The sequence below is a fragment of the Heteronotia binoei genome, chromosome 2, assembly GCF_032191835.1.
Source record: "Heteronotia binoei isolate CCM8104 ecotype False Entrance Well chromosome 2, APGP_CSIRO_Hbin_v1, whole genome shotgun sequence".
Lineage (NCBI taxonomy): Eukaryota > Metazoa > Chordata > Lepidosauria > Squamata > Gekkonidae > Heteronotia > Heteronotia binoei.
The window spans coordinates 190,392,360-190,536,538 of record NC_083224.1 but is presented as its reverse complement, the minus strand read 5'-3'; the positions used below and the strand labels follow the sequence as shown (position 1 = coordinate 190,536,538).

The 144,179-nt window shown below is 44.5% G+C and overlaps 1 protein-coding gene and 1 long non-coding RNA gene across 2 annotated transcripts; one reads left to right on the top strand and one right to left on the bottom strand.

The window, feature by feature from the left end:
- Window positions 1-34,582: 34,582 nt before the first annotated feature.
- Window positions 34,583-86,628, bottom strand: GNA11 (G protein subunit alpha 11). The gene is made up of 7 exons (XM_060232731.1): window positions 86,425-86,628; window positions 56,064-56,248; window positions 49,419-49,573; window positions 46,039-46,167; window positions 44,576-44,705; window positions 40,597-40,750; window positions 34,583-38,319 (listed from the first exon to the last, which is right to left on the bottom strand). The coding sequence occupies exons 1-7, from the start codon at window positions 86,558-86,560 to the stop codon at window positions 38,129-38,131; spliced, it is 1,080 nt and encodes a 359-aa protein (XP_060088714.1). The 5' UTR covers window positions 86,561-86,628; the 3' UTR covers window positions 34,583-38,128.
- Window positions 86,629-87,061: 433 nt separating this feature from the next.
- LOC132567108 (uncharacterized) lies at window positions 87,062-104,863 on the top strand. Its single transcript, XR_009555086.1, has 4 exons — window positions 87,062-87,283; window positions 87,556-87,624; window positions 102,982-103,117; window positions 104,655-104,863. It is a non-coding gene; the product is annotated as an uncharacterized LOC132567108 (long non-coding RNA).
- The last annotated feature ends 39,316 nt before the right edge of the window (window positions 104,864-144,179 follow it).

Sequence of the window (144,179 nt, the reverse complement as noted above, 5' to 3'; positions counted from 1 at the left end):
ATATTTAAATTATTTAAAACCATTTCATGGTGCTGTGTTAATACAGTACAATATAGGCGGTTCTGAAAATTCGGTGGTGCTCTATATGATGTCCAGTGGCAGCTCTCTCTCAGTTAGATATCGAAGGCCTGTCGAAACAATTCGGTCTTACAGGCCCTGCGGAACATAGGCAGATCCCCCAGGGCCCTTATGGCCTCTGGGAGAGCGTTCCAGAGTTCTGGTGCTGCCACTGAGAAAGCCCTGGTTCGTGTCATATGCAACCTGGCTTCTTTTGGTCCTGGGATGGACAGTAGATTTTTTGTCCCTGAACGCAGTGCTCTCTGGGGAATATACAGAGAAAGGCAGTCCCGCAGATAGACAGGTCCCTGACCATAAAGGGCTTTAAAGGTCAGTACCAACACCTTGAAATGAACTCGGAACACAACAGGAAGCCAGTGCAGCTCTTTCAGCACTGGCTGAATGTGCTCCCATTGAGGGAGTCTCATTAACAGCCGTGCCGCAGCGTTCTGCACTAGCTGTAGTCTCCGGGTTAAAGAAATCAGATCACACCAGAGAATCTTAAAGGTCTTGAGTGTCCAACCAAACATAAAATTTCATCCAGTTTTTTTTTCGCTTCTTCTTTCGATTTCCCAGCTATCAGTTGGGATAGAAAGTCAAGCTCTGCAGTCTCCAAAACTTTCCCCACCAAGTCCATTTTCAAAGGGATTTCCTGACCTTTCCATCTCTGCGCCAAAAGAATTCTAGCTGCAGTGTTGAAGTGTGCCAGCAAGTGTCTCATTTCTTTCGAATAATCCTCTGGAAATATATTTTTTTTAAAAGTTCTGGTTTGAAATGTATCTGGGTTTCCATAATCTTATGTAACATTTCATGTACCATTTTCCAGTAGCCTTTCACCATCTCACACGTCCACCACATATGGTAAAAAGTACCAATTTGTTTGGTACACTTCCAACATTTATTAGACATGTTAGTATAAATCTTGCACAATTTCTTTAGGGTCAAGTACCATCTATAAAACATTTTATAGAGGTTTTCTTTGAAAGCCACTGACCTAGTTAGTTTAACATTGGCCGTTTTCCCACTCACGTTTTACTGGCGCCACGACCATCCTGACGCCGGCGAATCTGCCTGGATTTCGCAACAGAAGCGCCGGCGCTCCCAGAAGCGCCGGCGCTTTCCGTCGCTAAGCCAGCGCAAACGTTTTCCTGCATCTTTGCGATTTCCGTTTGCGCTGGCTTAGCGACGGAAGTAGCCGGCGCTTCTGGGAGCGCCGGAGCTTCTGATGCGAAATCCAGGCAGATTCACCGGCGTCAGGATGGTCGTGGCGCCAGTAAAACGTGAGTGGGAAAACGGCCATTAAGTTTCCACAATCTTTCCCATTGTTCTAGTGTAATGTTATAACCAAAGTTTTTCGCCCTTTCGACCATACAGTCCTTTACAACTTCATCTTGTGTCTTCATTTGAAGTAGATATGCATATAGTTTGGAAATTAACTTTTCTTGTGATCCCAAAATAATTTTATCAAATAAGTAGTGTTCACTAGTGAAACTTATCGCCTTGTCTTTAACATATCTGGATTCAACTTGCATTCTCATCCACCAGTTCATTTTAATATCCATGTTTTCTAGTTCTTCTGTAGTTTTCAGTTGATTTTCTTTTCCCAACAAATCCTCATACCTATAATTCTGGTTTGCTTTTAAGAGATTTGGGTGAGTAAATGCTTCTACTGGTGAAACCCATCTTGGAACTTTTGAGCAGATTTAAGTCTTTAACCATGACCAGGTATGATATAGAGATTTCCAAAACCAATGATTCTTAAAGTAAGAGTGGCCCTCAAGTCTTTGATACCACAAATAAGCATGCCATCCCATAGTCAAATCGTGTCCTTCTAGCAACAGTTGTCTCATATATTTCAACAATATCCAATCTCTTATCTACAACAGTACAGATGCTTTATAATACAATTGCCAGTCTGGGAGACCCATACCTGTTCTTAGTTTGGAATCCTGCAAAGTCTTTAATTTAATTCTGGATTTTTTGCCTTGCCACACGTATTTAGCGATTGAGACACTGAGGATTGGGAAGAGTGGGATCGGGAAGCAGCCGGCTCCGCTGGCATTCCTGATCAACCGCTCTAATTCCCCTGCCTCCTGAGACCCTACCTGGCCCCCCAGAGTTGAGTCAATGCATTAATTTGAAGGCGGCTCAGGACACGACGGTCCGAGCCACTTTCAAAGGCAAACCACCGAAACTGGAAGACAGCCCCGTGTGGTGCTGCTTTGCAGCGCTGCGACAGACAAGTGGGGGGGTAGGAGCAGGGGTGGTGGAGGACAGGGAGTGGTGGCCCAGTTGCTAACAGGCTGCAGCTCAGTAGTGGGCCGCGGCCCGGGGGTTGGGGACCCCTGGTTTTATTGTGAGTTAAACTCACTGACCTTAAATTTTCAGAAGTCCAAAATCATTGTCTTTGGGAAAGTGTGGAAACTGTCTGAGTGGACTATAAGGACATATTGAGCAAATTAAAACCTTTAGATACTTAGGAGTGCTCTTCCACTGTAATGCTAGATGGGCTGCTCATAAAAAGGTGAGTGATGAAATCTATGAATAATGACATATTAGCGATTACCAAGTTTTATTATTCTAAGGGCAACCAATATGTCCCAGCAGCCCTTTTTAATCACAGATTAGCTGCTAAAATGTTCTACAGAGTACCAATCTGGATTAGTGTTGTTAATAAGGAAATAGAAAAAAATCAGTCTATCTTCCTTCAGAAAATCTTAGGCCTTCCAATGTGTGCTTTCTACAATGTGTGTCTTGAAACCAGCCAAAGTCTGCTAGAGACTAGAGCATGGTTAAATAGCATTTAAATTTTGGTTAAAATTGCATTTTAAAGCCACTACTTATTCCAACTGTCTTGTTTCTCTAGGCGTAATGGAGTTTCGTCAGTCTTCTTGGCTATCTATAGAAAAGAAGATAGCTATTATAGGGATAAGCTTTGATGCTGCATTCCCTGTCAGAAAAAGCTGCTTTTGTTTTATTTAAACAAAGACTCCTGGATATTGAGTTGCAAGAACTGTGTAGCCGTGCCTCTGGTAGATGTTCTCCTCAGAGATTAGGGATTCCTCCTGTAGGGGCGATAGCAATGGACCTTTTCTCCCTTAGTGATCCATATACCTGCAGAGCCTCTAGTGGAACCTTGGCAACATATCTTTCTTGATTGACTTCTAATCTTAGTAGAGCCTTCATGTTAGCTCACTTTGGTGTCCTTCCTTCTGCTGTGCTGTGTATGAAAGGTTCAAGAAAATTCCATATTCCAACAAGTTTTGTGGTTGTGGTTCAAGGGATATAGAAAGTACTGAACAAGTTCTCCTGCATGGTACATTTTACTGTGATATTCATGCCATTTACTTAGATCCTCTTCTTCGAAATCATGAGGGAGAATCTGATGGTGGTAAGACTCTTTTCCTATTATCCTCTTATAACCCTGAGATTATTGAGACTGTGGCAAAATATCTGTGTTGTGCTTCTAAGAGGAGAGGAATGTTTCAAATGTTGGGGCAATATATGTTTTCTCCCTTGCTGATTGTGCCCCACCCTCTTTGCATTTATTAGGTTGCACCTTGCCAGAGGCTGAACACACTTGAGCTCTGGGAGAGAGCAGGGAAGGAGTGCTGCTGCAAGGGTGAGTGTTTGGCTTCCTAAACAGCTGGGGGAAGTTGCTGAGAGTCTGAGTTTGTGTGGGTTGTGTGGTTGCTGGGAAACTGCTGTTTGTTTGTTTGTTTTGAGTGGGCTGTAGGTGATTGTTGCTGATTATAGGTGAGTGTTGCTCATTGGGAGTGTCTGTGTTGCCTGGGGCATTTATTAGGCTGCACCTTGCCAGAGGGCGAGAGCTAAAGGGCTCTTGACCTGTGGCTATTAGCCCAGAAAGGAACAGGAACCTGGATCCCTATTTTCCTTGTGTTCCCAATAAGGTAAGTAGATTTTCCAGAAGGAGAGCCACCTAAACACAAAAGTTTTAAAGGGGGGGATTGTATATTTGAAAAGCTATTATGAAGGTAGAATGCCAGCAGGGGCGTGGTGGCTTTCCAGTGTTTTGCACTGAGTGTCACATGTATGACTATCTGCCCACTGGACAGAAGTCTTGGATGTGTGCTCAATGCAAGGAGCTCCTGGTCCTCAGGGAACCCTTGAGGCCAAGGTCGCTGACCTGGAGAAGCAGAGACAGTCAGGCAATTGGAGAAGACTCTCAGGGACTTGTTAGATGAGCCCCACTCTGAACATGGCAGCCCCGTTGCTGCCAGGGAGCATGAGGGTGGAGAGGGAACAGGGCACCATGCTGAAGATAAGGGGAATGTGCCCTCAGAAGGGACCTCTTCTTCAGTTGGTGAGCAGGTATCCTTTCATGCCAAGGAACCATCACTGGGCAGGGAGAGGGGGGGGGGTGGTCTTGGAAGTTGGTGATTCAATCCTTAGGCAAGTAGACAGCTGGGTGTACTGACTGTGCGGTGACTTGCCTGCCTGGTGCGAAAGTAGTGGACATTACACATGTTGTAGATAGGCAGATAGACAGTGCTGGGGAGGAGCCAGTGGTCGTGGTGCATGTTGGCACCAACGATGTGGGGAAATGCAGTCATGAGGTCCTGGAGAAAAAATTTAGGCTGCTAGGCAGCAGACTCAAGGCTAGGACCTCCAAGGTAGCCATCTCAGAAATGCTACCTGGAGAGACAGGCACAAAGTAGAAGTCTCAGTGCATGGATGAGACGATGGTGCAGGGAGGAAGGGTTTAAGTTTGTTAGGCACTGGGATGCTTTTTGGAACAAGCGGGAGCTGTACAAAAGAGACAGAATCCACTTGTCCCCAGAAGGAACCAGGCTGATGGCGCTTAAAATCAAAAAGGTGGCAGAACAGTTTTTAAATTGAATCTTGGGGGAAAGCCAACAGGAGATGAAATGTCCCTTGTTCGGGAGGACTCATCTCAAAGAGATGAAGGGTTAGCTGTTACTTTTTTACCAGGCAATGGATTAGAGTTGTCCACTGAGATGGTGACAAGCAGTATGGACCGTCTGCCAAAGTCTCAAGGCAGCAGGAGAAAGGTTGCAGGCCTAACTTGCCTGGAAAGTTATAGATGTTTGCATACCAATGCTAAAAGTGTCCGAGTTAAAATTGGGGAGCTGGAATAGTGTTGGGGAAAAACATAGACATTGTGGGTATTTCAGAAACTTGGTGGAATGAGGAGAATCAGTGGGACACGGTGATTCCTGGATATAAATTATATAAGGATAGAGAGCAAAGGGTTGGAAGTGGGGTGGCTCTGTATGTCAGAGAGGGTATATAGTCCAGTAAGATTGAGAAGGTCAGAGAATTAGATTCCCTTCTAGAAATGCTTTGGGTCAAAATAGTGCACCCAAAAGGAAATTTAACTATAGGAGTTTGTTATCGCCCACCAGATCAAAAGATAGAGGATGATTATAATATGTTGAAAGCGTTAAAGATAGCAGCTAAATGTAAAAACTGTCATAATAGGTGATTTTAACTACCCGCAGATTGATTGGATCAATATGTGTTCTGGTCAGGAGAAAGAGATTGAGTTTCTAGACACTCTCAATGACTGCGCTATGGAGCAGATGGTCACAGAACCTACCAGGGGTGGGGTGATCCTGGACTTGGTCCTAAGTAATGCCCAAGACCTGTTGAGAGATGTAAAAGTAATTGCACTGCTTGGGAGCAGTGGCCATAATGTTATTGATTTCACCATTTGTATAAACAGGGAGCTGCCCCAAAAGACCAACACAACCACTTTTAACTTTAAAAGGGGTAAATTCTCTGACATGAGGAGGCATGTGAAGAGGAAACTGAAAGGGAAGGTAAATAGAGTCAAAACCCTTGGGGAAGCTTGGAGGCTATTTAAAACTAGAAACTCAGATAAAATATATACCACAAGTTAGGAAAGGCACAAATAGGTATAAGAAAAAGCCTGCATGGTAACAAACAAAGTAATGGAAGCTGTAAAAAGTAAGAAGGATTCCTTTAAGCAATGGAAAACTAGTCCAAGTGAGGTTAATAAAAGGAAACACAGGCTGTGGCAAATCAAATGCAAGACTGCGATCAGGCAGGCAAAAAGGGACTATTAGGAGCATATTGTAAAAAATATAAAGACCAACAATAAAAATTTCTTCAAATATGTTAGAAGCAGGAAACCAGCCAAGGAGGCAGTGGGGCCCTTGGATGACCAAGGGATAAAAGGATTACTGAAGGAGGATAGGGAAATGGTTGAGAAGCTGAATACATTTTTTTTTGCCTCCGTCTTCACTGTGGAAGATGAGAACCGCTCCAGAACCGCTAATTTTGGAAGGGGTGTTGAAGGACCTGAGTCAGATTGAGGTAACAAGAGAGGAGATCCTACGACTGATAGACAAATTAAAAACTAATAAGTCACCAGGCCCGGATGGCATACATCCAAGAGTTCTAAAAGAACTCAAAGATGAACTTATGGATCTCCTGACAAAAATATGTAATCTTTCATTGAAATCTGCCTCCGTTCCTGAGGACTGGAAGGCAGCAAATGTTACCTCCATCTTTAAAACGAGTTCCAGAAGAGATCCAGGAAATTACAGGCCAGTCAGTCTGACTTCAATACCGGGAAAGTTGATAGAAACCATGATCAAAGAGAGAATGAGTAGGCACATTGATGAACACAAGTTATTGAGGAAGACTCAGCATGGGTTCTGTAAGGGAAGATCTTGTCTCACTAACCTGTTAGAGTTCTTTGAGAGGGTGAACAAGCATGCGGACAAAGGGGACCCAATAGATATTGTTTACCTTGACTTCCAGAAAGCTTTTGATAAAGTTCCTCATCAAAGGCTCCTTAGTAAGCTCAAGAGTAATGGAGTAAAAGGACAAGTCTTCTTGTGGATCAAAAACTGGCTAATTAATAGGAAGCAGAGAGTGAGTATAAATTGGCAATTTTTGCAGTGGAAGATGGTAAGCAGTGGGGTGCCGCAGGGCTCAGTACTGGGTCCCATGCTTTTTAACTTGTTCATTTATTGGCTAAAACCAATAAAATGAATTTTAACAGGGAGAAATGTAAAATTCTGCAATTCAGTAGGAAAAATCCCATGTATAGTTATAGGATGGGAGAGACTTGTCAGCAGTAGTATGTGCGAAAAGGATCTAGGGGTCTTAGTGGATCATACGCTGAACATGAGTCAACAGTGTGATGTGGTGGCTAAAAAGGCAAATGCAATTTTAGGCTGTATCAACAGATGTATAGTGTCCAGATCACATGATGTGATGGTATCGCTTTACTCTGCTCTGGTAAGACCTCACCAGGAGTATTGTGTTCAGTTTCGGGCACTACAAGCTGGAAAGGGTCCAGAGGAGGGTGACAAAGATGGTGAGGGGTCTGGAGACCAAGTCCTATGAGGAAAGGTTGAAGGAGCTGGGGATGTTTAGCCTGGAGAGCAGGCGGCTGAGAGGTGATATGATCACCATCTTCAAGTACTTGAAGGGCTGTCATCTAGAGGATGGTGTGGAATTGTTTTCTGTGGCCCTGGAAAGTTGGATCAGAACCAATGGGTTGAAATAAAATCAAAAGAGTTTCCAGCTCAACATTAGAAAGAACTTCCTCACTGTTAGAGCGATTCCTAAGTGGAACAGGCTTCCTTGGGAGGTGGTGGACTCTGCTTCCTTGGAGGTTTTTAAACAGAGGCTAGATGGCCATCTGACAGCGATGAAGATCCTGTGAATTTGGGGTAGGTATTTGTAGGTTTCCTGCACTGTGCAGGGGGTTGGACTAGATGACCCTTAGGCCCCTTCCAACTCTATGATTCTATGATTAATGATTTGGAGTTGGGAGTAAACAGTGAAGTGGCTAAATTTGCAGATGACACTAAATTATTCAGGGTGGTGAAAACCAGAGAGGATTATGAGGCACTCCAAAGGGATATGTCGAGGCTAGGTGAGTGGGCGTCAACATGGCAGATGAGGTTCAATGTGGCCAAGTAGAAGATGAAGAAGATGAAGAAGATATTGGATTTATATCCCGCCCTCCACTCCGAAGAGTCTCAGAGCGGCTCACAATCTCCTTTACCTTCCTCCCCCACAACAGACACCCTGTGAGGTGGGTGGGGCTGGAGAGGCCTCTCACAGCAGCTGCCCTTTCAAGGACAACCTCTGCCAGGGCTATGGCTGACCCAAGGCCATTCCAGCAGGTGCAAGTGGAGGAGTGGGGAATCAAACCCGGTTCTCCCAGATAAGAGCCCGCATACTTAACCACTACACCACACTGGTACAAAGTAATGCACATTGGGGCAAAAAATCCCAGCTATAAATACAAGTTGATGGGTGTGAGCTGGCAGAGACTGACCAAGAGAGAGATCTTGGGATCGTGGTAGATAACTCACTGAAAATGTCAAGACAGTGTGCGATTGCAATAAAAATGGTCAACACCATGCTGGGAATTATTAGGAAGGGAATTGAAAACAAATCAGCCAATATCATAATGCCCCTGTATAAATCGATGGTGCGGCCCCATTTGGAGTACTGTGTACAATTTTGGTCTCTGCACCTCAAAAAAGATATTATAGCATTGGAAAAAGTGCAGAAAAGGGCAACTAGAATGATTAAAGGGTTGGAACACTTTCCCTATGAAGAAAAATTAAAACGCTTGGTGCTCTTTAGCTTGAAGAAACGTCGACTGTGGAGTGACATGATAAAGGTTTACAAGATTATGCATGGGATAGAGAAGGTAGAGAAATAATTACTTTTCTCCCTTTCTCACAATATGAGAAATAATGGGCATTCAATGAGATTGCTGAGCAGTCGGGTTAGAACTGATACAAGGAATTACTTCTTCACCCAAAGGGTGAATAACGTGGAATCTACTGCCACAGGAGGTGGTGGTGGCTACAAGCATAGACAGCTTCAAGAGGGGAATGGATAAACATATGGAGCAGAGGTCCATCAGTGGCTATTAGCCACAGCTTATTGTTGGAACTCTCTGTCTGGGGCAGTAATGCTCTGTATTCTTGTGCTTGAGGGGGCACACTGAAAGGTCTTCTAGCCCCACTGGTGGACCTCTTGATGGCACTTGGTTTTTTTGGTCACTGTGTGACACAGAGTGTTAGACTGGATGGGCCAACATGGCTTCTCTTATGTTCTTATGCTGTTATGCCAATAAAGGTTGTTGTTGTCGTTGTTAACTGGACTATTAGAGCCTGATTATGTAACTAAGACTGTGAATAACCTAAATTTGAATGTGTTAATTTTAGAGTCCTTGAATGCTTTTAACTTGTATGTTGCTGTAATTGTAATGGCCAATGGCTTTACGCAATAAATTTTACTACTACTACTACTACTACAAGAGGGTCTGGGGTAAGAATTACACCCCTGTGCATATGTCTCCCAGAAGTTTTCAGAGACTGAATGTCATTGGTATGGGATAAGGAGGCTGCTGCTATAAAGTTGGCACGGACCACTTGATGCCATTCATTAGAGGGCTTGAAAGTGCCTTTCAAGGTGTGGCCTGATCATAGAAATTTGGAGGCACTTTGCTCCCCTCGCCGCTTGGCAGAATTCTCTTCCAAATTTCAATTTAATGTTAAAGCACCTCCTGCGGAAATCAAACTTCCTAGCAGATGCACTTTCCCACCTGAAAGTCAGGAGGTGGTAGACACAATGTTCACACCTGCCCAGCTGGGAGGGATGGTGGTGACTCACAGCAGAGTGTAAAATTCCATGAAAACACCCCACTCCTGCATAAAGAAGATCAATGAAGCATTATCAAAACACTTACCCTGAGAAAGGATGGCTATCTGTATAGAGGAGACAAAATATACATGCCAGAGGTTTCAAAGTTGGAAATTTTGCAGTGTAGTCATGATAGATTAGCTGGACACTTTGGGTTTGTAAAGGCATTGCACTTAACCCAAAGGCAATTTTGGTGGCCAGGCATGAGAAAGGACAGACTGTATCATCATGTCTGACTTATTTGATGGGGGGAAATTGAGGGGGCAAACCGCCAGGACTTTTATGGCATTTAGAGACTCCAGTCTTGCCCTTGGTTGACATATTTCTATGGATTTTATCACCGATTTGCCACCTAGCAGGGGAAAGGCTGTAATCCTAGTGATTGTGGACACTTTTTTGAAACAGGCCCATTTTGTCCCCACAGCTTAAAAACTTGCTAAACTGTTTATGCAACATGTAGTAGGTCTACATGATATGAAATTGGGAGGGGTCGCAAATACAGTAGAAGCAGGGCCTTGTTTGAGCTGGAACACATCGGAACACCGTTCCAGCTGGCTTGGCCAGTGTTCTGGCTCAAGGAAAGCCCTCTGATTATATGACATGTGCACCACCACCAAGCAACCCCAATTTTTCCTCAGTTGCAAGACCCTCACAGCTTGCTTGTCCCCCCCCCCCCCCGCCCCACACACACACAGTTGCAGTGACTGGTAGTTTTTTCCTCCCCAGGCATGGCCCTAACACAGAACTGCCAGCTTTCAGAGGCTATTGGGGGTTTGGGTGAGACAAGCTCAGTGAAACTGAAGGGAAAAGAAGACACACACACACCCTGCACAGCGCTCCTGTTCACCCCCAAGCAACTGCCTCTCTCTAGTTTCCGTCTCCGGTGCTGCTGCTGTTGGCTGTGTCCTCTCCCCTCTTTGGATGTAGACGTAGAGAACCTGGGTTTGAGAGAGAGCAAAGTCCCAGGCATCGAAGAGACCAATGAAGTTTTATTCCAGCTAAGCTTTTGTGCATGACCACACTTCTCTGGGGTGGCTGCTGCAGCCAGGCTCACTCAGTCCCGAGGGAGAAATAAAACAGCTTCCCTTTCTTTCATTGGCTGTCTCCTCCCCCAAAGGAAGAGGGAGGGAAAGAGACAGGGCACACTTGAAAGGGAGCAGAAGCACAGTCTCAGTCATCCCACAGCAGAGACAAAGTTTTCTTCCAGCCAGGTATAAGATTTTGTGTGCACACACAATTCTTCTCTTGGGGCGGCTGCTGCATTTGCAGCCTGGAGACAGAAAACAACTTTCCTTCCCTCCCTTGACTGTCTCCCCCCACACCCCCTTTAAGAACACTTCATGTCTGGGGAGGCTGCTATTTGTAGCTTGGCTCTCTCCATCCTGCGGACAAAGCAGCTTCCCTTCTCTTCGTTGGTATCAAAGTGCCAGTCATCCTCCAGCACATTTAAGTAGGGTCGTAGCCAGGATTTCATGTTTGAGGGGGGCCCATGGCAGCATTTTTGTTTGGGAGGGCCGGGGGGGCCACCTGGATTGGCCCTAAACACTTTCTCTGCTTCTCAAGTAATGCAACAACCCTCCCCCCCCCCTTGTCTAACTCAGGAAACCTTCCAGAAGGTATCTGGCTGCGAGTAGGCTTCTCCCCTCCCCCCAGTGCCAATCTGAAGCCCCTCCCTGCTGGTCCCTCTGGCCAGGCAAGAGTGAAGCCTCCTTACTGCCTGCCCGAAAGGAACTCTCCCCCCCACAAGGTTCCACGGCCTCCACTGCCTTTGGCTTCCAAGGATCCAGCTAGCAGGGGCTTGTTTCTGTTCCAAAAAAGGCTTCCTCCCTCAGCAAATTGGAGGCCCTCCAGTGTAGGGACCATATAGATGGAAGGGGGGTTGAATTGAGTGGCCTGCCCCCCCCCCCGGGCCCCACTGTAGCTAAAGGCCTGCATTTAAGAGACCAGTGAAGTTTTCTTCCAGGTTTTAAGATTTTGTGTGCAAGCAGTTCTTTTCTTGGGGTGGCTGCTACATTTTCAGCCTGGCTCTCTCAGTCCTGTAGAACAACTTCCCTTTTCACAACTGGTTGTCTCCCCCCCTCCCTTCTCTTAGGGAGACTCATTTCTCAGTGAAGATAAAAAAAACCAACTTCCCTTTCCACTGTCAGCTGTCTCCTCCCCCTCTTTTAGGTCCTTCCTCTCTCCTTTGGCACCATTAAATTAAAACCAACAAAGTTTTGTTTCAGGCAGCTAAAAACTCCTTTGTAATAACATTCAGTTGGCTCTGAGCTGCTGTTTGCGTTTGTTTCTCCTTTGTGTTACAGTTCAGAATTAAGGTTCCTGGGCTGGTTGCTGGGTGAAGGAATTTCTGTGCATTGGGCTTTATTATTTTGCCTATTAAACAACTTTCTAAAACAAATAAAATGAAATTTAACATGGATAGATGCAGGGGTCGTTTTGTAGAAAAATAGGTGGTGGAGCTCATCCAGAGATTGTTATACAGCTGCACCTACTATTCAATGGGCAAGGTGGGAAGGAAGAGGTGGAACTCTCAGAAAGGTTCAGGAGCTGCGCTCCTGTGAGCTCCCACTGAATCCGAGGCCTGGCTAAATGTAAAGTTCTGCATTTAGGTAGGAATAATCAAATGCATCATTATAGGATAGGGGAGACTTGTCTTGGCAGTAGTATGTGTGAAAAGAAACTAGGGGTCTTAGTGGACCATACACTGAGCATGAGTCAGAAATGTGATGCGGTGGCTAAAAAGATAAATTCAGTTAGTGTCCAGGTCACATGAAGTGATGGTATTGCTTTGCTCTGGTAAGACCTCACCTAGAATATTGTGTTCAGTTTTGAGCACCACAATTTAAGAAGGATATAGACAAGCTGGAACGTGTCCAGAGGAAGGCAACAAAGATGGTGAGGGGTCCGGACATCATCCTATGAGAAAAGGATGAAGGAGCTGACTGAAGAGAAGTACTTCGAAGGGCTGTCATATAGAAGATGGTGCAGAATTGTTTTCTGTTGCCCCAAAAGGTTGGACCAGAACCAATGGGTTGAAATTAAATCAAAAGTTTCCAGCTAAAGATTAGAAAGAACTTCCTGACAGATACAGCGGTTTTTCAGTGGAATAGGCTTCTCAGGAGCTCTCCACAGGCAATCTCCACAGTAACTATAGTTCATTGTCTATCACAACAGAAACAGCAAGCAACTGGTCTGGTTTTCTTTCTTTCTTTCTTTCTTTCTTTCTTTCTTTCTTTCTTTCTTTCTTTCTTTCTTTCTTTCTTTCTTTCTTTCTTTCTTTCTTTCTTTCTTTCTTTCTCAGGAGCTGGTGGGCTCTCCTTTAGAGGTTTTTAAACAGAGGCTTAGATGACCATCTGACAGCAATGCTGATCCTGTGAATTAGATCATGAAAAAAAAAGGCAGGAAGGGTTGCGTAAGTTCTCGTGGCCCTTTCTCCAGGCCAGTTTGTTCTGGGATCCTGGAGGTTTTTTGCTGTCTTCTGGGCATGGTCACTGGGGATGTGTGTGTGAGGTATTTGTGAAGTTCCTGCAGTGTGCAGGGGGTTGGACTAGATGACCCTGGAAGTACCTTCCAACTCTATGATTCTAAGGTACAGGATGGCAACTCAGAGGGATGGCAAATGCAAATGAACAACTGGCACATGGCGGCCTGAGTGGCCCTTTGGGGAGAAGCAGGGCAGGTCAGGCTGGCACTCATGAGTATCAGAATTTCTCCTTTTTTCATACAACAAAGTTATATACAACAACAATAGAAGCAATAGAACAAAGGTTGAGTCTAGTGGCAGCTTTAAGACCAAGAAATTCTGGGGAGAAAAAAGTACACAAAAAAGCTTCTACCCAGAATTAAACTTTGTTGGTATTAAAGGTGTCACTTGTTCTGATGCTTCAGACCAGTACATCTACCCACCTGAATCTTTCTTCATACAAGTAACTGAAGTGGTTTTTGGACCTGGGGAGGGGGGAGTAAGGGAGCAGTGTCACACAACCCTTTTAGAGAACTACAACTCTGGCTAGCAGTCCCTATGAAGTCTGCTAGATGCATTATGTCAACCCACTGAGAATCCCACAGTCCAACCAATTCAGATGTCCTTTTAGCGACATCTGGTGGCCAGTTTGGAGCCACACCTGGGAAACAGGCATCGCTATATACACATAAGTAGTAGGGAATCCAGTTTGCAGAGATATGCATGGCAGCATGGACACAGACATAACTAACGCAGTGCCAGGAAGGCAATCACAAGCCCAGGCACATCAGGCAATCTCCACAGTAACTATAGTTCATTGTCTATCACAACAGAAACAGCAAGCAACTGGTCTGGTTTGTTTTCTTTCTTTCTTTCTTTCTTTCTTTCTTTCTTTCTTTCTTTCTTTCTTTCTTTCTTTCTTTCTTTCTTTCTTTCTTTCTTTCTTTCTTTCTTTCTTTCTTTCTTTCTTTCTTTCTTTCCTCCCTCCAGCAGCCTATGGTGACACACAAAGACAAGAGCCTAAAAGTATCTCAAAGATGAATATGTTTCCAAACAGTGCCTTTCGCTCTGAGGCTCAAGGCAGATTGCATGTCAAGCATTATCAACAGGATGGGATATCCAATGAACAGTATGATAGAGTTTGGGCTACAGAAATCTCAAAACAGACCTGAAACAAAGCATGCACTTTAAATATGATACTTTAAATGGTGTAGGGATATCTCCAGAGTGACTCTTTAGCAAAGGAGCGCAGCGTCTGTTCGTGTTGTAACTCACAGGGGCATTCCTTAAGCATATGCTTTGGGCATGTTTAGGAGGAGGTAGTTGATCTGGTATGTCTAACCGAGAGCTGGGTGGGTGAACAGGGAGTTAATCTCTCCCAGTTGTGCCCATCAGGGTACTTGTTTCAGCATCAGGGTTGACATGAGGGCCAGGGAGGGGGCTTGCCATGGTCTATAGGAATTCCCTCTCTCTCCAAGTGTCCAGTCCATCTGAAAACCAGTCTGGAGTGTTTGCACCTCGTGTTGGGCCAGTGGGACAGAACGGGGATTCTGGTGGTGTACTGCCCGCCCTGCAATCCATCAACCTCCTTACTTGGTGGCTGTGGTTAGGAGCTGATCTGAAGAACCAGATGTTATTCTCCACTCGGATCTGAAGAACCATGTGCGATTCCACACTCCTCCTCCATAAGAAGACAGCTGATTGATCTTAGGTTAGTCACAGCTCTCTCAGCCCCACCTACATCACATGGTGTCTTTTATGAGGAAAGGAAGAGAAGGAGGTTGTAAGCTGCTCTGCTTCAGGTAGTGAAGGCGGGGTATAAAAACTAACTCTTCTTCTGAGCTGATGGAGGCAGTCTTGGATGTGATGTTGGAGTCCTCCAGGCTGTTGGTCCTGGAGGACTTCAACATTCATGCTGTGGGCAGCTCAGGATTTCGTGTTTGCCATGAAAACCATGGGACTGTCCCAACATGTCACTGTCCCAACACACGGTGGGGCATACTGCAGACTTGATCTTCTCAGGTGCTCTGTGTGTGAGGGACTTTCACTCAGTTCCCTTTAAAATGGTCAGATCACTGCCTGTTGAGATTGAGACTTTAGATGGTGGCTTTTCTCTTCCGTAAGGGTGGGGACCTAGTAAGATGGTCTACCCCGAAGCCGGTAGATGGTTTGGCCGAGGACCTGCCTACCTTAGGGACCGCCTCTCTCCATATGTTCCCCAGAGAGCACTGAGATCCAGCTCCCAAAGTCTTCTAAAAATCCCTTGACCAAAGGAGGCCACACTGAAAGTAACAAGGGAGCAGGCCTTCTCAGTAATGGCTCCCCACTGGTGGAATCAGCTACCGGAAGAAGTGCGAGCCCTGCGGGACGTTAATCAATTCCACAGGGCCTGCAAAACTACCCTCTTCCAACAAGCTTATAGGGAACTCTGAATGTGACAACTAGCCATCTGGATAGACATCCTACTGAATATAGCACCTTTAATTTATTATGGTTTTATAATTTTATGTAACTTTTAAACTGTATTTTAACTGTATTTTTTATGAATTGTATAATTGATCATAGTATACCATGTCCTGTTAGCCGCCCTGAGCCTGCTCCGGCGGGGAGGGTGGGATACAAATAAAAATTATTATTATTATTTCCAGAGGACTCAGGGTGCGGATTTCCAGCTGATATGGCTGGCACTCCTGTTGAAGCCCTGGTCACTTTGTGGAATGTGGAAATGACCCTGGTGATTGACACAACTCTGTTGTAGAGTCACCTGCGACTCCTTGAGCGCTTTCATCAGCGCTGCCTTCGCACCATCCTCAACATCCACTGGAGTGACTTTGTGACCAACACTGAAGTCCTCAAGCGGGCGGAGGTTACAAGCATCAAGGCATTGCTGTTGAAGACGCAGCTGTGCTGGGCAGGGCATATCTCCAGGATGGAAAACCACCGCCTCCCCAAGATTGCCCTGTATGGCGAACTTTCCATCGGCCATCGAAATAGAGGGGCACCAAAGAAGAGGTACAAGGACTCCTTGAAGAAATCCCTTGGTACCTGTTGCATTAACCATCACCAGTGGTCTGACCTAGCCTCAGATCGCAAAGCATGGAGGCACACCATCCACCAGGCTGTCTCTTCCTTTGAGAACGCACGCATAGCTGGTCTTGAGGACAAAAGGAGATCAAGGAAGAATCGTACTGCTACAGCACCAACCCCAAATCAGACTTTTCCCTGCAGCCACTGTGGCCGGACCTGCCTGTCCCGCATTGGTCTTGTCAGCCACCAGCGAGCCTGCAACAGACGTGGACTACTGCACCATTCTTAAATCTTCGTTCGCGAAGTCAAGCCGAGAGAGAGAGAGATAGCGACAGTGTAAACCCCCAAACTGAGAGACTTAGGAGACAGCTGGAGTGCAGCTGGAAGAGGGTTGCAAAGTCTTTGTTGGAAAGTACCTGGAGACTTTTGGGGATGGATCCAGGAGAGGGCAGGATTTGGGGACGGAAGGGGCCAAAGTTGGACATTTACAGTGAAGAGCTCTTCAGCATGTAAATTTAAAGAGACATTGTTTACACAAAGTTCTGGGAATCTGGCTATTGTGATTTTTGTATGAATTTTGGTACTAGATTGTGGCACTGTAATATTTTGTATAGACTATATAAATTGCATTGTTGTTCAGTGAAGCTTGTTTCCATTTTCTCCCGTTGCAAAAGTGGGAGATCTCCAAGCCCCATCAGGAGGCTGGCAAACCCTAACTCCCAGTGAATGCAATAGGAACCTGGTACGTGACAACAATTGGGTGTAGGCAGCAAAGAAACTGCCTCTATTCAGTCCTCCCTTTGCCACCCAGTGGAGTTTTAAAAGGCTGTCCAGGGCTTACTATATTCTGGCTCCAGCAATACCATAGACTTTGAAGCATCTTGAGCCTGCTGTAATCTACTCACTGAGCATTTCTAGGGAAAAAAATTGTTGCATTTGCAGGGAATTGGACTCCAGTTATAGCAACTTGATCGTGGAGCTGTCCAAAGCACAGTCTAATCCAATTTTACTGAAGTTTCAGTTGGTACAACTTGAGGATGTGGTTAAGGTGCTTGGACAAGTTTGTGCAACCACCTGTGTACTGGATCCTTGTCCCTCCCAGCTTATAAAAGCCTGCAAGAAAGGGATATCAATGCCTCTTTTCAAAAGAGAGTGATCCCATCCTGCCTTAAAGAGGCAGCGGTGAGACCACTTCTGAAGTAGCCCTCCCTTGGCCAGGAAAAAAAACAGATTGCTTACCTGTAACTGATGATCTTCAAGTGGTCATCTGTGCATTCACACCCATTGGATGAAGCTTCAGCGCTGATCCCCGATCAGTAGTATCCAAGACTGGGATTTTAACGCGCCAACCTCCCGTGAGCATGCAAAAGGCCCCCACCATGCATGCTTCCGGGACGGCATGGAGATCTTGCCAGTTCCTTCTGACCACAGCAGTCACAAGAATGACCAACAGCAGAGGGGAAGGAGGGCGGGTGGTGTGAATGCACAGATGACCACTCGAAGATCATCAGTTACAGGTAAGCAACCTGTTTATCTTCTTCATGCTCTCTGTGCTTCACACCCATGGGAGATTAGCAAACCAGGCTGACCTGGAGGAGGGAGCTGATGGTCAAGCCGAATGGACAGATTGAAGAACCAGGTTAACCAGCTGCGCTCTATGACGTTAAGGACATAATGTCTCATGAAAGCGTGAGGAGACGCCCAGGTAGCTGCCTTACAGATGTCAGCTAAGGAAGCACCCTTAAGGAATGCAGTGGAAGTAGCCAGAGCCCTAGTAGAATGGGCACATATGGGACCCGGCAGAGGCCGCTTCGCCAACAAGTAGCACAGTCTAATAGCCTCTGAGATCCATTTAGACCGTCTCTGAGCTGAAAACTTATGGCCCAAATTAGGGGGCGCATAGGAAAAAAACAAATGAGGGTCCCTGCGAAAACTCTTTGTGCGATGCATATAAAAAAGTAAGGCTCGCTTAACATCCAGCGAGTGCAGCCTCTGCTCCTTGGCCGAGGAGGGTACTGGTAGTGTGACCTCCAAGTTCGGATAAAAACTGGACACCACTTTATGAAGGAAAGCAACATCCAGTGCTAAGGACACCCCGTCAACATGGAGGGTCAGAGTGCAAAGCCACCAATTCACCCGCTCATCTAGCAGAGGTGATAGCAACTAGAAGAGCAGTCTTCCATGATAACAGATGCAAGGGACGGGTGGCTAAGGGCTCAAACGGTTTCCCCGTAAGCCTACCCAACACCAAAGGAAGGTCTCAGGAAGAGGGAGGCACTCTGGAAGGTGGGTATAACCAAAGTAGACCATGCAGGAAACGTTTAGTGTGAACGTGCGTGAACACAGACTTCCCTTCCACCAGGGCATGGTGAGCTGAAATCGCAGCCAAATAAACCCTAATAGAAGAGTGGTTAAGGCCAGCATCCACCAGGGATAAAAGAAACTCAAAAACAAGTTCAAGTCCAGCACTCTGGGCCAGCACACCCTGCTCCTGGACAAACTTATTAAACCTCGCCCGATTGCTGCTGTAAGAGCGTCGAGTCGAAGGCTTCCTACTATTGATCAGGACATGTCTAATCCTGCCGGAGAATGCTGAAAGCTGATCCTCCAAGCAGTTAACTTCAGATGAGGGATATTGTGATGAAACAGGGGAACCCCCCCCCCTCCGAGCTAGTAGGAGGTCTGGTTCTGGAGGAAGCATGTGATACCGATCCCCGCCTCCCAAAGCCAGGAGGATCGGAAACCAGTTCTGCCTGGGCCACCAGGGAGCGATCAGAATGCACTCCGGTCTCTCTTGCATCAGCTTGTGGAGCATTCTGGTGAGGAGAGGTAATAGGGGAAAAAAGATAGAGGAACTTGCTTCTCCACGAAAACAGGAGGCCATCTCCCAGGGACCCTGGCCCTTTCCCCCCTCTGGAGCAGTAGCAAGGGCACTTGCGATTCTGCACTGTCGCAAAAGCATCTATCTGTGGATGTCCCCAAAGTTCGAATATGGGAGTCAGAACCCGCCAGTTCATTTCCCACTTGTGAGGAATCACAGCCCCTCTGCTCAGAGAGTCCACCCTCACATTGAGCTCTCCCAGCAGAGCGAAGATGTTTGCTCGGATGCAGTCTTCCCACAGGTTCATTGCTAAAGCACACAGCTTTCTTGAGACCGTGCCCCCCTGTCTGTTGACATAGGCCATAACAGTAGTATTGTCCGTCAGAACAGCTACAGTCTTGTTTTCCAACAGGAGCCTGAAGGAAGTGAGGGCTAATCTGATAGCAGTCAGCTCCAGGTAACTGATGTGGTGCAGCACAAAAGAATGGGTCCATGGACTACCGACATTCAGTTCGCCCAGATGGGCCTTATAGTGAAGCATCTGTTAGTATCGTCTCCAATGGGGATGGAAGTTGGAATGGAGCTCCTTGGCAAAGGTTGGCTCACACCTTCCACTAATCCAGAAAGTGGAGGACCAAAGCGGGAATGGGCAAGGACCTTTGCCGAGAGTCCAGCAGTGGATTGAAGGACTTTAGGAACCACATGTGAAATTTCGCGAAGCAGAGAACATTCGTGGTGGCTGCCATCAACCCCAGGAGACGCTGGAACTGCAGCAATGTCCTCCTCTTTTGGAGTTGCAGATGAGAGACCAGAGCAATAATGTCCGATGCTCTGCCCTCTGGAAGGATGGCTAAGTGACGCGTGGTGTCCAGAATTGCACCAATGAATTGCATTTTTCTTGAAGGTGTCAGATGTGACTTCGTGAAATTCACCTGGAGAACTAAATCCTGAAGGAGACTGAGGGTCAGTCTGAGGTGGATGAGAAGCTGAGGCTTGGAACCGGCCACGACCAACAAATCGTCTATATAAGGGAAGACGACTACATCCTGCAGACGCAGGTCGGCTGCCACAACCACCATCATCTGTAGAGAGTCCGAATGGGAGAGCCTTGTACTGGTAATGGTCTGGTCCTATGGCAAACCTGAGAAAAGCCCAATATGAAAGTAGGCATCCTTCAAGTCCAACGTGGCCATCCAATCCCCTTCCTTGATCAGTGGTAGGATGTTCTGCAACGTGAGCATCTGAAATTTCTGGTAGGATATGAAGATGTTGAAGTCCCACAAGTCTATAATTGGGCAGAGCCCACAGTCTTTTTTGGGAATCGTGAAGTACCTTGAATAAAATCCTTGCCCCCTAAGGGGAGGTGGAATCAGTTCTATTGCTTGCTTGGTCAAGAGGTTCTGAACTTCTTCCAGTAGGACCGGTGTAGGGTGAGTGATCACTAATTTTGAACATGGGGGGAGCTGAACAAATTCTATCACATAACCCTTCTCTATGACTGACAAGACCCATTTGTCAGTGGTAATAAGCCTCCATGCTGGTAGGAAACTGTAGAGGTGAGCAGGGCCTGAGGAGGGGAAGGAAGGGTGGGTGGTACGAAGGCCAAAGTCAAAGACCCTGTTTAGGGTTCCGAGAACCTTTAGATTTGGCTGCATGTGAGGGTGGCGAAGAAAATTTTGATTTGCCCCCAGAATAACGGCTCTTGTTGTCCTGTTGTGGAGTACAAGGTTTCCATGACCTCTCCAGCGACTTGGGTGGATATGGTTTCTTGGACCATTGTCTAGGATTTGGGCGAGGTCAGTTGGGATGAGATGTAGATGGAACTCCAAGTTTTCTGGATGTCTTGATGCTCTTATCCATTTCTTGGAGGACAGAGTCTGGAGGACAGTTCTTCCCCCTCAAATGGGAGATCCTCAACCCACGACCTTGTATCCAAATGTAGTGCCGTAGAACGAAGCCAGGAGTGACGTCTCAAGGTTACTGCTGATATCAAAAGTTTTGGCTGCAGTGTCGACCATATGCTTGGACACTGTCAGTTGCTGTTTTGAAAGGAGCAATCCCTCCTTCAGTAGCTTCCTTGCAGAGGCTTGCTTTTCATCTGGCAGGGAGATTAGAAGCGGTGCAAGCTGTTCCCACAGGGAGTAATGGTACCTGGCCATGCATGCCGAATAATTGGAGATTTTAATGCCTAAGGCACCTGCTGTATAGAACTGTCTGCCAAAATTGTCTAGCCTCTTACCCTCCTTATCGGGCGGTGTAGAATGGGTTTTCTTGGCCTTAGATGAGGATGCGACAACGACTGAGTTGGGGTGAGGGTGACAAAATAAATACTCAGCCCCTAGCTCTTGAACCCTGTACATGTGGTCCAGCCTCCTGGAGGAGATGGGGGTTGAAGTCAGCTTTGCCCATGGCTCCTTAATAGCCTGCTTGGTCACAGGTAGCGCAATAGGTGTGGATGTGTCTCTATGAATGATGTCAAACACCGTGTTATTGATCACAGGCTGAGGCTGTACCATGGGCAATGACAGAGTTTGAGCCAGTCTTTTAATAAGCTCCCCATAGGACTTTAGATCCTCTGAGGGAGAGATAGGAAGATCCTCCGCTGTTCTCTGCTCCAGAGATTGCTCTGAATGATGTTCATCATCCAACCCCGGTACCGATGCAGAGGAGTCACTATGCTCCATGCATTCAGTTAAATATGGCGTTTCTGGGGCATGTTCTGGTGTGCGAGACCGGGAAGTGCTGGTTCTCAGTCGCGATTCCAGCATCAAGGTTGAAGGTCTGACCAGAGCCGAGCGATGTGACACCCTGGAGCGATGGGAAGCCTCCAAATATTGATCCCAGTCGGTGTTCTGCGGAGGGTACCAAGGGTGAGGTGCCTGATAAGGAAATCCCCCGAATGGGTACGACCATGGTCGAGGGTCCCAGTTCGGCAGCGAAGTCGGGCACCGAAAGGAATCGGGCTGTTCCCGCTCGTCGAGTTTGGCTACCTGCGTCAATGCAATCCTCGTTCGAGGGGTGTCAACCTCCAATGGCAAAGTGGAGTCTGTGCCGCCATGAGAAGTAGCTGTCAGACGATGGAATTTCAAATCAGCCAGACCTTGAATTGTTGCAAAGTTAAGCTTTATTTGATAATCCATAAGTATCTGAGCGAAGGAGAAGATTAAGACTGATACAATATGGCCTTAGGAGGCTGGCTATATTGGGATACATCAAAGGGAACTATACAAAGCTACAATTCTAAACAGGGTTGAGATGAGGTGCAACAATCCACACGGTCTTTCCTCTTATCTCATTGTTGTTGCTATTCTTCTGGGGATAGTCAACCAACTGTCCCTGGAGGCGCCTTATCTTCAAAGAGGGGAATTTCTGCCTTTGTTAGTATCAGGGGGGAAAAGGTTCACACTGAGCATTGGTAACATCTGCAATCTTCTCTACTTTGATATGCATTCTCTACTTTGATATGCAAGGCTTTTTCCCATGGTTAGTAACATAGTTCAAAGATGGCTACAGTTCAGCTAAGCAATTTACCAGTAAAGTTACATCGGCTGACAGTAGTTTTTGGTGAGATCGATCGCTGGGTTAGATCGATCTCGGGTTCGGAGCCAGAGCAGGACGTCAGCTGCGGGTCGTTCGGTCTCGAGGGGCTTTTCGATCGTGCCGGGGAAGCCAGGATTCATTTTGGTGGCATTGGTTCTTCGATCATCGGGTCCGAGTGCCTCTTTGGTGGCGGGAAGGAGTACGTCAATCAACATTCCATCTCTTCTCTTTTTTTTTTTTTTTTCAATTTGAATTAAAAACCTCAGAAGAGCTAAATAACAATTATGATTGGTTTCAAATGCAACAAATTAAAAGTTTGATGGAAAATGACATAAAATCAGAGGGGATTAGACGAGAACAAACAGAACTGGAAAGAGTCCTGTTAGGTGACAATGAAAAATTGATATCAAAAGTATATAAGTTATTATTGAAATGGTCTACAGAAGAAGAAGTAGTAAAGTCTCAAATGGTCAAATGGGCAATTAATGTGAATAGAGAAATACAAATGGAAACATGGGAGCACCTCTGGAAGAACTCAATGAAGATATCAACTTGTCAAAGCATTAAGGAGAACTGTTTTAAAATGATGTATAGGTGGTATATGACTCCGAAAAAATTGGCTAAGATAAGTAAGAAAATGTCGGATAGATGTTGGAAATGTAAAAAACATGAAGGTTCTTTCTTCCATATGTGGTGGACATGTGAAAGAGCGAAAGAATTCTGGAAGATGATACAACAAGAAATCACCAAAATTTTGGGCTATGATTTTAAGAAAATTGCAGAGACGTTTTTACTTGGATTACAATTAGAAAAATACCCAAAAGAAGACAGGACTTTAATTTGGTACCTGTTATCAGCTGCTAGGACTTTGTACGCGCAGCTTTGGAAGCAAGAAAAAATACCAGAGAAATGGGAATGGACCATGAAAGTTTTATCGTGGTGTGAAATGGACAAATTAACCAGAACACTAAGAGACTATGATTTAGAGATATTCAAAAGGGAGTGGAGAAAATTTAAAGGATATATGGAGAAAACTTGGAAAGTAAAGAAATATTGGACATTTTTTTAGTTGTAAGAATATATATACGGAACTTTGAGCAATCAGAAGTGCCTTTAGTATGGATTTGAACTTATAACCTCGGGGAAGTCAACATTGGAGGGAGGGGGGATGGAAATGTCATATGGGTTAATGTGAAAAAAAAAGAAAAAATTAAGAAATAGATAAGCTTTGTAACCATATGCTACCAATAAATTGTTTAAAACTCAACATTCCATCTCTTCTCCTTCTGCTTCTTTGTCTCCTGTAAGGAGCACTCCCTTAGCCTTCTTGGCTAGAGTAGAGGAATCGGAAGCCGACACCGAGCCTGCACGCTTGGGGGGGCGGTCGGTGTGGAAAAGTTGAGTCTGTTAACTTGTCATCGATGTCGGTGTTGAAGCCGAAGCAGCAGTCGCTGTTGACATCGAAGTTGCCATTTGCGGGATCAAGGCCGAGTTCAGTAAGGCTGCTGAAAGTCTGGCCACTCTGTTCTTTCTGGTTTGTCTCAAAAACTTGGAGCAGTGGTGACAGGACTCAACCCGATGACCTTCTCCCAAACACAGAAGACACAGAGAATGTCCGTCTGGAGGCAGAATTTTACTCCCACACTGGCACAGCGTTTGAAAAATCCCCAGGGTTTTTCCATAGAAGCAAAGGAAAAGGAGGGGAGAAAAAACGGGGGGACCCTGAAGGGCCAGAACCCCCAACTAACTACTAATAACAATTTTTTTTAACTATTAACTATCACTATAACTACAAAGAAGAGTACCCGGTAAGGGCAGAAAAGGATAAATACCGACCAGAGAAGCCGAGATGTGACGGTCCAACACGGCGGTCAAAAAGGAACTGGCGGAATCTCCACGCCGTCCTGGGAGCATGTGTGGTGGGGGCTTTGCGCATGCTCACGGGAGGCTGGTGCGTTAAAATCCCGGTCTTGGGTACTACTAATCGGGGATCGGCGCTGAAGCTTCATCCTATGGGTGTGAAGCACAGAGACCATGAAGAAGATCATTCCTTTCCTGGGCAAGTTTGTGGAGTGGATGGTTGCCAACCAAGTCCAGGCAGCCTTGGATAAAACTGATTATCTGGATCAATTTCAGCCGGGGTTCAGGCTTGATTTTGGCACAGAAACAGCCAAGGGCACCCTATGCTGGGAGTGAGACAGGGAAATATGACCCTGATACTGCTGGACTTCTTAGTGGCTTTTGATACCATTGACCATGGGCATCCTTCTGGAGTGTCTGGCTGAGATAGGAGTGCGGGTTACTGCATTGCAGTGGTTCCACTCCTACTTGTAGGGCCATCTCCAGAAGGTGGATCTTGTTCAGCCCCTTAGACTGTCCAGCAGGGTGTTCCTCAGGTGTCTGTTCTGTCCCAATGCTATTCAACATCTACATAAAACTGCTGAGTGGGGTAATCTGGAATTTCAGTGTGTTGCCATCAGTATGATGATGACATGCAGCTCTATTTCTCCTTTTCATCATCAAGTGAAACTATGAATATGCTAAGCTGGGGTCTGACTATGATAATGGCCTGGAAAAAAAGCTAAAAATCTGAGATGAGACCTGAGATGCTGTTGGTGGTTGATTCCTTTGATAGAATGGGGTGGGGGGAAAGCTGTTTTGGGTGGGGCTATATTCCCCCTGAAGTATATCACAGCTTGGGGGTGCTCCTTGATCTATCTCTGTCACTTGAGGCTCCAGGTGGCATTAGTGGCTCGAAGTGCTTTCTACCAGCTTCAGCTGGTGGCCCAGTTGCACTCCTATACAGACAGGACAGCCTGGCTTCAGTAACTTCTGCTCTGGTAATCTCTGGACTAGGTTACTGTAACACACTCTACGTGGGGCAGCCCTTGTTCAGAAGCTGTGGTTGGTGCAGAATGCAGCAGCTAGATTAGTAACTGGGACCCAGCGGTCTGAACATATAAGACCAATTCTGGCTTGTCTGTTTCCAGTCCCAATTCAAGGTGCTGGTCCTAACCTATAAAGCCCAACATGACCTGGAACCACAATAACTGTTGGAGTGCCTCTCCCAACCCCAATCTACCTGAATACTATTCTCAGCCTTGACCAGGGGCAACTAGGGGAAGGACCTTCTCGGTGGTGGCCTGTCTTTGGAAAAACCTCCCTGGTGCTGCCTGTATGGTGCCGAATTTGCCTTCTTTTTGGTACCACATTGCAGAGGCCCTTAATGACCACCCTGGTTATGCTGGGGTCCAAGATGAATTAGCCAGGTGTTTTTCTTTCACTTTGGGTCAGATGACTTGTTATGTTTTTATCTTATCTTAAATTTATGTTTAATGCTTTTATCTATTATATTTTGTTATTTTATATTTGTTGTAAACTGCCTAGAGATTCAGCTATGGGGGATATAGAAATGAAATTACTTCTAGAAATGTTGATTTTTAACTTATAACTAGAATGTTTTAAGATTAATGTTGTTTTCAATACCCATTGTATAACTTATTGTATGAAATGCTGTTAGCCGCACTGAGCCTGCTTCAGCGGGGAGGGCGGGATATAAATAAAATGTTGTTGTTGTTGTTATTATTTATTTTGTTTTTCTGAGAAGAAGTTATTTACTCATATCAATTTTGTATTAGAATGTTGATTTTTGATAGTTTCTGGTGGGTAGCCATGTTGGTCTGAAGTAGCAGAGCAAAGTTTGAGTCCAGTGGCACCTTTAAGACAAAGTTTTATTCTGGGTATAAGATGCCACTGGACTCAAACGTTGATTTTTGAGGTTGCTGATGCACTCTCTGCCCATCTCTGGGAGGCTAAAAAAAGTAATGTGCAAGCACCAGTCATTTCCGACTCTGGGGTGACGTTGCATCATGACATTTTCATTGCAGACTTTTTACAGGGTAGTTTGCCAGTGCCTTCCACAGTCATCTACACTTTATCCCCAAGCAAACTGAGTACTCATTTTACCAACCTTGGAAGGATGGCCAGAAGGCTAACCCAATGGTAAATGAAAATGGACCCTCCATGTCCTTACTACAACTTGAAGACTTACAACATGAGCGTCCACCTCTGGTAAATCAATGCATTGAGGACCCCAAAGAATCATATAAAGAATGTCGTCACCATGTGAGGGAAGACCAGCCGCTATCTTGCCCACCTTTCCTTTTCATTGCCAGCTTGGGCGGGGGGGATTCAGCCCGTCTCTCATGCAATTGCCCGAGGTTGATATCATAGGGGAGTATTACATTTATGTGGCCAAGGCAGGTGGGTTGGGAAACGGAAGACTCTAAGCAAAAACAGGTTTCTTACCTGTAACTGATGATCTTTGAGTGGTCATCTGTGCAGTCACACACATGGGTTATCTGCCAGGATCGAACCCGACCTCAGAGAAGTCAAAGCAATCTTGGAGCGTTAATTTTGGCGTGCACTTCCTCTCGTCCTGGGGAGGAGGCATCCAATGCGCATGCCTAGATGAGAGGGAGGCGCTTCACCCACACAGTTTCTTCCTGCCACCACACAGGTGGAATATTTTTACTTAAGAACAAGAAACCAGCAGCGGGGAAGGATGGGCGGGCGTGTGTGACTGCACAGATGACCACTTGAAGATAATCAGTTACAGGTAAGAAACCTGTTTATCTTCTTCGTGGTCTCTGTGCAGTCCCACACATGGGTGACTGACAAGCTATTCTGTCCAGAGGTGGGTGCTGGATCTGTAACCAAAGGACGAGGTTAGATATGCATATAAGAAGCAATATCATACTTACAGTGTAGGCGACTGGGGACATCAGTTGAAGATGGATCGTAGTACAGCCTGTCCGAAGGACGCGTCACGCCGGGCACAGACGTCTAAGGTGTAGTGCAAGGCAAATGTAGATGGAGACGACCAGACCGCAACGGCACAGATGTCTTCCATCAAAACACCCCTACAGAAGGCTGTTGAGGTTGCAACAGTTCTAGTAGAGTGAGCTCGTAAATGTTCAGGTATAGGCTGTTTTGCCAGTCTATAGCATAATGTAATAGCAGCCACAATCCATTTAGAAAATCTCTGCATTGAGATTTTAGTGCCTTGATTGTGGGTTGCGTATGCTATAAAGAGTCCAGAGTCCTTTCGAAACTGGTGTGTCCTTTCAATGTAAAAGGCAAGGGCCCTATGTACGTCCAGGTTATGTAAAGTTCGTTGACCTGCATCGGTAGGGCATTGGAAAAAGGCAGGTAAAGTCAAAGGTTTCCCCAGTTGAAACGCTGAAACCACCTTTAGTAGAAAGGAGGGGTCAGGGCGTAGAATGACTGTCATGATGGAAAATGATGTATGGCGGGTCTGCTCTAAAAGCGCAGATGTCACTAGCTCTCCTGCCAGAAGTAAGTGCTACCAGTAAAGCTGTCTTCCAGGATAAGAGATGTAAAGGAATGGATGCCATGGGCTCGAAGGGTGGCTTCATTAGCTGGCTCAGTACAAGTGACAAGCTCCAGGTAGGATGAATCTGGCGGATTGGAGGATGAAGGTGGAGGATTCCTTTCAGAAAGGCTTCAGTAGCATAGTGGGAGAAAACAGTACAGCCTTCAATATGTGGATGAAATGCAGAGATGGCCGATAAGTGGACTTTTAGAGAAAAGTACAAAAGTCCTGAGTTAGAGAGAGATAAGGTATAGGTTAAGATCTGATAGTGGAGTGTTGAGGTTTGAAGTTATATAGAACAGCATACGCCGAAAAACGTTTCCATTTCAAAGAATAAGATTTTCTGGTAGCAGGTTTTTTGGTGTTGAGTAAGACATGCCGAACATCCGGAGGGAAATTTGGAAATTGATTTTCCAGGCAGTCAGTCGTAGAAGTGTCGGGTTGTGGTGTAAAACCTTGCCTTCTTGCTGTGAAATCAAGTCCTGAACTTGGGGAAGTCGGAGGAATGTGTTGTCTGAGAGGAGGAGAAGAGTGGTGAACCAAGGCTGACGAGGCCACCATGGTGTAATCAGGATGCAATTGGTCTGATCTAACTTTATCTTTTGTAATACCCTCGTGATGAGAGGGATTGGTGGGAATAGGTAGTGTAGTGTCCCTGACCATTGCTGGAGGAAGGCGTCCCCCGCCGACAGTGGGGATGGAGGGCCTCGAGTGTAAAAACGCGGGCACTGTGTGTTGTCTGGAGATGCAAATACATCTACTGTCGGAGTTCCAAAGGTCTGGAACACTGTGTGCAAGTAACAACGGTTGAGGGTCCATTCGTGGTCGTTGACTAGATGGTGACTCAATGTGTCTGCTGGGACGTTTTGGACTCCTGGTAGATGCACCGCTGTCAGGAAAATGCCGTGGGCGATACTCCAGAGCCATAAGGATAGGGCTCGTTTGCATAGTCGAACAGAGGCTATGCCTTCCTGCCGATTGATGTAGAAGACAGTGACTACATTGTTGGAGATTACCTAAATGTGGTGGTTGTGAAGAGACGGGAGAAAGAATCTCAGGGCTCTGTGGAACACCAGAAGGTCTAGACAACTGATGTGAAGGGATCTCTCGTAATCGGTCCATTGTCCCTGAACTGTCAGCGCTCCCCAGTGGCCTCCCCATCCCCACTTGGAGGCATTGGTCGTAACAATCACAGAGGGCGGTGTTTGTACGAACGGCATTCTGCCAGGAGATGATGATCTACCGTCCACCACCTTAGAGATGGGATGATGTGAGATGGAACCGTAAGGTCATTTGGTGTTGCTGGTGTGGATGGAATGTCCAAACAAACCACAGTTGAAGAGGGCGCATGTGAAGTCTTGCAAAACAGAGGATGGCGGTGGTGGCCGCCAAAAGACCTAACATTCTTTGAAAGATGAGGGCTGTTTGGGAACAATGTGTTATGATCGTATTGGCTAAGGACTGGATATGCTGCACTCTGTCTGCTGGAAGATAGGCCTTGTAAGATATTGTTGACAGGCGCGCTCCTATAAATTGTATGTTCTGAGTGGGATTCAGGTTGGATTTTGCATGATTGACCTGAAGACCCAGTGCAGACAGGAGGGACAGGGTAGATGAAATGTCCTTCTGAAGTTGTTCCTTTGTTTGGGATACGACCAGCCAATCGTCTATATAAGGGTAAATGGAGACCTGTTGTTGTCGGAGTACTGCTGCCACCACAGCCATACATTTCGTGAAGACTCTCGGTGCTGTAGAGAGACCGAAGGGGAGAGAGCGGAATTCATAATGCTGATCTCCGACAGCAAACCTGAGGAATCTTCTGTGATGGTGACTGATGGTGAGATGGAAGTAGGCATCTTGTAGGTCTATCGATGCCATTCAGGCCTGCTCTGGAATCAGTGGTAGGATAGATTGTAGAGTAACCATGCGGAATTTCTTGTAGCGAATATGAAGGTTGAGTTTTCGACGATCCAGTATAGGGCGCAGCCCCCCGTCTCTCTTTGGGACCAGAAAATAATGGGAGTAGAATCCTGTGTGATGGAAATGCGGTGGAACTGGTTCTATAGCTCCCTTGTCCAGCAAGGTAGCAATTTCTGATTGTAGAGGAGGAGAGGGGGGTGTAGGTATGAACCTGTGGGATTTTGGAGTTGAATCAAACTCTATGATGTAACCCCTGTGGATGATTGCCAGGACCCATGAATCCGATGTTATGGATTCCCACATGGGGTAGAATGGTCGTAGTCTGGTGGTGACGTCTGGATGGTATTGTGGCTGGTCAAGAGGTAGAGAGAAGTCAAAGAGACTGCTTTGGGGCCGGTGTTGACTTTTTTGATGTTTGTGGACGTGCTCTCTACTGAAATGGTTGTTTTGCCAGAGGAGCCTTACGTTTCCAGAATTCGGCTTGTTGGGGGGGGGGGATCAAGAACGTTTGTAATATGATGGTTTCCAGGTTTTCTGCCGATTAGGCTGGGATTGCGGTTGAGTAACTCCCAATCTTTTGGCCCGTTTCCTACTGTCGTCAACAGTGGTCAAAATGTCATCCGTGGTGGCATTAAAGAGGCCCTGTCCATCAAAAGGTAAGTCCTCTATTTTGAATTTGATGATAGGCTGCAGTGACGAGGACCTAAGCCATGCATGCCGGCGCAGGGCAATCGAAAAGGCCATAGTCCTAGATGAACATGCCACAGCATGACGCACTGTGTTAATTTGCTGCTTGCTGACCCTGGTAAGTTCCTGAAGGAGGTGCGAAGCCTGCTTCTGTGATGTATCCGGTAAGGAAGGAACCAAGGTGTTAAGTTGGGAGGTCAGGTTGAAAGCATATGCCGAAAAATAGGCCATATAATTGTGGATTTTTGTTGTGGCGGTGGTAAGAGAATAGATCTTCCTAGAGTATCCAATTTCTTGCCTTCCTTTTCAGGTGGTACTGGGTGTCTTGTTTTGATTTTGAGGACGAATACACTATCATGGAATTTGGAGCCGGATGATTGAAAAGGAATTTAGATTCAGGAGCATGAATTTTGTAAAGGGATTCAACTCGTTTCGATGGGGGTGGCACTGAAGCGGGTTTGTCCCAAGCAGCTTTCAAGGTTTCCAGGTGAACTGGCAGCATCGGAAGACAGGAGTCTGTTGGTAGGTCTGTGTGCACTAAATCGTGGACTACATCCGAAACTCTAGGTGCGTCAGTAGTCAGCTTGATGTTAAGAGAATTTGCCATATTAGATAACAGATTCAGATAGGATTTGGAACCCTCTGAGGGTGAAAGGTCAGCAGGTTTGATAATGTCAGATGCCGGTGAAAGAGGAGCTGAGGCTGTAGAGTGGGATGAGTCGGATTGCTCAGCTTCGGACTCTTTCTGGGTTTTGATGGGTGTTTCAAGAGGCTTAGTTATTGTAGCAGTTTGTTTGGTCAGCAGAGGAGGTTGTTCCGGTTGTTTAGGAGAGGTCGATCTGGTTGGAGACAGTGGCTTCGACACCATAGTGTAGTGTTTAGGGTGACGATACAGACTTTTCACGGTACCGAGGACAGTCCTCACAGTATGCCTGCTCTTGATGTGAAGGAGTTTCACGGTACCGAGGACGGTCATCTCGATATGCCTGATCCCGATGCAAGGGATGGTAAAATACCTCACAGTACCGAGAGTCTTCACGGTATCGATACCGATGGGAATCCGAGGATGGTGATCTGTAATATCTTCGGTACCTGCGAGGAGATGGTGACCTGGACCTCGATGGGCTATAATAATAATAGCGTTCCCTGTGACGGCTTCTAGATTTCTCGGCTCGAACTCGAGTGGATGGTTTTCCCGATGTTGAGGGTTATCTTAGGAGTAGAGATGTGGGTGTCACTATCTGTTGTTCGGTAGGCATCGAGACCTCCCGGAATGAGTGTGCGCCGAGAATGTTTGTGCACTGACTTCTGATGGAATCTGCAGATTTGGTGTCGAGGATCTTGTCTGGTAAAGATCCGTGAACTGAAGGGGACCGAGAATGAATGTGTACAACCTCAAGAGGTACGGTATCGATGGGCGCCGAGGCTTCCAACGGAGTCGGTGCTGTCTGTACCGAGGTTGCGGTGTCGATAGTCGGGTGTGATGCAGAAGTCATTGTTGGAGACTTCAAATCCGAGGGTCTACGGCTTGTCTTAGACTTAGTTTTTGGTGATGTCGAAGTCGAAGGGTCTTTAGAAGTCAATTCTGTGCGATGTCTCTTCCTAGAATTGTCAGACTTCTTCAAATGTTTCCCAGGCTTAAGCTTGCTGGGAACCGAGGCCACGGAAGCTGCCGGTTGAGCCACTCCCTTTTGAGTAGATAGGGAAGATGGCGAGGTTTGGGATCCCTAAGTATGGGACATAGTAGGGCGCAGTGAGGACTCTAACAAGTGACTTCTGAGTCTAACCGCGCGTTTTTTTCTCGCTTGCTTCCCAAACTGGCTACAATGCAGACAAGTGTTGGTACGATGAGCCTCACCCAGACAGAAAAGGCATAAAGAATGTCCATCAGTAGATGGGATTTTTGAGGCGCACCGAATACACTTTTTAAACACACATTTTGTCTTTTACTTCCGCCCGGGGAGAGGGGGGGGGAGGGGAAGGAGAGGGACAAAGGCCAGAGAAGAGAGGGATAATTATATTTATTTATATATATAACGATACCAGTGAGTTGAAGAAAAAGACGAACGGTGAGGAAATAGTACAGGAAAAGGTATGAAGATCGCGATGAATACAGGAGACTTAGCAAGGTAGGTGTATCCCAGGCGGCGAAGAATCTGGGTGGGCGAAGCGCCTCCCTCTTGTCTAGGCATGTGCAATGGATGCCTCCTCCCCTGGACGAGAAAAAGTACGCGCCAAAATTAACACTCCAAGATTGCTTTGAATTCTCCGAGGTCGGGTTCAATCCTGGCGGATAACCCATGTGTGGGACTGCACAGAGACCACGAAGAAGATCCTTATTTCTACAAGGCATAAACTCAGGACAGATCTAGAGCACTGAGCAAAATAAACAAAAGGAAGGTTACTGACTAGAGACTTACAATCTATGCTATATCTGGTCTTTGTGGCTTGCAGGATGCCCCCACCTTAGGCACACCTGCAAGTAACTTTAGCATCACTCCCTTCTGTCATCCTTCAATACAAAAATAGGTGAGTCAGCCACAGAAAGACCATCCAACAGCTTCACCAACAAACCCCTCAAACAAATGAACAGCTCTCTTCCTCAAATCCTCCCCCCCCCCCCGCATGGGCCTTAATCAATCTGGGCACCTGGGCCTAAGGCTCAAGCCCACCAGAACATGGTCCCCTCCGGTTGAGAGGTGTTAACACCTCAAAGAGCTAGCATGTTTTCTGTTGTTTGATAAAGATGGGGTACCATGTTAATCTGAAGCAGCAGAACAGAGTTTTGAGTCCAGTGGCACCTTTGAGACTAATGAAGATTAGTAAGTGTTCCTGTGCATGCACACTGGACTCAAACTTTGTTCCATCTGAAAAAAGTCTGCATGCACAGGAAAGCTTATACCCAGGATAAAACTTTGTTGTTCTTAAGGAGGCCACCAGACTCAAACTTTGCTTTCTGTTGGTTGTAAAGGATGCTTTCTGTCTGCTGGAGAGCACCTTCCACATTATTACCCCAGTCACAGAGATGCCAGTATGCCCTTCCATCCCCGTAACTGTCACAGCCTCTCATCCACAAGATTGCAGATTTATACCCCGCCCTTCTCTCTGAATCAGTCTCTCAGAGTGGCTTACAATCTCCTGTATCTTCTTCCCCCACAACAGACAACCTGTGAGGTGGGTGGGGCTGAGAGGGCTCTCACAGAAGCTGCCCTTTCAAGGACAACTCCTGTGATAGCTATGGCTGACCCAAGGCCATAAGTGGAGGAGTGGGGAATCAAACCCGGTTCTCCTAGATAAGAGTATGCAAACTTAACCACTACACCAAACTGGATCTCAAGGACCTTAGAACTTTATCAGTACTTGAATACATCACATATAGACCATTTATCTTCGTTTATTTGGAAATTGTTTATAGAAACTTATATGTAGATCTACCACCACTGTTTTATTTTTGCCTCTACTTTGCATACACATTTTCCTCTCTTTTTTAATTAAAAAAAAACACCTAGTTACCGGATTTTCAGATTTTTTTCCCCTGGGGGTTTCTGGGGGGTGCGGGGGGAGGAAAGAAATAGAAAAGTGCTGTAGAACCACTAGGCCAGGGGTGGTCGAATTTGCTTAATGTAAAAGCCACACAGAATAAACATCAGATGTTTGAGACATGAGTATCAAATGTTTTGAAAGCTGAAAGACAGAAAGGAATGAAGGGAGAAGGGAGGCGGAAAGAAACCATCTTAAACTTTAAATGCATCCTCGAAGTCACCAGCTGGCTTGGCTTAAAGAGACAAACGCCTGCTCCAACTCACCTTCAAGAGCCACACCATGTGTCAAAGAGTCACCTGTGGCTCCCAGCCTTGCACTAAGCACTTCTGGATTCACAATGACTTCATGAACTGTTCAAAGCCCAACAATGTTTGATCGGTTTGACACTGTTGTATTTAAAAAAAAATCCAGGAGAAAGAACAGTGACAGGCCACAGGTGTGCTTTTTTTAAGGAACAAATTTTATTCCAATTTCAAACAATTTATTTCAGGAGAAAGATATGAAAATCGATTTCCATCAGGTACTTCTAACAATGAGGGTCAGCAGCCCCCCAAGAACCCCCATTTCTGCCTCACATCCTGGAGAGAGAGACAAGGAGATGGGCAAAGCTTGATCCCAGGCCACACCCTTCGGAACCCCCCGCCCCCCCCCCCCACGCATTAACACCACATGCAGTTTCAAAATGACAAAAAAGGTTTTAAAAACAGCATTTTATATAGTATTTTTTCCTTCTTTCTTTAAATAGGATAATTGTTTAAATGGTTATTTTCTTCCTCTTTTAAATCAGGATTTCTTATAATATACAAGTATAACCAAATAAAATCTCCACCACACTGGCACTTTTGTAAAAGAGTCTCTGGTTCTAAAGAAAGAAAGGAGGGAGGATATTGGCACAAACCAGAACGCTTAAAAAAACCACGCACGCACACATACACACGCACACAAACGGAGTACTGAGTTACAGACTTAAACCTCCGCTGGGCTCAAAAAACAACCTTCGTTTCTGTGAAGCACAATACAATTAATGGCCAGCGCGCACACGCCAAACAAGAGCACATTTTCGAAGTAGTAATAAAAACATGTAAGAAAAACGCACACACACAGAATTGAAGGCAATGACAGACAAAAGAATTAAATTCCATGGAAGGGAAGACAAGTCCAAAAGGGGAGGGGGCAACTGCTCACTATTTTGGCCAATCATTTTGAAGTCCTGCAAGGAAGTGGAATGATGCATTTGCAATCCTCTTCCTGCACATGACGAGGTGACTGGGAAGGTTTGGAGAGCAGACTCCTGTGTCTTCAGCAGGGCTTTCTTGTTCCTTAAAGTGCACCATGAACACAACTTGGCCAACTGATGGCTTCCCTCACCTTAACTCCATGCTCCTCCACACACATTTCAAAAATACTGTGTCTTGGCTTCCAGGACTCCTCAACCCTTAAGCAGCTCCCATCACTACAGCAAGGAAGGGAAAGCCAAGGTGGATTTGATATTCTGTGTGAGCAAACACCCACCTAGTGGAAAAGCCGACACACGTGAAGAGGCCTAGAAAACAGAGAACCACTCGCTGAGATGTGCTCAAGTAAACGGCCATCTTCTCCCCATTCTGTGTCAAGGCAGTGGCAACTCAGAACTGTAAGACGTCCACCTCTGCTGAGGGCTGGTGGCTCATTCAACAAATGAGAGTGAATCGATGTGCCAGACCTGGGTCAGGCCTGAGAGCCCACACCATAGCCACTTCAAGCAAATAGGTCCGGCCTGCTCTTCAGCTCCTGGCTCTACAGGTGCAATGCCTGCAGTGGGCACTGTGCAGATGGAGGAAGCAGGAGGGACTCCAGGAGAGTGATGCTGACAGGAGGTAATACCATGTTAGAATAGAACTTCTCCCACAGAACAGAATGAATGTCATTTTTGGCAGAAACATGATCTGTGCAAAGCCTCTGCAGGAAGCCCCCTCCTTCATCATCCCCCCCCCCAAAAAAAAACTCAGAACATATATCTGGAATGTTGGTTATTCTACCAAGCAGCAGTAACTGCTCCACATCCTTCTCTTCATCGACCTAACAGGACCTCTTGAAGGTCTTAAGTTTTCCTGCTCGCTAGCATCACCGTTTTAAGAACACAATGGCATGCCAGATGTGCAAAATCCCCAGGAATCCCCTTCTCAGTGTGGCTTGTGCCTGCTTGCTGCTGTAGTGTCCCACGAAACCCGCCAATGGCACCCCCACCCCAACCTAGATTTTAGTGTTAAGTCTCCAAAATGTACCAAGGAAAAGGGGGAGGGAGGCATCCCAAATGCATCTTGTGCAAAGAAATTCACCTAGTGTTGCTTTACATGAGATAAAAGCGTATCTGATGCATACCCTTAGCAGCAGGCTTTTTTTTTAAAAAAAGAAAGAAAACAAAGTCTCAAGTGGTCATCTGGGAAACTGACTGTTCACTGTCCTTGGATCACATTAATACCACCCAAACGCTGCAAACCTAAAGAGCAAGTAGAAAGAGCCTTGCCATTCCTTCCGCAAGGATTTTTTTTTTTTTTTTTTGCAGAACTGCAGTGGATCTTGCCAACAGATTAGCAGAAGGTTTTTGGCACTGTCTCCTATTTGGCTTCAAGCACATTTTACAGGAATCCATTTGGCACCAGGGGTCCAGATTATGAGCCTTTTCTATCCTGCATGCTTCACGGCTGTTGCCATCTCAGTGACTTCCCCACCATTCCAAAACAGATTCACTGAATCTGGATTCAACCTGACAGATGCCGCTCTCTGGGCCCTGGAAGAAATAACTGTGCAAGCGCTTCTGCTAGGACAAAGTTTTCCAAAGTAGGCGGGGTGGGAGCGGGACAGAAGCTTCTGTTCATGCAAGCCATGGCAATGTAAATTCAAAATGGCTCCCTTTTGCTTCTGCACCACAGAGATTTCATAGTTTGCTTCTGCACCACAGAGATTTCATAGTTTCTGAAGACCTGCTGCTCCTTCCTGAAAATAGGACAGACTGGGCAGGAAGCAGGAGATGGAGCCAGGACCGAAATCTGCAGCACAATTCTAGCTTCACTGCCTAAGAGACATCATCCCCTGGGACACCTTTGCATCTCACACTGGGTAAGGATTTTGCTAAAGTAAGCTTACTTTTTTTTTCTTAAAAATTAAAAAAACCACAATCAGGCACTTCCCCAGGCTCATTAACTATTGCTTGGTTTGTAATCTATGAACAAAAAACACAGCATATGTAGCAACCTATGTATAGAATAATTTGTTTAAAAAAAATAAATCTCCATGTAGCTTTCACAATTGAGAATCTAGACTGAAATGGTGCAAAGAATGAGGTGTGTGTGTGTGTCTGTGTGTGGGGAGAACAGATGGCTTGTTTTGTGTGACTGTGGGAGAGCGCCCATTCCACCCAAGACCAAGATGATATTAGCAAGTCTGGAGTGACCCCTTCAGGAAGAGGCATTCCCAGGGGAGAAAGCTGGCACAGTGAGCAAATCACACCCAAGAAACCCTATGGCACAAGATGGAAAGTACCAGAATCCCACAAGTCCAGTGAAAATGTGACCTTGGCTGGAAAGCCTGGGATCTCTACCACTGGAACAGAAAGAACTAATGCAACATGATGAAGGCCAAGATGGAGCCACCTTGACAATTTGGCAAGAAAGCAGGAAATTAAACAACGTGCCAGAGAACAGTGCAAATTGTGCCCCCAGTTGATGTCTTAAACTGTGAAATAAAAGCAAATTTGTTTAAAAATAATAATAAATCAGCTATTCTGTGGGGCAGACGTGAGAGTCCCAAGGAAACAGTGAGCAAAAAGAACTTGCCACTCCACAGATTAGACAATTTGCAATCATTACATCATTAAAAATTAAGATTTTGGTTTTTTTCCCTGTACATTTTGTTTTAATTCATGGGGTTCTCTCTCATCTTACTTTCTTCATGACAAAAAGGTCTCCCGAGGAGGTGGGAGAGAGGGGAGAGGGCAGGCAACTCAAGGTCAGACGAGGTTATATTCCTTCAAATTGAGCTGCAAGATGGTGTCCTTGACGGCAGCAAAGACAAAACGGATGTTTTCCGTATCTGTGGCACACGTGAAGTGAGAGTAGATAATTTTGTCGCTGTCAGGGTTGAGATCCACAAACATCTTAAGGATGAACTCCCGGGCTGCCTGCGCGTCTCTTTGGGGGCCTGCAGCAGACAATGGGTGAGACAAACCATGGTTAGTTAAGGAGATTCTTAACAGGGGCAGAAAAGCAGGCTGCTGACTAGATGGAGAAAAATGATCCCATCTCTCCGGTTCATCAGAACCAGCTGCTTGCTCAGCTATTCCCTTCCTTAGGACAGGGATCCCATCAGCTGCGACTTGCTCTGCAGCAATACATTTAACTTCTCTGCCTTGGGAGAACTTCTACAGATTTTCACTTGTTACACAGCAGCAGCAATGCTCAGATGAGCAGCCAAATCAGGAGGGCCTGTGACAACAACTAAGAGAGAGCCAATCTGGAAATTTTAAATCCTCATGCCCTGCCGCCCCTACCCCACATGGCCACCAGAGGTCCTGTCCATCAGGCACCCACACCTGGGAATTAATTAATTTGTGATGGGAATTAAAATTCCTAGACATCCACAGATCCAATCCAGGCTGCAGTCAGGACACACAAATAACAAAAGCCCCAGCCCTTCTCTTGACCTGAAATGGTACCAGAGATCTACTCTTTGCCCTCTTGTTTCTGATCAGGAGGAGTGGTGGGGTATCCTGAGCCCCTTTCGTCCCCGCACACAGCTGCCAGACCAACTACGCTGGGGGATATGAGGACCACAATGTGTCTCTGATCTGCTCTCCTCTTATGGGTCTGCCACTGCCCAGCAGTCTGCAGCCAACTAGCCTTCTTGAACCAACCAGGTAGTCAGTCACATTTTCTGCAGTCTATTCTCCATCTAGCAAAGAGAGCTTCACGTGGGCACCCTTGTAGGTCTGAGGCAATAGAACATACTATGAGTCCAGTGGCATCTTTAAGACCAAAAAAGTTTAGTTCCGGGTATAAGCATGCACATGAAAGCTTATATCCAAAATTAAACTTTGTTCGTCTCAAAGGTGCCTGACTGGACTTAAACTTTGTTCTGGAAAAGAGGAATCTCTTGGGGTTTTAGTTCTACCAACTGCACAAAATCTGTCTGTGCCCTCATCTCTTGAGACTGGTGAAGTTGCTTGTTGAACAGTGCCACAGCAGGATGGTGGGGAGAGAAAGTCATAGAATCATACTTAGAAAGGACTCTCAGGATCATCTAATCCAACCCTCTGCACAATGCAGGAACTTCACAGATACCTCCCCCTAAGTTCACAGTATCAGCATTGCTGTCAGATGACCATCTGTTTAAAAACTTCCAAGGAAGGAGAGCCCACCATCTCCCGAGGAAGCCTGTTCCACTGAGGAATTGCTCTAACTGACAGGGAGTTCTTTGAAATGTTGAGCCAGAAACTTTTCTGACTTAATTTCAACCCACTGGTTCTGGTCCTACCTCTTGGGGCAACAGAAAACAATTCCGCACCATCCTCTATATGACGGCGCTTCAAGTACTTGAAGATGGTGATCATATCGCCTCTCAACTGCCTCCTCTCCAGGCTAAACGTACACAGCTCCTTTAACCTTTCTTCATGAGACTTGGTCTCCGGATCCTTCACCATCTTCGTTGCCCTCCTCTGGACCCATTCCAACTTGTCTATATCCTTCTTAAAATGTGGTGCCCGAAACTGAACACAGTACTCCAGGTGAGGTCTTACCAGACCAGAGCAAAGTGATGCCATCACTTCATGTGATCTGGACACTATACTTCTGTTGATACAGCCCAAAATTGCATTCAGTGTATGGTCCACTAAGACCTCTAGATCCTTTTTGCACATAGTACTGCCAAGACAAGTCTGCCTTATCCTATAACTATACACTGGATTTTTCCTACCTAAATTCAGAACTTTACACTTATCCATGTTAAAATTCATTTTAATGATTTCAGTCCAGTTTTCCAGCCTGTCAAGATCATCCTGTATCCTGTTTCTGTCATCTATTGCATTTGTAACCCCTCCCAATTTAGTATCATCTGCAAATTTAATAAGCATGCCCTTTATTCCTTCATCCAAATCATTTATAAAGATGTTGAACAAAACAGGCCCTAGGACAGATCCTTGAGGCACTCCACTTGTCACTCCTCTCCAAGATGAGGAACCATTCACAAGCACTTTTTGGGCATGATCCGTCAACTAGTTACAGATCCACCTAGCAGTAACAGGATTCAAACCACATTTTACCAACTTGTCAACAAGGATAGTATGTGGAACCTTATCAAAAGCCTTATTGAAATCAAGATAAACGATGTCTAAGCATTCCCCTGATCCAACAAAGTAGTAACATTCTCAAAAAAGGAGATAAGGTTAGTCATTTCACTTTTTGTCCCCAAGCACTTTCTTACCATCAAACTCTGGAAAATAATCCACCAGGTGAGAGTACATTATCTTGTCTTCCAACAGATCTTTTTTATTGAGGAAAAGAATGACGGACGAGTTCTGGAACCAGGGGTAGGTGATGATGGTCCGGAACAGGGCTTTGCTCTCCTCCATCCGGTTCTGTGAGAAGAAACAGGATTTCAGGGCCTCTTGGTGGCAAGAGGGAAGGAATAGGAGCTCACAAGTAGATCTAAAGTACGGGTGTCAAACATGCAGTTCAGGGGCCGAATCAGGCCCCCGGAGGGCTCCTATCAGGCCCCCAAGCAACTGGCTGTCAACTGCTTCCTTATCCCTATATCTTGCTTTCTTCTGCTTTGAGCAAAGCCTCTATTTTCTCCATTGGCTGAGGCTCCTCCCTTGGGGAGGAAGGGGGGGAATAGATTGCTTGGCCAGGCTCTCTCAATTGCACAGCAGAGCTACTGACCAAGCCTCTCTTGGCTGAGGCTCCTCCCCAGTCCCCTGGGGAAGGAAGGAAAGAGACAGAGCTTCCTTTGCCCAGTTCCCTGGGTCCCATGGGAGAAATACAAAGAAAGCACCTTTAAGAGTGCTAATGTTTTAAGCGTGCTTTAAGTTTTTAAAAAATATATATTTGTGTTTGTGTTCTTTATAAAATTTATATCTCTGCTACCTAATCTTAAATAGATACACGCATGGCCCAACCTGATATGGCCCAGCCCAACAAGGTCTCATTTATGTCAGATCCGGTCCTCATGAGTTTGACACCCATGGTCTAGAACTTTCCTGCAGGACAGTGTCTGAGCGAGGCTAGGAAGAGGCCATGACTGATGCCACCCAAAGATAGGAGATGAAAAAGGCTAATGCTTAGCAATTTTTTATAAGATCTGGAGACCTCCACCTTGAAGACAGCAGTGGAAAGTCCTCTGCTCTCAACAAACTCTCAAGCATATCCAAATTTGCCAGGAGCTCAATTTCTATGGCTCCACTGCATAGCAATTCTCAGAAATAATGTGTCACTTTTTAAAAAATGTACAAAACATCCACTAAGAACATTTTCAAAAGTATGTGAGAGTTTAGAAATCTCTCCATAATCATTATTATTAAATTTAAGAAGAGAAGAAATAATCTCACATACCACACATAAAACCATAACGATGTTATTATACGCTGCAAAATCGACAATTGCTCTTTTATGGAAAAGTGAACGAACACCCTCTATAAACCTCTGGCACAAAAAAACTTTGTAACTTATATATTAAGAGTAGAATTTCAGCAACTATAACGTCTTTATCAAATCGATCACAAGATACAACTTTTGAACTGATATAGTATCCAATATAAGAATATCTAATCTCTCAAGATGAGGTTCCACATATTATTAATAGGTTATATCTTTATTGAAAATTGCTAATTGTAATAAAACATTTCTCTCTCTCTAATAAATATGTATTTGTTACATTATTTAATGCTTTGATTTATATGGTCACATGTGTATACCGTACTAATTTACATAGTTGTTATAAGTTGTTTTAGGAAAGGAAAGGTTCCCTGTGCAAGCACCAGTCGTTTCCGACTCTGGGGTGACGCTGCTTTCACAACGTTTTCACGGCAGACTTTTTATGGGGTAGTTTGCCATTGCCTTCCCCAGTCTTTTACACTTCCCCCCCAGCAAGCTGGGCACTCATTTTACTGACCTCGGAAGGATGGAAGGCTGAGTCAACCTTGGACCGGCTACCTGAATCCAGCTTGCACCAGAATCAAACTCAGGTCGTGAGCAGAGAGTTCAGACCACAGTACTGCAGTACTGCTGCTTTACCGCTCTGCACTCACTTTCTAGCAGGAGCACCTTTGTGTATTAGGCCACACACCCCTGATGTAGCCAATCCAAGAGCTTACAGGGCAGTTCTTACTGTAAGCCCTTGGAGGATTGGCTACATCAGGGGTATGTGGCCTAATACACAAAAGTGCTCGTGCTAGAAAGTGAGTCCTGATTAATAATAATAAGTTTATTTTTGTATCCCGCCCTCCCCCGCCAAAGGCAGGCTCAGAGCGGCTCACAGAGCATGGTGTATACCATGTTTACAGTAGAATACAATCATATAAAAACAGTTAAAATATAATTGGCTTTCATATATAAATTAAGTTAAAAGTTAAATAAAGTTGTGCCAAATGAATTAATAATTAAGGTGCTACAATTCAAAAAACATACAAAATGGCTAGATGTCATTTAGCCAGGTTCTGTCTCAAAAGCAAGCTGAAAGAGGGCGGTTTTGCAAGCCCTGCGAAACTGATTCAGGTTTCGCAGGGCTCGTACCTCTTCTGGTAGTTACTGAGAAGGCTTGCTCCCTCGTTGTTTTCAATCTAGCCTCTCTTGGTCCAGGGATTTTTAAAAGATTTTGGGAACTAGATCTCAGTGCTCTCTGAGGAACATATGGGGAGAGGCGGTCCCTAAGGTAGGCAGGTCCTCGGCCATATAGGGCTTTAAAGGTGATAACCAGCACCTTATAACGAACTCAATATACAATTGGCAGCCAGTGCAGCTCCCGCAGCCTAGGCCGTACATGTTCCCACCGAGGTAGTCCCACCAACAGCCTGGCTGCCGCGTTCTGCACTAACTGCAGTTTTCGGGTTTGGTATAAGGGCAGCCCCATGTAGAGGGCATTACAGTAGTCCGGCCTCGAGGTGACCGTTGTGTGGATCACAGTTGCTAGGTCGCTGCGTTCCAAGAAGGGGGCCAGCTGCCTTGCCCTCCTAAGGTGGAAAAAGGCGGATTTAGCAGTGGCAGCTATCTGGGCTTCCATTGACAAGGAAGACTCCAGTAGTACTCCCAAACTCTTGACCCTGCGCACTGGTGTCAGCGGCGCACCATCAAAGGTTGGTAGGGAGATCTCCCCTCCTGGCCCGCCGCGACCCACGCAAAGGACCTGTCTTCGCTGGATTCAGCTTCAGTCCACTCAGCCTGAGCCAGCCCGCCACGGCTTGCAACGCCCGGTCCAGATAGAAACTTAAAACAACTTATAACATCAGGACTCACTTTCTAGAAGGAGCACCTTTGTGTATTAGGCAACATACCCCTGATGCAGCCAATCCTCCAAGAGCTTACAGAGCTGTTCTTACAGGGCCTACTTGGAGGATTGGCTACATCAGGGATGTGTGGCCTAATATGCAAAGGAGCTTCTGCTAGAAAGTGAGCCCTGTTATTAATAAAATATTATAAAATAAAATTTTAAATTTTAAAAATGTGAAAGTTAAGAACATAATAAAAGCCCTGATGGATTAGATCAAAGGCCCATCAAGTTTTCTGTTCACACCATGGCTGACCAGCTGCCTCTCAGAAGGTCCCGAGTAGGAGGACTGCAATGGCATCACCCAGCCTGTGCTCCCCAGCAACCGACAGATACAAAGAGGCCTCCTTCTGGAGGAACTAGATCTCCATCAAAACTAGTAGCCATTGATACTTCCACTACCATAGGGGTTTTATATATATAGGATAGACCACTATCACGTAGGGTGGGCACAATAAGCTTGCTGTTTCTCATAGCTGGGGACCAAATCCTGCTGTGGAGGGGGCTGCTGCCTGGAGCAGGCACTTCCAGCAACAAAGAGATCTGCTACTCGAGAAATGGAGGTGCTCTCTTCTTTCAGACCAGTAGGGACGCTTAGCAGAGCAGAAGCAGCACAGGATCTTTGGGCATGGCTTTGCACAGAGTGAGATGTTTGCAAAAAAAAATGGGAGAGGGAGATAGCACTGCCATGAGGGAGATGGGAAGAAAAGGCAATAAGGGTGTTCTCACTGGGACATTTTAAGACCAGCAGGCACGTTCCTGCAAGCATCCATGTCCTGCAAGCATCTGCTAAGAGATCCTGTAAAGCAGCCCCAGCATTTGCGACCCAAATTACATAGGGCCTTCTGCCAAACACTGGCCACCTGGCCTTTAAAAAGTTCTCAACAACCCATCATTCCGCACAATGAACCATCTTGCTTACCTCATTATCAGACTCCACCAGAACTTGGTCATATTCACTAAGAGCAACTAAGAACATGATGGAAGTCACATTTTCAAAACAGTGGATCCATTTCCTCCGTTCTGATCTCTGACCCCCGACATCCACCATTCTGGAGGGACAAAGCTTGACTCAGTGTTTCCAGACAAATAAAACATGTAACACTCCCAGTTAAAGCCCTATTAATTAAATCCATGTATGTCTTTTTTAAAAAAGCCTAAAAGGTTAGAAGCACGGTGAGAAATGGACATGGGGAAACACAGCTGAAAGAATCTGGTCGTCACCCCCTCATTTTTTGTCATGGCCTTTGATTCGCTGATCCCTTCCTTTACTCTTCCTCATGAAAGACTATATGAAAAACTCTTCTGCGGACTTACAGGAGGGGCCAAGTCAGCATGGGAAGAAGCGCTTCCCACAGGGCAGCAGAACAGTGAGGGGAGGCTGCTGTGGAAGCACATTAGAATGGGCCTGAAGGGAAAGCCCAAAGGGGTTAAGTAGGATTGGGATGTACTCAAGTGTTCAACCCTACTCCCAAGCACATGCATACACTGGGGGAAAGCCAGTTCCCACTGATCCCAATCTGGCAAGCGCTACACTGGCCAAAAAGATGGGAGGGGAGGTAGTACTGCCACCAGGGAGAGGAAGAAGGGAAGAAAGGGCAAGAAGGGTGTCTCGCTGGAACATTTTAAGACTAGCAAGCAGGTTTCCCCTGATTCCGCCCTGTTCTCCCAGGCCCAGGGGGAAGGGCACTTTTGCAAGCCATTGAAGCAAGTGCTCCAGAGCACTGTCATACAAAGATGTGCTGCACCGACACTTTGGAACCATCCTACCACTTGATTGTGTTGACTGTATAACATTCTCCTCGAATGCACCAATGCAAGCAAGGGGGATGTGGCTGATGTGAATTTTTCCGTTGGACCGGAACTAAAATGTCAAGGGAAGGCTCCTGCCTAACTTCTTTGTCCACTTACTCTTTTCCTATGTGTAGCAACCCCCTTCCAGAACACACACACACGCACAAGCATTACCCAAACATCACCCATTACCAAGTCCAGGGAGACTTCCCTTTTGCTCTTGCTAAATGTGTGAATTACACAACAACAAGAAAAGGGCTGTAGCGCTCTTAGGTTGATCCAGATTAAATTTTAACTTACCTGCAAGCAGGAAGGCCAAAAGAGAACAGCCACTTTACTGTGCTTACTCAAATCACATAGCAGAACTGCATCTCAGTTATATCTCCATTCTTCCTACCAGAGGCTCAGGGATTTGTAAATGGTTCTCCCTTCCTCTTCGCGACAACCTTGAGAGGTGGTTTAAGCTGGGGGCATGACTGGCTCAAAATCTCCAGGATGAGTGGAGATTCGAACACAGGTCTCCCCCCAGCTGTACGCTAGCAGTCAAGCATTGCACACATCCCACCCGACACATACAGCAAAGGAAGATACCTGAAGATAATGTTCTCTAGGTCAAAGGGGTACTCTATGATCCCAGTGGTTGGAACTCTGACTCGCAATACATCCTGCTGGGTGGGGAGGTACCCTTGCAAGGCAATACGATCCACGTCTGTAAGGTAGCTGTGAGAAACATAAAAGAAAAGGACTGAAGAAAATGAGCAAAGGTTTTAATCCAATGCATTAGGCTCCAAGAGCTGAACACAGAATGTTGTGTAGATATATCCCTGCTTTCCTTAAGACAATTTTTGCTAGGTGGGCACAAATCCTGCGCAGGTACTGACAGTTCAGCAGCCTGAAACTCCTTTCTGCTTTTTTCTGCCATACAGTCACAGCTGACGTATGGTGGCCCTGCAGGATTTCCAAGGCAAGAGATGCTCGGAGATGGCTGGCCATCCAAGTTTGAACTAGGGCTGATCCTGCTTAGCTTCCAAGATTGGGCTAGCCTGAGGCACCCAGATCAGGGCTTCCCAAAGTTACTGCGCTTCAAATTTAAAAAGAACAGCTTCTACTGTTGTAGACAGACTGAATTCTGCACCTTCTGCCATACTCGCAGAAGAGTAATCAGACCTTATCAAGTGTGGATGGCAGAGAGAAGGGGACTACTGGACAGCAAGGTCCACTGAAGATTCCACACCTTGATCATACCTCAAGAAGTATGCTATGGCACTGTCTGCTGCATACAGGTGTAGGCTTTACACTTCCAGGAGATAGATCAAGATGGGTAGCCATGCTAAAGAGAGCCAGTTGGGTGCAGTGGTTAAATGCGTGGACTCTTATCTGGGAGAACCGGGTTTGATTCCCCACTCCTCCACTTGCACCTGCTGGAATGGTCTTGGGTTAGCCGTAGCTCTGGCAGAGGTTGTCCTTGAAAGGGCAGCTGCTGGGAGAGCCCTCTCAGCCCCACCCACTTCACAGGGTGTCTGTTGTGGAGGGAGAAGATAAAGGAGATTGTGAGCCACTCTGAGTCTCAGATGCAGAGAGAAGGGCGGGGTATAAATCTGCAGTTCTTCTTCTTCTACAGCACCAGAAAAGAGGAAGAGTCCAGCAGCACTTTCAAGACTAACAACATTTGTGGCAGGCAGATACAAAGTGAGTGATGACTCATGACAGCTCCTACCCAGTCACAAATGTTGTTAAGTCTTGAAGGTCTGCTGGACTTGTCTTTTCTCCTGCTCCAGGCAGACTAACACATCTTGATCTATCTGAGGAAGTGACTAGTTACTCACAAAAGCTCATTCCCTGCCACAAATTTTGTAAAGGATTCGTGCTCTTTTCTACCTCCAGGAGTTTTGCTCACCCCACCCCAATCATTTGTCTACTATTCAGAGCTTCCTACTTAAACAGTTTCCCATTGCCCAGGAAGACAAAGCTCCAGGGCAACAAGAAGCTCAAGGAGACACCCCTGAAAGGCCTGGCTGGCAGTTTTATTATTTTAAATAAATCCTCCAGCAGCCTTGGTTCTCCCAATGACTCATTCCTGCATGGGCTGAGGCAGAAGGCTGTTGCCTTCCCCACTATTAAACTGATGCAAAGACTGGTAGATATTTTCTCTCAGGAGCTCCAGCCACTCACTCCATCAGCCACAAACTTGGCCAAGGTGGGTGGCTCCTCCCATCAGTTCTGCCCTCAGCTGCCCTTTGCCAGGCCTGTTGTGCCCTGAAGGCAGTCAGGGGATGGCTCTTAACCCCCACCCTGCACCAAAGCACACACACATAGGAAATAGTGTAAGGCACTGAGTGGCCAGGGACTGACATATCTGTAGGACTGTCTCCTCTGTTATATCCCCAGGATGGTCCCCAGCCCCAAAAACTTTCAGCTGTCCTTGACCCGGGCCAGGGCCTTTTCAGTCCTAGCCCCAACCTGGTGGAGCTCTCTACCAAATACCATATTTTCTAATTCCACATGGCCTGTAAACAATGCTCCCTCTAAGCTGTGGAGTCTTGTGAGCGAAAATTCTACTTTGTGATCTACTGGCATTAAAGCCGTGAGCTACTGCATAAATTAGTTTGCTCTGGGGCCATTTTTCCTGAACTAAGACAAAAATATGTGACCCGGAGGCTAAAAAACTCTGACCTAGCTCAAACTCAGCTTAGAGGGAACACTGTAAGGCAGAGATGTTCTGCCAGGCTTTTGGTTCAGGGCAGCGATAGTCACCATCTAGGCTGGCACCCTCTTCTGCTCTCCACATGTGTTACCCTCTTCTCCCCCACCAGCAAAGTGGCTGGCAGCCAGTATAATAATAGAATGTTGATTTTAGACTGTAAATAATTGTTATTTTAAATGTTTCATTATCTCTGCTGTACATCATCCAGAGACCTGCTGTGTCAATGATGGGCAATTCACAAATCTAATCTAATTATATAAATAAATAAATAAAAATAATGGGGCCCATGAAATATTCTAGCAGTTTCTGATCTAGGAATCTGGAATGAAAACCCTTCAGTTCTCAGTGGAAAAAACAGAAGATAGTGCATTTTAAAAAACCCAGTCCTTTAACTTCCTGGTTATTCCCACTATTTAAAACGTCATCTTGAAGCTCATCCACTCTGAAGGCTCAGGAAGATTTAGAAGCAATTTACAAGCTGTTACCGTCTGCTCCAACAAGGCCGATAATGGTTATTTAAAAAATAAAAAAGAAAAAGACCACCATTCTTTGAATATGCAAAAAGCTTCAGAGAGTCCCACACAAACCAAAGAGCAGCAGTAAGAAAACTGCTTATCTCCTTTGGAGTCCCTGGACACTCTGTCAAAATCCGTAGTCAAAGCTGATATTAAAGCCACATCCCCCCCCCCCCTCCCTCAAATTCCAGCAAGCAGCTGCCACTATAAGAGTGCCAAGAGCATTCTAGATGCTCTGGAGCAGGGGTTCCCAACCCCCGGTCCGTGGCCTGTTAGCAACCGGGCCGTGAGTTGTATAATTATTTCATTATATATTACAATGTAGTAATAACAATAAGAAGAAGACATTACATTTATATCCTACTCTGAATTTCAGAGTCTCAGAGCAGCTCACAATCTCCTTTACCTTCCTCCCCCACAACAGTCACCCTGTGAGGTAGGTGGGGCTGAAAGAGCTCTCCCAGAAGCTGCCCTTTCAAGGACAACTCTGCGAGAGCTATGGCTGACCCAAGGCCATTCCAGCAGCTGCAAGTGGCGGAGGAGTAAGGAATCAAACCCGGTACTCCTAGATAAGAGTCTGCACACTTAACCACCACACCAAACTAATAGAAATAAAGTGCACAATTGTATCATCCCAAAACCATCGCCCTCCCCCCCGCCACCCCGGTCCAGGGAAAAATTGTCTTCCACAAAACCGGTCCCTGATGCCAAAAAGGTTGGGGACTGCTGCTCTGGAGGCCACATCTGCTTACTATTTTGCTGAGTCAGAGAGCTGGTATTCCCGCCGCCGGTCGTAACACTCCTGGATTCCCGGGTCATTCCACAATGTCTTAATTGCACTTACGTAGGGCTGCTCAAAGGTCGAAACCTTTTCTACATCCACTTCTCGGATCAGCAGTGCATTAGCCTTTCAGTGGAAAGAGAAGGGATGGTGGGGAGAGACAGCAAGACGAGGTTAAGCTTTCAAATCCTGGTTACTCTTTTCTCCTGATGACTAAGACTCAGCCTCTCTCCCCGCTACATTTGCTTTTGGTCTGCTACTTCTGGTGACAGCTAGAAATCCAGATCTTCAACAGACTCTTTAGGGTTGTCAATTTTTTTTTTTTTAAACCAAGCAAACATGCCTGCCTGTAAACAGACTTTTTAAAAAAGTAAATGAACACAAGCAAGCCAAGGCATCAAATCTAAGCTGCTCAGTCAACCCCCACCTGGCACGTCTTTGCACCAAAGAGGACTTTTAGGCCAGCAAGGTGTAGTGGTTGAGAGCAGCAGATTCTAATCTGGAGAGCTGGGCTCCTCCACATGATGCCTGCTGAGTGACCTTAGGTCAGTCACACTTCTCTCAGAACACTCTCAGCCCCAACTACCTCATGAGACACCTGTGGGGAGAGGAAGGGAAGGGGAATGTAAGCGGCTTTGAGACTCCTTCCTAATGGTTCCTTGCCCTGTTGAAGAGGAGGGACAAGTGGAGTGCCTCAGGGATCTGCCTTGGGACCTTTGTTTTTATAAATCATTCAGATGAAGAAATGGGAGGGGATGCTTATTAAATTTGCAGATAATATTAGATTGTGACAGGCAGCGAATATGGTAGAAGACAGGGCCAAAATACAGGCATTTTAAAAAAAAACCAACCCCTTTAACTTCCTGGCTATTCACACTACTTGAAACTTCACCTTGAAGCTTGTCCACCCTGAAGGCTCAGGAAGACAGATTGGAAAATGGCTAAAATGAATTTTAACAGGGATAAATGTAAAGTTCTGCGTTTAGGTAGGAAAAATCCAATGCATCGTTACAGAATGGGAGAGACTTGTCTTGGCAGTAGTATGTGCAAAAAGGATCTAGGGGTCTTAGCAGATCATACACTGAATATGAGTCAGCAGCGTGATAGGGTAGCTAAAAAGGCAAGTGTGATTTTGGGCTTGTATAGTGTCCAGATCACACAGAACGATGGTATCGCTTTACTCTGCTCTGGCAAGACCTCACCTAGAGTACTGTGTTTAGTTTTGGGCACCATAATTTAAGAATATACACACAAGTTGGAACATGTCCAGAGGAGGGCAATGAAGACGGTGAGGGGTCTGGAGACCAAGTCCTATGAGAAAAGGCTGGAGGAGCTGGGTATGTTTAGCCTGGAGAGGAGATAAATGAGAGGTGATATGATCACAATTGTCAAGTATTTGAAGGACTGTCATACAGAGGATGGCACAGAGTTGTTTTCTGTTGCCCCAGAAGATCAGATCAGAACCAATGGATTGAAATTAAATCAAAAGAGTTTCTGGCTAAACATTAGAAAAAACTTCCTGATAGAGCGGTTCCTCAGTGGAACAGGCTTCCTTGGGAGGTGGTGGACTCTCCTTCTATGGAGGTTTTCAAACAAAGGCTAGATCAGAGGTGTCAAAACTCATTTGTTATGAGGGCTGAATCTGATATAAATGTTACTTTGTCGGACTGGACCATGTGTGCCATAAAATAACATGAAGTACCAGAGGTATAAACTTTAAAAAGATTATTTCAGATGCCGAATGGCAAAAGGCTCAATTGGATTAGGTGTGATATGCAGAGGAGTAGCAGGCATTGAGATATAAGCACTGGTAGTGAGAAACCTAGGTCTCTGTAAGGTCCAGGAGGATGCAAAGAATAATTGGACTGAAGTCTGAAGAAGTGTGCAGTGACTCACGAAAGCTCATGCCCTCCCACAAATTTTGTTAGTCCTCAAAACTCAGTGTGTGGGGGGGACATTTTAAACCTTCCAGGCCATTCAGTTGCTGACCTAAGAGTAGCAGTTCCTATACTAAGGAATTTCAGAGGAAGACTAGAGAGAGCGCTGAATTGCAACTGATAATGAAGCTCAATGCATCCTTCTGGGTTGGATTGAGACCGAGATTTCTTCTCTGATTACCAGTGACTGCTATTGTTATTTGGCATCTGAAATCACTTCACTTTCCAAGATATAAAGACAGATGGACACATTCCAACTGCATCTGAAGAAGTGAGCAGTGACTCATGAAAGCTCATGCCCTGCCACTTATTTTGTTCCGTCATTAAGGCACTACTGGACTCTTGCTCCCTTCAACTAATAAAGATTGCAAGCTGTGCTGTTAGGTTTCTTTTAGTATTTATCACCTGTTAGAACTGGAAAGGGGGATCTCTCCAAGTGAAACAATATGTTGCTTTCAGACTGGAGACAATCCACTCACTACTAGTGATGATAATACATAGTTTAAAAAGTGTTTGTGTGTGTGGGGGGGTGTTAATGTGAAGAGAGGCAACCAGTGACGTATGAGAGGGAGACCATGTGCTGAACTGGGATATATGGAACCATAAATGTATGTTTAAAGGCTGAGTCATCTACTTCCAGTCATTAAACCATGGAATCCAATCCAAGTGCTGCAATTCCTAATTAGGGTCTTTTTGAAAGAAATCAAAATCCCAGGTGGCACACAGAAATCTAACCTGTTGGAAGTTCAAATCTGCTAAAAACAAAAGGTCAAATAAATTCCTGGCTTGTCTTGCTGACAACTTCATTTTCCAGAAAGTGGAGAAGGAAACAAGGGGATCTGCTATCCTGGACTTGATTCTCACCAACAAGGAAGAACTAGTTGATGAGGTAGAAACACCCTGGGCAGTAGATGACCATGTGATTTTGAAATTTACAGTCTTAGGGAAGGGAAAAGCTGTACATAGTCCGACAAATAGGTTGGACTTCAGAAAAGCAAATTTTGACAAACTTATGCTAAGTAAAATCCCATGGTCAAAAATATTTAAGGAGAAGGGAGTTAAAGAGGGGTGGGAGTTTCTTAAAAGCAAAATATTGTAGGCACAATCACAAATGATTCCCAGAAGGAAAAATGGGAGGCGCCTAAAGAAGCTAAGGTGGCTCCATAAACAGCTCTCTAAAGACTTGAGAAATAAAAAAGGCTCATTTAGGAAAGGGAAGGAGGGCCTCATAACCAAGGATGAATATAAACAAATAACCAGTGCTTGTAGAGAAAGAGTTAGGAAAGCTAAAGCTCAGTATGAGCTGAGGCTAGCAAGAGATACTATGGACAACAAAAAAGGGTTCTTTTTAATGTTCAAAGTAAGAAAAAGAGCAAGGACATGGCAGGCCCGGACAGGAAAGTTAAACTGTAAAAGGTGATGAAAAGAGAGCAGAACTGCTCAATTCCTACTTTTCCTCAGTCTTCTCTTCTGAAGTAAATGGTGCTCCACATGGCAAAAACAAAACACATAATGAGAGAAGGGAGTTGCAACCTAGGATTGGCATAGGGGTAGTACATAAACACCTAGTTTCTTTAAATGAAACTAAGTCATCAGGCCCAGACAAACTGCATCCAAGCGTACTAAAAGAACTTGTGGATGTAATTCCTGAGCCTTTGGCCATTATTTTTGAGAATTCTTGGAGAAAAGGTGAGCTGCCAGAAGACTGGAGGCAGGCAAATGTTCCCATCTTCAAGAAAGGGGAAAAGGAGGATCTGGGTAACAACCAACCTGTCAGCCTGACGTCTATACCTGGAAAAATTTTAGAACAAATCACCAGTCAGTCAGTTCTGGAACACTTAGAAAGGATGACTGTGATTACTAAGAGCCAGCATTGGTTTCTCAAGAACAAGTAATTTCAGACTAACCTTTATCTCTCTTAAAAAAAAAAAAGTTAATATCTTGCTGAATAAAACTTTGTTGGTCTTAAACGTGCTACTGGACACCTACTTTGTCCTATTGCTTCAGACCAGGTGGAAATGCTGCCCACATGGATCTAGCTGTAGATATATAGTTTATCTTAGTTGCAATAAGGCTTTTGATAAGGTTCCACATTGACAAGTGAGTAAAATATGGTTTAGGTCCTATTACTGTTAGGAGTATCTATAACTGGTTGACAGATTGTACCCAAAGTGTGCTTGTTAATGGTTCGTCATCCTCCTGGAGAGGAGTGACAAGTGGAGTGCCTCAAGGATCTGTCCAGGGGCCTGTTTTGTTCAACATATTTATCAATGATTTAGATGAAAGAATAGATGGAATGCTTATTAAAATTGCAGATGATACTAAATTAGGAGGGGTTGCAAAAACAGTAGAAGACAGAAATAGTATACAGGATGATCCTGACAGGCTGGGAAACTGAGCTGAAACCAATAAAATGAATTTTAACAGGGATAAATGTAAAGTTCTGCATTTAGGTAAGAAAAATCCAATGCATCATTATAGGATGGGGGAGACTTGTCTTGGGAATAGTATGTGTGAAAAGGATCTAGGGTAACTCTGAAGATAATGTAAATCACATTATCTGTATAAATCATTTACCCTAGGTTGTCTATTGTGTTGAAAAAATGGTTGTAAAAATGATAAACTGTCAATAAAAATAATCTAGGGGACCATACACTGAAAAGGAGTCAACAATGTGATGCGTGGCTAAAAAGGCAAATGTAATTTTGAGCTGTATTAACAGAAGTAAAACCTCACCTGGAATATTGTGCTCAGTTTTGGGCAACACATTTTAAGGAGGATATAGACAAGCTGGAATGGGTGACGAAGATGGTGACGGGTCTGGAGAGCAAGTCCTATCACGAAAGGTTGAGGGAGCTGCGTATGTCTAGCCTGGAGAGGAGATGGCTGAGAGGTGATATGATCACCATCTTCAAGTACTTGAAAGGCTGTCATATAGAGGATGGTGCAGAATTGTTTTCTGTTGCCCCAGAAGGTAGGACCAGAACCAGTGGGTTGAAATTAAATCAAAAGAGTTTCCAGCTAAACATCAGAAAGAACTTCCTGCCAGTTAAAGCGGTTCCTCAGTGGAAGAGGTTTCCTTGGGAGATGGGTGGACTCTCCTTCCTTGGAGTTTTTAAACAGAGGCTAGATGGCCATCTGACAGCAATGCTGATCCTGTGAACTTAAGGGGAGGTATCTGTGAAGTTCCTGCATTGTGTGTGTGTGTGTGTGTGTGTGTGTGTATGGTGGTGGGGGTTGGACTAGATCACCCTGGGGATCTCTTCCAACTCTATGATTCTAATATTTTTTAAAAACTTTTCAGAATAAACTAAAATGATTTCCCTTTAATTCCCCTTGTCCCAGATGCATCTCTTTCCTGCCCCCCTTCCTTTTTTAACTTGCTTGTGTGTGTGATCAGGTCTCAAAGCAAGCAGAAGAGCAGGGCTTGCCAGAACAAGCCTCCCCCCGCAATTCTAAAGAACTGTGCACACACAGAAAATACCTGGAATAAAACTTGTTGGTCTTAAGGTGCCATGAGACTCCCTTTTCTTGCATGCTCCCTGTCTTTCCTTTCAGCTCCCTCCTTCCAAATGTGACAGGCTTGGCAATGCAGCAGCAGCTCCACTGGAGAAAGGAGAGGGTGGGGGAAGCTTTTCTCGGGTGCGCATGTGTACACTCTTTTTCCTTCCACCTCATTTCCTTTCGAAAGGAGGGAAGAGGCTTGGAAGAGAACAGCCCCAGTGGAGGAAGCTTTTCTTTGCTGCATGTGTGCGCACTCAGTTTTGCTTCCCCCTCACTTCCTCTCTAAAGAATGAAGAGAGGCACGGCGATGGTAGCGGCTGGGAGAAGGAAGCAAGAGACAGCAAGTTGCTCGGGATGGATACTAGCCCTGCAGGGGCCAGATGCGGCCCACAGGCCACACCTTTGACACCCCTGTGCTAAATGGGCGTCTGACAGCAAGGCTGATTCTGTGAATTTAGGCAGATCACAAGAGGGAGGGCAGGAAGCATATAAATGCTTAGTTCTTGTGGTCCTTTCTTACGCACCCAAAGAAATGCTGATCACCACTTTGGGATCAGGAAGCAATTTTCTCCAGACCAGTTTGGCCAGGGGGGTTGGTTTGGGTTTTTGGGGCATGGAGCAGAGGTAACTGGAGGTATGGGGGAAGGCATTTGTGAATTTTCTGCATTGTGCAAGGGGTTGGAATAGATGACCCTGAGGTCACTTCCAACTCTATGATTCTACAATTCCTTAAGATAGAGAAAAGCAGGATAAAAAAAGCAACTCTTCTTCTTATTGGCATGTACAATTGTTGGCAAAGCCCCAGTATTGTCCTGGTTCTGAAAAGCAGGGTGCTGGCTCCCGGACGGTGTTCTCTTTGTGATGAGGGTCTCCCAAAATATGCAAAGCCACCCGGTTTTGATTCTGTCAATGGTGGAATACTTATTTGCAACCTTTCTATCCTGCTTCTTTGCTCAATCAAGGCCACCAAAGTGGCAACAATTAAAATAGTGTAATGAAACATACCAAAAGCCAGCCCTAAAACACATCTATGAAACAGAGAACAACAAATTAAAAGGCATGGCAGGAAGGAGAGATCATTAAGGGAATGCCAGACAAAACACAAGGTGGAAGTCTTCATCTGGTGGTAGAAGACAGTGGAACAGATGAACAGAGAGTTCTATAACCAAGCTCACCTTGTTCTGTTCATATTTATACAGGATCTTCAAGGTCTCCATGGCCCTGATCATTGACTGCATGGCAGTGAAGATGTTCTGGTACACCAGCTTGGTGAAACCCTTTTTGTCCTCCTCTGAGTAGCCTGAGCCATGGATTATCCGCATCTGTTTAATAAATGTGCTCTTCCCACTCTCCCCTGTACCTGAAGAGAGAAAGAGAGAAGGGGGTGGCAAGGAATTCCAGAACACAACATGGACAGCCCAGGAGTTGCTGCAGTGGATAAGGAGGCCCTCACTCTTCTAAGCCGCAAACAGCTTACCTGCAACTGACTTAAACCATAAGGAAAAGCGAGGTATAAATATTTTAATAAAATTAATGTATAAATACTTGTAATGGTACAAGCACTTTGCTTCCTTTCTGCTGGGGATGCTGCATTAGCAAGGATTCAACTGGTTTTCTCTGCAGTGGCTGCAGAGCTGCTATCTCATATTGCCTTCCCTTCAGGAAGACAGTTACATTTTACTCATAAACAGAGCTGCCAGTAGGGGAGGTTGATTTGCTGTTAGTTAGTGGTGGAAGTAGTAAGAGCCCCGTGGCGCATAACGGTAAGCTGCAGTATTGCAGTCCAAGCTCTGCTCACGACCTGAGTTCGATCCTGGTAGAAGCTGGCTTCAGGTAGCCGGCTCAAGGTTGACTCAGCCTTCCATCCTTCCGAGGTCGGTAAAATGAGTACCCAGCTTGCTGGGGGGGTAAAGTGTAGATGACTGGGGAAGGCAATGGCAAACCACTCCATAAAAAAGTCTGCTGTGAAAACATCGCGATGCGATGTCACCACAGAGCTGGAAACAACTGGTGCTTGCACAGGGGACTACCTTTACCTTTTTTAGTGGGGGAAGAAACATCTTCTGCACAAGCTTTGAGTCACACTACAACAGTGGTCCAGGAACAAGCATGGCAAGTATTCTCCTTTGCCTCAAATTTGATTCCTAGCTCCACACAAAGTCCTTACAAAAAGCGCACACCATCTATCAGGGCTGATGATAGATGAGAGAATTCTTAGCTAATCAACTGACAAGGCATGAGATACATGGATCAAGTTTTCTGCTCACAAATCACTACAAATGCAATAGAGATGCATAATGGCAAACCAGAATAATGTTTATATGTGTGCTACATGACTGAACAGGAATATTGGGGTTTTTTATCTCATTACATATACTAAACCCACTTTCACCAGGTATATTCACAGTAATCCAATGTATTTCTCTTTCAGAATAGTGTATCATCTAATGTTCTGACATCCTCAAATAGGGATACCGGCTGTTTATCTCATTACATATACTGACCCATCTTCCACTATATTTTAATGTATTTTTTTCTAATGGCAAACTAGTATTACATTTATATGTGTGTTACATGTTTAAATCAAACCTCTCAGTAACCCTCATTTTAACCCAGAGACTGAACAACAAAAACATCATGAGACTCTCATTTATTGCACTTCACTTCAGGATAACTAATGGGCATATGGACATCCATCTGCTTTATATTACCTGTTGTTGTTTCAGCCCAGTTAACACTAACTAACAAACACCAGACCACAACTTATGATTCTTTTCATCTGCTAAAAAACATTTCCATGACTCTGCATACTAACTCACAGCCCACTTTATATTTAGGACTGCTTGCCATTCCATACTGTTGTCTGATGAAGTGTGCTTAGAGCTCATGAAAGCTTACATTCTGAATAAAACTTTGTTAAGTCTTAAAGGTGCTACTTGACTCGTGCTTTGTTCTACTGGAAGAACCAGGTTTGATTTCCCACTCCTCCACATGCATCTTAGGTTAGTCACAGTTCTAATCTCAGAGCTGTTCTCTCAAGAGCAGTTCTCTCAGAGCTCTCTCAGCCTCACCCCCGTCACAGGGAGTCTGTTGTGGGGAGAACAGGAGAAAGACGACTGTAAGCTGCTCCGAGACTTCAAGTGAAGGGTGGGATATAAATCCAATCTCTTTTCTTCTTGTCACTCTTGTCACTTTGGTTTATGATCTGCCATCTCCTCCTCTTGACTTTCCTAGCTGGCTCTCTCTTCTCCCGCCTCAGTTCTCCCACCCCTTAGCCAGAATTTGGCAACCAAAACTATTCTTCCCTAACTTAGAGGGGGGAGGGGAGAGTTCTCTCTCTTTTACTGCTTTTTTTTTGCTTTTGCAATTTTGCAGTTTTTATTAGGCTTGGGATTTAGAATTACATTTTAAATTAATTTTGTATTTGAAATGTTGTGAGCCGCCTCTTTCTGGAGAAAGCAGGACAGGATTTAAACCAATTAAAATTCTACCACCACCCAGAAATCTCATGCCCTTTAAAATGATTCCACCCGTTCTCCCTCACTGCCCCTTCTCCTTAGAGCAGCAGTTTTCAAATGAAAGCACATGAAGGCTCCCATTCTGATGAAAAACGTCCTGCAGACTCCCAAGCCCTCCTTTGCCAAGGCACAAATTACATGCCAGACACCCACAGGAGGACAGACCTGCCCAACAGAGACTTCCATCCTTGTTTCCTCACTTTTGAGATTTTAGATACTCTGTGATTAACAAACACGAGCCAGCAGACATTTTTGCTAGTTCATGGTTTATTCTATTACTAGCAGTAAAGCCTGTTGTAGGAAGAAATACAATGGGCCTTAGAAAAAATATTCGGGAGGGGGGTGATGAATGTGTAGGTGGCAGGAAGGAAGAAAGACAAACAGAATGAGAGAGATAGAAAAAAGAACGGTAGAGAAAAGATGGGGAGAAAAGAGTGAAAGTTTGCTCCATTCAGTTTGTTCCAAATCTATTGACCACTGAATCCACCTGCTACAGACTCGCATCATTCAAAATGCTTCTACACTTAAAACTATGCTCCTCACCTTTTGCAGAGTTTTACTTCTATATTTGAAAAGAAGGAAGCCCCAGGCAAGAATTCCTGCCCCCCCCCACCCCGTGGCAGGGCCTCGGGCATCCCAGGACAGCAGCTGTCCTGTGCCCCCCAACTGCACCTGCCCTGCCACCGCACCCCCGTCCATGGGGAGAGTAGGCACAGCGGTGTGGAAAAAGGGGTGGGCAGGCTCTGGCCAAGCCAAGCCTGCGCAGTGCACTCTTGGAGGTGCAGAGCATCTCTGAAAGCGCACTGCAGAAGCGTTCTCCTCTGAGTCATGCTCAGAGAAGCCGTTCTGATGCCCCACCTGGCTGCGTTCACCTTGAATGCAAGAGCAGTCAAGCAGGGCGCGTTTTCCTCTGAGGTGGGCCTCCCTTGCAAGGGAAGCCCAGCTGGGAGAAGCTGCACCGACACCCTGCTCTGCTGCCTTCACCTTGAAGATGACAGCAGCTGGGCAGGGTGCATTCTCCTGTGAGCTGGGCTTTCCTTGGAGAGCACATGTCAACGTACTTCTGAGCAGCACACGTAGTGACTTCCTGAATCAGTGCTCTTGCAAGTGAACAATAGATGGGGCTTTGGGGAGGAGTTTTAAAACGTGGAGGGAAAGTTCTACAATTACAAACTTCGATCCGCATGTTCAGGAAAACTATTCAAAAGTACTCAAGAACGGCAGGGCAACTCCAGGATGAAAGTGTTTTTGTTGCCTATTCAAAAAAAATAAATGTTGAAGACTTAAGAGATTGCAAAGCAAGACAGAAGTGACAGCGATATGCAATGTAAACAATTACTTTTAAATAGGCACAGACAGGATTTTCTGCCAAGTGTACAAACAGCCAAAGAGAAATGGAAGGAGGGAAGGTAAGACAAAGGCTGCAATCACACACGTTAAATTATGCCGTTTCAATCCAGTTTCAAAGCACTTTCCATCTGGATTTTGCCAGTTCACACAGTAAAATCCAGTTAAAAAGTTCACTGGAAGTGGACTGAAAGTAGGGTTGCCAATCCCCAGGTGGGGCAGGGGATCCCCCAGTTTGGAGGCCCTTCCTCCACTTCAGGATCATCAGAAAGTGGCGGGGGGGAGGGGAAATGTCTGCTGGGTACTCCATTATTCCCTATGAAGACCAATTCCTACAGAGTATAATGGAGAATTGATCTGTGGGTATCTGGGGCTGTATGGGAGTTATTTATTGAGGTAGAGGCACCAAATTTGCAGCATAGCATCTGGTGCCTCACCTCAAAAAAGTGTCCAAGTTTCAAAAAGATTTGACCAGGGGGTTCAATTCTCTGAGCCCCCCAAAAGGTGCACCTATCTTTCATTATTTCCAATGGAAGGGAGGCATTTAAAACGTGTGTTGTTAGCCGCCCTGAGCCGCCTAGGCGGGGAGGGCGGGATATAAATGTAAATATAAATAAAAAATAAATAAATTTAAATGTGATGGCCAGAACTCCCTTTGCAGTTCAATTATGCTTGTTGTCACACCTTTGATCCTGGCTCCACCCTGATGCCTCCTGGTTCTACCTCCAAAGTCTCCTGACCCCATTCCCAAAGTCCCCAGATATTTCTTGAATTGGACCTGGTAACCCTAATTGAAAGTGCATTATTTAGTGTGAATGATTTCACACTCAGCTTATCCCACAGTCACATTCCTCTTCTCTGCGCAGCATCCGTAAGATTTCCCACCATCTGCGCCGGAGTTACAGGAAGTGTCGCAGCTTTCGCGCAGCAAACAGAAACCACTAAAACCAGTTTCTGTTCACTGCGCAAAAGCTGCAACACTTCCTGTAACTCTGGCACAGATAGTGGGAAATCCGATGGACGCTGCGCAGAGAAGAGGAACGTGACCGCGGGGTAAGCTGAGTACGAAATCAGTCTGTGTGTGATCACAGCCAGAATGAAATAAAAAGACAGAAATACAAAGATACAGAGAAAGAATGAAAGAACAAAAGTGAGATAGAAATATGGGGGGGAGGAGTGAGAGCAGGGGTCATTTTGTAGAAGAAGAGATGCCAGAGCTCATTAGCACAACTGATTTGCATAACTCTTTCCATATGTCACACACCCCTGACACATCTGGAACTTGTACTAAATTATATCAGCCCAGCATCTACTTAAACATGCTTCTTGAATTATAATTGTCATCTTACTCGGACCGTAAGGCTTTTATTATATCTATGATGATGATTGGACCCCAGGTGGAATATGCATGTCACCCTCATAAAGCACTCCACTAATTACTGATCAGTTACCTAGTTCAGTTCAAGGTTCTGGTTATCACTGGCAAAGTCCTTAATGGCCTTGGTTTCACGTACCTTCAAGAACACCTCTCTTGCTATGCTCGTCTGAACAAAGCCTTCTGAAGGTACCGCCCTGCAAACAGGCAACATCAGCAGCTGGCCACTCATGCTCATTCCCTGTGGTGACCCCCCCCCCAACTCATGGAACGGTCCACCTGAGGTCAGCATGGCCCCCACACTTGTCATTTTGCAGACAGTGTAGAACAGAACTGTTTAGGAGAGCATGTTTCTAAGGTGATCAGAACAGCAGATCAGAACAGCTCAGAAGATCACTTTTATAAGGGGCAGGATCATAAGAACATAAGAACATAAGAGAAGCCATGTTGGATCAGTCCAACACTCTGTGTCACACAGTGGCAAAAAATTTTATATACACACATACACTGTGGCTAATAGCCACTGATGGACCTGTGCTCCATATTTTTATCTAAACCCCTCTTGAAGGTGGCTATACTTGTGGCCGCCACCACCTCCTGTGGCAGCGAATTCCACATGTTAATCACCCTTTGGGTGAAGAAGTACTTCCTTTTATCTGTTTTAACCTTTCTGCTCAGTAATTTCATCGAATGCCCACGAGTTCTTGTATTGTGAGAAAGGGAGAAAAGTACTTCTTTCTCTACTTTCTCCATCCCATGCATTATCTTGTAAACCTCTATCATGTCACCCCGCAGTCGACGTTTCTCCAAGCTAAAGAGTCCCAAGCGTTTCAACCTTTCTTCATAGGGAAAGTGCTCCAGCCCTTTAATCATTCTAGTTGCCCTTCTCTGGACTTTCTCCAATGCTATAATATCCTTTTTGAGGTGCGGCGACCAGAACTGCACACAGTACTCCAAATGAGACCGCACCATCGATTTATACAGGGGCATTATGATACTGGCTGATTTGTTTTCAATCCCCTTCCTAATAATTCCCAGCATGGCGTTGGCCTTTTTTATTGCAGATGCACACTGTCTTGACATTTTCAGTGAGTTATCTACCACGACCTCAAGATCTCTCTCTTGGTCAGTCTCTGCCAGTTCACACCCCATCAACTTGTATTTGTAGCTGGGATTCTTGGCCCCAATGTGCATTACTTTGCACTTGGCCACATTGAACCGCATCTGCCACGTTGACGCCCACTCACCCAGCCTCAACAGATCCCTTTGGAGTTCCTCACAATCCTCTCTGGTTCTCACCACCCTGAATAATTTAGTGTCATCCGCAAACTTGGCCACTTCACTGCTCACTCCCAACTCTAAATCATTTATGAACAAGTTAAAGAGCATGGGACCCAGTACCGAGCCCTGCGGCACCCCACTGCTTACCGTCCTCCACTGCGAAGACTGCCCATTTATACTGACTCTCTGCTTCCTATTACTAAGCCAGTTTTTGATCCACAAGAGGACCTGTCCTTTTACTCCATGACTCTCAAGTTTTCTAAGGAGCCTTTGATGAGGAACTTTATCAAAAGCTTTCTGGAAGTCAAGGTAAACAACATCTATCGGGTCTCCTTTGTCCACATGTTTGTTCACCCCCTCATGTTTGTTCACCCCCTCAAAGAAATGTAACAGGTTAGTGAGGCAAGATCTTCCCTTGCAGAACCCATGCTGAGTCTTCCTCAATAACCCGTGTTCATCAATGTGCCTACTCATTCTGTCCTTGATAATGGTTTCTACCAACTTTCCCGGTATTGAAGTCAGACTGACTGGCCTGTAATTTCCCGGATCTCCTCTGGAACCTTTTTTAAAGATGGGGGTGACATTTGCTACCTTCCAGTCCTCAGGAACGGAGGCAGATTTCAATGAAAGATTACAGATTTTTGTTAGAAGATCCACAAGTTCAACTTTGAGTTCTTTCAGAACTCTCAGATGTATGCCATCCGGACCCGGTGACTTATTAATTTTTAATTTGTCTATCAGTTGTAGGACCTCCTCTTTTGTCACCTCAATCTGACTCAGGTCTTTCAACACCCCTTCCAAAATTAGTGGTTCTGGGGCGGGCAAAAAGTTCTCGTCTTCCACAGTGAAGACGGAGGCAAAAAATTCATTTAGCTTCTCAGCCATTTCCCTATCCTCCTTCAGTAATCACATCATCATCATGAAATGGCATACCATTTTTATTGCCCTCAATTTTATCTGCATTATTTTTCAATTCTGTAATCCAAGTCCTACCACATTGTTTGTTGGGAAATCTGTACTGTTTTGTTTACACTGACTTTTATATTTTGTAATCTACCCTGAGACTCAGAAAGGTGAGATCGATGAAGTAAACAAATGAACCCTAGAGTGAATTCCTGCTGTCCTCCGAAGCCTGAATAAGACAGTCTCCTCCTGCCAAGCTTCTGGGAGTTTCTGCATGACCTCTTGATCAGGAGCAAAGTTTGTGGCCTACAAGCCACACTAGAATACAGAGGAACCAAGGGTACCTCCAAGAGTGACATAACAAATAAGACCTGGCCTTTCACAAGGGAATATCAGTGGAAAGCATCAACCCCAGATGACTACCAAGGCCATCTATAATTTGTGAACAAATCTAACAATTTGTGAACAAATCTAACTTTTTCTTCTCTACCCCACCCCCTCTACTAGCACCACGTCCATAGCTAGAAAACTTTCAGTGGGGGAGCCCAGGGGATAAAACTTCATGTAGGGGGTAGGGTGGAGCCAAAAATGACATCACAAATGATGTCACAATTAAAAAAAAAATAAAATAAAACCCTGGGCAGCCGGCTGCAAGACAAATGATAGGGTGTGTTTTTCACAGAGTAAAATCAAGAATACCACTGATAAGCTCTTGCCTGCCCACCGGACCCCTTTCCCAATCCCCAATTTTTCCAAGGAGGGAGAGGCAAAGGCAGCAGAGCCTCAGCCCAGCACGACCCCAAGTGCTTAAAGGGAAGGAAGCCAGAGCAGTCGGGAAACTTTGCTTGGAGGCTGCAAAAGGAGAGCAGAAGGAAGTGCCAGGGTCAACATTGAAAGAGCAAACAGGAGGTGCTAGAGCACTCAGGAGCAAGAGAAGGAAGCGCCAGGGCGAACAGAGAAAGAGGACAAGCGTCTGCCGCTCACTGCTTTCGCTATCCTTGTTACAGCAGTGAGTGATGGGGAACTGATTGGAGGGGCCATACAAATGGAAAGGGGGTTTTGATTGAAGGGGTCTTCTCCCCCCCCCCCCCCGCTCATAGCTACGGGCCTATCTAGTACCCAGGAGACAAGGATTTGTTGGCAATGATAACAGATGGCAGTTGTGTCTTTCCCATACACTTTGGCAAGGCCTGCCATTCCCATAAAATATCTGTATGAAATACCAGTGAATTCTAGAACACAATCAGCCTCCCCTATTCCAAATTGCATCTTACAATAGTGATGCTGGCTAATATCCTTTTCTCTTTCTCTCCCTCCCCACCACCCTCACATAAAACTGAATAATTACTTAACTGCCTGCATCAGCTTCCAAAGCTCCCAGGCACCTGGGAACCCCTCCCCCCTTTTCTGGATAGCCTAATTTGTCTTCTGGATTCAGGTTGCACTTTCTGAGGTAGAAGGAGCTCAGCAGACTACCAGGAAATGGTGTTCTCTGCTAATGCCAGCTTCATTTAGTACATTAAGCCAGGGGAAACTACTTCCTCTCTGAAAAATGATTCTCAAATATTTTTACATGATTTTGTCCAATCCTCAGGAGGAAGGGAGGCTTGTACAACTGTGATGTAGGGCGTTTGAAAATAGTGCTCCAGATACAGACATTTGAATCCTGCCTTTTACTTCCAGAGTTTCTGATACTAGAGGAGAGAATAAAATTCAGCTTTTAAAGGTGTGCTCCTTTCAGCAACAGGAAGGAAAAGGAAAGGTCCCCTATGCAACCACCAGTCGTTTCCGACTCTGGAGTGATTGCTTTCACAACGTTTTCACGGCAGACATTTTTTTGTGTGTTAAACAATTTTATTTGGTAACATATGGTAATTATATCCAATACTTATAAAATATTAATAAACACTTATATCCAATACTAATAAAACAATAAACATTTACTACCTTCCCATACATTACACTTTCCCCTCCTCCCCTCCCCCTAAATCTTGACTTCCGCTGGTGCCAATTACCTAAAATTCTAATATCCAAAGGTATCTTTAACTTTAAAAGAATCTTAATTATATATATATATATATATATATATATATATATATATATATATATATATATATATATATAATTTTGCAGAGAAATAAAAAAAGAAAAACACAGTGCTTTATAAAATCCCACCCAGTTATTATAGTTCATCTTCTTTCTTCTTCTAAAAACCTAAGTGGTATTCTCAAAGACCACCCAATGTCCTTTTACTTTCCATTCTTTTTCTATATATTTTCTGAATTTATCCCATTCCACTTTAAATCCCTCTAAATCATAATATTTCAAGATTCTTGTAAGTTTATCCATTTCGCTCCATGACATAACTTTAACAATGCAGTCCCATTTTTCTGGTATTTTATCTTGCTTCCATAACTGCGCGTATAATGTCCTAGCAGCTGAAAGTAAGTACCAAATTATAGTCCTATCTTCTTTTGGAAATTTCTCCATTTGTAATCCCAATAGGAAAGTCTCAGGAGTTCTCTTAAATTCATATCCCAAGATTCTAGAAATTTCTTGTTGAATCATTTGCCAAAACTGTTTCCATCTTTCACAAGTCCACCACATATGGTAGAAAGAACCTTCATGCTTTTTACATTTCCAACATCTATCTGGCATCTTATTATTCATTTTTGCTAACTTTTTAGGAGTCATGTACCACCTATACATCATTTTATAAGTTTTCTTTGATACTGTAACATGTTGAAATTTTTATAGAGTTCTTCCACAAATATTCCCATGTTTCCATCTATATTTCTTTGTTAATGTTAATTGCCCATTTTATCATTTGAGATTTTACTACTTCATCTTCAGTAGACCATTTCAATAATAGCTTATATAGTTTTGAAATCAACTTTTCATTATCTCCAAGCAGAACCTTTTCCAATTCAATCTGTTCTTTCCTTCACTTTTAATATCGCTTTCCACCAAGTTCTTAATTTGTTGAATTTGAAACCAATCATATTTGTTACTTAATTCTTCCATCTTTAGTTCAATTTTACCACCTTGAATTTTCAATACTTGACCATATGATAGCCACTTTCCTTCACCTTCAGCATACATTTTTATTGCTTCCGTTGGCACTATCCACAACGGCTTTCTCTCATCTCCATATTTTTTATATTTTACCCACGTATTTAACAAGTTTCTCCTTATATAATGGTGAGAGAAAAAGCCATCTATTTTACTTTTATCATAATACATATATGCTTGCCACCCAAATTTGTTTCCATGACCTTCTAATGCTAAAAGTTTTCTGTTTAACAGAGTTATCCATTCTTTTATCCACACCAGGCACAACACCTCATGGTATAGTTTTAAATCTGGTAGTTGAAATCCACCTCTTTCTTTAGCATCTGTTAACACTTTCATTTTAATTCTTGGTTTCTTCCCAGCCCACACAAATTCCGAAATTTTCCTTTGCCATTTAATAAATGGTTTGTTATCTTTCACAATCGGAATTGTTTGAAACAAATACATTATTCTCAGTAGAATATTCATTTTTATTGCGGCTATTCTTCCCAATAACGACAGATTGAGTCTATTCCATTTTAACATATCTTCTTCCATTTTATGCCATAATTTTTCATAGTTATTTTTATATAACTCAATATTTTTCATGCTAATTTCCACTCCTAAATATTTTACTTTAGTCGTAATTTCACATTCAGTTAAGCTCTGCAATTCCTTCTGTTTTTCAACTCTCATATTTTTACACGATTTTTTATTTCTCTTTATTTATATAAAATCCAGCCAGTTCTCCATATTCTTGTATTTTACTCAAGAGCAGTGGTGCTACTTTTAATGGGTTTTCATTTATGAACATAACATCAGCAAATGCTCTATATTTATATGAAAATCCCATCAATTTCAGTCCCTCTATCTCTTTATCCTCCTGAATTTGCATCAGCAAAATTTCTAAAGTCATTATAAACAACAACGGAGATAGAGGGCAACCTTGTCTCGTTCCTTTGCTGATCATCATATACTCCGTTAAATCCGTATTAATACGAAGTCTTGCCCATTGTTCAGTGTATATTGCTCTTACCGTTCTTTTTTGTTAAAACAATTTTTATTTAGTAACATATGGTAACAATATTTTATTCCTGCATCATTAATAACTTCTTTTTATCTATCCCATATATTACTTTCTAACCACCCCTCCCCCTGTTACTTGACCCCCACCGGTGTTATTTACTTATAATACTATTATTAAAAAGTACCCTTAACTAATAAAAACAAAAATTTACATTCTTCTTCCTTCTAAGACTTAATCATTATCAAAAATTGTCCAATGTCCTTTTAGATTCCACTCTTTTTCTACATATCTTCTGAACTTTTTCCACTCCATCTTAAAAACTTCTAACTCATAAAATTCTTGTTAATTTGTCCATTTCACTCCATGTCATAACTTTTACAATCCAATCCCATTTCTCTGGTATTTTTTCTTGCTTCCACAACTGCACATATAATGTCCTAGCAGCTGAAAGCAAGTTCCAAACTATAGTTCTATCTTCTTTTGGAAATTTTTCCATTTGTAATCCCAACAGAAAAGTCTCTTCAATTTTCTTAAATTCATATCCCAAGATCCTAGAAATTTCTTGTTGAATCATCTGCCAATACTTTCTTGCTCTTTCACAAGTCCACCACATATGGTAGAAAGAACCTTCATGTTTATTACATTTCCAACATCTGTCTGGCATCTTATTGTTCATCTTTGCCAACTTTTTAGGGGTCATATATCATCTATACATCATTTTAAAACATTTTTGAAATTAATTTTTCATTGTCTCCAAGTAGAACTCTTTCCATTTCCGTTTGCTCTTTTCCTATTCCTTCTATTTTAATATCATTATCCACCAAGCTCTTTATTTGTTCATTTGGAACCAATCATATTTATTATTCAGCTCTTCAGCAGTTTTCAATTCTATTTGGCCACTTTGTATTTTTAATAGTTGATTATATGACAAACACTTTTCTTCACCCGTCTCAGCTGTTATTTTTATCACTTCGGCTGGCACTATCCATAACAGTTTTCTCTCATCTCCATATTTCTTATATTTCATCCATGTATTTAGCAAATTATTTCTTATATAATGGTGAGAGAAAAAAACATCCATCTTTTTTTCCCCATAATACATATAAGCATGACGGCCAAATTTATTTCCATGACCTTCCAACGCTAAGAGTTTTTTGTTTAACAGCATCATCAGTTCTTTTATCCACACTAAACAAACTGCTTCGTGATATAATTTTAAATCTGGTAATTGGAATCCGCCTCTCTCTTTTGCATCTTTTAAAATTTTCATTTTAATCCTTGGTTTTTTCCCAGCGCACACAAACTCTGAAATTTTTCTTTGCCATCTATTAAATTGTTTACTGTCTTTCACAATCGGGATAGTTTGAAACAAATACATTATTCTTGGTAGAATATTCATTTTAATTGCAGCTAATCTGCCCAACAATGACAAATTAAGTTTATTCCATTTTAACATATCTTCATCCATTTTATGCCATAGCTTCTCATAATTATTTTTGAACAAATCAATATTCTTCATTGTTATCTCCACACCCAAATATTTTACCTTAGAGGTAACTTCACAACCCGTTAGCATCTGCAATTCCTTTTGCTTGTTTACTTGCATATTTTTACATAGAAGTTTTGATTTTTCTTTATTAATACAAAGTCCCGCCAATTCCCCATATTCTTGTATTTTAGCTAACAACAAAGATGTGACTTGTATAGGATTTTCATTTATAAACATTATATCATCTGCAAATGCTCTATATTTGTAAATAAATCCTTTTACTTTTAATTCTTCTATTTCTTTATCTTCTTGGATTTGCATCAGTAAGATTTCAAGAGTCATTATAAACAACAGTGGGGAAAGCGGACAGCCTTGTCTTGTACCTTTGCTAATTATCATGTCTTCTATAAGATCTGCATTTATACATAGTCTTGCACGTTGTTCAGTATATATTGCTTTTATCATCCTTATAAAGTTTTCCCCCAACTCCATTTTCTCCATTACTGCAAACATAAAGTCCCAATTTAAATTATCAAATGCTTTCAAAGAATAATGCTACTTCCTTTTCTGGATGTCTTTCATAATATTCTACAATATTTACAACAGTTCTAATATTGTCTCTTATTTGCCTTTTGGGGAGAAACCCCGTTTGATCTTCCTTTATAAAATTTGTCAAATGTTGTTTAAGCCGTTCTGCCAAGATTCTTGTGTATATTTTATAGTCATTATTTAATACTCAGATTGGTCTATAATTTTTTACATTCATGACATCTCTATCTTCCTTTGGAATCAACGAAATAACAGCTTCCTTCCACGTATTTGGTATTTTCCCTTTTATTCTTATCACATTCATCAATTTCTGAAGTTTCGGTATTAACTCCTCTTTGAGGGTTTTAAAAATTGTAGCTGTATGTCCATCTGGCCCAGATGCTTTTCCATTTTCCATTGCATTAATTGCTGCTTCAATTTCTATTTTTTCAATTGGATCATTCAAAACTTTTCCCATATTTTCTGTTAAAGGTGCTATTTTAATCTTTTGTAAATATTCTTCCATCTTTTCTTTCTTTACTTTAACACCCTTAAATAATTTGGCATAATACATAAAGAATTCTCTTTTTATTCCTTCTTGATCTTCCACCTCTCTTCCCTCCACCACAATTTTATTAATAATTTTACTTTCTCTCTTTTTCTTCAGTTGCCAGGCCAAATATTTTCCAGGGTTTTTTGCTCCCTCAAAAGATTTCTGCTGCAATCTTTTCAGATTCCATTCCAGTTCTTTATTTAACAAATGTCTCATTTGTGTTTGTAATATTGTAATCTCTCTCATAATTTTTCCCCCTGTCCTGTTTCTCAGTTCCCCTTCTTTTTTCTTTATTTCATTTTGAATGTCCAGCATCTGTTTTTCTCTTGCCCTCTCGTCTTTATTATTCAATGTAATCAATATTCCTCTCATTACTGCTTTATAAGCCTCCCACACTGTCTGAAATTCTATATCTTCTTTATCATTTATTTGGAAGAAAGCTTTAGTTTCATTTTCTAGAGATGTCACTATTTCTTTATTCTGTAGTAAATCTTCATTCAATCTCCATCTTCTCAACTTTTTAGACAATTTTGTAATCCACATTATTGGGTTATGATCAGCCCCTATTTTAGGTAAAATTTCTATTTTCTTTGTTAAAAGGCCTAAATCTTTAGTACCCCCACAACATGTCAATTCTGGAAAAAGCTTTATGTCTTGCTGAAAAAAAGGTATAGTCGCACACTTCAGGATTAAATTTCCTCCATAAATCCTCCAAATTTTCTTGTTTGACGAATAAAAAAAAGACCTTGGCAATTTTCCTTCTTTATTATTTTTCCCCCCAGACATATCCAGTGTGTTCTTAATTGTTCCATTAAAGTCCCCCATTATCAAAACTTGGTCATATGGCACTTCATCAAATTGTTGTATAATGTCTTTTTAAAAAGCATCATTTGCTCCATTTGGTGCATTGTCCCAGTAACAACGGGGGTTTTTTGCATTTGGTGCATACAGTCCCAGTAACAATGGTTTTTTTGCATTTAATATTATTTCTACCGCTACAAATCTTCCATCTTTATCTTTAAACACTAATTTGGGGTCCAATTCTTGTTTAATATAAAAAAATCACTCCCCTTTTCTTCTGTTCGGCCAATGAATGAAATTCTAGTCCCAATTGCTTATTCCATAAAAATATGTAATCCTTTTGTTTGATATGTACTTCTTGTAAACAAACTATATTACAATTTTACTTTTTAATCCAATGAAACATTGCCTTTGTTTTTTGTGGTGAATTGTCCATTTACATTCCAAGATAATAATCTGTAATCCATCATGGTGCAAATTCTTTATGTTCTTCATAAAATCCACGCAGTTCCTGTGTGCTTGTAATTGTAATCCTTTTTCCTTGTAGCTCAAAGCTCAAACCTTCAGGTATTATCCATCTATACCTCATTTCATTGTTCCATAATTTTTCTGTCAATTTCTTATATGCTCTTCTGTCATTTATCACTTGTCTTGGCAACTCCTTCATAATTCTTACTCTGCTGCCTCCCATTATCAATGTCTTTTCAAAGTTTTTAGTCATGACTTTCCCCACCATTTCTTTTGTCGTATATCTTATAACCACATTTCTTGGTAGATTATTTTTTTTTTGGCATATAGTGAGTTCACTCTATACATATAGTCATACATGTTTCTAGTCCCTTCAGGATCTTCCTCCAAAAATTCTGCAATTATTTTTATTATATATTCTTTCAAATCAGTTTCTTCATCCTCAGGTACTCCTCTCAGACGTATCTGGGTCTCCATCAATTTGCAGTCATGAATTGCCACTTTTTCTTGTATTTTTACAAGGTGGAAGCATGTACTTTCACTCTCCCTTCACCTCTTGCACTTTTTTTGATGTCACCACAGTCTCATTTCTGAGATCCTCTATATCTTTTTTTAGCTCTTCAATATCTTTTCTCATTTCTTTTTTGTAAGCAGTTATCTCTTTCTTCCTGGGTTCAGATATTAAATTTTAAAGTTTTTATTTTTTCCAAAATGGCGGTCACGACTTTCTGCCTCACTTTAAATTTGTTTTCCTTTTTCCTCTAGAGGCCAACAGTAATGTCCAATAGTATTTTCCTTATAATCGTCACCTCTGTCGGCTCCACCAACTTTTAATGTCCCGAACACTTTAAAAATGTTATTTAAATTTTAGCCTCCTAGCAATGGCCGCCGATGTTTTTCTATGATATTATATTCCTAGAGTAGGCTGGCTGCTTCAATGATTTCCCTTTTCCATCCAATACTTCCTGCTTTGCTTGCCACCAAATCCCGTTTTTGCTGGTAGAGAGATTTCACAATACTTGACGTATTTCCTGTGTTGGCTGTGGGAGCTGCAAATCTATGACGATGGGGCCTTTTCTCCAAAACCTCAAGTAGACAAAACAATAAATTCCTTTCCACTTTTTAGCACTGTCCTTTAAATTTACAAAGTCCAAATTTCACCCCTTCTCCCCTTCTTGCAAGCTTTCTAGATTTCAATTTCCCACCTTCTGATTTTATTTTGTTTAACTTTAATTAGTCCCGGAATGAAAGATAGCAATCTGTGCCTTTTCTGTAGTTATCCAGATCAACACCAGTCTTGTACAGCTTTAGATATTTAGCAGTATCAAAGAAGACTAGGATCCTGTCGAGCTTATGTCAAATTAATGACTCTGGAAACTTCTGCAGATGATGAAAACGCAACTCGTCTCTGGAGATCCCTCAAAGGAGCGCCCCCCCCCCCTAAGTCTTTCTGCTAATATTCTTGTGTATATTTTATAATCCATATTTAACAATGAAATTGGTCTATAATTTTTTACTTCTGTGACATCTCTATCTTCTTTTGGAATCAAAGAATTCGGTACTTTCCCCTCCATTCTTACAATATTCATCAATTTGTGCAGTTTGGGTATTAACCTTTCTCTGAGCACTTTATGAAATTTTACTGTAAATCCATCTGAATCAGATGCTTTTCCTATTTTCATTACATTTATCGTTGCTTCAATTTCCATTTTTTCTATCGGTTTATTTAAGACTTTTCCCATATTTTCTGTCAATGGAGCCACATTTATTCTTTGCAAATATATCTCCAACTTTTCTTTACTATTTTTGATTTTTTAAACAGTTTGACATAATATTTTAAAAATTCCCTTTTTATTCCTTCCTGATCTACAATTTCCTTTTCACCGATCCTTATTTTACTTATAATTTTGGCTTCTCTTTTCTTTTTTCAATTGCCAAGCCAAATATTTACCAGGTTTATTTGCTCTTTCAAAAGATTTCTGTTGCAGTCTTTTCAAATTCCACTCTACTTCTTTATTCAACAAATGTCCCAGTTGTATCTGCAACATTGTGATCTCCCTAATAATTTTCTTTTTCCCAGGTCTTTTTCCTTAGTTCCATTTCCTTTTTCTTTATTTCATTTTGAATGTCTAGCCTTTGTTTTTCTTTTTTCTTTTTATCTTTATTGTTCAATATAATTAGAATACCTCTCATCACAGATTTATATGCATCCCATACCGTTTGAAATTCCATGCCCCCAGTTTCATTTATTTGGAAAAAAAGCTTTTGTTTCTTTTTCAAGAGATATCCCTATTTCTTTGTTTTGTAGTAAATCTTCATTTAGCCTCCACCTTCTGGTCTTTTTAATGGACTTAAGCTGACCACATTAACGGGTTGTGGTCTGCTCTTACTTTAGGAAGAATCTTTATATTTTTAGTTATAAGTCCTAAGTCTTTTGTAGACCATATCATATCGATTCTTGAAAAAGTATTGTGTCTTGCTGACAAAAAGGTATAACCCCATACCTCAGAGTTGAACTTCCTCCATAAATCTCCCAAGTTTTCTTGTTTGACTAGTTCACAAAAAGATTTTGGCAGCTTCCCTTCTTTATTATTTTTTTTCCCTCCCCAATCTATCCAACGTATTATTAATTGTGCCATTAAAATCTCCCATTATCATAATTTGTTCATAAGACACTTGATCAAGCTGTTGCATTATTTCTTTTTAAAAAGAGTCTTTCGCACCATTTGGTGCATATAGTCCCAGCAGCAGAGGGGTTTTTTTGTATTTAATGTTACTTCAACTGCTAAATATTTCCCATTATTATCTTTAAAAATTTCTTTTGGTTCCAATTCCTGTTTAATATAAAAAAGTATACCTCTTTTTTTTTGTTTAGCCAATGAATAAAATTCCAGACCCAATTGCTTATTCCATAAAAATTTGTAATCCATTTGTTTAATGTGAACTTCTTGTAAACAAATTATATTGCATTTTTGCTTTGTAATCCAATGAAATGTTGCTTTTCTTTTTTGAGGTGAATTTAGTCCATTTACATTCCAAGATAATAATTTGTAATCCATTATGTTTTCTTCTTTAAGCTGTATCGCCAAATTCTTTATGTTCTTCCAAAAATCTTCTCAGTTCTTGTACACTTGTAATTGCAATCCTTCTGCCTTGGAGTTCAAAACTCAAACCTTCTGGTAAAATCCATCTATACCTTATATCATTGTCCCGTAGTTTTCCTGTTAATTTTTTATTGGTCTTTCTATCAGACAGTACTTTCTTTGGCAGCTCTCACATAATCCTCACTACACTGCCTTCCACCACAAAGTTTTCAAAGCTTTTGGCTATAATTCTTCCCACCATGTCCCGTGTCAAAAATTTTACTACTACATCTCTTGGTAAATTATTCTTCTTAGCATAAAGGGAATTGACTCTATACACGTAGTCATATTGGTATTTTGATGTTTCTAAATCATCTTCCAAAAAATCCACAATAATTTTTATTATATAGTCCTTCAGATCTTGTTCATTTTCAGGTACCCCTCTCAGACGTGCCAGGTTTTCCATCAATTTACAGTCCTGCGATAAAGCTTTCTCTTGCACACTTTTTAAGGTAGAATCATATTCTTTTACTTTTTTCTCCACTTCATCCACTTTTTTTTGATGTTACTACAGTTTCATTTTTAAGGTCTTCAAATTTTTTCTCTAGAGCTACTGTACTAGCTTCAATGTCTTTTTAAATTTCTTTCTTGAGTTCCTTCATTCCTTTCATCAGCCTTGCTTCCATAGCCTCTAACTGCTTTCGCATCTTTTCCATTGAGATGGCCCTTGTACGTATTGGCTTGTGATCTGACATTAAAAAATGCTTGAAAGTTTGATCTCTGCAAATTGAAAACTATATATCAGATTTAAAAGAGCAAGACTTGCTCTTTCCAATGAGTCTAAAATGGCTGCTCTAGGGGCCCCCTAAGCCGAGATATTAATATTTCAATTTTTAAAAAAATCCAAAATGGCGGTTGCAACTTTCCTTACCCCCTTTTTTCAAAAAATTTTCTTCCTTTTCAGGCCTCTATAGTTGCTTTTAACAGTACTGTTCAATAGTATTAACTTTGTAATGTCCAAATATGCCAATTCCGCCAATTTTCAAAGTCCCAAGCACTTAAAAAAAAAAATTATTTTGCCCTTCTTTTAAAGGCCACCAATGTTTTTCTATGGTTTTTCAGTCCTAGAGTAGGCTGGCTGACTTGCAATTTGACCTTCTTCCAAGGGTTACTTCCTGCTTTGCTTGCCTCCAAGTCCCGTTCTCACTGGTGATCAAATAACGCGATGGTACAAAACGTCACTTCCTGTGGAATTCTACTGACCAGCAATGCTGTGACGATGGGGGTGTTCTTCAGAAACCGCAAGTATTCAAAACATTCTTGTTTTTTTTCACTTTTAAACTCTGTTCTTTAATATTAAATAGTTCCAAATTCACCCCTCCTCCTCTTCTTTATATAAGCATGCTATAGTCTTTTTGCCATCTTTTAATTATTTTTGTAAATCCTTATTTTAGTCCCGGAGAGAAAGATAAAAATCAATACCTTCTGCAGAAGCTATACAAGCAGACACCATCCTCATAGTAATCCAGATGTTATTTGTAGTATAGAGGTGCTGGATCTTGGTGAGTTTAAGTCAATTTAATGACTCTGGAGATCCTCTGCAGACAATTAACACACTCGTTGCCAGAGATCCTTCAAAGCTTCAAAGGATCCCCCTCCAGAGCTCCCTTTCCACCAAAGTAAATCTCCTCCAAGTTTTCCAAGCGTGTTTTGGACTATTCTCTGGATGAGAAAAGTAGGTAGTAGGCTTTGGATTGCCTTCTCTACCCCCCACACAGAGGTTCCAGCTGCCTCTTTTATGAGAGGCAGTTCAGCTCTCCATTTTCCAGCCCCCGGAAGTCCGAACTCCTTCACGGCAGACTTTTTACGGGGTGGTCTGCCATTGCCTTCCCCCTAACAGGACAGCTCAGTTAATTTTGCCTACAGCTGTTCTGTCCTCCCCTTTGCCCAATGAACCACAGGGCAATGGTAATGTTTCAGAAATTTCCTCTACCTGTTAGGCTTAGCCATTAACTGTCTGCCTGCATTGGAGAACTTAACACAACCCTTACTCCAGGATATCACTGACCAAACACTAGTCAAGGGGGAGAGACGAATGCTGATCAAGCCAACTCCTGTATCAAGGCAGAGTAAGAGACAGGCTGTATTCAACACAGCTATTTAATTTTTGCATGCGCACTTCTGTTCGGCTAAGGGCATACAGTTTGGGGATCACCAGTATAAATGCAATGTCCTCGTTAAAGTTCTAGTCTCTTGTAAAGGTGCAAATGGAAGTGCACTAAACAATGCCCAGCATGTAGAAGCAAGCAAGCATCCTCTATGGGACAAGGTACATATGCTTAGAGAGAGCACCCACAATGTCCCTACGCATAATCTTATATACCTCTGCTTGTTTCAAACTCACACTTAACGTCAGCAAGTCTTTGGAAGTTCCAAGCCCTGAAAAACAAAAGTGAGCCTACCTGCTCCCAAACTCTTATTTTCAGTGTTTGTATCTCAGAAAGGGCAACTCTGGCAAACTGTTCTAGCAGGTGATCCAACAACAAGCCTGTACTCCAATACTACCCTTGCACCCCCAAGCCATAAAAGCTACACAAGAAAAAGAACCCATCTGCATCACAAAACCCAAAAGATACCCCCCACAACCAATGATCTATTATTCCAAGAACTGCCAGTTTGCAGACAGCAGCTGACAGATCAGTGGGGGAAAATACGTAAATATAAGTTTGCAAGAGCTGGCTATGTCCAGAGCTAAAAAGAAGAAAACACTGAAAAGAGAATGCTGTTATACTGTGACCATCCCACCATCAGTAGATTTCTGTGCTGCTTATTGTTAAAGAGCTTTCTTTAATGGGTACTAATGGCTGGAAGAACCCTGCTGAGTGGTTTTTGACTGCAAGTGGCTACTGCTGACTGGAAACACCTCACATGCTTGAGTGAGGCCTGATCTTGGAGGAGAAAACAGCTAGCCAGCGATGGAGACTGTTTGCTTTCAGGGGCTGTGAATGCAGCTTTGAAAAGGTGAGCACCATCTGTTGGCCGCCACCCTTCTAGCTTTGCTCAACAAATTTATATACAAGCATATAGTAAGAACATCTTATGCCTCAGATTCCCCCTCCTGTGGGAGCTATGCCTTCAAATCTCTTACTACTCAAGAAAGCGGTGAGTGCCAAATGTTACTTCAAATACTTCAGTAACAGCTACAATGTTCTGCCCTCTGCACAACTAGTACTGGAGACAGATAAACTATAGCTCAGAAGTACAGCATACAGCCCTGAATGAGATACATAACAATTCCAACTCAAACCAAGTTTCAAGATTCTGAGCTGGGACCCATGACCTCCAAAGGATTTACTGGCACCAAAGGATGACAGGACAAAGCCAAATAGACAGCTAGACTGACTTTGCATAACCAATGCCTCAGCTCACCAAATCAAATCAGTTCACCAGAATCCCCTACAGACTGACTTAATTTTGATAAATTGAGCATTTTTTTGGGATGCATTACAAAAGTATTTGTGATCCTCAAACATTAACCAGAACACGCGACCACGGAGGCTTTTTATTATTATATTTTATTCTGTCTGCAGATGCTGAGTTTACGACACATTCAGGATTTAGAACAACGTTTAAGACCACTGGCACCTTTAAGACCAACGAAGTTAATTCTGGATATAGACTGTTGTGTGCATGAACTCGAACTTCATTCTATTGCTTCACACCAACATGGCTACCCACCTGAATCCATATTCAGGGTTTAGTAAGAATTACAACACAAAATCCGTAATGAACCTTGAAGCTGCCCTAAAAGCACCCAGTTCAGTATTTATTCATTCATAGCATTTCTATTGTGCCTTATCTCCTCTGACTGGCAGCTTTTCTCCAGGCTCCTAGCCAAGAGGATGGTCTTTTCCACCACCTGCTCCCACTACCCTTTAGCCATGAACACAAACATTAAGCTGCCTCATACTGATTCAGACCAGGGGTCCACCAAACTCTGTATCGTCTACTCAGACCGGCAGCATATCTCCAGGGTCCCGGGCTGAAGTCTTTCACATCACCTCCTGCTTGCCAAGCAGATGCTCTTTAACTAGAAAAGTCAGCGAATGAAACTGGGACCTCTGCATGACAAGCAGATGCTCTGCCACTGAGCCACTGCCCCTTCCCCTGCCATCCATGGGAATAAATGAAACTGGTACCTCCTGTACCCAAAAGCTCCACAACCGGACTGTGCTGCGGGAAGCAAAGTAAGACAAGATTATGACTAGCTATGCACACAGCACTTTTCCTTTGCTGTTGCATCAGCACAGCTATCCAGAGTCACAGGGAACAGTCTCTTCTCCCTAATCACAGATGTAAGTACTGGTCTCACTTAATACACACCATTTCCCCCTCCATAAGTGGTTTGTATTCTGCTAGTAGCAGACTCTTCAGATGAGCTAGCAGCTTCAGGTCCAGGAGTGCTACCAAGCCAGGTGGAGGACTTGAAAGAGACACTCTTAGAATGGAACTGCTTTAAGATGATGTACAGGTGGTATATGACTCCGAAAAAGCTGGCTAAGATGAGTAAAAAGATGTTGGATAGATGTTGGAAATGTAAAAAACACGAAGGTTCTTTCTTTCATATGTGGTGGACTTGTGAAAAAGCGAAAGAGTACTGGAAGATGATAAAGCAAGAAATCTCCAAAATTTTGGGGTACGATTTCAAGAAAACTGCAGAGACTTTTTTGCTTGGATTACAATTAGAAAAATTTCCAAAGGAGGATAGGATTTTAATTTGGTACTTGCTCTCAGCTGCTAGGACATTATATGCACAGCTGTGGAAACAAGAAAAAATACCAGAGAAATGGAACTGGATTATGAAAGTTTTATCGTGGAGTGAGATGGACAAACTTACTAGAACTCTAAGAGACCATGATTTAGATATATTCAAAAAGGAGTGGAAGAAATTTAAAGGATATATGGAGAAAGAGTGGAAGGTGAAAAGACATTGGACAATCTTTTAGTATTAATGAGAGAAAAAAAATATATTGAACTTTGATCGGTTAGTAGTACCTTTAGGATTGAACTTAAATCTATAACTCCGGGGAAGTCAACATTGGAGGGGGGGGGGGTTGAAATATCATATGGGTTAGTACTGAAAATTTATAATTAAGTTTTGTAACCATATGTTATCAATAAATTGTTAAAACACGAGACACTCTTAGAACAGATTCAAAGTTCTCTATAAAGAAATGGGACACAGTGGTCATGGGAGATTTCAATTACCCAGATATCTGTTGGAAGTCCAACTCTGCTAAAAATGAAAGGACAAATCAATTCCTGACTTGTCTTGCTGACAACTTCATTTTCCAGAAAGTGGAGAAGGAAACAAGGAATTTGCTATCTTGGACCTGATTCTCACCAGCAGCAAAGAACTGTTGACAAGGTGAAAGTAGTGGGCACCCTGGGTACTAATGACCTGTAATTCTGGAATTTAAGAGTCTTGGGGAACGGAAAAGCTGTATGTAGTCAGACATATACATTGAACTTCAGGAAAGCAAATTTTGACAAACTTAGAATTATGCTGAGTTGAATCCCATTGTCAGAAATACTTAAGGAGAAGTGAGTTCAAGAGGAGTGGGTTCCTTAAAACTGAAATCTTGAAGGCACGATCACAAACGATTCCTAGGAGAAGGAAAAATGGAAGGAACCTAAAGAAGCCAAGAAGGCTCCATAAACAGCTTTTTGAACACTTGAAAAATAAAAAAGACTCATTTAGAAAATGGAAGGAAGGCCTTATTAACCAAGGATGAATATAAACAAATAACCAGTGCTTATAGAGAGAGAATTAGAAAAGCTAAAGCTCAGCATGGGTTTAGGCTAGCAAGAAATACTAAAAACAACAAAAAAAGGTTCTTTTCTTATGTTCAAAGGAAGAAAAAGAGCAAGGGCCATTACTGAGACAGGAAAGTGAAATTGTAAAGGGTGATGAAGAGAGGGCAGAACTGCTTAATTCCTACTTTTCCTCAGTTCTCTCTTCTAAGGGAAAAGATGCTCAACATGGCTAAAAACTTGCTATCGATTCCTGGACTGAGGGAGGCAAGGCTGAAAACAACGTGAGAAAGAGCCTTCTCAATTGTTGCCCCTCATTGGTAGAGCCAACTGCCTGAGATCAGAGTCTTGTGGGACTCTGCCCAGTTCTGCAAGGCTTGTAAGACAACACTGTTTCAGTTAGCATTTAACTGAAATGCGGACCACCGCCACCAAGTCGCTAGATCCAATGGATGCTTAAGGTCATTGAACGGCATCTTAAATCTGTATCAAAACTAGCACCAAGTTATTTTTAAACTGTTTAATGCTTTTAATGTAAATGCTTTTTATTGTAAGCTATGTATTATGAGCTGCCCTGAGCCTGCTTCAGCGGGGAGGGCGGGATATAACTACAATAAATAAATAAATAAATAAATAAATAAATACAGAACACATTATGAGAGAAGGGAGCTGTAGCCTAGAATCAGCCTAGGAGTAGTACATAAACACCTAGGTTCTTTAAATGAAACCAAGTCCTTGGGACCAGATGAACTACATCCAAGGGTACTAAAAGAACTTGTGGATGTAATTTCTGAGCCTCTGGCCACTATTTTTTAGAATTCTTGGTGAACAGGTGAGGTGCCAGAAGAGGTGGGCAAATATTGTTCCCATCTTCAAGAAAGGGGAAAAGGTGTATCTGGGTAACTACCAACCTATCAGCTTGAAATCTATACCTGGAAAAGTTTTAGAACAAATAATCAGTCAGTCCTTGAGTAATTTAAAAGGATGACTTTGATTACTAACAGCCAGCATGGTTTTCTCAAGAACAAGTCATGTCAAACTTACCTTATCTCTTTTTTTGAAAAGTTACTACCTTGCTCGATCAGGGGAGTTCTGTAGACACAACTTATCTTGATTTCAATAAGGTCTTTGAAAATGATGCTCTTGCTGACAAGTTGGTAAAATATGGTTTTGTCCCTATTACTGTTAGGTGGTTCTGTAACTGGCTGACAGATCACACCCAAAGAGTTGCTTATTAGAGTTCTTGGAGAGGAATGACAAGTGGAGTGCCTCAAGGATCTGTCCTGGATCACGTCTTGTTCAATGTCTTTAAATATATAAATATATTATAAATATATTATAAATAAAAATATTGAACAAAAGAGCCAGGTAGGTGTAGTGGTTAAGTGCACGGACTCTTATTTGGGAGAACCAGGTTCCATTCCCCACTTTTTCACATATACCTGGTGATGTGACCTTGAGCCAGTCACAACTTCTCACAGAGCTGTTCCTCTCAAGAGGAGTTTCTGTTAGAGCTTGCTCAGCTCCACCTACCTCGCAGGGTTTCTGTTGTGAGGAGGGGAAGGGAAAGGAAATTGCAAACTGCTCTGGGACTCTTCCGGGTAGTGAAGGAAAGGTCCCTTGTGCAAGCACCAGTCATTTCCGACTCTGGAGTGACGTTGCTTTCACAACGTTTTCACAACAGACTTTTTTTACGGGGTGGATTGCCATTGCCTTCCCCAGTCTTTTACACTTTCCCTCAAGCAAGCTGGGCACTCATTTTACCGACCTCAGAAGGATGGAAGGCTGAGTCAACTTTGGGCCAGTTACCTGAATCCAGCTTCCGCCGGAATCGAACTCAGGTCGTGAGAAGAGAGTTCAGACCACAGTAATGCAGTACTGCTGCTTTCTGTGGGGTATAAATTCAATCTCCTTTTCTTCTAAATGATTTGGATAAAAGAGAATGCATGTTAAATGTGCAGATAATACTAAATTGGGAGGGGTAGCAAATACAGTAGAAGACAGTCAGGATATAGGATGATCTCGACAGGCTGGGGACATTGGGCTAAAAAAGGGATAATTTTTAACAGGGATAAATGTAAAGTTCTGCATTTAGGTAGGAAAAATCAAAAGCATAATGATAGGATGGAGGAAACTTATCTTGGCAGCAGTCTGTGCAAAAAAGATCTAGGGTCTTAGTGAACCATACACTGAACGTGAGTCAGCAACGTGATGTGGTAGCTAAAAAGGCAAATGCAATTTTGGGCTGTATCAACAGAAATATAGTGTCCAGATCACATGAAGTGATGGCATCAATTTGCTCTGCTTTGGTATGACCTCACCTGGAGTATTATGTTCAGTTTCGGGCACATTTTAAGAAGGATATAGACAAACTGGTCCAGAGGAGGGCAACGAAAATGGTGAGGGGTCTGGAGACCAAGTAGAAAGAGCTGGGCACGTTTAGCCTGGAGAGGAGGTGATTGAGAGGTGATATGATCAACATATCAAGAAAGGTTGAAAGAGCTGGGCCTGTTTAGCCTGGAGAGGAGATTGAGAGGTGATATGATCAACATCTTCAAGTACTTGAAGGGCTGTCATATACAGGATGGTGCGGAAATGTTTTCTGTTGTCCCAGGAGGTGGGACCAGAACTAGCAGGTTGAAATGAAATCAGAAGAGTTTCCGGCTCAACATTAGGAAGAACTCCCTGCTAGGTAGAGCGTTTCCTCAGTGGAATAGACTTCCTTGGAAGATGGTGCGCTCTCCTAGAACACTGTGTTCAGTCTGGTTCACCACAATTTAAGAAGGATATAAAGCTGGAATGTGTTCAGAGGAGGGCAACTACGATGGTGCAAGGCCTGGAGACCAAGTCCTATGAGGAAAAGTTGAAGAAGTTTGATATGTTTAGCCTGGAGAGGATCATCATCTTGAAGATAATCATCTTCAAGTACTAGAAAGGCTATCAGACAGAGGATGGTGCACAGTTGTTTTCTGTTTCCTCAGAAGGTCAGACCAGAACCAATAGGATGAAATTAAATCAAGAGTTTTCCTGACGGAATGGCTTCTCTGGAGGTGGTGGGCTTGGGAGATCCAGTTTGATGTAGTGTTTAAATGAGAGTAATCTGGGAGAACCAGGTTTGATTCCCGACTCCTCTACATGTACCTGCTGAGTGACCTTGGGTCAGTTACAGTTCCTGAAACAGCTGCTCTCTCAAGAGTAGTCCTAGACAGAGCTCTCTCAGCCCCACCTACCTCAAAGGGTTTTTGTTGTGGGGAGAGGAAGGGAAAGGAGCTTGTAAGCCACCATGAGACTACAAGTGGAGGGTGGGGTATAAATCCAATATCTTCTCTTCTTCAGAGATTTTTAAACAGAGGTTAGATCACCATCTGACAGCAATGCAGATTTAGACAGATTATGAGATGGAGGACAGGAAGGGTTGCATCAGTGCTTAGTTCTTTTGGCCCCCTTCTTACATGTAAGGTTGTAAAAAAGGGAAGACTGGGTGGGGGTGCTGCAGATTCTACATTTGTTCTGGCTATGGCCTGGCTTACATTGCCCAGGGAAATGCCGATCACCACTTTGGGATCAAAAGGCAATTTTCTCCAGGCCAGTTTTGCCAGAGATCCAGGTTTTGTTTGTTTGTTTTGCCATCTTCTAGGAATGGAGCAGGGGTCATTGGGAGTGTGGGGGCAAGTGTCTGTGAATTTCCTGCATTGTGAAGACGGCTGGACTAGATGAACCTGGAGGTTCCTTCCAACTCGATGATTCTATAATAAATAGAGATGAACAACCCCCATAAACCCATGCATGTAAGAGCAGAAATTACCTACAAGACTCATTCCAAACACAGTCAAAGCAAAGCTCCTGGGGCACAGAAAGAAGAAAAACTCTATTCCATGAAACATGAATATGGAGTTAGAAACCTTATGCTAACATTCAGAAGCATCTTCAGCCCAATTCAGAACCAGCAGCTGAAGATTAATGTCAGGTTCATGAGAGAGTTTCTGAAAAGATATGATACCCCCTCATCCCAAACATTGGGCTAAGGAGGGCAGGAAACAAGAAACCCACCACAACCGTATGTGAACTACTTGGTGAAAGCATCACACAGAAAATCAAGCAGGATTGGGGGTGAAACTAACAAGCTACATGCAAGAGAAGGTTCTCTGAATGTATGAAAAAATTAGCATACATTTGTCTGGGTGTCGAAAAAGAATGGAAAGATATCAGGAAGAGAATGAAGTTTCAAGGGAGGTGTTTGCAACAGCACAGAGCAGGGCCTGATACTTTAAAGTCTATACCTGATGAGATGGCCCCCAACCAAATGAAGCAGAGCCCTTATTTTACTACATAAAGAGAAGACTTGCACATGTTCCAAACACCAACACAAAATCTGCTTTTTGGATTTAACAAAGCACTCAAGGCAGTCTTTAAGAGGTTCTGCTTCCTCAGGATGGCCCACCACACCCCTGACTACATCATCTTTTAACCACCAAGAAGAGAAGTGGGAATTATATAAATTGGGTAACGGTGTTCTTCAGGTGTGGGGAGGAGTACAAGAAGCAGCAAATTACAGATAGGGAGCAGAATGCAGGTTTAACTTTTTAGAAAACACACTACATTATCAGAGAATGAGTGAAGCTAACAGTTACATGATTAGAAGTAAGGGGAGAAATTCTTCCACAGGGATGTAACGTGTCACAAGAATTTTATTCTCTATAGAAGATAAACCCTAAAAGCAAACTTACTGTTCTAGGACATGGAATGATCAAAAGGGACTATGATGCTGAATATGAGGCAGGGTTGTTCTTAAGGGTTGTTAATTGTCTAGAAAAAATAAAACCTGGTGGATATACAAAACATCCTGTGGGGGGATTTTTTTTGCTATTAGAGGGTAAAGATGCATCAAAGTGGGCTTGAAACTGCCTCATCAAGAATGGGATGTATGGCGGGGGAAGGGATTTGAGAAGAGCCATTTTGGATAAGAGCAACAATTAAGTCCTGCAAACAATCTTGGTGAAAGAGAATGGGCAAAAGTGGTGTATGTCTGTAAGGTGGGAGAGATGAACTGTCATGATAAACTCTCTTAACTAGGGAACCACCATGATGTAGTTGCTAGAAGGGCAAACTAGTATTTAGGACATCCTGGTTCAAATCCCCACTCTATAACAGGAACCTTCTGGGTAACCTTAGGCCAGTCACACTCTCTTGGCCTAGCCTACCTTACAGGGTTGTTGTGAGAATAAAGTGGCGGAGAGGAGAACAATGCAAGCCATTTTGGATCCCCATTGGGGAGAAAGTTGGATACCAATAAATGACTTACAAACCTCAGAATATTATTAATAATGACCAGGAAAACAAGGAGACAGAAACCGGGGGGGGGGACACACACATCTCTTGCCTAAAAAGCTTAAGAACCTTGGAAATTCATTTCTATTAATACTAATTATTAAGGAAAACCAGGAAATGAGAAATGGAGCAGAAGCATGGAAACAGATGTTCTTAAGAAGAGCAGCAGGAATCAGAAGACAACTCATCTCTTTCGCAGCTTAGGAAACCAACTATATACAAAATATATCAATAGCAATAATGAGGGAACAGTTAGATCCTAGTCCAGTAAACACGATTTTTGAGTTACAAGCTTTCAAAAGTCACAGCTCTCTTCTCCAGAGGCCAATGAGATTTTCAAGGAATGAAAATTTTGAGAATCAAAGCTCATGCTCAAAAAAAGAAAAGAAAATCTTGTTGGCCTCTCAGGTGCTGCTGGACTTGAATCCAGCTCCTCTACTGCGGAGCAACAAGGCTGGCCCTCTGACACTACTTTTACAGTGAGTTTTGACAAAAGAGAGCGTTGACAGGTAATGTCAATAAGAGGTTGTAGCTTTTCTCAGCAGGGCTGGGGGATCCTGAGAGAAGGGCAACTCAGAAACGAAACATTCCCAAATAATTGCCGGGGGGGGGGGGGGTGTGCTAACAGATCACATGAGGGCTGCAATGGGGGGCACTAAGAGGAGGGGCTGTCATGGCTCACTCGTGGGTAGGAGGGGGCTGTCATGGGGGTTAAGAGGTCGCAGGGGAGCAGGAAGGGGGCTGCCTGCCACTGGGAACCGGGAGGAGGCTAAAAGGTCGCACGGGGGGGGGGGGTGCGGGGAGGTCAGAGGGTGCGCCTGGCTCGGTTTGTCGGCGCCTTTCCATCGGTCTCCCAGCCTGGCGAGGCCGAATCCCGGCCGTTCTGGCGGAGGGGAGAGCGAAGGGACGCGGGCCTGCTTTCCTTCCTGCCCACCTCCCTCGGCCGGCGGCCAGGTGTCGTTGGACTGACCGAGCAAGAGGAGCTTCAGCTCCCGGCGGGCGTCGCGCTTGTCCCTCCGCAGCTGCTTTTCGATCTCGGCGTTGATGCGCTTGGACTCCTTCACCTCGTCGCTGAGGCAACAGGCCATCATGGACTCCAGCGTCATGGCTGCGGCGGCGCGGGCGGTGGCGACTGAGAGGGCGGCGGCCCCCGTCGGCCTGGGCCTCGCCTGCCTCGGCCTCCTCCCCCGTGGGCCTCGCTCCTTCCCCCTCCGCGCCGCCGATACGGCCCGCGCGAGCAACCAACCAACCGACCTACCTTCTTCTCTCTCTCCCTCCCTCCCCCTACACCGCAGCGCAACCCAACTCCGCTCCTCCCCGCCACTCGCGGAGGATTGACGGCCGCCACGCCCAATAGGGGACCCGAGACGCCGCCCCGTCAGGCCAATAGGCGGTGCTCGAGCAGCCCTGCCGGAAAAGGATTGGCGGCGCGCCCACAGGTCGCCCAATAGGAAGAAGAAGAGGCGGTTTTTTCCCCCCGCAAGGCAGGGTTCGGAATCAATAGTTCGGTATAAGGGATTTTTTTTTTTTTTTGGTGTGTGTTTTTCAAGTGGCCCCGCCTTTTCCTCACCAAGGTTAGTTGATAAGAGGGAAGGGAGGGGAGAAGAGGATTGGCAGGGGAGAGTTCTGAAGCGCGCGCGCGCGGGGCGGTTGAGACCGCTGGGGATTGTGGGGCAGTGGAGGACTTAAAGGAACTGAGACTAAACTGGCTAGAGGGGAATAAGGCCCTCAAACAGCGTTTGGGCGTCAACCGCTCTAAGGGAAGGACGAAGGAGCCTCTGTCATGCGCAAAGGGCCCTTTTTAACATTTTAAAGACCATTTCTGAGATGTAATGCTTAAGTTTTTAAAACTATCTTGCGCGCTAGTATTTTTAATATTTTTCTTGCTGTACCAGCTTAAAAGTCCATCTGATCTAACAAGCTGCTTCCACGTGTGAATGGCCAGCCCTTGGGAATCCAACAAGGGCTTGTCCTCACTTTACGTCTGGTCCCTCAGAGATAGACTGGCTCTGAAGATAGGAATTATCTTGAGTTATCACGGCTAGCAGCGGTTGATGCTATTCCTGACCCACCACCAACATGTTTTTCTCAATTGTTTTAGGTACTGGCTCGGCGTTGTCTATTGGTGGCATGTAGGTGCTGCTTTTCTCCTGGAAGGGACCCAAAGCAGGTAATAGGTACCAAAATGCAAATTCCCAAACTAATGAAACTAAATAAGACAGATCCTGGTTAGGTGTCAGGTATAAATCCTTGACAAGGATCTGTTTCAAGTTTGTACTTTGAATACATTTTGCTGAGTTTCCTAACAGTTACGATTGCTGATGTAAAGCCAATTACATAAAGGTGTCAGGTATAAACCCTGGCGGCAAAGTGACTTTAGGAATGAAAAATTATTCAATTTTCTTTATTTTTATATTTATACTCCACTTTTCTTCCCATTGGAAATTGAAAGTGGCTTACAACAGCCCTCCTATATTTTATTCTCACCACAAGAACCCTGTGAGGTAGGTTAGGCTGTGAGAGAGCAACTGGCCCAAGGCCACCTGACAAGCTTTCATGGCATAATGGGGATTCACACCTGAGTCTCCCAGATCTTAGTCTGACACTCTAACCCAGGGGTGTCAAACATGCAGCCCGAGGGTCAGATCAGGCCCGCAAGCAACTCACTGTCATCTACTTCCTTCTCTCTCTCGCTTCTTTCTGCATCATAGTTTGCTTTGCCAGGCTTCTTCAATCAAACTGCAGAGCAAAGCCTCTATTTTCACATTGGCTGACAACTTATGTAGAAAAGCTTGCAATGCCCAGCCATTTCATATTTTCTCCTAGGTCTTAGGCTCAAAGCATTGACCATGAGATTTCTGTAATGAATTTCAAAAAATCAAAAGTAGGTTTGCAATTTACAGACACACACCTGAACAGCATACTCAAGATTGCTACAGCATAGATATTCATTCATTCATAGATAGTAATTCAGAGCAAGTTGTCAGTTATGAGAAACTGCTAAATAAACTAAATATTGCAAGAATGTTAATTTCTTAAGCATGGAGAGGAGGCGGCTGAGAGGTGGTATGATCACCATCTTCAAGTACTTGAAGGGCTGTCATCTAGAGGATGGTGTGGAATTGTTTTCTGTGGCCCCAGAAGGTAGGACCAGAACCAATGGGTTGAAATTAAATCAAAAGAGTTTCCGGCTCAACGTTAGGAAGAGCTTCCTGACCGTTAGAGCGATTCCTCAGTGGAACAGGCTTCCTCCTTGGGAGGTGGTGGGCTCTCCTTCCGTGGAGGTTTTTAAATAGAGGCTAGATGACCATCTGACAGCAATGAAGATCCTGTGAATTTAGGGGGAAGTGTTTGTCAGTTTCCTGCATTGTGCAGGGGGTTGGACTAGATGACCCTAGAGGTCCCTTCCAACTCTATGTTTCTATGATTCTATAAGTTTTTTTAAAATATATATATTTAATTGTGTTTGTCTGTGTCCTTTATAAAGTTTATATATCCACTACCTGCCATTACACTTTATGACACACATGGCCCAGCCTGACAAGCTCTCATTTGTATCATATTCGGCCCTCATAAGAAATGAGTTTGACACCCCTGCTCTAACCAGTACACCACCTAATCATTAATTGTGGGGCCAGGGAGAGTGCTGCAAAGTGACCCTTGGTATGAAAAGAAGGCTGTTCTAAATATGTCTACCATATTCCTTCTCCCTGCTGTAGCTTATCCCATGGAAGTTTTTGAAACAGGATCCAACACATCTATATTCTTCTAATGACCTTATGGCTCTTCTTTTCCACTTATATATTCACAACAGCCCTGCGAGGTAGGTCAAACTTAGTAGCTGACCAAGATCACCCAGTGAGCTTTGTAGTGGAGTGGGAATTTGAATTTGTCCAACACTTTCACCACTGGTCCTGAGGTACTAATAAATTGCTATAACCGTTTTGTTTTTTAAAAATACACCAAAGAATGGTTAGACATAGACGGTTTTAAAAGAGGGTTAAGATTTATGGAGGAGAGGTCTATTAATGACTACTAGCCATTTCGACTATTGGGAACCTCCATGTTCGGAGGTAGGCAGCCTCTGAATCCCACTGCCAGGAGGCTACATCGGGAAGGCCCCAGCCCTATTGTTGGCCCTCCAGAATAACTGGCTGGCCACTGTGAGACAGGATGCTGGGACAGATGGAGCCACTTTGATGTAGAGGCTAAGGGCGCAGACTTTAATCTGGGAGAACTGGGTTTGATTCCCCTCTCCTCCACATGCAGCTGCTGGGTGATCTTGGGTCAGTTGCAAGTTCTCTCAAGGCAGTTCTCTCAAGAGCTCTCTCAGCTTCATTACCTCACTGGGTGTCTTTTGTGGAGAGAGGAAGTGAAGGAGATTATAAACTGCCCTGAAACTCCAAGTGAAGGATGGGGTATAAATCCAATCTCCTCCTCCTCCTCTGGTCTGATCCAGCACGGCTCTTCTGATGTTCTTAACAGACTGTTTCATCCTGCTGTGAATCCAGCTGTATGAGAGCTTCAACTCACACACATCCAGCAACATTGGCTGTTTAAAGAGGATGGAAATAAAGACTTATGCATTTCTATTGATGATTATAGTAAGTAGTAAGTAAGTAAATTTATTTTTCTATCCCGCCCTCCCCTGCCAAAGGCGGGCTCAGGGCGGCTCACAGACATGGAATACCATGATTTGGATAAAATACAATGTAAACAGGAGTTTTAAAAATACAATTCAACTACATAAGTTAATTAAAATAGATAAAACAGGTACTATAAGGTGCTATAGATCACAATCATGCATAAGATGGCTAGATGGTTACAGGTCGGTTTAGCCACGTTCTAACTTAAAAGCAAGCTGAAAGAGAAAGGTTTTGCAAGCCCTGCGGAATTGATTCAGGTCCCGCAGGACTCGCACCATCTCTGGAAGTTGGTTCCACCATCGAGGGGCCATTGCTGAAAAGGCTTGCTCCCTGGTTGTCTTCAGTCTAGCCTCTCTTGGCCCAGGGATTTTAAAAAGATTTTGAGAGCTAGATCTCAGTGCTCTCTGGGGAACATATGGTAGGCAGGTCCTTGGCCATATAGGAGATGAAGCTGAGAGAGCTCTTGAGAGAACTGCCCTGAGAGAACTTGCGACTGACCCAAGGTCACCCAGCAGCTGCATGTGGAGGAGTGGGAAATCAAACCCAGTTCTCCCAGATTATGTTCTCCCATTATGTTCTTTCAGTTGGTCCCAATTAAAGGTGTCACACAACTCTTGTGAAATTGAGTTTTCCCGCAGGGACAGTGAGGGTCCTTAAAGAGAATGGAATTTTCTCAACTGCTGTAGTGCTATGATAAGAGTGTTAGACCAGGATCTGGGAAACCCAGCATTCAGATCCCCATTCTGCCATGGAAAGTCGCTGGGTGATCTTAGGTTGGGCCAGTCACACACTCTGCCTAACCTACTTCACAGGGCTGTTGTGAGAATAAAATGGAGACAAAGAGAATATTGCAAGTCACTTCAGGTCTCCATTGCAGAGAAAGGCGGGATATAAGTGAAATAAACTGAGTTGCATCCTCCTAAATTCCATTGAAGTCAATAAGAAAGGAAGAACAAAATCTGTGTGCAGGAACATTTTAACCATCAGCCCACTTTCCAAGATATAAACTTTCATGAGTCAAAACTCGCTTTGTCAGGTAACCTTTCTTCTGACAAAGTGAATTTTGACTCATGATGTCTTAGATCCTGGAAAAATATCCTGGTCTTTAGGGTGCTACTGGAGACAGATTCTGTTCTGGTACAGACTGACACAGTGACATGCCTAAAACTGTCTTCATACAAGGATGTAACTTTGCCTAGGACTGAACTGTAAGCATTAGAGAGAGAAAATAAACGCTGGAGGTAGACAATAAAGGAAAGTGAAGGGGGATGAAAGTAAGAAGAAAAACCTTTGAGGGAAACAGACATGGAGTGGTGAAATCCTTTATTTCAGGGGTGGCCAACGGTAGCTCTCCAGATGTTTTTTGCCTACAACTCCCATCAGCCCCAGCCAGCATGGACAATGGCTGGGGCTGATGGGAGTTGTAGGCAAAAAAAACATCTGGAGAGCTACCGTTGGCCACCCCTGCTTTATTTGAAAGCTTCCCTTTTATTGTCCACATTCCTGAATTTCTAAGAGAACCAAGTTCTGTTCAGCTTGTGTGATCTCTCAGTGGCCTTGCATGGTTGGGGAGCCACTCATTGTATTTTGGCAGGCTATAAAGCTGCCCTAGCGATCTTTTTATCATTGTGGAGGGGTTATCACCCAAGAATATGAACATATACTTAATTGATTCCCCAGCTTAACTCTCATTTGTTGTCCAGTTTTGGCAAACAGTGCCCAGGTGCCACAGGAACAGTCTCTCCTCTTATTTGTTGCATGCAGGTCCAGACCCCAAAACTTGAAACTATACAATGGTTATTAAGGTGAAGGGATGAGGTCAGTTTTCACTTTGCTCTCTGTGTTGGGTCAGTTTCACACTTGAATGGCAAGTCTTGAACCCAGGTCTGCTGCCTTAGGGTGGAGCTGGCTCACAGCACCTAGAAAAGCTGAGAAATTGAAGTAATCTGTGGTGACTGGCCTATAGGGCTGCGAAGCCCCCAGTCTGGGCAGGGGAAAACTGAAGAAGACTGCAGATTTATACCCCGCCCTTCTCTCTGGAGCAGAGACTCAGAGCGGCTTACAATCTCCTATATCTTCTCCCCACACAACAGACACCTTGTGAGGTGGGTGGGGCTAAGAGGTTTCTCACAGAAGCTACCCTTTCAAGGACAGCTCTGCGATAGTTATGGCTAACCCAAGACCATTCCAGCAGGTGCAAGTGGAGGAGTGGGGAATCAAAACTGGTCGTCCCAGATAAGAGTCCACACACTTAACCACTACACCAAACTGGCTCACATTGGGCCGGCGAGGGAAACCTTCCGCCACGTCACTGGCGTAATAAAGTCACCCGGAAGTGACGTCATTGCGCCAGTGACGTCACGCAGTAGCCACTCTAGGAATTTCTGGGGAAACTATGATTTTCCCAGATGCTCTAGCCTTTTGGGAGGGAAAACTGTATGGTACAATAGGTACCATAGAGTTTTTTACCTCCTAAATGGCTCGAGAGTCTGGGAAAACCATAGAGTTTTCCTGGAAACGCCTAAAGCACCCCGTCACCATTGTGATGATGTCACTTTCGGGTGTCATCATCGCAATGGCAACGGTGTGCACTTTGCACGCATGCAAAAGTCCCCCACTGTGGGACTAGGGTGGCCAGACCGTCCCAGGCACCCGGGAATGTCCCGGTTCTGGCCCCCTATTCCCGCCTCCCGGGCTGGCTATACCGGGACCATTAGAGGTCCTGGTTTAGCCAGCCCCGGAGGCGGTGGGCCGCGCGCGCGGGCGGGGAAGGCGGCGGTGGCGGAGGCCGGGGAGGCGGCGGAGAGGCCGGCGCTGGTCGCTGGAGGCCCTCCAGAGACTCTGGAGGGCCTCCAGCGACCAGCGCCGACCAGCAGAGGCCACGGAGAGGCCGGCGCTGGTCCCTGGAGGCCCTCCAGAGACTCTGGAGGGCCTCCAGCGACCAGCGCCGACCAGCCGAGGCCGCGGAGAGGCCGGCGCTGGTCCCTGGAGGCCCACCAGAGACCAGCGGAGGCCCTCCCCGGCCTCCGCAGCCGCCGCCAGCCCCGCCAGCAGCACCAGCCGCCGGGAGGAGAGGCCGCCACCCGCCCTGGATGAAGGTAAGCAGGGAGGGAGGGGGCCGAAAGCGGGGGGGGCGGCTGGCGGGAGGGGGCGGCCTTCCTTCCTTCCCTCCTTCCTTCCCTCCTTCCTCCCTCCTTCCTTTCTTCCTTCCTTCCTCCTTCCTTCCCTCCCTCCTTCCTTTCTTCCTTCCCTCCCTCCTCCCTTCCCTCCCTCCCTCCTTCCTCCCTCCTTCCTTTTTTCCTTCCTCCCTCCTTCCTTCCCTCCCTCCTTCCTTTCTTCCTTCCCTCCCTCCTCCCTTCCTTCCCTCCCTCCTTCCTTCCCTCCTCCCTTCCTTTCCTCCCTCCTTCCTTCCTTTCTTCCTTCCCTCCCTCCTCCCTTCCTTCCCTCCCTCCTTCCTTTCTTCCTTCCTCCCTCCTTCCTTTCTTCCTTCCCTCCCTCCCTCCTTCCTTCCTCCCTTCCTTCCCTCCCTACTTCCTCCCTCCCTCCCCTCCCTCCCTCCTTCCTCCCTCCCTCCTTCCTTCCCTCCCTCCTCCCTTCCCTCCCTCCCTCCTTCCCTCCCTCCTACCTTCCTTCCCTCCCTCCTCCCTTCCTTCCTCCCTTCCTTCCCTCCCTCCTCCTTTCCTTCCCTCCCTCCTTCCTTTCTTCTTTCCTTCCCTCCTTCCCTCCCTCCCTTCCTTCCCTCCCTCCCTCCCTCCTTCCCTCCCTCCCTCCTTCCTCCCTCCCTGTTTTGGTGGTTTGGTATATGGTTACTTTTGCATTTATTGGCATTTGCATTTATTGGCAATAGCTTGTGTAATACAGCATTTTGACTTTTTTTTTGCCATATAGATAGGGTGATCATTTTCCTATACTACTTGTGCTTTGCGTATTTTTCAAGTGCTTGTGTATTTATGTACATTGTTTTCATTGACTAAGGGAGGTATCTGGTTGCTGACCTAGCCAGACAGGACAGGAGACCAGCAGAGAATATCTCCCCTGTTTCCCTCCCTCCCTCCCTCCCTCCCTCCCTCCCTCCCTCCCTCCCTCCCTTCCTTCCTTCCTTCCTTCCTTCCTTCCTTCCTTCCTTCCTTCCTTCCTTCCTTCTGTGGCTCTCAAATATCCAATGTTCATGTCTTGCGGCTCTCAAACATCTGACCTTTATTCTGTGTTGCTCTTTTGTTAAGCAACTCTGGCCACCCCTGGAGTAGACAATACTGACTTTGGTGGACCCAAGCACTGATTCAGTGTAAGGGAGCTTTGTGTTTGTGTCTTCTGGTGCAATTTTGTTCTCAAATCCTGTATTTACTTCATCAGTATATGGGATAAGGCACTTTCTCAACTGTGCTGCATAATGCAGCCTATTTATTTTGTCCTGTTTGCTCTGTTGGTTGTATCTGCGCCACCTTCATCACTTTCGGGGTGTGGATCCCCCAGTGGGGTGGTCTCCCGACTCCCTCCGCCGGCTGTTTCTGATAGCCCTGCGCCCCCTCTTTCATTTGATATGTGTCCCGTGCGGGTGCCACCCTCCCGCCGGGAGATGCCGCAAAATGAGCCCCCTTGAGGCTTATGGCGGCAGGGCTCGGGGGAAGCAAGCTAGACTGCTGTTCTTTTGAGGGGTTATAGAGTGTTTCGAGTCCGTCCCTGTGGCATCGGTCCCATCGTTGTGGGGCCCAGGGAGCCGGTGCAGCGGCACGCTGAGGCAGCCTGTCGGTCACTTCCGGGTTCCTGTCCTGCATCTCGACCTGTGTTATTAGTGACAGGCTGCTTCGGCGTGCCGCTGCGCCAGCCCCCTGGGTCCCACAGCGATGGGACCGATGCCACAGGGACGGGCTCGAAACACTCTATAACCCCTCAAAAGAACAGCAGGAAGAAAGGAAGGAGAAGTTAGACCTCAGCTCAGTGGAGTTTGGGCTTCAGTGTCTGGGCAGATGGAAGAGAGGTCAGACTACCAGCTGTTTAAGCAGACAGTGCATGAGAGGGTGGGGTTTTCAAAGAGGAAGCCCACATGAGTTGTGGCATATTCAGAGTCAATGTCCAAGGTCTAGTGCTAGTGTGGCATACCACATGATTCCAGGGGCCAAAGCAGAAGAAGTGGGTTGGGGGCCCACTGGAATCATGTGGTATGCCACACTAGCACTAGACCTTGGACACTGACTCCGAATATGCCCAACTCATTGCAGGCATAACACATGGGTACCTTCTGCTCTCCTGACAGCACTTGCACGCCAGTACTTGTAGAATTAGGAGGCTGTTGCCCGGGTGGTCCTCCTTTAGCTTCTGGCTGCTCTCCAGGACTGTGGTCAGGAGGGAGCTTCAGGTTTTCCTTCAGGCATCCATCACAACTGGTGCTGGTTCTCTGTTCTCCATATGTCTCAGCCAGGTAGCCTGCCCACTGTCCAGCTTCTTGGTGTCAAGCATTGTATACTCATTTTTAGAATTGTTACTAACCCAGAATTAAATATGGGCACATCAAAGTAGCAACCCACACCTTTCTTCTTTCGCTTTTACTAACGGATGCAGAATTGTCCTCTTTGAAGATAAGACCTCTTGGGACTTGTTCTCAGGCTCAGCCAGGCCTGAACCCAGGATGTGCTAGTCGCAATATAGATAAGGAGCCCAGCATGTGAATTTCACATGTGAATGTAGAATTGTTTATAGAACCTTTGATGTGCCATTTTAAAGCATGTATTCTAGTGTTAAAAAGTATCAGTTCCAATCTGCAGCTCGAATGAGCCACATGGATTATCAATAAACCTAACTTTGTTTCAAAAGCTGACTGGTTATTTTGAAATCTCATGCTTGACACTTGGGGGGTGGAAGGGGTCAATCAGCAAGCATCTAGTGAGAGTCAAAAACTAATCAATTAGAGCCTTTACATCAGCTAGGGTTTTAGCATCAGCTACTTCAATCCATGGCCTTCCCCAGTCTCTAGATTCATTACAGGTAGGGTTCACGTTTCACTTCCTTGAACCTCTTGTGGGCTTGCTCTTTGAAAACACAACACTCTCATGCAGGGCTGAATTCTGGCACCCCCTCCCCACACAACCACACACCAAAGGTCACCAGCAAGCTCCCTTCAAGTGCATGTGCCCGCCTGCCTCCAAGGAGAGCCATTTGCAGGGCCCCCTCTGGTTTTGCCTGGCTGCCAGCAAGAGGTGGCCTTGGAAAGGAGCCCATGTCCCATTTGTCTAAGGCAGTGGTCCCCAACCTTTTTTGCACCAGGGACCAGTTTTGTGGAAGACAATTTTTCCACAGACAGGGGTGGGGTAGGGGAATGTTTTGGGATGATACAATTGAGTTGACTGGTGTGTCTGCTCCCAGCCCTCCTGACTCCCTCAGACCCACATCTCTCCCTCAGCAACCTTGTTAGTTCTTAAGAGTAGTGTAAATATTTCTGTGACCACTCAGGTCTTTTACTGTGACACTCAATTGTCACTCTCAGCCACCTGGCTGTCTCCACAGAGCTAACAGCGAGCTTCACTTCACCAGAAGTCTCTTCACAGCTCTCTGCATCAGCTCTCTCTTCAGCTCTCCTGCTGACCATATACTGCCCACTTCAACTGTCTCCCTCTGACAGTTGCTGACAGTTGACTCTCCAGCCGTTATCTGTCACTCACTCATCCTGAGAGTTCTGAGCACTCCGGCCCCCACCCTCAGATCACATGACTCAGACTCCCTGAGTCCTTAGCTTTTCTATTAACCCTTCCAATTCCGTCACAGGAAGCTCTACAATAAAGTCCTTGGAGACTACTGACCACGGTCACCCAGCTGTCTTTAGGGGTTGTATCCGGAGGGTTTCCCTCCCCTCTTCTTCGCCATGATGCACACAGGGCAAGTAGATACATATTCTGAAATGTCTTTTTTCATCTGCGGCCACCAGAATTGTCGATTGACCAAATGTAATGTCTTTACGTAGCCAAAGTGCCCTGAGATTTTGCTATTATGGCAGAGTTGCAATACTTCTCCTCGGAGGCTTTCTGGTACGTAGAGTTTCCCTTCATGGTACCAGAACCCCCCTTCTCCCTTGGTGACTCCGCTGGTTTGGAGTCTCCCTCTTTCTCTACCTCTTTTATCAGTCTCTCTCCTCCCCAACGTTCTCTGGTACTACTTTTCTTGGTTTTAGATCTAGTGATAACTACCCCGACTAAGTGATCGGGTGATATGATAGAGCCAATCACTTCCTCTTTTTGACTATTATGTTGGGGAAGCTGAGATAACGCGTTGGCTAAGAAGTTCTTCGATCCTGGGATGTGCTTTAGGGTAAAATCGAATTTGGCGAAAAATCCTGCCCACCGGATTTTTCAGTCAACTTTCTACGCCCCATAAGGGCCTCCAAGTTTTTGTGATCTGTCCAAATTTCGAATGGGACTCTAGCTCCCTCTAGCAAAGACCTCCAGATTTTTAATGCAAAAGTCACGGCAAATGCCTCTTTGTCCCACACGGACCAATTCCATTGTTCTTGGGGAATTTTTTTAGAAATATATCCACATGGTCGCAATCTCCCCTTGTTATCAGCCTGAATCAATATTGCTCCTACTGCGACATCGGAGGCGTCACATTGGACCACGAAAGGTCACAATTCATCGGGGTGACTGAGAATAGGTTCACTAGTGAACAGTCTTTTCAATTTATTGAACGCCTCCTGACACTTGGCTGTCCATGCCAGTTTGGCCCCTGATCTTTTCAGTTCCCAGACCTTTTCCTTTTGTTTTAACTAGGTCCGTCAGTGGTAGCACGGTGTGTGCAAAGCCCTGAATGAAATTACAGTAAAAATTCGCGAATCCGAGGAAAGATTGGCGCTATCTACGTGTCCTCGGGGGTTCCCAATCTAATACCGCTTGCATCTTGGCGGGGTCCATGGCCAGCCCTTTCCCAGTTACTTGGTATCCCAAATAGTCCAACTCTGTTTTGTGGAATTCGCACTTAGACAGTTTAGCTTATAGCATATGTTCATACAAAGTGCTGAGTACTTCTCTCACCAATTTCACATGGGAGTTTAAGTCCTTGGAATAAATAATTATATCATCCAGGTACACCACGACCCCTTTATATAGGTACTCCTTCAGCACTTCATTGATGAAGTTCATAAAAACTCCAGGCACCCTTGTAATCCAAATGGCATGACTAAGTATTCAAATTGACCCATAGGGGTATTGAAGGCGGTTTTCCACTCATCCCCTTCTTTAATTTGCACTCTAAAGTAAGCATCTCTCAAGTCCAATTTTGTAAAAATCTTCCCTTCTGATACTGTGCTTAACAGGTCCTTAATCAATGGGATGGGGGTAAGCATTTGACATAGAAATCCCATTGATCCCTCTAAAGTCTGTGCAGAGTCTAAGCCCCCCCCCCCCCGTCTTTCTTTTTTTCTAAATAGTACTGGGGCGGCGTGTGGGGATGTTGCCGGTCTGATAAATCCTCTCTTTAGATTTTTGTCTAGGAATTTCCTCAGTTCAGCTTTCTCTGCCCACCCCATGGAGTATAGCTTGGCTTTGGGTAGCTCTTGCCCTGGGATGAGTTCTATAGCACAGTCTGTACTCCAATGGGGGGGAAGCTCGTTCGCTTCTTCTTCACTAAACACCCTCCTCAAATCTTTGTACTCTTTGGGGATGGAGTGGACTTCTTCTACTGTTAAGCATAGTCTCTCGTTCCTAGGGGGAGGCTCCATCCCCCGTGCCTTGTCCCATTGATGGCGCTTGCATTTACTGTCGGTAAAATCTATACTTTGATTTCCCCATCTGATATTTGGTTCATGCTTGGCCAACCAGCCCACTCCCAAAACCACATCGAAAGAAGCGGAAGGAGCAATCACAAAAAGTTCAGTATCCCAATGATTTTCTATGCCTACTGGCACAGCTTGAGTTTGCTCCACGCATGGTTCCCCTTTCATTACTGTCCCATCTATTTGCTCAAATTGTATTGGTTGGGGCAGTGGGATTCTGGGGAGACCTAGAGCCTCCACTAGTTTAGAAGTGATTATTTCCCTGGTGCACCCTGAATCAATCAGGGCCCATACATGCACAAATCTCTTTAGTTTTGAATTCAATAAAGTCAATGGGACAAAGAATAAAGATCCAGTTATTCTCACCCTCAATGGTGCAGTTAATTCCATGACCTGCTGCTCGACACCTCTCAGTGCAGGTTGCTCCCGTTTCCTGCCGGCTCGTCCTCCCAGGACATCTCATGCAGCTCATCAATGATGATGGTTTCCTCATCCATGGAAGTGGTGGCAATGGTGCTCCCCTTTGCCGATTCTTTGGGGCGAGCTGAAGTCTTCTTGGGCGCTGATGTGCTGGGCTTCGGAGTAAGGGGGGGCCTCGAGTTCATTCCGGGCAGTTGGCTGCCAGGTGGTTGAGATCCCCACATCGGAAGCATCTGCGAGGGGTCTGTGGCTTGGTGGCTCCCCCAGTTGGGGGAGACTTTTTCCCATCAGATTTCACCCCTGACCGAGACTCATGTCCCCCCTTTCCCCCTTGCTGCTGTTGTCGCTGTAGGGCCACTCTCTTCATGTTAGTCTCTACTTCGCCAGCCAGCTGCACCTACCCCACCAGCATAGTGGGGTGAGCTTGCTGTAAGACTCTGTCTAACACGCTTGCCTTCAGGCCCCTCTGGAACTGCTCCATCTTCATCAGCTCGTTCCAACCCTGGACCTTGGCCATGTTGGCCCTAAATTCCACTGTGTACTCACGTACCGATTTCGACCCCTGTTGCATGTTTCGGAGGGCTGTCAGAGCTCGAGTTTCTTGTAACGGGTCTTCATACTGTGTGAGCAGAGCCTGCAGGAATGCAGCCACCGTATCCAACTCAGGGCTCCTGGTCTCGTACAGGCTAATGTAACATCTTTTGGCGGCCCCCTTCAGTTTCGACCCCAGGTAGTCCACTCAGCTGAACTCGTCAGGAAAGGTGTTTCCCCAATAGTGCATGTAACTGTTGGCTTGGATAGAAAAATATTCCACTTCTTCGGCGTCTCCGTCAAATGTGGCATTTAATTCCCTTCCCCTACCATAATCTCGGGAAACAAGTGCCGGCACTGCCGGTGGTTGGGCTGGGGCTAGTCGCGGCGGGACCACTGGCGGTCTCCCAACGGGGGGTACCTGTATTCCTCTCAGGTCCACAGGTCTCAGAACGTGTTCGAGTTGCTTTCTAACCTCTTGCACCATGAAGGTGGCGTAAGCTTGGATCTCATCCCTCAGGCCTTTGGCTATGTCAGCCATCTCGTTTCTCATCGTCTGAAGTATTCCCCATTCAACTGGCCCCATCTCTTCCTCCTCCTCTTCGTCAGGACCAGGTTGCTCGGGATCTCCACCTCCATCTTCTTCCTCAGGTCGGGGTTCTTCCCGCTCCTCAACCCTGGCTGGTTGGGCACTCTCTTGTGCGTCCCCCGGACCACTCTCCCCGATCATCACTCTCACTCGGTGGGAGTGCTGGGTCAGGATGGCTTCCTTCCATGCTGGTGCCTCCTCCATCAGAGTGGTCGAAGTCCGCGGTTCCCAATTTCTGGGGGTAACCAGGCGCTGCTGTACGTGCAGGGAAGACCGTGCATCTAGGATGTGCCGCGGGGGGGGGGGGGTCCTCACCTCGATCTCGTCCTCTTTCCAGAGGGTTGGGGAGTTCACTGTTATCTGGAGCTCTCTCCGCCATTCGGCTAGAAAGTTGCCAGGTCAGATGTATTCCTCGAGGAACACTTTCAAAATGTCAAGCATGGGAGTTTCAAGTAACCAAGCAGTTGATGAATACATAGTCTCAGTTTACTGATAATCCATTGTTGCTTCAAGGTGGAACACCTTGAAAGTGATACAGATTTGCCCATGGTATGAGGTTTTAAGGATTACATCAAAGAGTATAGGAAAGACAACTTAAAGACATAACAAGGATGTGTGAACTATTACAATTATGCAAACTACTACCTTGCGGTTGAAACTTCCCTCAGTCCCATGCATTCTTGCTACAGTTGATAAGCAATGAATGGGAACCATTTGCAGAAGGCGCCTCCTTTCCCTCTATCATCAAAGTACGGCATTCCTACATTTGCTACTCAAAGGTGGGAAAAGGAAAAGGGAGGTGAGAAAGTAAAGGGGGTTCTTAGCTTTGATATGCAGCTATGGGAAAGGAAATAATGACTAAAAGAACAGCAATCAGAATTTAATACTGTATACAAATAACATGCTTGACACCCAAGACAGGAATGGGTAGGTAGACCGGGGCCCACCTGCTGATGCAGACCCAGTCTGCCACAGTTACAATCAATGTCAACATGTTTCACAGAACTAAATTAGAAAATTATGAAAATCAGGAAATTACTGCATGGTAATAATCAGGTCCTGTCGCCCTATGGTGCAGAGTGGTAAAGCTGCAGTACTGCAGTCTGAACTCTCTGCTCACGACCTGAGTTCAATCCCAGCGGAAGCTGGTTTCGGGTAGCCGGCTCTGGTTGACTCAGCCTTCCATCCTTCTGAGGTCGGTAAAATGAGTACCCAGCTTGCTGGGGGGAAAGTGTAGATGACTGGGGAAAGAAATGGCAAACCGCACGTAAAAAGTCTGCTGTGAAAACGTTGTGAAAGCAACATCACCCCAAAGTTGAAAATGACTGGTGCTTGCACAGGGGGACTACCTTTACCTTTTTAATAATCAGGTCTTCATTCCAGTCAGACAAGTCTGCTAAAACTTGAACACAACACCACAGAACATAAATTTGTCAAAATTTTGTTAAAGTATTTAGAAATACAACAGGTTCTTATAATAATTATTCGGAATAACCTAATTTCTTGATAAATACTTTGTAACTGTTTCAATGAATTCTTTCATTGTTTCAGTGTTTCAATGAATTATTTCCCGTTTGGGGGATTGTGACATGAATGGGTTGTTTGTGATATTTATCAAGGTTTTTTCCTTCAAGGAATTGTTTTTCCTTCCAGTTACATGCTATTAAGGTTCTAGCCACCAATAATAGATTTGGCAGTAAAATATTTGTCGTTTTAGGGTATGCCGTGGTATCTCAGAGGTTTAGAAGCATTGTCTCCATTTAAAAAGGTTAGTCTAGTCCAGTTAGTTTAATTTCTTCCTTAATAGTCCAAAAAGCCTTAACTTTTTGACAACCCCACCGACTATACTGTCAGCCAAACTGCCACAGCCTTTCCAGTAGTGTGGGTCTCTGTTGGATCTGATCCTGTGTAAATGAGTAGGGGTCTTGTACCCAGTGCTTCATTTCTCAACAGGGCTTACAGAGGTGCAGTCAGACTTGATACATTTGGTATATGTTGGGCCAGATATTGTATAGTACCTAAGAGCCCCTAAAGGCCTTTCTTGTCCACAGGTGGGGACATTTTGTTGATAGCATCGTCTTTATCATCATCCGGTATGATGCCATCTTTAGAAAACACGTGGCCCATATACTTGACCTTTTCAAGCAGGAACTGCATCTTATCCTTGTTAAATGTTACAGCTTTTTGTCATACTCTCTGAAGAACATGCTTTGCAATAGTGCTCTTTGTCTGCTGCTGCAATGATCGTGTCATCTGCAGTACTATGGACACCTGAGATGTCACCAAAGCATTCATAATTTTTCTGCTGAAATACTTCACTTGCTGACTGTATGCCAAAAGGGAGTCTGTTAAAATGATATCTTCCTCATGGGTGTTAAAAGTACACACTTATGCTTATTCTTTGTCCAGTTTAACCTGTCAATAGCCATCGTTTTCATCTAGGATGGGAAACAACTTCTCCCCAGATGAGTTTTTCTTGACTTCTTCAACAATGGGAATAAAGTTGCCTCAACACTGCCTTATTAAAACCATGTGGATTAAGACAAATCCATAGTGAATAATTTTTCTTTGTGTGACCACTAGGCTACTGATCCAAGGAGTGGATGACGCCTTGCGCTTCCAGCTGGTGAACTGTGCCCTTCAATTTGTTCAAAATGGAGTAGGGGATCTTTCTACACCCATGGACAACAGGAGGGATTGTTAAATCCAGAAAGATGGGGTGAGTGCTAAGAGATTGACCCAAGCCTTCGAAAACATCTGAGTAGTGCCTAAGGAGGTCATCCCTTGGTTCAGGTTCTGTATATGGTAACAATGTTCCTTACCTGAGGAGATTCAGGCTAATGCAAGCATCTCTACCAAGCAATGGAGGATCCTCATTATCAGTGCCATAAAAGGCCAGCTGGGCTTTTCTGGGACCTGCTCTGCAATGAGCCACGATTGTCCCTAAGGGTTTTATGAGGGCACCTCCAAATGCAATGAGTGTGACTGGTGTTTGCATAATGTGCACTTTTCCCTTCAAAATTTTAGCCACAGCAGCAGGGATGGTGTTTGCTTCAGCTCCATTGTTCAGTTTAAAAGAGACAGAGAGACCTGCAATTGTTACTGCACTGTGCCATGCCTTAGAGAGTGATCAAGAATAGAAAATGAGCTCATGAATAGCATTTTCATGTATTTTTCTCTGCATGTTCTTCTTTCATTCAGCACACTTTAGCAAAATGATTTTTCTTTGAGCATTTATAACAAGTAACTTTGGACACTGTTTATACTTGTATTTCGACATTTATTACAAATCTTCTGTCACTTAGCTGGGGCAGGTATTTGTGGTAGGAGGTCTGCTGGAGGCTTGCATGTAGGATTGCCAATCCCCAGATGGGGGCAAGGGATCTTGTGGTTTGGAGGCCCTCCCCCCGCTTCAGGTTCATCAGAAAGTAGGGAGGGGAGAGAGAAATGTCTGCTGGGCACTTCATTATTCCCTGTGACGATCGATTCCCATAGGATATAATGGAGAATTGATCCATAGGTATCTGGGGCTCTGGGGAGGCTGTTTTTTGAGGTAGAGGCACCAAATTTTCAGCATAGCATCCAGTGCCTCTCCCAAAAATACCCTCCAAGTTTAAAAAAGATTGGACTAGGAGGTCCAATTCCGTGAGCCCCAAAACAAGGTGCCCCTATAATTCATTATTTCAATGGAGGGAAGGCATTTTTTAAATAATTTAAATTTTATTGAAACTTTTATAACTAATACACTTAAACAAAACTAAAAAACGATCAAGAAGTACATACAGTAACTAATGATTTAAAAGAATAATAGACATTAACTTGTGGATCATTCAATACAACACAGCCACTCAGAAAAAATACTTCAAAACGTTATAAAATACAGTTAATAAATCATAATATTCATATATTTCAATGGAGTTTTACCCAAATTAGGTTCCTTGTTATTAACATACTCTAGAAAGACAAACCATTTTTCCAGAAACCAATCCCTTGTTTTAGGATTATCTTGAAGAACAATACAAGAAGCTAATTTATCCTGGATAAGAATATCCCAAACTTTATCGAACCAACATTTCAATGTAGGAACTTTGGATAACTTCCAGAGGCTTGCTATAACAATTTTCCCTGTCAGCAACAATAAAGCTAATAACTCTTTCTGTCGAGCAGAAAAATTAGTATTTGGCCAAAAATGTAACAAAATAGATTCTGGAGTGAACAGTATAACCAAACCAACTATTTCTGTTATTTTTTTCCAGGACCTTTTTCCAGAAAGCTGACATCTCAGGACACTCCCACCAGTAATGGATGAAAGATCCAGATAGCCCACAGCTCTTCTAGCAGTTTGGGTTATCCTTCACCTTGCCCTTAAACAACATATAAGGGGTCACATATCACCTGGCAAAGATTTTGTAATTCTGTAATCTGAAATAATAAGATTTTGATTTAAATAAAGAAGTTTGCCAAATTTGTTCTCATTGGTCATCACTAAGTGTAATGTGACAATCTTTTAATCAAGTGTTTTGCTGTTATAGGGACCAGCCCAAGAGGGAAGATTTAACGGAGAATAGCTAATTGAGATAACACCCTTAATAGAGATAATGCCCTTATTGATTAGTTTTTCCAACAGATTAAGAGATCTATTAGCCATAATTACAGGTATTATTTGATGTAATGCATGATGTAATTGCATATATTGAAACCATGGAATTTTAATTTTATGTTTATGTTCCAGTTGTGAAGAGGTACTAAATTTACCATTAGTTGTTATATTCATAATTCTAAAAATATTTTGGTCCCTTCATATTTTGAATCCAGCTTTATCTTTTCCGGGTAGAAACCAGGACTGGCTTAGGAAAGCCATTACAGGTGAAGAGGCTGGAGATAGAATGTTTCTCCATTGGTCCCATAAGCCTAGTGTAAACTTAAGAAAAGGATTTGAGATATCATAATCTTTTCTGTCCGTTTTAGAATTCCATAAGAATTCATGTAATAGTAAATTGGGTAAGTCAGCTTTTTCAATTTGAATCCTAGAGTAGAAAAAGTTGAAGCATAAAAACCCACGTATCTTAATTAAGCTGCTAAAAATATTTGTCAATTAGTGGGACACCTAGACCACCAAATTTACGGGATTTAGCTAAGAGTGACAACAAAATTCTTGGTTTCCTATTGTTCCAAATAAAAGAAGTCAATTGCAATTGCCAATTAATCAAGTCTTTCCTTGCCCACGGTTTAGAAAGATTTTGAAACAAAAAAAGCAGATGAGGAAGAAGAAAGCATTTAATAAGATTGATCTTTTCTAAAATAGAGAAGTTCATTTTAGACCATTCCCCTAGGGTTGAAATCATATCTTTGCTTACAGGACCATAATTAACTTGGTATAAATCAGATAGGTTTAAAGGAAATAGAATACCTAAATGTCTCCATGTTTTCATTACCCACTTAAAAGGCAGAGCAGCTGTAATGGTTTCCTTAAGTACATGAGGTATATTCTGGACTTATTAAAATTGATAAAAAAAAAACAGAGTATTTACTGAAATCATTAAGTTTCTCTTTTAAAATTCTTAGGGAATGAAGAGGGTTCATGAAATAAAAAACCACGTCATCTGCAAAAAGATGGACTACATTTCTAACAATAATACTTGCAATTTCATGAGTGTTTCAAATTAAATATGCAAGGGGCTCAATGGAAAGAGCAAATAAAAGGGGGGATAAGGGACAACCTTGATGTGTATATCTATTTAACTGTAACTCATCTGATCTAAAGAAATTTGTTTTAATTCAAGTAGAGGGTTTACTATAAATGGCATATATCGAATTTAAAAATCTTGGACCAAATTTCATAAACTTAGTAACATTTTTAGGTAATTAACTTCTACTTTGTTGAATGCCTTTCTTGGCATCTAACGACAGGATCAAAGATAGTTTGAAGACAACTTTGCTATATATATCAAACTGAGAGATTTACGAATGTTATCAGTGATAGTACGGCCTGGCATGAAGCCCGCCTGGTCTGGGTGGATATAATGAGTGATAATTTTTTTAAACGTTCTGCAAGTAAAGATGAAAAAATTTTGACGTCATGATTAAGATTAGAAATGGGACAATAAAATGCCAGATTGAGTTTTATCTTTCCTGGCTTTTGGGATTACTATCCTTGATTCTAGCCAACTTGGAGGAAGACAACCCAGATCCAAAACTGAGTCTAGTAAAAGGGATAAAAGAACTGATTTAAAATGTTTGTAAAATTCAATCAGAAATCCGTCCCTACCTGTTGCCTTTTTGCTTTTAATTTTTGATATACCAGAACTTAATTCTGTCATAGTGAATGGTTCTTCCAAAAACTTAGCATGAAAATTGGAGAGAAACGACTTAAAATCAATAGAATCTAGGCAATTCTTAATATGTTGAGGATTTGGGTTAGCAGACATATCATGTTTTATAACAATTTAAAAAAGGTTTCAGAGATCATCTTTGAAGAAGAGTTAATGTTTCCCTGTGGAGTTCTGATTGCATGAATAAAATTCTGTGCTCTTCTCTGAGCAATACGATACTTACGGAGTTTGATTGATTTTGAAGTTTTAGTCACAAATCTCTGTTTAAGGAATAACAGATTTTTCTGAATGGACGAGGTCTCTATCAGTTCTAATTCCTTCCTAGTGTGAGTTAATTTTTAAGAGCTCCCCCCATCCACACTTAGAGTGTTTGGCTTGTAAAAAGGAAATCCTGTCCTGTAAATCATCAACTACTTTTATTTTCGCTTTTTTACATGCAGAGGCAATCGAAATGAGATTGCCCCTCATCACAGCTTTAAAGGCCTGGGAGACAACACATTGTGCATTAAGGGCAAAATAAGACTGAATTTGCTCTGTAATATTCTTACTAATTACTTCATTTGACAAAAGTGACTTGTTCAGAGACCAATTAGGACCCTTTCCATCAGATTCCTGTGCACACAAGTCACATAGAGCCATTGAGTGATCAGAAATAGTTCTAGCTTCAATATTAGCATTATCTATAAGGTTAATCAAAGAAGAGGAAGCCAATAAGAAATCAATTCTAGAATACGAGTTGTGAAGGGGAGAAAAAAGGTATATTCTCTACTATGAGGGAGCGAGACAATAATTCAAAGCTTCGTATGATGCCAGAAACTGGGGATAAGAACATTAAAGATTTGCAAAGAGTGGTGCATACGCTAGGTAATGTTAACTTGCAGGCTTGTACGGAAACTAAACCCTCAGGATGCATAAAATGTGGATTCCGATGTCTCTACACTAATGCACAGAGTATGGGAAACAAACAGGAGGAACTGGAAGTCCTAATAAAGGAAGGAGACTATGACATAATAGGCCTTACTGAAACTTGGTGGGATGACACTCACAACTGGAATATTAGGATTCAGGGGTACAACTTATTCAAAAAGGACAGGCAAATGAGAAAGGGTGGAGGCGTAGCAGTATATGTGAAGGAGGTCTATACTTGTGAGGAAATATGTGAATCTGAGCATGGCAGCTCAGTTGAGAGTCTCTAGGTAAAAATAAAAGGAGTAAGAAATAGCAGTAATATTATTGTGGGGGTCTGCTATAGACCACCAAGTCGGGCAGAGGACTTGGATGAGATACTTCTACAGCAGATTGCAAAATTCTCCAAGAGAAGGGATACTGTGATCATGGAAGATTTCAATTACCCAAACATCTGTTGGAAGTCCAACTCTGCTAAAAATGAAAAGTCAAATAGATTCCTGACTTGTCTTGCTGACAACTTCCTTTTCCAGAAAGTGAAGAAGGAAACAAGGGTATCTGCTATCTTGGATTTGATTCTCACCAACAAGGAAAAATTGATTGAAGAAGTGGAAATAGTGGGCACCCTGGGCAGTAGTGACCATGTGATTTTGGAATTTACAGTCAGGGAAGGGAAAAACTATACGTAGTCAGACTTATAAGTTGGACTTCAGAAAGACAAATTTTGATAAACATGTCAGACTAACCTAATCTCTTTTTTTGAGAAAGTGACTACCATGGTCAGAAATACTTAGGAGGAAGGGGGTTCAGGAGGGGGTCAGAGTTTCTTAAAAGCAAAATAATGAAAGCGCAAATGCAGATGATTCCTGTGAGAAGAAAAAATGGAAAAAGCCTAAAGAAGCTGAAGTGGCTCCATAAACAGCTCTCTAGAGACTTGAGAAATAAAAAAGACTCCTTTAGGAATTGGAAGGAGGGCCTTATAACCAAGGATGAATTTAAACAAATCACCAGTGCTTGTAGAGAAAAAGTTAGGGAAGCTAAAGCTCAGTATGAGCTTAGGTTGCTAAAAACAACAAAAAAGGGCTCTTTTCTTATGTTCAGAGTAAGAAAAAGAGCAAGGACATGGTGGGCCCACTGCGAGGGCAAGGAAGTGAAATTGTAACGGGTAATGAAGAGAAGGCGGAACTGCTCAATTCCTACTTTTCCTCAGTCTTCTCTTCTGATGGAAACAGTATTCAACATGGCAAAAACAGAACATATAAGGAGGATATGAAGTTCCAACCTAGGATCAGCATAGGGGTAGTACATAAACACCTAGTTTGTTTAAATGAAACTAAATCCTCAGGGCCAGATGAATTGCATCCAAGGGTTCTAAAAGAGCTTGCAGATGTAATTTCTGAGCCTCTGGCTATTATTTTTGAGAATTATTGGAGAACAGGTGCTGGAAGATTGGAGGCGGGCGAATGTTGTCCCCATCTTTAAGAAGGGGAAAAAGACGATCTGGGTAACTACCGACCTGTCAGCTTGACGTCTATACCTGGAAAAGTTTTAGAACAAATCATCAAACAATCGGTCCTGGAACATTTAGAAAGGATGGCTGTGATTACTAAGACCCAGCAAGGGTTTCTCAAGAACAAGTCATGTCAGACTAACCTAATCTCTTTTTTTGAGAAAGTTACTACCTTGCTGGATCAGGGGAATGCTGTAGACATTGTTTATCTTGATTTCAGTAAGGCTTTTGATAAGGCTCCACAGACTATCCTTGTTGACAAGTTGGTAAAATGTGGTTTGGATCCTTTACTGTTAGGTGGATCTGCAACTGGTTGACAAATCGCACCCAAAGAGTGCTTGTGAATGGTTCCTCATTCTCTTGGAGAGAAGCGACACGTGGAGTGCCTCAAGGATCTGTCCTGGGACCTGTTTTGTTCAACATCTTTATCAATGATTTGGATGAAGGAATAGAGGGAATGCTTATTAAATTTGCAGATGATACTAAATTGGGAGGGGTTGCAAACACAGAAGAAGACAGAAACAGGATACAGGATGACCTTAACAGGCTGGAAAACTGGGCTAAAATCAATAAAATGAATTTTAACGGGGATAAATGTAAAGTTTTGCATTTAGGTAGGAAAAATCCAATGCATGGTTATAGGATGGGAGAGACTTGTCTCAGCAGTAGTATGTGCGAAAAGGATCTAGAGGTCTTAGTGGATCATATGCTGAACATGAGTTAACAGTGTGATGCGGTGGCTAAAAAGGCAAATGCAATTTTGGGCTGTACCAAAAGAAATATAGTGTCCAGATCACATGATGTGATGATATTGCTTTACTCTGCTCTGGTAAGACCTCACCCGGAGTATTGTGTTCAGTTTTGGGCACCACATTTTAAGAAGGATATAGACAAACTCGAACGGGTCCAGAGGAGGGTGACGAAGATGGTGAGGGGTCTGGAGACCAAGTTTTATGTGGAAAAGTTGAAGGAGCTGGGGATGTTTAGCCTGGAGAGGAGACGGCTAAGAGGTGATATGATCACCATCTTCAAGTACTTGAAGAGCTGTCATATAGAGGATGGTGTGGAATTGTTTTCCGTCGCCCTGGAAGGTAAGACCAGAACCAATGGATTGAAATTAATTCAAAAGAGTTTCCGGCTCAACATTAGGAAGAACTTCCTGACCGTTAGAGCTATTCCTCAGTGGAACAGGCTTCCTCGGGAGGTGGTGGGCTCTCCTTCCTTGGAGGTTTTTAAACAGAGGCTAGATGGCCATCTGACAGCAATGAAGATCCTGTGAATTTAGGGGGGAGGTGTTTGTGAGTTTCCTGCATTGTAGAGGTCTTTCCCTAGAGGTGCCTTCCAACTCTATGATTCTATGATTCTACTATTAGGATAAAGATTATGCCAAATATCGATTAAGTTGAATGAGTGAAGAATTTTATTCAATTCTGTTAAAGAAGAACGTTTTCCTAATGAAAGAGATGGAGAATTTGATTAGTCCAGTTTGAAACCCAAGACAAAATAAAAGTCTCCACCAATAAGGACATTACCTTGTTGAAAGGACTGGAGTTCCTGTAATGTTTCCGTAAGAAAAACTGGTTGTCCAGTATTGGGTGCATAGATAGATGCAATAGTTAAACAAGAGCCACCCAATTCGCCTTTGGTAAATTAAAATCTATCATTCTAGTCTTTTTTTTATTTGCTGACAAACAAAAGGGGCATTTTTGAAGATCAGTATAGCTACACCCCGTGCTTTGGACATGCCCGTAGCCTGAAAAGTCTGAGAGAACCAGCAAGATTTTAAAAAAATTATTTACTGAAGCCTTTACATGAGTTTCTTGTAAGCAAACAATGTTAAGTCTTCCCTTTTCTAAATAGTTGGCAATCCGTTTACGTTTAATTCCAAGTGGCAAATTTAAAACTGCAAGACATAATATGAACTTCTTTATATATAGTGGAAATATAGTGTCCAGATCACATGATGTGATGATATTGTTTTACTCTGCTCTGGTAAGACCTCACCCGGAGTATTGTGTTCAGTTTTGGGCACCACACTTTAAGAAGGATATAGACAAACTAGAACAGGTCCAGAGGAGGGTGACGAAGATGGTGAGGGTTCTGGAGACCAAGTCCACACACACATACACAAGCTAGGCAACACTCAGCTTCATAAATATGTGAACATTAACTACTAACATAATATATAACAGATTATAGCCTTTCAAGAAATATGATTATAACCCTTAGGGAATAAAACCACAACTAAATTCAATAGATGTGTAGTTAATATATCGCATTACCAAAACCTAGTTGAATATAACAATTCATTGAAAATAAATAACAATATTTGAATTTATCCAAGTTCATTTATAAACCAAAAATAGAAATTAAGCAATAATACTAATAGTTTCATCAAAATTCATAACAAAGGCAGCACTCCCCATAAAAACCCTATAACGCCCCCATTACTCACATTCCATGTCACTCAAACATTCATTTTCCTGACTAAATGATACCTTCATGCACACTCACTCACTTGTACTTACATACATACATTCAACTATCCAGCACCCACTCTAAGAAGTATAACCCACAGAGACAACTACACTCGCTCTCCTATCCCAAATAAATTACCCAAGTCCCAATCATAACATATGCATTCACTCTAAACCAGAAATAAAACAAATACAAAGTATCAGGCATTCACATCCATTTCAATCACAACACAATGAATTTTTGTTCTTAAAAATCAATTAAAGTGCATTACAAAAAAGCTTTTTGCCCATAGCCGAGTATACTGAAATATTAAAAAAAACCCGTCCGAACAATCTAAACTTTAAAGACCGCCTGAATGCTTAGAAAAAATTACAATACAAAACTTGTAGGAAAAAACCTCAAAGAACAGCATTTGAATTAAGTTTTGGGGAGGTAACAATCAGACGCCCTCTTGAGCAAGTAATATTGGGATCTTCCCATGAAACATTGGCTTTTTGAAGCTTGTCCTCTTCTGGAGACAGATTCAATGGAATAGACTTCAGCAGCGCCCTGCCTGTCTCGATGTCTGACGCTCTATGTAGTTATTCATTTCTATAAACTAAAAGTCTGACAACAGGCTCCATCTAAAGTGCACATTCGCTGCATGTAATTTTGAAACAAAGGGCTTGAGTCTCCGACGTTTTTCTAAGACATCAAGGTGGAGATCTAACAACGCTAGAATCTTCTTTCCATTGTAAGACAGGGCGCCATTCATTCTTGCCTGTTTCAGGACGAGATCCCTCATTCTAGGAAAGACAAAGTGCACTGGTATGTCCCTGGGTCTTCCTCTCTGTGAAGACGCCATTGCTCCCAATGGTTGCACTTTGGAAATTGCTAATGCGCTCCCCTCCTCCACTTAGTTAGCCATTTAGCGATAAACATAGCCAGATTAGTGGATCCCTCCTTGCCTTCCTCGAACCCCCTAAATTTCAGGTTTGAAGCCCGAAAGTGATTTTCCAGCTCTGAAATTCTATGCTCTAGTAAAGCTTCCAACTTTTTAATATGTTTAACATCTTCTTTAAGTGATAGAGCCACTTCAGCAGATTGTTCCACCATTTTAGAGGTTATACTCAGCTCCTCCGAGAGCTCTTGTACTTTGTATGGGCTTTAAAAAGTCTGCAATAGAGTCCTTAAAGTAACTATGGATGTCTTCTTTCAGTGAGTCTAAGTCCTTTCTACACAGAGGGGCATCTTTGTCCTCCTCAATTGGGTGATCGGGATTGTTATTGCCGGCGGCCATTTTCAAAACCAAGCGGGTAACAGGGCCACTAACCTGGGTTGAATTGTCCGGCTTGAAAGAATCAGCAACTGAGGCTTCCCCTTTCAAGACAGTCTTCTTCTTATTTCTATGTGATTGTCCCATTGAATGTACAGATTACTTCGGAGCCTGATGGCTTTAGAAAATTAGCAATTTAGGGGGAAAGACCAGGAGTCTGATCAAAGTGCATCTGCCGCCCCCTGGAGGGAAGGCATTTAAAAGGTGTGCGGTCCCTTTAAATGTGATAGCCAGAACTCCCTTTGGAGTTCAATGACGCTTGTCACAACCTTGCTCTTGGCTCCACCCCCAATGTCTCCTGGTTCCATCCCCAACGTCTCCTGGCTCTACCCCCTAAGTCCCCAGATATTTCTTGAACTGGACTTGGCAATCCTACTTGCATGCCTGTTGCAAGGAGCTGGAACAGTTTCACTTTCGCTGCAGAGCATATATTGCTGCTTCTGCAGACCTGGACACTTGTAAAAGCCTTCATTCTGCACATATCAATTGTCTGCTGGAGGGTAAGACCAGGCTTTTCAGGAGTTTCTCCAGGAGTTTGCTATCAGTTAGACTAAATACTCAGTTGTGCTGGGGGAAGGAACAGGGACAGAACTGCTGGCAAGGTGAGTTAATTTTGCTTTTCCTAAATTGCTGGGGAGCACTAAGTGAGGTTGCTGTGTGAGACAATTTTGTGTGAGGGTTGCTGTGTGAAAGAACTGTGTGTGTTTGGTGCCTGCTGGAGTTGGGTTTCTGATTGCTTCTGTGTGTTTTTGTCTGGTTTGATGCTGAGAGGATGGCCTCTTTGCCTGGGGGTGGTTGCTGGCCCCGCCTTTTACTGTTGCTCTGAGTGAAGTGGGGGCTGTGAGCCTTTAAGTTCCAAGGTTCCTCCTCACCAGAGGCTCTTGCCCTGTGGCTCTTAGCCTGGGGGCTGTGCAGGAATAGGGTTGCCAAGTCCAATTCAAGAAATATCTGGGGACTTTGGGGGTGGAGCCAGGAGACTTTGGGGGTGGAGCCAGGAGACATTAGGGGTGGGGCCAAGATCAAGGCTGTGACAAGTATAATTGAACTCCAAAGGGAGTGCGGGCCATCACATTTAAAGGGACAGCACACCTTTTCAATTCCTTCCTTCCATAGGAAATAATGAAGGATAGGGGCACCTTCTTTTGGGGCTCATAGAATTGGAGCCCCCGGTCCAATCTTTTTGAAACTTGGGGGGTATTTTGGGGAGAGGAACTAGATGCTGTACTGAAAGTTTGGTGACTCTATCTCAAAAAACAGCTTCCCCAGAGCCACAGATACTCACAGATCAATTCTCCATGATTTTCTATGGGAATAAATCTCCACAGGGAATAATAGAGTTCCCAGCAGACATTTCCCTCCCTTCCCCCCGCTTTCTGACGACCCTGAAGCGGGGGGAGGGCCTCCAAACCGGGGGATCCCCTGCCCCCACCTGGGGATTGGCAACCCTATGCAGGAAGGTGAGTAGCTATTCACAAGTAATCTTGGGAGGCAGTTTGGCAGTGGAGTTATCAGGAGGTAAAAGATAAACAGAACTAATTTGCATTGGATTTGAAATTTCAAATGGATAGCAGCAGCATGGTTGGTGAAGGAACAGAGGCAGTGATGTGCAGTCTGTGACATGCTTCTATTCTTACCTGAGTGTAATGGCAATGATACTTGCAGCACATGTAAGTTGGTTGGCCCTACTGGAGAAGAAGAGACAGGGACTTGAAGCGCATTTGTTCAGTTTATAAGGGAAAGTGAAGACTTCATGGACAGAAACTGGGGATAAGAAGGCTAAAGGATAGGTATGCTAGGTAACATTAAGTCACAGCTCAGAGAGTTTATGCTCCCCAGGCTTCTGCTCTCCAGTACGAGAAAGGGGCAGGTGAAAGGGGCAGCAGAGCACCTCTGTGCTGCTTGAAAGAAGCCAAGGGGAAGGCAGCCTCTCAGCAGTGCACACCTCCTGGGCAGGCAAAGGGAGTGGCAGCGTGCCTCTGTGCCACTTGGAGGGAAGGCTGCCTCTGAGAGGCACACACATCACCACCCTGCTGCCCTGCTGGGACCCAGGCAGGTGAAGAGGGTGGTGGGGCGCCTCTGTGCCTCTCTGAGGCTGCCTTCCCTTGGAGGGAAGGCAGCCTCCAAGTGGCACAGAGGTGCCCTGCCACTCCCTTTGCCTGTCCAGGACATGTGCACCACTGAGAGACTGTCTGGGCGGGGGCTGTTTTCTTGGCTCCAAGGCATTCAGAGCAGCTCCAAATACCTCAGAGCTGAGAAAACAGGCCGCACTGCACACCCCATTCAGCCCTCTCTGGATCCAGAAGAGGCTGGGCAGGGTGCATGTCATGTTTGGCTGACAGTGTATGATTGATGAGGTGAAAGTAGTGGGCATCCTGGGTAGTACTGACCATATAATTTTGGAATTTACAGTTTTGGGAAACGGAAAAGCTGTACATAGTCAGATGTATAGGTTGGACTTCAGAAAAACAAATGTTGACAAACTTAAGAGTTATACTAGGTAAAATCCCATGGTCAGAAATACTTAAGGAGAAGAGAGTTAAAAAGGGGTGGAAGTTTCTTAAAAGCGAAATATTAACGGCACAGTCACAAATGATTCCTAGGAGAAGAAAAATGGGTGGAGCCGAAAGAAGACAAGGTGGCTCCATAAAGAGCTTTCTAAGAACTTTAAGGAATAAAAAAGCCTTATTTAGGAAATGGAAGGAGGGCCTCATAAGCAAGGGTGAATATAAACAAATAACCAGTGCTTGTAGAGAGAAAGTGAGGGAAGCTAAAGTTCAGTATGAGCTTAGGCTAGTGAGAGATGCTAAAAATAACAAAAAAAAAGGTTCTTTTCCTATGTTCAAAGTAAGAAAAAGAGCAAGGACACGGTACGCTCCTTGCAGGGACAGGAAAGTGAAACTGTAAAAGGTGATGAAGTGAGAGGAGAACTTACTCAATTCCTACTTTCCCTCAGTCTTCTCTTGTGAGTCTTCTGCCACATTGTGAGGCTCAATGTGGCAAAAACAGAAGACATGTAGCCTAGGATCAGCATTTTGGTAGTACATAAACACCTAGTTTCTTTAAATGAAACTAAGTCCTTGGGGACAGATGAACTGCATCCAAGGGTACTAAAAGAACCTGTGGATGTAATTTCTGAGCCTCTGGCTATTATCTTTGAGAATTCTTGGAGAACAACTGAGGTCCTGGAAGACTGGATGTGGGCAAATGTTGTTCCCATCTTCAAGAAGGGGGAAAAGGAGCATCCGGGTAATTACCCAACCAGTGTTCCCTCTAAGCTAAGTTAGTGTTTGCTAGCTCACAGATTTTTGTCTTAACTTAGGAAGGATGACCCCAGAGCACAATAATTTATGAAGCAGCTCAACAACTTTAATGGAAGTAAGCTCACAAAGTAGAATTTTTGCTCACAAGACTCCACAGCTTAGAGGGAACATTGTTACCGATCCATCAGCTTGATGTCTGTACTTGGAAAAGTTTCGGAACAAATCATCAAACAGTGAGCCCTTGAGCAATTTAAAAGGATGGCTGTGGTTACTAAGATGTAAAGTTTTGCCCAGAATCTATCATAAGACTTCTCAAGTAGATGCAAAAGAAGCTTTAATGAAGAATCAGATGGCAAACGCTTATAGCAGGTGCATGCAAGACTTGCCATACTGACAATTAATGAAAGGTACAGTCCAAATACAGGTTAACAGCTTATCCTTTCTCCTGCCTAACGCTCTCCTGCTCAAAAGCCTTTGAATTAGTTCCCAGACCACGGTGTTGTTTTTTCCAAGGTCGCATTCCAGCTCATAGACATTTCAGTTGGTACTTATCTTCCATTCCTGGGAAGACAAGATTAGGCCCTTGCTTCCCACGCTAAGTAGCACTCATTTATGGTCTTACATGTTACCACTCCTAATCTATATAAATCCATAAAAAGAATATAATGAATAGAACTGATATATATTAATATATCTAAATGTTAGTAAACACTGACATCGTAATACAGGGGTTAGTATAGTCATGAATACATATACATAAACGCCTACATGAATATATGGCACAATGGAATAGGGATTATCTTGACAGGATGGAAAACTGGGCTAAGATAAAATGAATTTTCACAGGGATAAGTGTAAAGTTCTGCATTTAGGTAGGAAAAATCCAGTGCATAATCTTAGGATGGAGAAGTCTTGTCTTGGCAGTAGTAAGGAGCTCTTAGTGAACCATACATTCAACATAAGTCAGCAATGTGATGCAATAGCAAAAAAGGCAAGTGCGATTTTGGGCTATATCAACAGAAGCAGTGGTCATTTTGTAGAAAAATAGGTGGTGGAGCTCATCCAGGGATTGTTTTGCAGCTGCACATACTAGTCAATGGACAGGGAGGTGGAACTCTCAGGAGGAGGAGGAGGAACTCTCAGAAAGGTTTATTTATTTATTTGATTTATATCTCGCCCTCCCCGCCGAGGCAGGCTCAGGGCGGCTCACAAATCTGAGGTCACACAGTTACATTGTGTGACCAAATAAAATAAAACAACAACAAAAACATAAACACGATTTCTAAAAATTATTCACGAGCTGTGCTCCTGTGAGCTCCCACTGAATCTGAGGCCTGAACAGAAGTATAGTGATGATATGGCTTTTCTCTGCTCTGGTTAGACCTCACCTAGAGTATTGCGTTCAGTTTTGGGCACCACAATTTAAGAAGGATTTCAGACAAGCTGGAATGTGCCCAGAGGAGGGCAACAAAGATGGTGAGGGGTCTGTAGACCAAGCCCTACAATGAAAGGTTGAAGGAGTTGGGCATGTTTAGCCTGAAGAGCAGGTGGCTGAGAGATGATATAATCACCATCTTTAAGTACTTGAAGGGCTATCATATACAGGATGGTGGACTCTCCTTCCTTGGAGGTTTTTAAGCAGAGGCTGGATGGCCATCTTACAGCAATGAAGATCCTGTGAATTTAGGGGAGGTATTTGTGAGTTTCTTGCATTGTGTAGGGAGCTGGACTAGATTACCCTGGAGGTCCCTTCCGATTCTATGATTCTAAGTGCTTGAAGATGGTGATCATATCACCTCTCAGCCGCCTCCTCTCCAGGCTAAACATACCCAGCTTCTTCAACCCTTTGTCATAGGACTTGGTCCTCACAATCTACACTGCCCTCCTCTGGACACATCAGGCCCTGCACCTTTTCCCAAGGGTGTGCTGCTCTCTGCCATGATTAGGGAGGAGCAAACACTATGGAAAATTAGTGTATGGGGATGTATAAAGTGTATTTTATGTATAAAGTGTATGTGTACACTTTATGTGGAGCCCATCCCCGCTTCCAGTCTTAGCTTCCTTACCTCCTGCTCTGTCTCTTCCCTCCTCTTTGTGTGTGTAAACATTATGGGTGCTTTCACACACGCTAAATAATGCAGTTTCAATCCACTTCAGCGACCGTTTGCAAATGGATTTTGCCATTTCACATAGTAAAATCCAGTCGCAAAGTGGATTGAAAGTGCGTTATTTCGCGTGCGTGAAAGAAAAACAGAAGCTCAGTAGCACCTTTAAAGATTAACACCTATTTGAATGTAAACTTTTGTGAGCTACAAATAATAGCAATTTTTCCTTCCTATGTTTGCAACTGGCCAGGCTGTGGTGATGGGAGAAAGTGCCATGATGTCACAGCTGCCTTGCTACCCTGCAGAGAACATAAGAACATAAGAGAAGCCATGTTGGATCAGACTAGTGGCCTGTCCAGTCCAACACTCTGTGTCACATAAGAACATCAGAGAAGCCATGTTAGATCAGGCCAGTGGCCCGTCCAGTCCAACACTCTATGTCACACAATGGCCAAAAAACCCCAAGTGCCATCAGGAGGCCCACCAGTGGGGCTAGAAGCCCTCCCATGGTGTCCCCCCCAAGCACCAAGACTACAGAGCATCACTGTTCCGGACAGAGTTCCAATAATACAAGGTGGCTAGTAGACCTCTGCTCCATATGCTTATCCAATCCCCTCTTGAAGCTGTCTATGCTTGTAGCCGCCACCACCTCCTGTGGCAGTGAATTCCACGTGTTAATCACTTTTTGGGTGAAGACGTACTTCCTTTTATCCGTTCTAACCCGACTGCTCAGCAATTTCATTGCATGTCCACGAGTTCTCGTATTGTGAGAAAGGAGGAAAAGTACTTCTTTCTCTACCTTTTCTATCCCATGCACAGCAGGAACTAATCTGCATATTAGGCCGCACCCTCTGACATCAGCAATGTTTCATATGGGGCTTTTTTGTAGAAAAAGCCCAGCATGCACTTATTTGCATATTAGGCCACACCCCCTGACACCAAGCCAGCTGGAACTGCATTCCTGTGCATTCCTGCTCAAAAAAAGCCCTGCCCATGCATAATCTTGTAAACCTCTATCATGTCACCCCACAGTCCACGTTTCTCCGAGCTAAAGAGCCCCAAGTGTTTTAATTTTTCATCATAGGGAAAGTGTTCCAACCCTTTAATCATTCTAGTTGCTCTTTTCTGCACTTTTTCCAATGCTATAATATCTTTTTTGAGGTGCAGTGACCAGAATTATACACAGTACTCCAAATGAGGCCGCACCATCGATTTATACAGGGGCATTATGATACTGCCTGATTTGTTTTCAATTCCCTTCCTAATAATTTCCAGCATGGCATTGGCCTTTTTTATTGCAATCGCACACTGTCTTGACATTTTCAGTGAGTTATCTACCATGACCCCAAGATCTCTCTTGGTCAGTCTCTGCCAGCTCAGACCCCATCAACTTGTATTTATAGCTAGAAATTTTTGCCCCAATGTGCATTACTTTGTACTTGGCCACATTGAACCTCATCTGCCATGTTGATGCCACTCACCCAGTCTTGACAGATCCCTTTGGAGTGCCTCACAATCCTCTCTGGTTTCCACCACCCTGAACAATTTAGTGTCATCTGCAAACTTAGCCACTTCACTGCTTACTCCCAACTCCAAATCATTAATGAACAAGTTAAAAAGCATGGGACCCAGTACTGATCTCTGTGGCACCCCACTGCTTACCATTCTCCATTGCGAATATTACCCATTTATACTCACTCTCTGTTTACTATTAATTAGCCAGTTTTTGGTCCACAAGAAGACTTATTATAATAATAATAATACTTTTTATTTATATCCCGCCCTCCCTGCAAAGCAGGCTCAGGGCGACTCATAACACGTAGATACAATTTACAGTAAAACCATATACAATAATTACAATTTCAATTATAAAATCATCCTTAAAATCATTAAAACTTGCATTAAGATTAACATTATGGTGCTATAGTTAAGATCTTCCATAAAATTCAGTGACAAAAACGTAAAACATATCCAGCAGGACTTTTTGGCTCGGTATTAAGTGAAGGCTATTTTAAAGAGGTGGGTCTTGCAGGCCCTGCGGAATTGGTCTAAACATCGCAGGGCCCGTACCTCCTCCGGGAGTTGGTTCCACAGTAGGGGAGCTGCTATGGAGAAGGCCCGATCCCGGGTGGTCTTCAATCTGGCCTCCCTTGGCCTAGGGATATTCAGCTGGTTCTTTCCAGCTGACCACAGCGCTCTCTGGGGTTCATACGGGGAAAGACGGTCCCTCAAGTAGACAGGTCCTCGGCCATATAGGGCTTTACTCCATGACTCTCAAGCTTACTAAGGAGCTTACAAGCTTGTCCTTTTACTCCATGAGTCTCTAGCTTACGAAGGAGCCTTTGATGAGGATCTTTATCAAAAGCTTTCTGGAAGTCAAGGTAAACAACATCTATTGAGTCCCCTTTGTCCACGTTTGTTCAGCCTAGAGTTTTCAAGGCAAGAGAGGCTCAGAGATGGTTGGCCATTGCCTGCCTCTGTGCAGCATCCCTGAACTTCACTGGCAGTCTCTCATTCAAGTACTAGCCGGGACCGAGCCTGCTCAGTTTGGGAGAGCCAACAAGAGCAGACCAGCCTGAGCCATCCTGGTCAAGGCTAGAGATGTTCAGAGGTGGTTTGCAATGGCCGGCCTGCCTCCGCATCACGATCCTGGTATTCCTTGGAGGTGTCCCATCCAAATACGAGCCAGGGCTGACCCTGCTTACCTTCTGAGTTCTGGGGAGATCAGGCTAGCCTGGGTTATCCAGGTCCAGGTGGTCACAGCCAGGTAAAATCCAGGCTGTGAACATTAGGAAAGGATAAGATAAGAAAAAGCCTCTTTGTCTAAGCTCCATGATCTAGTTAGTACCTTGCTGGGAATCTCCTACTTTAGCCGAGGATCTAGGTTTGTAGGTGTGGAGCACAATTATGCCCTCCAACTTGCCGTTCTGCTTCTCTGCCAGCAGAGGCTGCCCTTACACTTTGTTCTAAACCACAAAAAATTCAACTGCAAGGTCTTAAATGTATTTTATTTATTTTGAAAAAGGATTTTTCAAGGGCTTTCCGTTCAAAACCATCCTTCCTATCCAGCCCTTCTTCCCCTTGGATGTCCCCTCCTCATAGCTACATAAGCGGCCATTTAAAGAATCAAATTTGTTGGTTTCAAGGCATCATAATTATGCACACAGAATAGGGGTCCCAGGTCAGCCTTCCCTGGGAACTAAACATAGGCTCACAGAGTTGGAAGGGGCCTCCAGGGATATCTCCAGACCCCACCTGGAGAATGGCAACCCTAAGTCAAGTCAGGCACCATTAAGACCGAAGTTATACCCAGAATGAAACTTGGTTGGTCTTAAAGGTGCCTGACTGGATTCAGACTTTGCTTTGTTGCTTCAGATCAACACAGCTGCCCATCTGGATAAAAAAAAATGACAAGAAAGAGATCAGGGGAGTCAGGTGGACACTATCTGCTAAGATAGCTTTAGGAATCTCTGTCCTCCCTTGCTTTGGGCACCTGCTGAGCACAGCACTCGCCAAGAAGGGAAATCTTCTGAGCTGCAGCTAGGGTTGCTAGCTCTGGGTTGGGAAATACCTGGAGATTTGGGGAGGATGGAGCCTGGGGAGGGAGTGGTTCGGAGAGGGGAGGGATCTCAGTGGGGTACAAAGCAATAGAACTCACCTTTCAAAGCAGCCATTTCCTCCCGGGGAACTGAACTTTGTCATCTGGAGCGGAGGTCAGTTCTGATTCCAGGCCCCACTGACCAGTCGCAAGTCACTTCCAATTTATGGCAACCCTGTGAATTAATTAGCTCCAAAAAAACCCTCTTCGTCTAGCAAGCCAGCATGTCAAGAAGGGGACAAGCCCTTTCCTGCTAGCAATCTATATGCAAGGAATTCCTCTGCCCCAGCATCCATCCAGAATAGTACAGCCCATACACAGGTTTTCCCTGTTGGGGAGGTGATCCTTTTGCTTCTTGCTGTCTGCCTCCGCCATGTCTTTTCCCTAGCAACACTGCAACTATACCACTGCAATCCCAGCTGTAGCTTCCCATCTTGGCTGCATCGAGGGATAGGCAAACAGTGTCCTCTACCCACCTTTTGATTCATTTTGTGGTTTTGCCAGATCAGGGCGTTGGTTATGCAGATCTGTTTCATTTTCATATGTAACTGAATGGTCTTTACACAGGCAATAGATGTAACATGGTGACTTGTGTAAGTCACTGAAAGATCCATACATTTTCGGGGGGGGGGGGGTGGAATTCAGCATTGATGAACAACATAACAATACAGAATCATGAGTTTGATTCATGCAAGGGAGAAGCAAGATCAAAACCAGTTGTGGGTAGGGTTGCCAATGCTCTATGGAGACTGGTCCCCATAAGGTATAATGGAGAAATGATCTGTGGGTATCTGAGACTCCCGGGGGGGGGCTGTTTTTTGAAGTAGAGGCACCTAATTTTCTGCATAGTATTTGGTGCATGTCCTCAAACTCCGCCCCCCCCCCCAGTTAAAGAAAATATTGGACCAGGGAATCCAATTCTATGGGCTCCAAAAGGAGGTGCCCCCATCCTCCATTATGCCCAATGAAGGAAAGACATTTAAGAGGAGCACGGTCCCTTTAAACGTGATGGCTCCCTTCAGAGTTTAATTGTGCTTGTCACAACCTTGCTTCTGGCTCCAGCTCTAAAGTCTCCTTGCTCCACTCTCAAAATCCCCATATATTTTTCTTGAGTTAGACCTGGCAACCCTATTTGGGGGGCTGGAGCTGCAAGGCAGTGAAAACCCAACCACTTTCTGGGTCCAACCTGCCTGCTCTTTCATAGAATCATACGAGTTGGAAGGGACCTCCAGGGTCATTTAGTCCAACCCCCTGCATAATGCAGGAAACTCACAAACACCTCCCCCTAAATTCACAGGATCTTTCTTGCTGTCAGATGGCCATCAAGCCTCTGTCTAAAAACCTCCAAGGAAGGAGAGCCCACCACCTCCCGAGGAAGCCTGTTCCACTGAAGAATCGCTCTAATGGTCAGGAAGTTCTTCCTAATGTTGAGCCGGAAACTCTTTTGCTTTAGTTTCAACCCATTGGTTCTGGTCCTACCTTCCAGGGCCACAGAAAACAATTCCACACCATCCTCTAGATGACAGCCCTTCAAGTACTTGAATATGGCGATCGTATCACCTCTCAGCCGCCTCCTCTCCAGGCTAAACATCCCCAGCTCCTTCAACCTTTTTTTCATAGGACTTGGTCTCCAGACCCCTCACCATCTTCGTTGCCCTCCTCCTGTCCCTTCCCAGCTTGTCTATATCCTTAAAATGTGGTGCCCAAAACTGAAAATAATACTCCAGGTGAAGTCTTACCAGAGCAGAGTAAAGCGATACCATCACTTCACGTGATCTGGACACTATACATCTGTTGATACAACCCAAAATTGCATTGCCTTTTTAGCCACTCATGTTCAGTGAAGGATCCACTAAGACTCCTAGATCCTTTTCGCACATGCTACTGCTAAGACAAGTCTCTCCCATCCTATAACCATGTATTGGATTTTTCCTAACAAAATGCAGAATTTTACATTTATCCCTGTTAAAATTCATTTTATTGGTTTTAGCCCAGTTTTCCAGCCTGTCAAGGTCATCCTGTATCCTGTTTCTGTCTTCTACTGTATTTGCAACCCATCCCAATTTAGTATCATCTGCAAATTTAAGAAGAAGAAGATATTGGATTTATATCCCGCCTTCCACTCCAAAGAGTCTCAGAGCGGCTCACAATCTCCTTTACCTTCCTCCCCCACAAGAGACACCCTGTGAGGTGGGTGGGGCTGGAGAGGACTCCCACAGCAGCTGCCCTTTCAAGGACAACCTCTGCCAGAGCTCTGGCTGACCCAAGGCCATTCCAGCAGGTGCAAGTGGAGGAGTGGGGAATCAAACCCGGTTCTCCCAGATAAGAGTCCGCACACTTAACCACTACACCAAACTGGCTCTCCAATAAGCTCTCTCTTTAATAAGCATGCCCTCTATTCCTTCAACTTTGACCCCCTGCAGCTAGGGATGCCAGATTGCAGGTGGGACCTGGGGATCTCTCAGAGTTATATAGCTCATCCCCAGATGACAGAAATCACTTTGAGAAAACTTCAGAGCAACATGGCTACCCTCTGAAATGTTCCCTGGATTGCTGTACTGCTTTGCTGGATCAGGCTGATGACCATCTAGTCCAGGAGTAGCGAACAGTGGCTCTCCAGATGTTTTTTGCCTACAACTCCCATTAGCCCCAGCCATTGACCATGCTGGCTGGGGCTGACGGGAGTTGTAGGCAAAAAAACATCTGGAGAGCCCCTGTTCCCTGCCCCTGATCTAGTCCCTCATTCCTGCAGTGGCTCACTAAACACCTCAGGTTTACTGTGGTTTACTGTGCAGCATTTTGTCAGCTGCCTCTGAACTGGGAAAGCCCACTTAACTGTTGTGAATTATAGCTGTCAACAGTCCTAATCTCCTCCATGCATTGGTCAGGTTTCGATTTAAAAGAAAGCCTCTCCAGTCACATCTTCTTGTTGCAAAGAGCCATGGCCGTTGAGTGACCAGGTTGATCGTAAGCAGAGGGATGCCCTTGGAAGGCAGCAGTCTTCTGGCTTGCATGAGAGCCAGAATAATTGCAATCTCTTGCTGACGGCAGGCAATAACATAGAAGAAGAGGGAAGGAGCTCTTTATTCTTTGTAGGGATTTTTTGGTCAGCTCAAAGCACAGGGTTTAACTCCAAGCCACCAGGTCGAGTAGAGCAGCCAAGAGGTGCTTGGAACCAAACGGGTAGCACACCACACATTCAGCCCATCTAAATGGCTTTAGGCCAGACCTGAGTAGCCCAGGCTAGCTTGATCTCATCAGATCTAAGAAGTCCAAGATCGCAGTGCAGAGGTAGGATGGGGTCTTGGCTAGCAGTTGGTTGAGAAACCACTAGGGAAGTCCAGAGCTAGTACACAGAGGCAGGCAACAGCAAGCCACCTCTGTTCATCTCTTGACTTAAAAACCCTACAAGTCAGCATAAGTAGGCTGTGAATTGACAGCAAAAAAAAAAAAAAGGCTTTAAAATTGTACTCAAGTGCCTTAAAACCAACAAACTGTTTTGAAACAGCAGTCATGATAATGGGCAGAACAAAGAGAGTACTCCCCAGAGAGTACTGAGATCGGGAACCCAAAATCTTCTCGTTATCCCCGGGCCAAAGGAAGCCTGCCTAAAATCTACTAGGGACAGGGCCTTCTCTGTTATGGCCCCTTCCTGGTGGAATCAGCTGCCGGAAGAGGTGAGGGCCCTGCGGGACCTTGCTCAGTTCCGCAGGGCCTGTAAGACAACCCTCTTCCGGCTGGCTTATAACTAACCGACACAGGAAACTAATTTTTATTTATTTATTTATTTGGGATTTATATCCCGCCCTTCCCACGAATGGCTCAGGGCGGCTAAGTGTAGTCCTGTAAGATTTCTGCTATCCCTAATGTTTTAAATGTTTTAACTGTGCTAAATGCTTAAACTTAATGTTTTTATGTTGGATTTTATGTTGTGAGCCGCCCTGAGCCACTTTGGTGGGAAGGGCGGGATATAAATTATAAATTAACTCAAAATAAAAAAAACTAAAAAGAGACTCCTGCAGAGATAAAAATGGTCTGCTTTATACACCTCTGTCCACCCCACCGCTCTGTCCCCCAGCACCTTCTGGAGTTTTTTTGCACTACATCCACCTTCCTTTTGCATGCCGAACACGCTGGCACAAGAATGTCTGCTCACATGACTTGAAAGACTATGAAACCCATTACACACTGTAACCTTCCAGTGTAGCTCCACCATAAATTCATTGGCCAACACCCCCCTGTCAAAAGCTATTTCCCCACTCAAGAATCTGTGAAACCACAAGGTGGCAATTCCCATCGAGTCCAAAGTCCACAAGCACAGCGTCCCAGGTCCCTGAGCGCAAGACGCCTCCGGCTCATTCAAAGCGACTGGGCCACCTTTTGCTGCTGGAGACTGAACATCAAATCTCACACAGTAGTTGTTCCCAGAGGCAAGCTTCCTTTTTATGTCCTGCACAGCCCTGCTGAGTTCCCTGTTGAAGCTGCACTCTCGTTAAGGGGAAATCTTTGCTGGCTTTGATATGAAGCTCCCACGCTGTTCGCTGATTTCCATTTTAAAAAGAGAGGGAGGGAAAAGCCCTGCACTGCTCCCCCCCCCACCTCTTCTGCACTTGCAGGGTTTGATCATCTTTTTCATGCCAAAACGGGAGTACAAAGGGGAAAACGGTTATAGGGTGGGTGAGTGTTTTTATCTGGCCCATGATCACACCTAGCTGGTGACCCAAACTGAATCCAAGGCAGGGATCAAGGTTATGTCACCCCTAAGTGATCTTTCTCTCTCTCTCTCTCTCTCTCTCTCTCTCTCTCTCTCTCTCTCTCTCTCTCTCGGCTTGACTTCGGGAACGAAGATTTAAGAAGGGTGCAGTAGTCCACGTCTGCTGCAGGCTCGCTGGTGGCTGACAAGACCAATGCGGGACAGGCAGATCCGGCCACAGTGGCTGCAGGGAAAAGTTTGATTTGGGGTTGGTGCTGTAGCAGTGCGATTCTTCCTCAATCTCCTTTTGTCCTCAAGACCAGCTGTGCGTGCGCTCTCAAAGGAAGAGACAGCCTGGTGGATGGTGTGCCTCCCTGCTTTGCGATCTGAGGCTAGGTCAGACCACTGGTGATGGTTGATGCGACAGGTGCCAAGGGATTTCTTCAAGGAGTCCTTGTACCTCTTCTTTGGTGCCCCTCTGTTTCGATGGCCGGTGGAAAGTTCACCATACAGAGCAGTCTTGGAAAACCCTAAGTGATACAGATGCGGGAAATACCCTGCAAGTCACATGAGAATCTACAAGCACAGATTCAAGGGGAAAGAGGCCCAGCACTGGCTTGTGACCATGGCAGCTCAATGGAACCTCCATGAAGAGAGGAAGTCGACCTCTAAATACCAAGTGCTGGGTATAAATGGCAGGCAACAGTCACCTCCCTTGCTTTGGTACTGAGATGGACCAACTGGCTCTTCTTATATGAGAAAGGCAGGTAGAAAACTGGAGGAAACGAGGTGCCACTGGTGCCTACTATCCCTGATGTCAGGGTGAGGGTTTTCCCTAGCAGTTGCTCCTGCTGATAAATCTGTTGGGAAGCAGACAGAACTCCACTGGGCCTCACAATGGAGAAAGGAGGGAGGGTTGCTTGCAACCATCTTGTTCCTTCTCCTCCTCCTCCTCTCCCAGCCAGCTTCTTGTCTACCTTGCCTGCTAGTACAGCCCCTTTCTGTTCCTCCCCACAAGACTGTACTCACCAAAACCAGGCTCTGGCTCTTCACAGATAACTACGTCTGCCTGGGGATATCCCACTATTACAACTGACTTCTGGACTATATAGATCAGTTCCCCTGGAGGACGATGGTTACTATGGCATCACACCTTGCCTAAGTTGCTCCCAGATCTCCAGAAATTTCCTAACCCAGAAATGGCAACCCTGTCAGCTCCACAAGAGCCAGTTTGGTGTGGAGAGCCAGTTTGGTGTAGTGGTTAAGTGTGTGGTCTCTTATCTGGGAGAACCGGGGTTGATTCCCCACTCCTCCACTTACACCTGCTGGAATGGCCTTGGGTCAGCCATAGATCTGGCAGGGGTTGTCCTTGAAAGGGCAGCTGCTGTGAGAGCCCTCTCCAGCCTCACCCACCTCACAGGGTGTCTGTTGTGGGGAGGAAGGTATAGGAGATTGTGAGCCGCTCTGAGACTCTTCGGAGTGGAGGGCGGGATATAAATCCAATATCTTCAAATATCTTCATCTTCATCTTCTACAAGAAGGCGAGGAGACCCTGGCCGCAGGGTTCTGCACTGCAGGGCCATCTTCTCCTGAATTGGCCCTGTTTAGTGGCTGTTTGGCACATGCCCACTCCAGACAGCTGCCAGCCTCCAGGTGGGGACTGGAGATCGCCTGGAATTACAGTTGATCTTCAGACTATAGTGCTTGGTTCCCCTAGAGAAAAAGGCAGCTTTGGAGGACATACTTTGTGGCATTATACCCAGCTGAGGTCCTTCTCCACCCCCAAATCTCCATGAACATTAAAACTTGGCAACCCTACTGCTGTCTGGCCTGCTTTGGTCTCCAGCTGGTAAGGCCATAAGAGTGCAGACACCATTGAGGGCAAAGGAGTGCTCCTGGCTTCTGCTTTGAGCAGGACAGAGGGAACTGAGGAACACGGAGAATGAAGGGAGATAGTGATAGTCTCCAGTGGGTGGATTCACATCATGTTTTATAAACCACATCTTGATCATGCCCTGGGACCTGAATGCAATAGTCTGTCAATCCAGGATTTCAAGCCAGTTGGTGACTGGTCTGTTTCCCACCATAAGAACTTTAAAGAAGCCATGTTGGATCAGGCCAGTGGCCATTCCAATCCAACAATCTGTGTCACATAAGAACAGAAGAGAAGCCATGTTGGATCAGGCCAGTGACCCATCCAGTCCAACACTCTGTGTCACATAAGAACATAAGAGAAGCCATGTTGGATCAGGCCAGTGGCCCATCCAATCCAACAATCTGTGTCACATAAGAACAGAAGAGAAGCCATGTTGGATCAGGCCAGTGACCCATCCAGTCCAACACTCTGTGTCACATAAGAGAAGCCATGTTGGATCAGGCCAGTGGCCCATCCAATCCAACAATCTGTGTCACATAAGAACATAAGAGAAGCCATGTTGGATCAGGCCAGTGACCCATCCAGTCCAACACTCTGTGTCACATAAGAACATAAGAGAAGCCATGTTGGATCAGGCCAGTGGCCCATCCAATCCAACAATCTGTGTCACACAGTGGCCAAAACCCAGGAGCCATCAGGAGGTCCACTATTGGTCCTAGAACTCCAGAAGCCTTCCCACTGTTGCCCCCCAGGCACTAAGAAGACAGAGCATCACTGTCCAGACAGTGTTCCATCTATCCTTTGTAGCCACTGATGGACCTCTGCTCCATATGTTCCTTCAAGTCCCCCTTGAAGCTGTCTATGTGTGTACTCATTACCACATTTTGTAGCAGTGCATTCATAAGAATTCAATTTTTCCAAACTGTGATTAGTGGTCTGAACTTACGTTCCATGGTTGGTTGAGCGATGTGACTCCTAGTGCTTGGTCAGAAGCAGAAGACTAGAAGCAGGGCCTCATGACTTGCCTTTGGGAGACCAGTACGGTTGCCAACCTACCGATGGTAAAAAAAACAAACCAACAAAATCACAGCGTAAATACCATACTGAATACAAAAATATATATATATATAAGGGCTACTATACTTTTAAAGAAAAATACTTATGAATTTCACAAGTATATTTACATAGAGAATTGACAATAACCATAAACATGTTACATAACTATTTTCAACAGAGCTGATTCACGTATTGTAATGCAGCATATTCAACAGAGTTTATTCTTATGCTATTGTGATACAGCATACTTGGCAGAGTTCAGCTCTCCTGGAGAAAATGGCCACCTTGGAAGGTGGGCTCTGTGGCAATGATACCCCCTTGAAGTCCCTCCCCTCCCCAGTAGAGCTGGCAACTCTATTGACCAAGCCATGGGAGAAACAAACCATGGTTTGCCACAACGTCTATACTAGGGTTGCCAGACCCCCGCCAGGAGCAGGGGAACCCCTGCTATTGTGGGAAAATCTTCAGCCGGCCCCAAAGGCAGTGTGATGACATCACCTGGGAGTGGCATCATCATACTGCCAACATTGTATAGTAATGCTCTAGGTTTTGGGCAAAACTCTATGGTAAAACTGGCTACAAACCTTAAGAGTTTGCCCAAAAACTAGAGTGCCACCCCCTGATGTCAGCGATGTGATGACATCACTTCCAGAGGATTAATTAATTAATTAATTTCATTCGATTTACATCCCGCCCTACCCCACCGAAGCGGGCTCAGGGCAGCTTACAACATAAAACTCTAACAATAAATCAGCTTAAAATACATTAATAGCTAATACAATAAAATACATAAAAACACATTTATCAATATTCCATGCTACATCTTCCCTGAGTCAGTTCTTCAAGTATTCCAATGTTCAAATATGCTGATGTTCGTGAATTCAGATAATCAGGTATCGGTCAGTTATATGCCAGCCGGAAGAGGGTTGTTTTATAGGCCCTGCGAAACTGTCCAAGATTCCGCAGGGCCCTCACCTCCTCCGGAAGCTGGTTCCACCAACAGGGAGCCGCAATCGAAAAGGCCCTGTCCCTAGTTGTTTTCAGACGGGCCTCCTTTGGCCCAGGGATTGTAAGGAGGTTCTGAGACCCCGATCTCAGCACTCTCTGGGGAACATGTGGGGAGAGACGGTCCCTAAGGTAGGCAGGTCCTAAACCATATCATCTCGCTGTGGCAGAAGATCCTGGAACAGACCCAGGATTCCCCAGGACCTGGCAACCGCAGTCCAAATGCAGCCAGATCACTTCTGCAAAGGATGCAAAGTCTTTTGTGTTGATTGCCAATCATTACAACACCCCTGAGAGGCCAGCCAGGATCTGTACGGGCCAGGGGAGGAGGGGAATGCCTGGTTGGAAGTTAGAACCCAGGACACCCAGCTCACATTCCAAACCACTAAAACATAAAACTTTTTAATTGTTTTTTTTTCTCCAGCTGGCTGTGGAGGGGGGACAGACCTCACAGCTTCCTGTCAGGAGTGAGAAATGTTCTCCACATCTCAGGCGATAAATAGTGATAATTACAGCTTAATCAGCCAGCAATGCAAATATTCATACAAAAAGAGAGAAAAGGGTGGGGGGGGGGGGAAGGGGAGATTTCTGCCACAAAAGACTTATGGAGTTTAATTATTTCCAGTCCTGATAAGGGAAGAGGGCGGGTGGAATGATTTGTGACCATGTTCTCTAAGCACTCTGTCTGCCCCCACCCCCAAGAAAACTGTATTCCTATCTGCTGAAACTCCATAGATATATGGGCAAGAATGCCCCCCACTCCAAAGTGGGCAGTTTTAAATTAAAGATGTTGGTTGGTTTAGTTTTTTTTTTAAGGCAGCAGCCAAGAAGGCTCTTATTTATTTAGACACCCATGGTAATAAAATGCTACTTAGGCACAGAGGCTTTATTAGAGCCAAACATTGAGGAGTATTTTACAAGCAATTATTAATTAATTAAGGTTTTGAGACTGCACGGGGGGGGGGGGGGATAATGGGGGTGAAAGTTGTTATTGTCTGCTGCCCTCTGCTGGGTGGTAGGAGAATTGTGTGTCACTTTCTTGCCCATCTTGGACTCTGAATTTGCAGGTGAGAGAAAACTCTGAGGATTGTTTGGGTTCTGTCTTCAGCGCCTCCAAGGAAAGAACTGCAGGGAAGAGGTGGTGGGAAAGACCTCTCTCTGCCTGAAACCATAAGATGTTGTTAGTTAGAGACAACAATACTGGTGATTTTGACTATGCACAACCTCTGCACCTTCAAATGAAACTGGCCTTTTTAAAAATTCTTTGTTTTTATTTCACAAACCAGAGAAAAGGCAGTATATGCAAATTCTGCGTGAATAAATGTTTCCTTGGGTCTTTTAAAAAATGTTTGATTTCCTCATCATTAGTGGTAGAGTACAGTCTTTGGTGCAGAAGGTCTCTGATGCAACGGCTGATATTTCCAGCTAACAAAATGTTGGAAATGGACTTTTCTCTGCCTGACCCTGGGTCTGCTGAGCATGAGACTCATTCAGCTGCAAACCTGTAACATCAAAGGGATGTGAGGGGAAAAGGAAGAGCCAGAATTCTGACCTCACCATCGTCAAGGCCACGATTACAGGCAGCAGGCCAACAGAGGCCAAGTGCTCAACAGGGCGCTTTGATATAGAACAAGCCAAGGATCATACCCTTGAAAGAATCCCCTTCACCACCAAAGGAATCCGGTCCTAGGTCATGTATGAACATACATGAATGAATTCCACATCACCTCAAATTATTCACATGGATTTTGCATTAGACATCTTCATTTTTGCCAGCAGAGCATGTGGAAATGGCCATTAATGCAGCATGAAGATCACAAAATTCATCATGCAGTGCAGCAAAATGTCAACTGTACTCCTTTTCAAAATATGTGCCAGATGTTTCGGAACAGGATTTGCAAGTGATGGGGCAGCAGTATTGGACCAGAAGCTGTATTTGCCATTCGACTTCCAGATGATCGGTGTTGAATTACAATCTTGGAGATCCAAGCTGGGGAACCAGTCACAAACTCTCGGCCTAACCTACCTAATAGGGATGTTGTGAAAATACAACGGAAGGGGGGAAATGATGTAAGCTGCTTTGGGTCCCCATTTATTTATTCAATTCGATTTTTAGCCCGCCCTTCCCGTAGAATAGGCTCAGGGCGGGTTACATCATAAAAACAGCCGACAGTAAAAACAGTAAAAGACCAATTTAAAATATATAAAATCTAAAATTACAAAGACTAAGATGGCAGATTCCGCCTCACAGACATGGCCTATTGTCCGGGTCCAGCAGGTCTTGTAGCACTGGGATGGAATGAGGGGGGTGGCCAGTAACAAGTGATGTCCACTGCCTCAACTGAAGGCGAATGTCTGAGGAGAAAAGTGGGGCATGAATGAAGGAAATAAATAAATAATAACTAAATAAGTGCCTTTTAGAGTCTAAGGCCAGGGGTTTTTTTAGAGGTCCCAGTTCAGGTTAGTGGCTGGGAGAGAGGGTTATATCATTCAAGTTGTATTTACCCACATTTGTATAGGAAGAAGGAAGTCTCTTTTCCAGAACATTTCTCTCAAGTAGTAGGATGTAAAAAAAGCTGAATAATTTACTAACTCTCTTCATTAAAACGGATTTATTTCTGGCAGCCTCTTCAGACTTTCCCTTTTAGGAACAAAGAGCATCTTGATGGAGCATCATTAGGCAAGCCTGGGCATTTACCCTGATGCCAGCAGGACTGGGACTGGGTGGGGGTGGGGAAAGGCAGCAACATTCAGACCTCAGGAGAACATGAGATTTCCATGCGGCAGTCGGAAGACAGATGGTTGTTTTTTAACCTGAAGATAGGGGGAGATGCCCTCTCAGTCACTAAGAGGACAACTGAAGCTGAATTGAGCCTCCTTGAAGCCTTTGTAGAGAGGCAGGGTGTGACTGTTTTAAAATAAACTAGAGCCTGGAGCGAGCCCCAGGTCTTCTTCTAGCTGGAGACCTTAGCAACATAGGAAGGGGCCTCCAGGAGTGCCTCTGAGCCTGTGCAGATTGCACTTCCTCTTTTAATACTACATAGCATTCATTGTCCCATGTAGAGGGGCTGTCATCATCACACCAACCCTGTAAGGCTGGCTAGCATTGTTGTCTGCAGGTTGTAGATAAAGGAATGTGCTTGGCTCATGCCAAACCATAGTTTGAACTGGGGATTTTGTGGATCTCCTGGTCAACACACTGCAGGAGTTGGGTCAAACTAGGTTCTGGGAGACCATGTTCAAAATCAAAATCACCATTCTTCCCAGAACCCCACTAGGTGACTGTTGCGTCTTGCATTTCACGCCTGAAATTACAACACAGCAGTTGCTAAGGAGGAGGCCAGTGGAAGTCCCCGGGTCCCCGGATGTAGCTCCCAAACACGCCCCGCCTATTAAGATCTGTGGCGGGAAGTTTAACTGGCCAGGATTGGACCTGGCCAGACTGAGGGTTGTTCCGGGGTCTGTATATAAGCGGGACCCGGCCCGCGTGTTCTCTCTCTTGTGATTTACTCGCCAATAAAGTATGTTGCCTTCAACACGTCTCGTCACTCAGTACATTACAGTGGCGACGAAGGTGGGATCCTAGCCAGGTAACTCCCAAGCGGGACTGAGCTGACCTGGCAGGAGATGAGGAAGGCACACAGTCTAGGGAGACTGAAGCGCCCGCCACCGCAGCCGCCATGGCTAACCCGGGCGGAACGACGGGCCACCTCGAAGAGTTCAACCCCGCTGAACCAGAAAGGTGGGAGACCTACACGGAGCGGGTCGATTGCTACCTTCGAATGAACATGATCATGGATGAAAGCCGTAAGAGAGACATGCTCCTGAGCGTCTGCGGGGAGGCCACATTCAAGATCGCAAAGGGTTTATCGGCTCCCGCGAAGATCACGGAGAAGACGTACGAGGAGATAGTCAGACTCCTGACCGGGCACTTCTTGCCCCATCCATCCATCATTGCCCGCCGATTTCTCTTCCACAAGAGGGATCAAGAGGCGGGAGAGACAGCCGCCGTCTACCTGGCCGCTCTGCGGGGAACTGCAGCTTTGACAAGCTAGAGGAAGCCCTGAGGGACCAATTCATCTGGGGCCTCCGAGATGAATGACTACAACAAAAGCTCTTCTCAAGGGAAGAGCTCACCCTCCAACTTGCCTTCAATGAAGCTACCACATTAGAGAGAGCAGCCAAAGCGTACCCCAACCCGTGAGCGGAAGCCGTCCACCAGGAGGAGATGGCACCGGAGGAGGAAACAAACCAGCTCCGTCGCCAACCAGGAATGGGCCCGAGAGTGCCCACATGACCATGAGCACCCGAGAGAACAGCTAACACCAAGTGCGCCAGCTGTGGGGATCCACACGAGCGACGGGACTGCCCCTATCGCAACATAGATTGCAGGAACTGTGGGAGAGTGGGCCACATAGCGCGGGCTTGCCGGGCCAAAAACCCCCGCAGATGCCAGTCCACCAACCACGATTCGACCAATGCCCACTCGACCGCATCAACTAATCTGCAGGTAATGAACTTGCCCCTTACAACCCCCGATAAGGTCTGGGTGTCGGTCCTAATAGAGGGCGTGTCATGCCTAATGGAGCTGGACTCGGGCTCCTCCATCTCCATAATTTCGGAGGAGTCTCTAAGGAAACTTTGCCCATGTGGCCGGCCCAGGCTGCAACCGGCTTATTTCATACTGCGGGACTTCCAAAAAAACCCCGTACAGATTTTGGATTGGGCCACGGTGAGGGTAGAGTTTAAAGAATTCAAGGGCAAGCTGAAAATACTTGTGGTCAAACACCAGCTCACCACATTATTGGGGCTCACCTGGTTTAAATCGTTTGGTATTCAAATAGTCGGGGTGCAGCAGATGCGAACGCAAAATTTCGAGCACGTGTGCCAGGAATTTCCAGAAGTGTTTGATGGGTCCCTGGGGTGCTACAAGGGGCCTCCCATCACCTTACCCCTCGATCTCCATGTGAGACCGATAAGGCTGAAGGCCAGGCGAGTCCCGTTTGCTCTGAAGCCAAAAATAGAAGCGGAGCTAGAACGCCTCATGGCCCAGGGGGTACTAGAACCGGTTTCCTACGCCACATGGGAAACACCCATAGTCACCCCCGTGAAGCCCAATGGAGATGTGCACATATGTGCTGATTATAAGTGCACAATAAATAAGGCACTTCAGGACAATCCATACCCCGTTCCGGTGGTCAGCCACGTACTGGCAGCCCTAGCAGGCTCTAAGATTTTTGAAAACTGGACCTGGCCCAGGCGTACCAGCAACTCCCAGTGGATGCTGAGCCAGCAGAGGCCCATACCATTGTGACCCACAGGGGAGCGTTTCGGGTGCGGCGGTTGCAATTTGGGGTCAGTGTAGCTCTGGGGATTTTTCAGAGCATAATGGATTCTCTCCTCAAAGGGATCCCAGGAGTGCAACCATTTTTCGATGACATTCTGATCACCGCCCCAGACGCTGAGGAGTTCAGCCGCCGGCTGCGAGAGGTACTCCGCTGTTTCCAGACGGCGGGACTAAAAGTAAAATGGGAAAAGTGTTCCCTCGGGATACCGAGGGTAGAGTTTTTGGGATTTGCAGTGGACGCCGCGGGCATCCACCTGACGGCCGAAAAGACCAGGGCTATAGTCCATGCCCTGGCCCCCAGGGGCAAGGCGGAGTTACAAAGTTTCTTGGGATTATTAAATTTTTACCATTCATTTTTGCCCCACAAGGTGGCCATTGCAGAACCCCTCCATAGGCTCCTCGACAAGACAAAGAGGGTCGCTTATGCCCTTGCGCTTACATCTCATGAAAGTTTAATGAGACCGAAAGACAATGTTCCATGTGGGACAAGGAAGCGTTCACCATAAAACATGCGTTGGAAACCTGGTGGCACTGGTAAGAGGGGTCCAGGGGTCCCATTTGAGGTTTGGACTGACCACAAAAACTTGGAAGACCTGTGAATTGTATGTACTGTAATCCCTGCGCAAGGAAGTCCTGCAATTGTGCCATGACAGCAAACTCTCAGGGCACTTTGGATTTATAAAAACTATACACTTAGTCCAGAGGCAATTCTGATGGCTGGGGATGAAAAAAGACATCTCATACTTATGTTTTGTCCTGCCCCACATGTATTATGGCAAAGAAAGGGGGGGGGTAAATCCCCAGGACTACTCCAGCTGCTAGAAATACTTGGGCTATTGTCTCTATGGATTTTATAACAGACTTGCCAGAAAGCGAAGGGAAGACTGTGATAATGGTGGTAGTGGACACGTTTTCTAAGCAGGTTCATTTCATCCCTTGCTCGAAAATTCCCTCTGCTAAGAAACTGGCCAAATTGTTTTTCAATAATGTAGTGAAACTGCATACTTTTCCAGATAAGGTGAGATCAGATAGAGACTCTCAATTCTGTGCCAAATTTTGGAGGGAATTCTGACAATTAACTAAAATGGAGCAGGGATCAGCCCTAGCTATCACCCTCAAACAGATGGACAGACTGAGCGCACCCATGCGGTGCTGGAATAGCACTTGTGCTGTTTTGTTAACTTCTAGCAGTCTAACTGGTGTGAACTGCTTTGAGGAATATGCTTATAACAACTCTGTCCATAGTTCCACCAACCATTCCCCATTCCAGATTGTACACGGTTTTGAAGGCAAGCCTGTGCCCAGCCTCCCGGGGGGGAACCCATCCAACTGTTACAGATTTCCAAACATGATGGGCAAACTTGGAAACAGTCTGGAAAATGGCCCAGATCCAATTGGATACAGCAAAACAGACTTACAACCCAGTTTATGACAAAAAGAGGCAACTCTTTTGGGAACTGAACTGTGGGGACTGGGTGTACCTATCCACTAAAAACCTTCCAAACCTCCAACCATCACGAAAACTCGGACCCAAGTACATTGGGCCTTTCCAAGTTAAGAGACTTAACATAGCAGCTGGTTGAAACGCACCCCCAAGGACGATACTTGGCACCCCTAGATGCCAGATCCACCTCCAAAGATGATCCAGAACCAACCTCACCATGAGGCTGAATCCATCTTGGACTCCAAGATCAAACGTGGTGTCCTGTATTACTTAATAAAGTGGCTGCATTTTCCTATTTTGCAAATTGAGTGAGTTCTGGCAGGCCATGTCCTTGCCCCTAAACTAATAAAAAAGTTTAATGCTCAACATTCAGACCACCCGGGACCTAGGGGGAGGTATTAAGGGGGGCAGAATGTCAAAGCCTTGCCATGAAAGCGTTAATGTTCCGAAGCTGTCTTACAAACTGTTTCCCATACCGCTTTTTTCTCCTGTCACAATGGGCTTTTTCACACATTCTATGTATTCCGGTATGGAAGCTGGTCAGTTACTGAACAGTAACGGGTTTCTGCTGGCATTTCAGACAGACCCGATTCAGTAACTGGCTGCTACCAGAATACTCTCACCTTTTCACACACTCCCGTGGCTGTCCCGGTAGTGAGGCGTGCCTGAGTCGTTACAAACAAAGAGCAGCTTCTTCCACTTTTCAACCCCTCCTTCCGGGTTGAAATCGCTATGGGGTGCTGTGTGAAATGTCCAGTATCTAACCCGGGAGCAGTTTTCGCGCCCTTTTTCGCCCGCCGGCGCGAGCGATCTCTGGCTTTTTTTTTTTGGAACGTCGGGCTAAGATCACTATAGCGCTATAGCGACGTATCACAACAGCATCACCATAGGGATGCCTGGGCTCCATTAAGATGCCAGATATCGCCACCGCTGAAACCTGGTAACTTATCTCAATAGAGCCTAGCCATCTCTATGGTGTTGCTGTTGTGATACGTCGCTATAGCGCTATAGCGATCTTAGCCCGACGTTCCAAAAAAAAAATAAGCTGGAGATCGCGAGCCGGCAGGCAAAAACGGCTGGCACTGGTGGAAGCGAGATAAGAGCGGAACAGTGTGAAATGGCTCGCTTCAATCACGGAACCCTACCGGAAAAAAAAACATGTGTCTGAAAACTCCCATCCCTGTCTCGGATTACTGCAAGCGGCACAATACCGACTCCCTTCTGGTTTCCACTGGTAAGTGTGAAAAGGGCCCTTATCTCTTTCCTCCCTGTTCCCATGCCTTGCACCTGCTAGTATTATGGCTATAGCGCTTTGGTGACAAAAATTTATCCAGATCCTTAACCTTGGATGTGAGAACACTGTCTATAGAATGCTTGAGAAAGTAACTGAATGAGGGGGGAAGGGGCATTGCTTGCTATACCTATATTATTGATACTTTCCTGAGCCTGCTTCGGCGGGGAGGGCGGGATATTAAAAATTATTATTATTATTATTATTATTACCCCAGATCTAATTTAGACTACCTGTCTGAGAGTACCTACTTGGGATTCTAAATAAATGGAACTTATTGAGTACTAAATGTCTGTTTATTGATTACTCAGAGGAGATATCTAGGGCTCGGGGGGGTGTTTTTTGAGGTAGAGAAACCAAATTTTCAGCATAGCATTGGTGCCTCTCATCAAACCTCACCCCCAAGTTTAAAAAAAATTGGACCAAGGGGTCCAATTCTATGAGCCCTCAAAGAAGGTTCCCTATCCTTCATTATTTCACTTTAAATGTGATTATCAGAAGTCCCTTTGGAGTTCAATTGTGCTTGTCATACCCTTATTCCTGGCTCGACCCCCAAAACCCCCAGATATTTCTTGAGTTGGACCTGGCAACCCTAACTGTGGCTACTCTGTACATCAGGGGTGAGGAACCTTTCTGCCGAGGGCCATTTGGATATTTATAACATCGTTCGCGGGCCATACAAAATTATCAGCTTAAAAAATAGTGCTCCGTTGAGAGAGAACAATTCAAGCCAGCAAAATTAATGCAAATAATTCTTTTTCTATTTGAAGTCATGTGGGGAGAGCCTGATTTGGCCCACACACACACAAACCCCAACCCACTGCCCTAGGCAAAAGCCTAGGTCCAGGGCTTTTGGGGTAGAAAAAGCCCAGCAGGAACTCATTAGCATATCAGACCACATACCCTAATATTAGCATATTAGGTCACACACTCATTAGCATATTAGGCCACACCGTCTGGGATAATTAAGTGCAAATTGAACTGGTGGAACCTGGGTAATAAAGGAAAATAAAGAAAGGGGGTAAGAAAGGAGAATAGAGGGAAATAAAGAAATGAGGGGAAGAAAGGAGAATAGAGGGAAATAAACAACTGAGGGGGGAAATGGAAAGAAAGGAAAAGAAAGGGGAGACGAAAGGGAAATAAAGAAATGTGGGGAAGAAAGGGAAATAAAGAAATGAGGGGGGATAAAATAGGAATAAAGTGAAATAAAGAAAGGTGGGGAATAAATTGAAAGAAATGGAAATAAAGAAATGGAGGGAAGAAAGGATAATAAAGGAAAATAAGGGGAAGAAAGGAAACCAAAGGGAAAATAAAGGATAATTAAGCGAAACAAAGAAATGGGGAGAAGAAATAGAAAGAAAAGGGAAATAAAGAAATGAGGGGAAAACTTACCTGAATTGTGACAATGACTTTTTAAGGCCCTGCAGCGATCCTGGCCGGCCAGCCAGGCCAAAGGGAGGCCACTGCGCAGCTGGGCCCCATGATGCCTGCTGGAGACCGCTGCACAGTGTGGCTGTGTCTCATGATCCTCACCAGCCAGCCGGGCCTCAGGGAGGCCACCATGTGGTTTGGCTAAGTCCAGCAATTCCCAAGGGCCAGACCAAGTGGTCTTGAGGGCCATAAACGGCCCTCGGAATGGACATTCCTCACCCCTGCTGTACATGATCAAAGCCAGGGTACTTTTAATTTCATATCTACTTTTTTAGAAAAAGAGAGGTTCAGAGGGGAAGGAGCAATACTGAATGTATGGAGGTGGAGATGCAAGACCAGCCCAACGCATTTTCCCTGTTCACTGCTTGCTATTTCCAGATTAGGGCAGGATTATCAGGCAGACGCCGTTGTGTTTGTGTCAGTACATTAAGCAAACATTAGAACATCTTTTGAAATTACTGACTTCTCCCTCCCCCCCTAAACTGTTTAAATTTCGTTTTACAAAATGGATCCACTGCCCTTCTTCCCTCCTAAAGGTGCCTAATGAATGAAATCGCATCTTAAAAACCACTGGAATCAACAAAGAACACACACATTTGTTAAAACAATTAAAATCACAGCTAAAATACATACAAGAACATCAACACATTGGGCAGGAAGGAGGGATCACTGATTGAATGCCAAATAAAACGAAAGATCTTCACCCCTAGCAATGGTAGGGGACAGTTGTTTTTTCTGACGTTTTGACTGAGAAGGACCTCTCCCACCTAATCTCAGAAGGCAGGAGAACCTGAAGCACTCAGAAGATGGGACAAGTTACATACTGATCGACCACAACTAAATGGACTCTCCATGGGTCAGGTGCAGTTTATCTTGGAATGGCAACTGCTGGGACTTTGGGATGAGGATGTTGCCTTCCTGTCCTGACCTGCCTGAGGATGTCTCAGAAGAATGAGGTGAGAGTCGCTGGACCTTATCTGACAGGGAGAGGACTGGGCTTCCCCCTCCGTGGGTTCACATTCATATCGGCTGTGGTATTTATCATAGATGCAATTTAATAAAACAAGGGCTCCCACAGACAGTCTGTTAGCACAGCACCGCTGGCACGGCTCTGCTATCCAGTGCCAAAACCCTGTGTTTTGTGTTTCGGGCACCAATTCAACTGCCAACCTACCACTCTCCTAGCAGAAGCTAAGTAGCTCTGCTGAGAGTCGCCACTCCCAAAACTGTGCCACGTTAAAATGAATAAATCCCATTGCTTAAAGGCTCATGTGAGGTTATCCGTGCTGGATGCGAGTCGATTGTTCAGTCCCTGCACAGAGATGTGACTGAGGGGCTTTGGACAGCGTTTACATTAAATGAATCTGTAAGACACCAAAAACACCAGATGTAGCAACAGAACAATCTAATTTGTAGGTCCATCAAAAAGAGCATTTGAAGCATGGCAAACAAGCACCTTTGACCACTGTTTCTGAATCTGGGATAAGTACAGAAAGGGAACACCCTAGAAAGCATTAGAAACCACCAGTTGCTGTGGAGATTGGTTAAACGAATGTTAATCCTAATGAATGTTTTTTTAAATTGCCAAAAATAGCATAACCTACAGATATATAAAGCTCCATTAAAGCACCAACAAAGTGGCAAGAGACTGGGGAGACCCACAGTTGCTAACCACCAGATGGGGCCTGGAGATCTCCTGGAATTACAACTGATCTCCAGATGAGAGAGATCAGTTTCCCTGGAGAAAATGGCTGCTTTGGAGGGTGGACTGTATGGTATTATTCCCTGCTGAGCTCCTTCCTCTCCCCAAACCCCATCATCCCTAGAGCCGACCCACAAATTGCCAAGTATTTCCCAACCCAGAACTGACAGTCCCAGAGACCCAGGTTAGAAGCTTTTACACTCCTCCTTTGGCCTTGTTCCAGTCACTCTTTTGCTTGGCCTGACCTACCTCACAGGGTCGTCATTGTGAGACTAAACAGGAGAGGATGCTGTAAAGGCATCCTGAACTCATTGGATATAAGATAAAAAGATAAAAAATGTGGTAAGATCTTAGACGCCAGGCAAACCACAGTGGCGTCTACGTAAGAACATAAGCAAAGCCATGCTGGATCAGGCCAGTGGCCCATCCAGTCCAACACTCTGTGTCACACAGTGGCCAAAAAACCCCAAGTGCCATCAGGAGGTCCACCACTGTGGCTAGAAGCCCTCCCACGATGCCACCAAGAATACAGAGCATCACTGCCCCAGAGAGTTCCAATAATACGCTGTGGCTAGTAGCCACTGATGGACCTCAACTCCATATGCTTATCCAATCCCCTCTTGAAGCTGTCTATGCTTGTAGCTGCCACCACCTCCTGTGGCAGTGAATTCCACATGTTAATCACCCTTTGGGTGAAGAAGTACTTCCTTTTGTCAGTTCTAACCCGATTGCTCAGCAATTTCAATGAATGCCCGCGAGTTCTCGTATTGGGAGAAAAGTACTTCTTTCTCTACCTTCTCTATCCAATGCATAATCTTGTAAACCTCTATCATGCCACCCCGCAGTCGACGTTTCTCCAAGTTAAAGAGCCCCAAGCGTTTTAATCTTTCGTCATACGGAAAGTGTTCCAACCCTTTAATCAATCTAGTTGCTCTTTTCTGCACTTTTTCCAATGCTATAATATCTTTTTTGAGGTGCAGTGACCAGAATTGTACACAGTACTCCAAATGAGGCTGCACCATCGATTTATACAGGGGCATTATGATACTGGCTGATTTGTTTTCAATTCCCTTCCTAATAATTCCCAGCATGGCGTTGGCCTTTTTTATTGCAATCGCAGACTGTCTCGGCATTTTCATTAAGTTATCTACCACAATCCCAAGATCTCTCTCTTGATCAGTCTCTGTCAGTTCACACCTCATCAACTTGCATTTATAGCTAGGATTTTTGGCCCAATGTGCATTAGTTTGCACTTGGCTACACTGAACCTCATCTGCCAAACTGACGCCCACTCACCCAGCCTCAACAGATCCCTTTGGAGTGCCTCACAATCCTCTCTGGTTCTCACCACCCTGAACAATTTAGTGTCATCTGCAAACTTAGCCACTTCACTGCTTACCCCCAACTCCAAATCATTAATGAACAAGTTAAAAAGCATGGGACCCAGTACTGAGCCCTGCGGCACCCCACTGCTTACCATCCTCCACTGCGAAAATTGCCCATTTATACTCACTCTGTTTCCTATTAATTAGCCAGTTTTTGGTCCACAAGAAGACTTGTCCTTTTACTCCATGACTCTTGAGCTTACTAAGGAGCCTTTGATGAGGATCTTTAACAAAAGTTTCTGGAAGTCAAGGTAAACAACATCTATTGGATCCCCTTTGTTTGTTCACCCCCTGCTGTCAAGTCGGCTGAATTCAATAACGAGTCTCTTGATAAAGTAGCAAGTTTATTGTAATCAGAACTGTGGACCATGGCAGAGATTGAAGGACTGAAACACATATGCACTAATCCAGTATTTAAAGTATGAATCTAAAGGATTCCTACGGGGGGCAATCTATGCAACACATCTTCACACTAGGATGCTACTTCTTTCGTTCCCAGACCGAAGTCTTGACACCCCATACTCCCCACAGAGAACAAGGCTGGGAAGGCGCCACTATCTTGTTCACAGGTTAGCATTTCAAAGCAAGTTACACAACAAAGGCATTTCTAGAGAGGGGGCAGGAGAGTGAGCTAGCAGCCCCCGGTGTACACTGTAAAGTACCCAGACTCCTTCACTTCAGAACCAACCTTAATACAGATATTGAGTAACCCATAGCAGACTTGACATACTGCCCCCCCTAGGATCCCCCTCCTGCCGGGCGGCCTTGCAAGGAGGGCGAGTCACATTTATGGCTCCGGAACTCGGGCCCCGAGAGGCTCCGGCACTCCCCCTTCGAGGGGAGGGTTGGTGAATCTTGTGAATGCCATTTGGACGGCCCCGGAGATCTGCGCAGTAGGCTGCAATGAAAAACAGGGTGGACTTTACCAAGAGCAGGGGGGAGGTCTAACTCTACTGTCACCGGGTTGATTACCCGCTTGATTTTGAATGGCCCTAAGAACTTAAAAGCCAATTTCCTAGACGGTTGTGCCAGAGGCAGGTTTTTTGT

Coding starts and splice junctions, on each gene's coding strand:
- GNA11 (XM_060232731.1), bottom strand. CDS start 86,560: ATGACGCTGGAGTCCATGATGGCCTGTTGCCTCAGCGACGAGGTGAAG. Junction 56,249..86,424: donor GCTGAAGCTCCTCTTGCTCG/GTCAGTCCAACG, acceptor TTCTCTCTTCAG/GTACAGGGGAGAGTGGGAAG. Junction 38,320..40,596: donor TTATTTTCCAGAGTTTGATG/GTAAGAAAGTGC, acceptor TGTCTGCTGCAG/GCCCCCAAAGAGACGCGCAG.